Below are 144,179 nucleotides of genomic sequence, written 5' to 3' on the forward strand. Positions count from 1 at the left end.
TAACATTGAACACATCTATCTTTCTGATGTAGCCAGCTATTTCTGCTATTTTTTTATTTATGATTATTATCACCCAGTAATCATTGTTTATGAATCCTGCGAATTCTTCAGTCCTTTTTTTTAACTTGATCGTCTATCATTGCTTTTTTTTTACTCAAACCTTTCACTGTGCTTCAACAGGTAGGTAGTCATCTCGGGTTCTTTTATAATTTCCTTGTTGCCACTATTATATTTTGTAACTCCAAAACATTAAACTAATCAAAAGAAAGACAAGACACCAGGAGATACATATCTTAGTTTCATTTTTTTTAACTTCAGTGAGGCACACACTTGTAATGTAGTGGCATGATGACATACACCATTCACTTACTTTTACACATAACCCATAATGAACTATTTAAACAAAGAATGTCTAATCAAGCAGTATATTTACAAAATTACTTAAATATTACTGAAATATTAAATACACAACAGAAACTGTGAACAGTTTCAAACGTCTGGGAGTGCACATCTTGCACAATCTCTCATAGTCTCAGAACATATTCTACTCAATCAAGAAAGCTCACCAAGGCCTCTCCTTCCTGCTGAAGCTGAAGAGAGCTGGACAATGCACATCTACACTCATATCATTCTACAGATGCGCAGCAGAAAGCTCCCTAACATGCTGTATCACTGCATGGTGCAGATACTGTACTGCTGCGGACAGGAAAGATCTACAACAGGTATTCAAAGCTATCCAACACATCACCTGCACAGCCTACCCTCCATCAAGGACATACTGTATGTTTAGAAGTTGCCAGAAAAAGTCCAGTAACATCATGAGGGTTCCCAGCCAGTCTGTCCCACTCCCATCAGGGAGGAGGCTACATAGCATCCATGCCAGACCCAAAAACAGTAGGTTTCCCCAAGCAGTAAGGCTGATCAACACCTCCACCCACTAACACACTCCACCGTATCTCCCACCCCAACTACTTTATCATTTCCTGTCGGAGTCACCTTATGTACAGTTACAATTGAGCTTTGCATCACTTTCTGGACATACAACCAATCTACGTATATAATCTATCTTGTGTATTTTTATTTTTTTTATTGTGGTTTTCTTCATCATATTGCATTTTATTTTTGTTGCATCAGATCCAGAATAACAATTATTTCATTCTCCTTTACTTTTATGTACTGATAATGTCATTAAACAATCTTGAATCTAGAAACCAGCACCAATCTGTGCAGCATATCAGTGGTCACAATGCTCCCGTATGGAAAGTCAACCCTCTACTCCTCACTCTTACTTCTTTCACCAACCCAATTTTGTATCCAATTGGCTAACTTTTCCTAAATCCCATGTAATCTAACCTTCCAGATGAGCCTACCACACAGGATCTTGTCAAAGGCCTTGCTAAAGTCTATGTAGACAACATCTACTACCCTGCCCTTATCGATCCTCTCAATCGTCTCTTCAAAAAACTCAATCAAGTTTGTGATACATGAATTCCCAAGCATGAAGTCATTCTGTTTGGACTTCCTCGGCCCTTGCCTTTACAAATGCTGGAGATCCTGTCTCTCAGAATCCCCTCCAGTAATTTTCACGTCACTGATGTTATTCACACTGGCAAGTGATTCTCAGCTTTGTTCTTGTAGCCTATTTTAAATAAGTGCACAGCATTAGCTTCCTTCATATCTTCCACTACCTTCCCCATGGCTAAAAATGTCACAAATATCTATGCCAAGACTCCAGCAAATTCTTCACTGTGTTCCTGCAATGTATAATGAGGTTGAAAAATGACCAAATCTTTACTCATTCATTCTTTGCTGTGACTGTTCCTGAGAATATCTGCATGAGCACTGAACAGGAAAGTATTAAGTCTCTGATGTAGTTTATCTCTTACTCAAATAGCTGGTGACAGTTGCAGTCTCAAATGCCAGAACATTATGCTAATTTCTGCAATGAGCGTTCTCTTATTGTGATAGGTCAAAAAACTCCTGGTGGATGGCAAGATTAGATAACATTATTTTTGATTACAGAGAACATCATTTTAAAAGATTAGCAAATATTGACCCATCTGGTTATCCTCCAAACTTCATTCCCCAGCCATCCATCTACACCTTATTTAGTTTCACCTATCATCTACCAGCTTGTGCTCCTTCCCCTCCCCTTATTTTTGGCTTCTTTCCACTTCCTTTTCAGTCCTGATGAAGACTCTCAGCCAAATATTGACTGTTTATTCCTCTCCATAGATGTGGTTTGACCTGCTGCGTTCCTCCAGCATTTTGTGTGTGCTGCTTTTGCTAATCTTGTTTCAAAGTATAAGGTCAATGAGTCAAATTGACCGAAAGCATAGGGTCACTTGCATTTACATCTATAGGCATGGCACCTTTTTGCGATAGGAATGTTTTGCAATACGTAAATAGCCGCACATAAAAACTGGGCCTTGACAGGTTAGCTTGTGGAACATTGGCTGGAGAGCTAATGGTAATGAGTTGGAGATTCTTAAAGGTGTTTCTGCAAGAGTTGGTATAAAGCAGGATGACCCAGCATTAGAGAGATTCCATCAATCCAGTCTGAGCACGGGTTTAAACTACATGCTGAACATTTACAGACTTGATCCCGACATTGTTGGTGCAAATGAGGATTTCTGCCTATGCCATATGCTAGTGAGTGTAAGAGTAGGCTGAGTTGGCAGATGAATGTGTGGCTGCAGAATTGGTGCAGGGGGCAGGGTTTCATATTTCTGGATCATTGGGATCTGTTCTGTGGAAGGCATAACCTGTACAAAACCCAAGGGAGGACAAATAACATTGCAGACATGATTGTTAGCACTGTTGGGGAGGGGAATGGGTACCAGAGTGAAAGGGCTAAGGATGGGGCAGTCGGTATACAACTAGATGAAGTGTGCAGTGAGATGGTGTTGAAGGACAGGCAAATAATGGGGCAAAATTTCAGTCAGTGGGATGAGTTAGTGTGTAACAGGGAGCCAAAATCAAAACAGGTGATGAATACTGGACTGAAGATGTTATATTTGAATGCACACAATATATCGAATAAGGTAGATGATCTTGTAGCACAGTTAGAGATTAACGGGTATGATATGAATATCACTGAGTTGTGGATGAAAGAAGATCATAATTAGAAAATTAACATCCATTGTATCGAACAGACAGGCAGATAAGCAGAGTGAACAATTTGGCTCTGTTGGTAAAAATTGAAATCAAATTCTTAGAGAGAGGTGACACAGGATCGGAAGATGTAAAAATCCTTGTGGGTATAGTTAAGGAACTGCAAGACTAAAATGACCTTGACGGGAGCTATAAGCAGGATTCCAAATAGTAGCCAGGATGTGGGCTAAAAATTACAACGGGAGACAGAAAGGGCATGTAAGAAGGGCAATATTGTGATAGCCATGGGGGATTTCAATAAGCAGGTAGAGTGGGAAAGTCAGATTGGTGCTGGATCCCATGAGAGTCAATTTGTAGAATGCCTTTGAGATGGATTTTTAGAGCCCACTAGGGAAAGAGCAATTCTGGATTGGGTGTTATGTAATGACCCAAATTTGGGTAGGGAGCTTAAGGTAAAGGAATCTTTAGGAGGCAGTAATCGTAATAGAATAGAATTCATCCTGCAGTTTAAGAAGGAGAAACTAAAATCAGATGTATCAGTATTACAGTCGAATAATGGGAAGTATAGAGGCATGAGAGAGGAACTGGACAAAGTTGATTGGAAGGAGACACTAGCAAGGATGATGGCAGAACAGCAACGGCTGGAGTTTCTGAGAGCAATTCAGAAGGTACAGGAAAGATACATGCCAAAGATGAAGAAGTATACTAAAGGGAGGATGAAGCAAAAATGGCTGTCAAGGAAAGTCAAAGACAGCATAAAATCAAAAAAGAAGGCATAAAATATAGCAAAAAATTGTGATAAGTTAAAGGATTGCGAAGCCTTTAAAACCAACGATGGAAACTAAGTAAGCCATAAAGGGAGAAAAGGTAATCTAGCCAATAATATCAAAGAGGATACAAAAAGCTTTTTCCAGATATATGACGAGTAAGAGAGCTGAGAATGGATATCAGACCACTGGAAAATGACACTGAAGTAATAATGGGGGATGTACTTTAAAAGTTCATCCCCCATTTTGCATCAGAATTCACTGTGGAAGACACTAATGAAATGCCAGAAGTGTGAGAATGTCAGGGGGCAGAAGTGATTGTAGTTGCTATTACTAGGGGAAGGTGCTAGGGAATCTGAAAAGTCTGAAGTTAGATAAGTTATCTGGACCAGATGGACTACACCCCAGGGTTTTGAAAGAGGTAGCTAAAGAAACCAGCAATAGCAATGATCTTCCAAGAATCACTAGGTCCTGGAATGGTTTTGGAGGATTAGAATATTGCAACTGTCACTCCACTCTTTATGAAGGGGGGAAGGCAGAAGAAAGTAAATTATAAGCCAGTTAGCCCTACTTCAGTGGTTGGAAAGATGCTGGAGTATATTACTAAGGATGAGGTTTTGGGGTACTTGGAAGCACATGACAATATGGTTTCCTTAAGGGCAATGTTGCCTAACAAACCTGTTGGAATTCTTTGTGGAAGTAACAGGTAGAATAGACAAAGGAGAGCCAGTGGATTAGCTTAATGGCGGGAGGCAAAGAGTGGGAATAAAGGGGGACTTTTCTAGTTGGCTGCTGGTAACTAGCGGTGTTCCATGGGTGGGAGGGTCGGTGTTGCAACCACTCCTTTTCACATCATATGCCTATGATTTGGATGAAGGGATTGATGGCTTTGTGGCCAAATTTGCGGATGATATGAAGATAGGTGGAGGGGCAGGTAGTGTTGAGGAAGCAGGGGGTCTGCAGATGGTCTTGGACAGATTGGGCGAATGAGCAAAGACATGGCAGATACAATATAGTGTAGAGCAGTGCATGGTCATGCACTTTGGTAGAAGGAGTAAAGGCATAGACTATTTTCTAAATGGAGAGAAAATTCATAAATAAGAGGCGCAAAGGGACTTGAGATTTCTCATCGAGGATTACCTAAGGCTTAACTTACAGGTTGAGTCAGTGGTGAAGAAGGCAAATGCAATGTTAACATTCACCTCAAGAGGACTAGAATACAAAAACAAAGATACAACTTTGAGGCTTTATACACCATTGTCAGACTGCACTTGGAATATTGTCAAGCAGTTTTGGCCCCTTATGTAAGAAAATATGTGTGGTCATTAGAGAGCATCCAAAGGAAATTCACGAGAATGATCCCAGGAATGAAAGGGTTAACATATGAGGAGCATTTTTGAAACTTGTCAAATATTAAAAGGCATACATAGAGTTAGATGTGGACAGGATGCTTCATATGGTGGGGCAGTCTAGGACAAGAAGGCACAGCCTACGAATAGAAGGATATCATTTACACCAGAGATGGGGAAAAACGTCTTTAGTCAGAGGGAGGTAAATCTGTGGAATTGATTGCCACAGACAATTGTGCAGGCCAAATCATTTTAGGCAGAGATTGATAGCTTCTTGATTAATCGGAGTGTCAATGGTATAGGAAGAAGACAGGACATAGGTTTTGAGAGGGATAATATATCAGCCATGATAGAATGGCAGAGTGGACTCAAGGGATTCAAAATACAAAAGAAAAACATCAGCTACTCCCTATATGGAAAAAAAAATAAATTGTGCAAATGACAACAAGAACACCAACTCCTTCCCTCACGCACAAAAAAAAACAAATTGTGCAAACAGCCACAAGAACATCAACCCCTCTCCCGTAACACACAAAAAATGCACAAACGTCAACATGAAAGAATAGGTAAAAACACAGAAAATGAAGCATAAAGTCAAAAGAGTCCATATTCATTTCAGCCCTGTGCTCAGTAGTCCAATCCACAAACTGCAGACCCAGTCCTTTGGCACCATCCTCCGACAGCATTGAGGGAGAGAAACACAATTCAAATGCAAGGTCTTTCCCTTGGAAGCAGCGGGTAAGAGGGAAAGAGAGACTGTCACATGCAGGCACCTTTCTCCGGCAGCAGCGAGCAAGGGAGAGGCTTGCAGACAGCACTGAACACCCGCTTGCCCTCTGCACTCGCCTTGATGTTTCAATCTTCCTCAGTGCATTAATCGGTGAGATTGACAAGAAATGAAGTCGATCAGGGACTTGCGCCTCGACTCTAAGCCTTCTTGGCCTAGAACCTTCTTGGAGACAGCAAAGCGCCAGATCGCCCAATCGGCCTGAAAACACACCATCAAACTGTAGATCGCAGGCTCCAACAGTACCAGAATTACGTTTAAAAGAGAAAGAAGATGTAAATGAAGTGAAAGAAACAGTTTTGTGGACCATCTGGAGAATGTCATCAATGGTAGTGTTGGGCGCCATCTTCTTCCTATTTCTGCCTTGCGTCTTATAATCTAAGGTTAATGATCTTTAAAAATCCTGAAACAGATCAAATTTTGGGAACAGAACTGAAAGATAATGAAAGTGCAAGCATGGTGAATGTTCTCCTATGTTGACATGAAATGTGTTTTAGGCTTTAATGCCATCCAAATGTCAATGTTTAAATAATGAAGGTATGCGAGTAATTTTTTTCTTGATAAATGACTGGAAGCCTAATATAGGACTCTGCCACTGTCTCAGCTGATACAACAAATCTGAACAATGCATTTGTAAAATAGGGAATGCACAAGAGTTTTCAGGTAGCCAGTCTACAGTCGAACTAAAGTAAATAAAAAGATACATAATTCCCTAAGCTTCATCTAAGAATCTGCCATTGAACTAGCATCTATTTTTGACTTTCATACTTATCAAATGTAACCTTGTAGACTGAGTTGCTCTAGTATTAAACAAAAATAAATGGATTTTGAGAGGAAAACAATGCATTTTTCACCTCCTCCTTAGAAGGCCGAGGTGCGGTTATAAACCCAGGGTTGCTCCAATGCCTCGCCCCTCACTTATATGATTAGAGTGGCAGGTTGTTGAAATGTAATTCCATCATCAGGTTCACAATTAGGTCTTTGCCAGTGTTGATCTCAAATCTCAAAACTCTTGAGAGTCACTGAAGCAATTTCCTTTGCCAGTGATCCAACAGAAACTAAGTAGTTTGATGCAAGAGCAGGGATCAAACCTGACAAAAACTTTCCCTCCAGTCGTGTTCATACACGATCTAATGTGGCATTGGTTTAAAATGAACCGCTGGAGGCTCCAGCTGCTGAAATGAAATCCAGTCAGATTCCAGTTAAAGCGGTGGTTATCAGTTCATTGCAGTCAGCTAAGTCTGCTGACCAATAATTGGCCACAGATTAATCTCCATGGGCCTTTGGAATGCTAAACTGCAGGGATGACCTGTCAGTTGACACTCAGCCACACTTCAGAGGTATCCTTTTGTAGTCAACAACATCTGAAGCTGTCATAAGTCATCCAGAGACATTGGCTGGCTGCCTGCCAGATCAGACTTGTCTTTTGCCTCTGCTTCAAGCTGGAAGCGGCTATTAAAAGAAGAATACGATTTCATTGTCTGAAAAATAATCTGTCTGTTGTTGACCAATGGCTCTTCAAAGGATTTTCCTTGCCTTGTTATGAAAATGAGCAAAAAAAAGAGCAGTGAGAATGGGAGAGATTCCAACAGTCCAGCACTCCAAAGACCAATTATCACTAATGAGGGGAAGCGCGCCATTACAGAACAGGTATCAATCACTCACTGCAAAGCAAGCAACAGCGTGATCTGCTATTCTGCTCCACAAGTGTTCTTGCGGCTGCTTTGTCTCAGGTGGAATAAACTTTAGTTGAATGAATGAGTCAACCACTAAAAAGAAAACCAGGACCGGATTCTGTTGGACATGATCCAAAAGGGAACAAATGAAGGCTGAACTGCTGGAAGAACTAACCATTGAAATGAAAGCCAATCAGAATTTAATTAAAGAGCTGCTTTTCAGTGCTTTGTATTCACATAAGTTTGTCTGAAATTAATTTCCACCGCTTTTCGGATGGTAATCTACAGTAAGAGCCTATCATTTCACACTGATGGGACTAGATTAGATTATTGTCATATTACATCAGGGTACAATGAAACACTTTGCATGTGAACATCCCGCAATCTGATAGAGTAAACAGTATACATGGTAATAATTAATATAATGACAAGTGCAGAACAGCAGAATGGTGCAAAAGGGGTGAAAGAGGGAAGGGGACGGGAAATAATAAAGGGGGTTACCAGATGTTTGAGAAATCGGTTCCTCAAACTTACGGTAATGACCTCACCCCCCTTCACCATTTCCCAACCCCTTTTGCCTCTCTCACCTTATCTCCTTGCTCGCCCATCACCCCCCCCCCCGCTTTAGTGCTCCTCCCCCCTTATCTTTCTTCAATGGCCTTCTGTCTCGTTCACCAATCAACTTCCCAGCTCTTTACTTCATCCCTCCCCCTTCAGGTTTCACCTATCATCTTGAGGTTCTCTCTCCCCTCCCCCCACCTTTTACACCTACTCCTCAGCTTTTCTCCTCCAGTCCTGCCCAAGGGTTTCAGCACGAAACGTCAACTGTGCTTTTTCTATCGATGCTGCCTGGCCTGCTGAGCTCCTCCGGCATTTTTGTGTCTGTTGCTTGGATTTCCAGCATCTGCAGATTTCCTCTTGTTTGTGAATGATGTAGGGCACACTGAAGCAGAGCAAGCAAACATTCTGTACGGACAATAGTGGAATAACTGAGAGAGGTGAAGTTAAGAGTACAAGAACATGACAGCACCACATGGAAGGAGATGTGAAAGAGGTGATTGGTTCTCGAGTCTGACTGCAGTTTCTAGAAGGTGTTCTTGGGTTTGGATGTGCTGGCTTTCAGAGTCACAGAGCCCAGCAGCACTGAAACAGGCCCTTCGGCCCTTCTAGTCAATGTTGACCTGTTTTTGTTTTTACTGCCTAGTTCCAACTACCTGTACCATAGCCTCCATACACCTCCCATCCATGTCATCGCCCAAATTTCTCTTTAGTGTCTAAATCGAACCTACATCCACCACTTCCGCTGGCAGCTCATTCCACACTCCCACCAAACTCTGAGTGAAGAATTCCGCTTCAGACTCCCCTGAAAGAATTCAATTTCACCCTGAACTTACGTCCAATGTGGGGGTGAGAGGGAAGACAGGGTAGGGAGGAAAGACAGTAAGAGGAGGGGGTAGTCGAGTGCAGAGAGGGAAACAGAGCGGAGAGTTTATATTTAATATCTTTCAGAAAAAGTAATTGCTTGAACTTACTTGCTGCAAACCTACTATCCATACCCTGTACATTCTCAACCAAATTATTGATCTAGATGACAAGTAGCAATGTTGAAAGTTCAAAGTAAATTTTATTATCAGAGTACATATGTCACCACATACAACCCTGAGATACTTTTTCCTACAGGAACATTTAGCAAATCTATAGAATAGTAACAGGATCAGTGAAAGATCAAGTAGAGCATAGAATTCAACAAACTGTGCAAATGCAAGTATAATTAAATAGCAATGAATAACGAGAGCAATGGGGTGTAACCCTGGGAACATCACTAGGCACAGGCCTCGAGTCCAATAAACAGCCTCCCACCATCGCTCTCTGCTTCCCACCATCAAGCCAACTGTGCATCCAGTTATCCAGTTCTCCTTGCATCCCATGTGATCTGACTTTCCGCAGCAACTTACCATGCTGAACCTTGTCAAAGGCCTCACTGATGCCCAAATAGGCCAGTATCCTGGGACAGAGGTGTCACTGATCACAGGGCATAGATTTAAACAGAGGAGTAAGAGGTTTAGAGGGATCTGAGGAAGAAATTTTTCACTCAGAGGGTAGTTGAAATCTAGAATACACTGTCCGAGGTGGTAATGGAGGCAGGTCCCTTCACAACGTCCCACAAAATGCTAGAGGAGCTCAGCAGGCCAGGCAGAAGATAGAAGAGACAAGGGTGAATGGCCAGGGTGGCAGACATCCTTGACAATTCTAAAAGTTTTCTTGAAACAACACACTGTGAAGATGGACTGGATGGAAGGTTGCCTTTTGCCAGTTCAGGACATGAAGGGGTATGAGGGGGTGGGGCAGAGAGGAAAAATGGATCAGTAGTGATGAAATGGTGGAGCAGAGTCGATGGGCCACATGGCCTAATTTTGCTTCTATATCTTATGGTCTTATGGGGTTATACCAGGCTGAGATTCAACCCATCAGAATGCAGATATTTGAGAAAATCCTTGTGAATATGTGGAATAATCTCAGATGCCTAAAATGTGAATGCTTCTTGGAGAGGTGATGTGATTGGTTTTAGATGATGACCTTCTACTCCATGACTACAATCAAATTTTGGGTAATGTCTCATATCTTCCTAATGCTACGCTAGAAACTTTCTCCTGCAGAAGTCACAAATAATCAGAGGAGATGTAAAGATTAAGATTCATCTGCAAATTATATTGAAGACCTAACTAATCACAGAAAAAAACAATTACACAAAATGCTGTCTGGCCTGCTGAATTCCGCCAACACTTTGTGTGTGCTGCTCGGATTTCCAGCATCTGCAGATTTTCTCTTGTTTGTGAAAAAAACAATTAGTTTATTTCAGTCCCAAGATAAGAAACACCATTGGTGGGAGCTTGTAATCAAAAGTCCAAATTTGTTTCCTTCCTCATGAAAGTGCTTACCTTATGTTGTGCCTCAAATTACGCACAAATTACATCCAATAATATTATACTCTGAAAGAAATCGCTTCAACTCACATTGCATGAACAACTTCCATTTGCTTTCATAATTTCCCTGAGAACATATTCTGTACATTTGTTTTAAACTTGCACAATTACTCCCCAATGTTTCTCTTGAAATGTTTATCTTAGAGAAGGGACTGAACCATCTGACTATTCCTAAATTTCATTTCTCAATAGTTTTTAAATGGGTTCTGTAGATTTAACAGCTATTATTTGCTGATTCATTATGAAAAAGTATTTGTGAGAGAAGGGAGATCTTATGAGATTTTTTAAACAATGTAGCACTATGTGGAATTATGGTAAAGAGCATACATACAGGAAATAAGTATATACAGTATATAGCTATAATATGTAACTGCCTCTCTGTACTTTGGCTGTCTTGGTGAGATCAGTTAATTTTTTGTAGCATCAAATGACTCCATAATTTTCTTGGAGGCCGCTTTTTATCATGTCACCAAACTGCATCCCAATTTGCTGGGCTAGTTCATTTCAAAGGGCTTTACCTTTAAGGGCTTGTTGTGTTATTAAGCATTAGCTTTAGACCATGCTATTACGCAAACTGACTGCCCTAACCTATTCAGTTGCAGCAGCCTAACAGGATATCTCTATTGACAGGAAAACCATTATGCATACTTAATGCTATTACACTGTCATGGTCCGGATTAGGGTTCCCTTAAATTTAGCTTGTTTATGTTACGATCCGGACCATTGGTTCCCTGGTTTCCCGTGTCCCTCGACTTCGGTGATTAGAGGCAATTAACACTCGGCTGAACCGGTAGTTTATAGACTCCGGCTTTCAGCCGTTCGGTGTGGGAGCATTTGCAAAGTCACCAAGGTACGGCGTTCCAATGTCATCTGGCCGGAGCAAGCCTAGTCTCTGCCCGAAGCGAGTGCCGGTAATTCGCCTTTCCTCACCGGAGCAACCTTGTCAAGTTACCTCACCAAAGCAAGCCTGCGAAGTTTCCTCACTGAGGTGGGTCCGTCAGTTAACCCGCCGGAGGGAATCAAGAACCACCGTCTACTGTTCCCGGGCCGAGTCGAGAGCTCGCCACTACCTGAAGGCTCCAAGTCAAGTCCTGGCTCCGGTGGCATTCAAGTTCCAAGTTCCAAGTCAAGTCCTGTCCCTAGCGGCATTCTAGCACCAAGTCAAGTCCTGGCCCTGGCGGTCTGTGATTCATGTCCTACCCCTTTGTCTGAATCCCCTTCTCTGCCCCTCTTGCCTCTAGCCCTAGTTTGCAGCCCCCACCTGCACTTCAGTCTAGTTCCATCACCGGAGCTAGATACATACTGTCTGGTGGTCATTCGTGTTGGTCTTGTCTTGTCTTATCCTTGCCTCCGTGGGGTAAGTCAGGCCATCTTGCCGTTGCCCTGCGAGGGGTCATGTTTTCTTTTGACTGGTCCCCGCCTCCGTGGGAGTGAATCTGGCCGTCTTGCCGTTGCCTCGTGGAGGGTCATGAGTCCCGGCCCTATGTCCTGTACCCAAGGAGAGGTCCCGACTCTGTGTTCTGTGTATGTGTCCATGGTTACATGTACCTGCTCTCCCGAGACCGAGGCTCTGTGTTTCCATGTTCATCCTCTCCCTAGCCCATGTCATGTCCTTGCCTGGTTCTGGGGTCCGAGCCCGAGGCAAGACCCAGGTACTGGGTCCTTGCCCAGTCTCTGGCTTGGAGTCCATACCGTAGCCTCTTCATGTCTCCTCTAGTTCTGGGAGCTGATTCCTAGTCCAAGTCCAGACCCTTGGTCCCAGCCTAGTCGTAGTCCTGAGTCCTTATCCTGTTCGCTATTCCTGCTTCTGCTTTGCTCTCTTGGTATCGAACAACAAACTAAATCTAAGTAACCTCACTAGATGTGTCTTGCATTTGGGTCCACCCTTGCTCCCCATGCCCCCGCCAGTGTGACATACACAGATGAAAATCAAAAAAGTTATGGATGGGATCCTACTGACAAAATAAATCACAGATCTATTGCTTGTTTGTTAGAAAATGAAGCAAAATTTTCACTCTCCATATTCATGAAAGCAGGTGGCTTCAGTACCAATCACAAAGATCAATGGTACTGAAGGCAAAGTAGACCATATGATCGGCATCCCATTTGCTGCCACCACAGACATTCTCTCCTTCATGAATGTCTGCAATGCATCCTAGTTACAACATGCAGTACAGTAACTCACTGAGGCTTCTTCAATGGTACCGGTCAGAGGGTTAACAAATGTGAAAGTCCCCCTCTATCCTCTACCATTTTAGGAATACAACTGCAGTCCTCATTCATGCCTGATGCTTAATCCTGTAATTCTCTATCTAATCTTTATTGAAAAGGCTGCAGTGACTTAAGGTTACTCTCCACCATCTTTTCATAGGCAACTAGGAATAATGCTGACCATCCAACAAAGCTTTCATTCCATGAATGAACTAAAAGAACTTTACTTTGTAGATAAAAATCCTCTGAAGAAATTGCCTGTGTCTGTCTTCAAATTACCACATCCCTGCTTAAGAAAGGATGGAAAAGAAATGAAAATTTTTATAGGTTCAATGAACCTTTGTTTCTAGAAATGGCCTTTTATAATAACTGACTTTTTCAGTAATGATAAAAAGTTTGTAAAAAATGAAATATACATATTGAAAATAGCATAGAATTGTTTTCAGTGAAAAGTTCTACATAAAATTACTAGCTATGGTAATTCTTTTGGAAATTATTCTCTTAATAGCAGTATTTTGCACAAGAAACTAATGTAATGTTTTTCCAAAGGATTGAATTGTTCGAGAGTCTGAGCCTCTGTCTCACTATAGAAAAGATATGATTGTACTGGAGAGGGCTATGGGAAACAAGCTGGGAAATTATAGGCCAGTGAGCCTGACATCAGTGATGGGTAAATTATTGAAAGGTACCCTCAGGGACAGCATATATAATATAAGTATATGGACAGACAAGGCCTTATTAGGAATAGTTGACATGGCTTTGTGCATGGTAGGACATGTCTAAACAAGGTTATAAAGTTTTCTAAGGAGGTTCCCAAGAAGGTTGATGAAGGAAAGGTGGTAGATATTGTCTACCTGACTTTGGCAAGCTCTTTAAAAAATAGTCCCATATGGGAGGCTGGTCCAGAAGGTTAAGTTCTTTGGCAGTAAGGATGAAGTAGTCAATTGGAACCAACATTGGCTTCACAGGAGAAGCTAGAGAGTGGGTAGTAGATGGTTATATCTCAGACTCAAGGCCAATGACTAGTGGTGTTCCACAGGGATTGGTGCTGAGTCTGTTGTTGTTTATAATCTAAAGTATATTAATGACGTAGATGATAATATAGTAAACTGAATCTGCAAATTTGTAGATGACACCAAGAATGAGGCGCAGTAGACAGTGAGAAAGGCTATCAAAGCCTGCAGCGTGAAAGTAACCATCTGGGAAGATGGTCTGAAAAATGGTAATTGAACTTAATGTGAGGTGTAACCCTTCGGGGAGACTTACACAGTGAATAGTAGGGCCCTAAGTTCTGTAGTAGAATTCGGGACCTCAAAATGCAGATTCATAATTTCTTGAAAATGGCACCAAGGGTAGATAGGGTCACAAAGAAAGCTTTTGGCATATTGGTCTTCATAAATCAAAGTATTGAGTACAGGAGTTGGAATGTTATGTTGAAGTTGCACAAGCATTGGTGAGGTCATATTTGGAGTATTGGTTGTAGTCCTGGTCACCTAGCTACATAAAACATATCAATAAGCTTGAAAGAGTGCAAAGAAAATTTACAAATATGTTGTCAGAATTTGAGGACCTGAGGAAAGGTTAAATAGATTAGGAATTCATTCCTCGGAGTTTAGGAAAATGAGGGGAGATCTTACAAAGGTGTTCAAAATTTTGAGGGATATAGGCTGAATGCATGCAAGCTTTTTCAACCCAAGCTGGGCGAGACTAGAACTAGAGGTCATAGTTTGAGGGTGAAAGGTGAAATAGTTAAGAGGAATCTGAGGGGAAACTTCTTCACTCAAAGCATGGTTCGAGTGTGGAACGAGCTGCCATTTGCATGTTCAATTGTAACATTAAGAGAAGTTTGGATAGCTATATGGATGAAAAGGGTTTGGAGGGATATGCTGCAGGTGTAGGTAGATGGGGCTAGATAGAAGACCATGCTTGCATGGACTAGGGTGGAATGAATTGCCTGTTTAAGTGCTGTAGTATTCTATGACTAGGTAGGGAAGTTGCAATGAGGGCAATGTCAGCAGGGAATGATGAACCAGGTTCAAAGAACCAGGCAGCTGACTTCCCTCTTACTTAACTAGCTATGGTAATTTGCTTTATACCACCCTTTGCCTTCTAAATCCAGCTTCAACCAGAGTAAGGTGGCCACAAAGTATCCAGCTTCTCTTTTCTGGAGTTTTGAGCAATTTTAGCCAGTGCCACACTTAACTGAATTGAGCATCTTTCTCTCACTCTTTTGTGGAGTTCAGTTATCATGTCCATGCAAAGCTATAGGGTCAGCAAATATTCGTATGTCTGCATAAAGGCTTCACTTATGCTGGTATTAAATGGGTCGATAGGTCTCAGAACTTTCTCAGCAGGACAGTAATTGGGCAACTGTCAATATATAGTATTCATAGATCAGGAGAAAAGTTCAACAATCAGTTTTGCACGTGGATCCTAACCTATTATTTTCTGAATTAAACTGTATTAGATGTGGAAGGGATCATGGTGAAGTGATGAGACTGACTCATCTGGGATGATCTCTTTGATGAGGAGATGTGCACAGTTAAACGTTACTGAGTCAAAATTATCAACTACAGGGGAGGGAAAGGATAGAAATATATTTTGGAGACATTATTGGACATAAGAGTTATGAAGGAAAACTTTGACTTAATTGTGTGTGAATAGCTACATGGATGAAAAGGGTGAGAAGACAGTTGAAACGTCTCAACCCAAGCAAGGCTGCAGGACCGGATGGTGTCAGTACCAGGGTGCTCAAAGCCTGTGCCCCTCAGCTATGTGGAGTACTTCGCCATGTATTCAACCTGAGCCTGAGGCTCCGGAGGGTTCCTGTACTGTGGAAAACGTCCTGCCTCGTCCCTGTGCCGAAGACACCGCACCCCAGCGGCCTCAATGACTACAGACCAGTGGCATTGACCTGCCACATCATGAAGACCCTGGAGAGACTTGTGCTGGAGCTGCTCCAGCCTATAGTCAGGCCACACTTAGATCCCCTCCAGTTTGCCTACCAGCCCCGACTAGGAGTTGAGGATGCCATTGTCTACCTGCTGAACCGTGTCTACGCCCACCTAGACAAGCTAGTGAGCACTGTGAGGGTCATGTTTTTTGACTTCTCGCGTGCATTCAACACCATCCGCCCTGCTCTGCCGGGGGAGAAGCTGAAAACGATGCAGGTGGATGCTTTCCTGGTGTCATGGATTCTTGATTACCTGACTGGCAGATCACAGTACGTGTGCTTGCAACACTGTGTGTCCGACAGAGTGATCAGCAGCACTGGGGCTCCACAGGGGACTGTATTGTCTCCCTTTCTCTTTACCATTTACACCTCAGACTTCAACTACTGCACAGAGTCTTGTCATCTTCAGAAGTTTTCTGATGATTCTGCCATAGTTGGATGCATCAGCAAGGGAGATGAGGCTGAGTACAGGGCTACGGTAGGAAACTTCGTCACATGGTGTGAGCAGAATTATCTGCAGCTTAAAGTGAAAAAGACTAAAGAGCTGGTGGTAGACCTGAGGAGAGCTAATGTACCGGCAACCCCTGTTTCCATCCAGGGGGTCAGTGTGGACATGGTGGAGGATTACAAATACCTGGGGATACGAATTGACAATAAACTGGACTGGTCAAAGAACACTGAGGCTGTCTACAGGAAGGGTCAGAGCCGTCTTTATTTCCTGAGGAGACTGAGGTCCTTTAACATCTGCCCGATGATGCTGAGGATGTTCTACGAGTCTGTGGTGGCCAGTGCTATCATGTTTGCTGTTGTGTGCTGGGGCAATAGGCTGAGAGTAGCAGACACCAACAGAATCAACAAACTCATTCGTAAGGCCAGTGATGTTGTGGGGATGGAACTGGACTCTCTGACGGTGGTGTCTGAAAAGAGGATGCTGTCCAAGTTGCATGCCATCTTGGTCAATGTCTCCCATCCACTACATAATGTACTGGTTGGGCACAGGAGTACATTCAGCCAGAGACTCATTCCACCGAGATGCAACACAGAGCATCATAGGAAGTCATTCCTGCCTGTGGCCATCAAACTTTACAACTCCTCCCTTGGAGGTTCAGACACCCTGAGCCAATAGGCTGGTGCTGGACTTATTTCCTGGCATAATTTACATATTACTATTTAACTATTTATGGTTTTATTACTATTTAATTATTTATGGTGCAACTGTAAAGAAAACCAATTTCCCCTGGGATCAATAAAGTATAACTATAACTACTATGAATCAGCAGATAGATAAAAGAATGTATCACAGGTGATTCACTTTATCTGTGAGCTGGATTTTGGGACGATGTAGATTGTTCTCCCACCTAGAAATTTAATCCACCAAGTTTCCACAGATGTATGGTAGATAGTATTCGGACTGGCTGCATAAGCAGCTGGTGGAGAGGCTCTAATTGCAGGTCTGAATGAGGCTGCAGACAGCTGTAAGCTCAGCCAGCTCCATCATGGGCACAACCCTCCCTACAACGAAGAGCATCTCCAAAAGGCAGTGCCTCAAGAAGCTGGCATTCATCATGAAGCCCCTCATCATCGGGAAGATGCTCTCTTTCCATTATTACCACTGGAGTGTAGGAACAGGAACCTGAAGACCCATACTCAATGTTTTAGAAACAACTTCTCCTCTGCCATTGGATTTCTGCATGGACAGTGTGCACTACCTCACTACTCCTCTTTTGCATTATTTATCTATTTCTTTGTTTATCACTCGATTGATTATCGAGTTATTATGTCTTGCACTGTACTGTATCACAAAGCAACACATTTTGTGACATATGCCTGTAATAGTAAACCCAATTCTGATTCTGACTCCACAAACAGGTCTTATTTCGAGAAACAGGATATTCACAAAAATGAAGAAGTCATTTTAGCCCTGTTTACTTGATAGAACTTGGGCTGGCAGTTAACATTGCTTGCAAGGCTCACCCGCTAATTATTCAATTCCATGTTCATTGGCTCTTACCTTAGCCTGTTTTTTTAAGGATAATATTCACAGCATGTGAACCATCTGAGCAACTGTACAACGTGACAACAGTTCTTATGTCTCAGTAACATTTAGTAGAGACTCTCTTCTGGCCCTTGTGGAGGACTTGGGTCCTACAAGTCCTCATGTGAATAAAGTAGTTATAGTTTACTTTGCTGGCTATCCTTCCAGTGACTTAAAAAGGAGACAGAGATACTGTAGCTACTGAAACACAGGGTCAAAGAGGTTTGAGAAGGGAATACAGGAAGTGCACAGCAACATAGCAAATGAAAAGTGATGTGCAAAATTGCCAGGTTAACTAATTCAGAAAGTAGACAAAAGTACTGATTTTTTTTTCAAATGGTGAGGGATTGTGAAATGTTGAATTCAAAGCAACCAGGGCTTCCTTGTGTTTAAAATGCTGAAATCAGACACACAGGTACAAGGTAAATGGTACGTTCACTTTCAGAGTCACAGAGATGTAAAATAGCACAGGCTGGAAGAGGGTCCTTTGGTCCAACTTGACCATGCCAACTGAGATGCCCATCTAAGTTAGTCTCATTCGCCCATGTTTAACCCATGTTCCTCTAAACCTCTCCTGTTAACATCCAAGTTTCTTTTAAATATTATTGTACCAGTCTCAAGCATTTCCTCTGGCAGCTTGCTCCATATACATATCACCCTATGCCTGAAGAAATTGCCCCTCAAGTCACTTTTAACTCTTCCTTTCTCGCCTCAAAGCTGAAGTTTTGATTCCCTTTCCCTGGAAACAAAAGGACCACGTGTATTCTCCATATCTGTACCACTCATGATTTTATACACAGCTGTAAAGTCACCCCCCCCTTAGTCTCCCACATTCCAATGAATAAGGTCCATTTCTCCCTGTTTTCAGTGCTGACACAATCTTATAAGAGTGCAAGATTCCTCAGTTCCCCAGGGTATCAAAAATGTAACTTCTTGCTCTTCAAATATCCTCAGTGATCTTGCACAATCCTCTGGGGTAGAAAAATTTCAGGATTTCACTGACTCCAAGAAAAGTTGTTCTGATCCCACAGAGTTTCAAGTGACTGCCCCAAGCATATAACTATATCTGAGATTCTCAGACTGTAGGGAACTTTTTTTGACATTTTTTCTCTCTTGCCTTCTAAGAATCTTATATATTTCAATAAGATATAAATTCCTTAACCTGTTGTGATTAAATAACCCTCTCATCCCTGGAGTTACCCTAATGATGAACAAGAAGATTAGTGAGCAAATGCAGAAATATGAGATCCATAGAATAAGGAACCAAAGCAAGGAAATGGTGGAGGGAGGCCCAGTGGCTTAGCTTTTAGAATGACTGTCTCTCAATGTCAGATACCCAAGTTCAATCCTGACCTCGGGTGTTGGCTATTCCTGATCTGGAGTTTGCATATTCTCCCTTGGTCCCTTGGGTTTCCTCTGGCATTGCAGGGACACATCACTTGATACATAAATTGCCCCCAGTGTCTAGATGGGTTTTGCAATTGGGGAGTATTGGATGAGAATGTGCAGAGGATTAAAAAAATGATATTACTGTAAGATGAATGTCAACGAGAGGCTACTGATCACCATGAATTCATTAGGTTGGATGACCTGTTTTCACACTGAATGACTCTGTGATACTGTCAGTATCTGTGATACTGTCTGAATTTAGATTTGTAACATCAAAAGGGAAAAACATATCTGATAACAGTGGATTATTTTTCAGGTTTTGGATGGGAACACTTCTTAGGAAACACCCCCTTATCAATAGTTGTTTGCAGCCTTGAGGTGTCAGGACAAAGCAACTTCACCTCCCACAGAGCAAAGGAAAAGCAGGAAGCACTGTGACGGTAGCTAGGGAACTGACCACCAAGACGGGCTGTCATCAGAATCAGGTCTTTGCATGAGCATTTGAGCAACAAACACAAAACGTTGGAGGAACTCAGCAGGTCAGGCAGCATCAGTAGAGACAACATTTCAGACCACGGCCCTTCATCAGGATGCAGGACCTGATAATGGGTCTCGGCCCAAGGCGTCAACTGTTTATTTCCCTATGTACATTCTGCCCGACATGCTGGGTTCCTCCAGCGTTTTGTGTGTGCTGCTCCAGATTTCCAGCATCTGTAGAATCTCTTGTGTCTCTGAGCAGCATTTGAACCATCCACAATGCTCAAGGCAATGCGATAAGGAATGGTGCTGTGCAGAGACCTATAAGTATGCGTGCCAGATCTCTGAACCTTATAAAAGAAAAGCAGCCGAGATCAGAAATGGTGAAAGTCAACTGAAGATAGCCAAATAAGGATGCATGCATCACCATAAGAGGTTCTGAAGACTTGATGTCACTAAAAGTTGAAGACACAGTAAGGGTTCAATCCAAACCAGAATAATGAGTAGCAGAAGACAATGGCGAAGTGAGTCAAAACAAACCATCCAGAACCATCAGAAGTTACAATGCAGGAGGATCTCCCACAGTGGAGGAACGGATGTTATCTCAGGAAGATCAACACGGAGTCGGTGGGGTTGTGGTGGGGGGGGATCTGTCATATTCTGGAAACATGACAATCATATTCAGTGTCACCTTTCAAAGCATGAGTTTTTTTGAGAAGAGACTTTATATGGATGATTACAGAGAGAAAGCTGGAGAGAGGATCAGGTCTTTCAGAGAGTCCATGCCGGCATGATAGCCCAAGTGATCTCTTTCTGTGCTGTAAGATTCTGATTCCGTGACGCTGTCACTGCCACAAATTAGTTATTTTTCCTTATGGCCAATCATCAACTGCTTTCTTCCAGTTTTGATCAGAACCGCTAATGGCTCCCAGAGATTTAAATATCATGCTGCCAAGCTCAGAAATGTTTTCCATGGGTCTGCGAAATTGCATTGCCAAGTTAAAATTGGGGTAAACGTGACAATCACTGTGATGCGTCATTGTTATTGATGAAAGGGTTTCAGTCTATATTTTTTAACTGATAGATTTATTATTAGTAATGAAAATATATGTTACAAGCCCATGACAGTAAAAGAATTGACTCAATTCCAAACCCAATCTAGAATAATTGCTTATTTCCATTTAATAATCATTTAGCGGAAATATAATTACTAGCTCTCCTACTAACGATGCTCTGGATAGAATTAACATAAGTACCTATTGTGTACTTCCATTGTGAGTGCCTTTCATTGATCCAAAGAGCAATTACACTATTAAAGATTTAAGATGGAAAACAAAACTATTGTTCGCAGTTAAAACAGTAAGCTTGTACTTACCAATTTATAAACTTTTATTGCAGTACTCAATGATGGCAATGGTACAGTTGGTTTGCAGTGCGTAATGTCTTGTATCTTTTTTGTATAATTTCAAACCTTCAATGACTCAACCATAATGTAAATCCAAGTTTGGTCACCTTTTCTCCTGCATTTGTTCATTAGGCCTTGATATCTGAAGAAATAACTAATTTTAGAAAAAAAACATTGCTTCACAGCTCCAGTAATTTGGTTCAGTCCTGACCGTCAGTACTCTGTGTGCAGTTTGCATATTCTCCCCATGACTGTGTGGGTATTGCCCACTGCTCTGACTTCCGTCCACATATCAAGGACATGCTGGTTTGTAATTAATATGTACTCCTGGTGTGTGTGGGTGGTGGGAGAAATAGTGTTAGAGGCATGAGAATGAGAATAGATTACAGGGAATAAATGATAGAATGTGATTGATGGAATTATGCCGAAAACCAGCATAGACTTGGAAGAACACACACAAAATGATGAAGGAACTCAGCAGGCCAGGAAGCATCTATGGAGAAAAATAAACAGACATTTCAGGCTGAGAACTTTTTCATGATCCTGATCTGCCTGACCTGCTGATTCGTCTAGCATTTTCTGTGATTTACTCAATATTTTCATCATCTTCAAAATCTCTTGTGTCCTCATAGGCTTGCTGGACTGAATGGCTTCCCTCTGTATCCTTAGAAAATATAAGTATAAATTAATAATCCTTCACAGCTCTTCCTCAGCAAACACCTACATCTGCATCATCCACTTTCACTAGACGTTTACCACTTCACAAATATTCCCTTTGTTCTCTCCGTTCTTCTTCCTCTGCAATTGGAAATATTTCTGATGTCTAAATTTTCCTAGTTCAATAAATTAGTCTGAGAGATCAATTCTTTTTCATTCACCTCTGAGACTATCTGACCTGATGACTTGCCGTCATTTTCTGTTTCTATTACAGATATCTATTACCTATTACAGATTTCCAGCACCTAAAATTTGTTTTTCTTAAAGATTTTTTTTTCTTTTCAAATCTTTTTAATATTATTATCCAAAATTAACAAGAGTGCATCGAAGTAGGCAACACTGACAATGCCTCAAGAAAAAACAACATTGTTTTAAAGATTGAAAAAATTTTGGTGACAAAAAAGAGAGAAAAAAACCCTACCAAAGCAAAGTGAGGAAAAAAACCCATTTGGTGTTCAACCCTGGAGCCATGCATCATACAAAAAGCTTCTAAAGATAAATATCAAACTGCCAGCAAGACTAAAAAATGTACAAAAATTTACAATTAGATCGTGGAGGAAATCTATCAATTAGCTCAAATGATAGTAATGAGCAAATGAACCCCATCTTTTCTCAAATATCAAACATAGGTTCAAAGGTTCGACTTCCAATTTTCTCCAAACTAAGACATAGCATCAGTTGAGAGAACCATTGTGACAAAATGAGAGCCGACGTATCCTTCCACTTCAACAAAATGGCCCTCCTAGCTTTCAATGTAACAAATGTAATAACATGTTGGTCAGACACAGAGATATTTTATACTTTATACTTTATTGTTGCCAAACAATTGGTACTAGAACGTACAATCATCACAGCGATATTTGATTCTGCGCTTCACACTTCCTGGATTACAAATATTAAATATTAAAAATAGTTAAAAGTAGTAAATATTAATATTTTAAATTATAAATCATAAATAGAAAATAGAAAATGAGAAGTAAGGTAGTGCAAAAAAACCGAGAGGCAGGTCCGGATATTTGGAGGGTACGGCCCAGATCCGGGTCAAGATCCGTTCAGCAATCTTATCACAGTTGGAAAGAAGCTGTACCCTAATCTGGATGTATAGGTCTTCAAGTTCCTGAACCTTCTCCCAGAGGGAAAAGGGACAAAAAGTCTGTTGGCTGGGTGGGTCGTGTCCTTGATTATCCCGGCAGCACTGCTCCGACAGTGTGCGGTGTAAATTGAGTCCACGGACGGAAGATTGGTTTGTGTGATGTGCTGCGCCGTGTTCACAATCTCCTGCAGCTTCTTTTGGTCTTGGACAGGACAACTTCCATACCAGGTTGTGATGCACCCTAGAAAAATGCTTTCTACGATGCATCTATAAAAATTAGTGAGGGTTTTAGGGGACAGGCCAAATTTCTTTAGTTTTCTCAGGAAGTAAAGGCGCTGGTGGGCCTTCTTGGCAGTGAACCCTGCTTGGCTGGACCAAGTCAGGTCAATTGTGATATTGACCCCGAGGAACTTAAAGCTTTTGACCTGTTCCACTTGCGCACTACTGATGTAAATTGGGTCGTGCGGTCCACAACTCCTTCTGAAGTCAGCAACCAATTCCTTCGTCTTGCTGATGTTGAGGGATAGGCTATCGTCTTCTCACCATGCCACATGTTCTTAATTTTCTCTCTGTACTCAAACTCATCATTACCCGAGATACGGCCTACAATTCTTGTGTCATCAGCAAACTTATATATTGAGTTTGATGGAAACTTAGCTACACAATCATGGGTGTACAGTGAGTACAGCAGGGGGCTGGGTACACAAGCCTTGTGGGGCACCGGTGCTCAGAGTGATTGTAGAGGAGAGCTTGTCCCCTATTTTTGCAGCCTGGGTCCTGTCTGTGAGGAAGTTGAAGATCCAGCTGCAGATCTGAGTGCTAAGGCCCAGGTTCCGGAGCTTAGGAAACAGTTTATTTGGATTGATGGTATTGAAGGCAGAGCTGTAGTCAATGAAAAGGAGCCTTACGTATGTGTCTTTATTCTCCAGATGTTCTAATGAGGAATGTAGGGCCAGAGAGATGGCATCTACCGTTGACCTGTTGCTCCGGTAGGCGAATTGCAAAGTGTTGAGGTTGACCAGTAGGCTATGGTTGATGTGTGCCATAACCAATCTCTTGAAGCACTTCATAGCAATTGATGTCAGAGCCACAGGTCAATAGCCACAGGTAGATACCGGCGATATTTTGAGGAATTATTCCAAAAAGCACAGTTAATTTGTTAGGTTGTAAATTAATTTTAAGGGCTTTAGAAATTGTAGAAAAAACTGACTTCCAGAACTATTCCAGTATAGAACAGGACCAAAACATGTGTGTCAGTGTAGCTGTTTTAGTTTTACATCCATCGCAATAACTATCAACATTAGGAAACATTTTAGACAATCTGTCCTTCGTCAGATAGTAACGATGTACAATTTAAAATTGAATCAGTTAATAACCAGCACAGATCAAAGAAGAGTTAACCAACTTCAGAATTCGCCTCCAGACCTCCATCATGAAAGTCAAATTAAGTTCCTTTTCCCAATCTTGTTTAATCTTAAATAAAAGACGCTTATCCTATTGTAATAGTAAATTATAAATTCTTCCAATGGCACCCTTCATCAGAGGGTTCATACTTGTAATAGTATCTAACAGGTCAGCATCCAATATGCGAGGAAAATTACTTAAATATTTGTGTAAGAAATGTCTAACTTGAAGATGTTGTAAAAAGTGTGAGTATGAAAGAGAATATTTATCAACTAATTGTTCAAAAGTCATCAGTCTATCTTCTTTAAATAAATCCAAAAAAGAATTAGTACCTTTATTTTTCCAAAGTAAAAAAATTGGATCACTCAAAGAAGGCTTAAAAAAGTAATTTCGATAAATTAAACTACAAAGTTTAAATTTTTTAAGATTAAAAATTACAGAACTGGAGCCAAGTTTGTAAAAAATGCTTAATCACAGGGTATAAATTTAAATTAGCAACTTTAGCTGATTGTATAGGTAAAGCAGTTAAATAAAACTGTTTCACAGCTTTCAATTCCAAGTCTACCCAAACTGGTCGATCGTTCTTATCAGCCCAGTGTAACCAAAAGGACATATCTCGCACATTAACAGCCCAATAATACATTCTTAAACTAGGTAAAACGAGACTGCCATCCTTTTTCAACTTTTGTAAATGACATTTACTAATTCTTGGTCTTTTATTATTCCAAATAAAAGACAAAATAGTAGAATCAATCTGATCAAAAAACTTCTTAGTCAGAAAAATTCTGAAATTTATTATAAATTTTCTGAAGTAAATATAACATTTTTGGTAAAATCATCATTTTGACTATATGGATGTGACCAACAAGTGAAAGCATAAGTGGGTTCCATCTAATAAATAAATACTTCATAGAATCTACCAAGGGAACAAAATTAGCTTTATAAAGATCCTTATATATTTAAGTGATTATAACACCTAAATATCTAAAGGAATCTGTGACTTTGAAAGGAGTATTATCATATACAGAAACAGATTCATCTAAAGGAAACAGTTCACTTTTACTAAAATTTATTTTATATCCTGAAAAATCTCCAAATTCATTGACTACTTTTAGGAAGGCAGGAATAGATTCCTCGGGGTTGGATATATAAACCAGTAAATCGTCAGTGTAAAGAGAAATCTTATGAATGGTCTCATTCACAAAAACCCCATAAATATCTTTAGCTTCACAAAGAGCAATAGCAAGGGGTTCTAGTATTAAATTAAATAACAAAGGACTTAATGGACAACTTTGTATTATCTCCAGTGAAAGCTGAAAAAAGGGGATCTACAGTTATTAGTAATAACAGTAGCAATAGGAGTTTTATATATCATTCTAATCCAATTATTGAAATTAACACCAAAGCCAAATTTCTCTAAAACATTTAATAAATACTTACATTTGACTTGATCGAATGCTTTTTCAGCATCCAAACAGACAACTCATTGTGGAGTTTTAAAAGAGGATGAATATATAATGTTAAGTAATCTCTGAACATTTGAAAAAGAATAACGATCCTTTATAAAGCCTGTTTGATCTTCAAAAATAATCTTACCCAAAATATTCTCCAAATGATTGGCCATTATCTTTGACAGAATCTTAGCATCGGCATTCAATAATGAAATAGGTCTATATGAGGCACAATCAGTAGGATCTTTATCCTTTTTAAGAATTAAAGAAATAGAAGCCTCATAAAAAGTAGAGGGTAAATCACCTTTCACAAAAGAATCCTTAATCATTTCCAACATATCCGGAGAAAGCAATTTTCCAAATTTTTTATAAAATTCTACAGGATAACCATCGGGTCCAGGGGACTTACCAGATTGCATTGAAAAAATAGCTTTATGAATTTCAGCTTCAGTAGTTTGGGCATCAAGAGTTTTTTGATCCTCAACAGAAATTTGAGGAAAAGCAATCTTTCATAAGAAAGCATTCATTTTAGAAGAATCCACTGGACATTGAGATTTATAAAGTTGAGTATAAAAATCTTGAAAAATCTTATTAATTTCTTCATATTCCCAAGCCAGGTTACCATCTTTTCTACCGATTTTCAAAATTTGCCTTTTGGCTCTAGCCATTTTTAATTGAGATACAAGCAGTTTGTTATTTTTATCACCAAACATATAAAATTGGCTCTTTAGCTTAAGCAAGTAGCCTTCAATAAATTATATTGTGATTGAAGTTCCACCTTTTGTTTGAGTAAATCAATATTAAGGGAGATTGCATAAATATTATCTAAGTCTTTAATTTGTTTTGAAATCTTAACTAATTCTACTTTAGTCTGTTTTTTAAGCTTAGCTGAATAAGAAATGGTCTGACCACGTAAAAATTTTTTAAATATATCCCATATGATTAATTTAGATGTACCCCCTATATCATTAAAAAGAAAAAAATTCTTTTATCGGGGTTTCAATGAAGCTGACAAAGTCGGAGTTCTGCAATAATGTCTGAGACATGCGCCATGGTGGGCGGGCAAGAATGACATCATCAAATTCGAAAGACAAACTCAGAGGCGTATGATCAGATATAGCAATAGTGTCATATTCACAATTCTTAACACTAAGCAAGAAGTGAGGATTGATTATAATATAATCGATCCTCGAATATTTTTTATAAATGTGAAAAAAAGAATATTCCCTGTCATCAGGGTGTAAATATCCTCATAGTTCAATCAATCCAAAATCCGTCAAAAAAAAGTTAATAAGTGACGCGGAGCAATTTGGAAGTCGCTGATTGGTTGAGCTCTTGTCAATCAAAGGATTTAAACAACAGTTAAAATCCCCACCCATTATCAACTTATATTCTTTTAAATCAGGGAGTAAAGCAAATACCTTTTAAAAAAAAAGGAGGATCATCTATGTTAGGACTGTACAAATTGACCAAAACAATTTTTCTGTTACAGATTACTCCTTTAACAATGAAAAATCCACCATTAAAATCCGACTCAATATCCTCTTGAGTAAATATATTGGTTTTAATAAAGATGGACACTCCTTAGTTTTACTCTGAGAAGTGGAGTGAAATTGCAAACCCCTCCACCATCCAAAAAATCTATTTTGATCTCCCGCCCCCATGTGTCTCTTGGGCAAAAATTATATCAGGTTGGAATTGGCTAATGATTTTAAAAGTCTTTTTTTGTTTGATAAGATGATTCCAACCACGTACATTCCAACTTATTACATTAATCCGTTTAAATACCACACTATAATTTTATTCTACTTTACACATACGCAGAGCACGTACCAATACGGGATGATCAAAAATGGTGGCGATGAAGAATACAACCAAGTGGAAAACATGCATGCTCCAGAACCACCCAATGGGAAAAAAAACCCTAACTCTAACCCCAGCCAACTCCCCCCATAGCCCAAAAAAAGACAGGCACCCTATGATAGAATACGAAGCCAGGGACTGCTCTGTCTGTACAAAAAAAATTTTTTTAAGATTCTCTCCCTCCCCCAGTTAAAAAAATGAAACCCACTAACCTTGTAAGAGGAACAACAAAGTCTCAACAAGGGCAAGTGTTTACATTCCAGCATCTACAAACTATCCCATGTTTATATTTAGTCTTTTTTTAAACAAGGAAGTACCGAAAAAATGTGATCTCTTGAAAAGAAAAACCAGCGTCATCTTAAATTTAGCATTAAATCCCTAAAAAAGCTTTAAATTTGGTTATAAGATGCTATAATAAAGCAAAAAAAAGTTAATAGCGTATTTAACCCAACTAAATTTTCAAAAATACCAACTAGTAATATTATATAAGTAATTGAACCCTCTCCTAAATATATATATAAATAGTTCCATTAGTAGGAAAAACTACTACCAATTAATCAATTAAGAAAGAAACAAAAAAAAAAAATCAAACCAGATATTAGGTTAAAGGAACAAGTCCCTTTATCTTCTTTTTCTCAGTCGAATGTCTGAAAAACCATTTAAAACAGTCATACTTGAACCATAGATCTTCTTTCCAAAAAAACCAATGATATGCAATAACGAACAAATCCCTGTATCTTCTTTTAGTAGTCTCTCAATGAAATATCCAAGTAACCTTCATACATCTTCTTTCCGAAATGCCAATAATATACAGATAACCAAGCAGTCTTCCAGGCAGTGCATTCAGCAGCTGCAGCAGGTATAGTTTGAACGAACGCCAGTGCAATTTTAGGATCAAAAAATGCACAAGGAGGAGAATTAGGAGGGAAAACTTTAATTCTTGTTGGGTAACGTAAGGAAGGGAACAGTTTCTCAAATGCCTGTTTCATTACCAGAGCAAATTTTGATCTTTGTTCCATTACCTCCTTTGGATAATCCTCATAAAACGGAGCTCAGATTCCTTAAATCTAAAAACTCTCTTTTCTTGCCTGTCGTATTATTTGGTCTTTAATTTTAAAGTGATGAAAACTAGCCAGAACAGACCTTGATTTATTTGGATCTTTAGATTTCAAAGTAAAAGCTCTGTGTGCTCTTTCTATAGTAGGCGGCTGTGATAATATGGTAGGAAATGAGGTATGAAAAAGCTTACCAAAGAAAGCAATTAAATCTTCATCTTCGGCTCCTTCTTGCAGTCCAACAATTTGTATATTCCTTCGGCGAGACCTAGTTTCCAGGTCTATAATCTTATTTTGATATCTTTCCAAACGAGTTGTAGTTTCAAACAATTTTTGCATAGTTATCTTCAATTCCTCTTCGTGTGTAATAACTTGAGTTCCAGGTCTTTAAGTTTTCCCAGAAGTAACTTTATTTCATTACTATTCTTTTCCAGTTGGTCTTTAATTGACCCATTCTAATCTTTAATTGAATTCCGTGTCCGAACTATATCTCCAGCCCATGGTGGCATTTCATCAGATCTTTCCTTTTGCATCTTTCCTTTCCCATTGCCTTTATCACTAGGTTCAGACAAGTTCTTCCCACTTCTCGTAGACATAGACATATTGTTCCCCTTCAAGAATCAGCAAACAAAAATTTTAAATTCGAAGCTTAAACTTGGGGAAAGGAACAAAACTGGGAGCAGCACAAAAACTGCTGCTACTCCATTTACAAACAGGCGCAGTCTCCCTTTCTTTAAGATTTTTGATAACGACTCTTGTTCTGGGTGAATAGTTTATGAAGGGCAGTAATTGAGACTTGAACAATAGATAAATTAAGATGAATGAATATTTGAAACCTTGTCTCATGATGTTGAGAATATCAAGCTGGTTTTCATTCAGGAAATTAAACAGGTGATTTAAAACTATATTAGGATATATTTGCTTTGAAATTCAATTGCATTGCTTGAGAGTTTTTTTTACGCTTAATGTGATTGCTTTTACCCAGAGGGAATCTGCCCTGAAAGACATGGATTGAGTAGACATGGAGAGGATGCTTCAATTAGTAGAAGAGTCTAGGGTTGCAAGCACAGACTCATAATAAAGGAATGTTCCATTACACGAGGGGTGATTGATAAGTTTGTGGCCTGAGGTAGAAGGAGATGACTTATACAGCTCTTGCTACGTGCACGTGCAGTTCAACTCTTTGAGTGAAAATGCAGAAAGTTTGAAGTTTCTCCTCATCGCCTTCTACTTTGGGCCACGAACTTATCAATCACCCCTGCTGTGGACCACTTTCTGGAAGTCCAAGATGCTGACATCTACAAAGAAGGGACCCTTATGCTCCACAACTGCTGGTCTAAGTGCGTAAATGTAGGAAAAATAAATGTGCTAGGTTTTCTAAAATTGACTCCATCTACCTTAGGCCACGAACTTATCAATCACCCCTCGTAACTGAGATGAGGAGGAAGTTCTTCAGCTAGAGGATGGTGAATCCGCGAAATTCATTTCCAAAGGGGCTGTGGAGGCAAGTTATTGGGTGTAATTAAGCCAGAGATTGAAAAAGGTTTTGATCAGTAAAAAGTGTTAAGAGTTCCAAGGAGAAGTTGGGAAAATAAGCATGAAAGAAAATAAAGATAAAGTTAAAGTCTGTCCCGAGCCTTATGGCCTATTAGGCCAGTGTTTATGCCGGTTTCTGTGGTGTGAAGCGACTGAGAGTACGAGACTCCCCCCCCCCCCAGATAGGACGCCAGTCTATCGCGAGGTTAACCCCCAGCATTTACCGGTACCCATTTTCAGCTGAGGTGGACTGGAGCAGTGTGTGGTTAAGTGCCTTGCTCAAAGACACAACACATTGCCTTGGCCGAGACTCGAACCCACGACCTTCAGGTCGTGAGCCCAACGCCCTAACCACTTGGTCACACGTCACTGAAAGAAAATAAGGCATGATTGAAAGGCAGAGCAGACTTGATGGACCGAATAGTTGCTCTTACATTTTATGGCCTTATGGGAACCATTCACCAGAAATTACATTTTCAGATCCAAATGTGGGTCATTCATGCATGTTCCATACAATTTCATCCTATTTCCTTTGCAATGTTCCTTTCTGAATATTGAAAATGAACTTCTGCTAAACCGTCTCGGAGCTGTCCTGGGAGGACCATTCTTAAGTGAAGCCACACTGAATTGTGACTGTTATAAATAATCTTGCTTGTCAGCTACTAACCCATTTCCACTCCCATGTGACACTAGCAACACAGACAAAAACCATCCGATGCTGTCCACTTAAGGCCTTTGAGCTTCCAATTCCTGACATTTCAAGCCTTATCCCTGTGAAACCCTCAGAGGGATCTTTGAAAGGGAGAATAAAGCTACATTTACGTACAATATGTTTTCTAACTTCAAAACATTAAACTAATTCAACAGAAGTTATGGGAGTCCAGGAATGCGGATCTAACATAGTGTTTACGTTAACTGAGGCATGCAAGTATCATGTGGCGGCGTGATGACGTTTGCAATTCGCATACTTATACATATAACCTGTAATGAATTATTTAAATGAACAAGAATGCTTTATCAACCAACATATATGCAAGAATACTCAAATCTTAAGGAAATATTAAATATACAACACTCATCCCTGCTTAGCTATAAACTCCAACTCAATAGAGAATTTATCAACTATATACACAGTATACTATATAATACTGTATAATGGCATCCACAGCATAGTAAATTTTAAACTGTCCTATTCAGGTCTAAAGATTTAATCACTGTGGAGGATTTCCTACTCCTGTGGGATAATGTCTTTCCTTAAAAGGGGGAATCATTATGCTTGATAGGTAAAGCTCATAGCTGTGAAGCAATCTCAGGAGATGGTTGTAGGAGTTGACTCTGAGACTGCTAGAAGTGGTTTTGACAGGAGTGGCCAGCTCTCTTCTTCTTCCCTTTTCTTCTAGTTTGTGCATCTTGATCTTGGGAAGATGTATTTAGCTCACTGGATTATTCTCTTATTAATTCTTCTATTTCTCCCTTTACAATCTGCTCTCTCCTCTTGGTTTCCTCATCTACAACATCATCTGAGGAATCCTCTCCATTGACTCCTTTCTCTTTGGTTTTCCATACATTCATCTGGGCTTTGGTCCTTGCATTTACTTTTACAAGCAGCTTTTTGTCTCCCACCTGCAGTTCATGTAATGATCTTACTACATGCAGAGTAGACTCTGATTCTTTATACTCACAAAGCTGAATGTTTGGAACTTTCCTGAAGCTCCTTGAACTCTCTTCCAGCTTAAAATGTAGCCACTTTTCACAAGTAACTAGTTGCTTAATATAGCAGAAGCTTTCTAAGATATGTTTCCTACAAAAACTTTTGTAGTCTACTTTCATCACAATTCCTCTAAGCAGCATGGTCCTTCCTTGGTCCAATATACTTTCCAATCAGAGGCACAGAAGTTGGCACCAACACCTGTTTCTCCTCTGTTGAGCAACGGTTCATGGTGTTCAACATGGAGATGGTTGTGATTTCATCCAGTACCTTTCATAATTTGCTTTCAATTGACTTTATTGTAGGGACATGCAGCATGCAAATGTTGGATGGATCTCCAGTCAAGTTGTAGTTGTCTCAGTCAATCACATCCAAACAATGTTGGTCCTTCTGTTTTTATAACCTACAATCTCAAAGTGGCTTGTTGGTTGTAGTATTTCACAGTTGTAAATATCATTCCCACAGGAGTTATCTTTTATGCAGTTGGATATTGCAGGCTTCAGTTCAGTAACTTTGAAATGTTGTTTAAACTCATTTTGTGGAATGACTGTAACAGTCAAACCAGTGTCTAATTACATTTTAATTAATCTGCCATTCACTTCTGGTGTAAGCAATATTGCTTGTCTTTTTTTTTTAATTTTCACACTTAAATCTCAAGGCTAACCAGTCCTGTATCACTTTCAATTTTATCATATTTTTCATCAACATTGTGTAGATTAGGGCTCTTTTTGAAATTAGAAATTTTAGCTTTTTCTTTTCCCTGAGCAGTCAATTTATTTTTGACCGTATGATATGCTCTTTGTATATGTTCCACTTTGTTGCATTTTCTGCAAGTCTCATCTTTAAACCTGGATTTGTTTGGTGTATGACAGCAGTCCCCAACCACCGGGCTGCAAAGCATGTGCTACTGGGCCGCAAGGAAACGATATGATTTGGCAATATGAGTCAGCTGCTCCTTTCCTCATTTCCTGTCATGCCCACTGTTGAACTTGAACGCATGTGAGGTCATTACCCGCGCGTCATCCATGTCAGCGCGGGAAGGAAATCAACTCCTCAAGCTTGCAAATGATGGTGGGCTGAAAAGTATGTTTGACATAACACCTCTGCTGGCATTCTGGATCAAAGTCAAGGCTAAGTATCCTGAGATAGCCATGAAAGCACTGAAAATGTTGCTTCCATTTCCAACATATCTCTGCAAAGCTGAGTTTCCTGCAATGAATGCAATGATAACAAAATTGCGGAATAGACTGGATATAAGGAACCCCCTTCAAGTATCGCTGTCTCCCGTCACCCCCCGATGGGACCATCTTGTTGCAGGAAAACAAGCCCAGGGCTCCCACTGATTCAGCGACATTGGTGTGTTGCAATGATTTTATATGTTCATACAGGGAAAATATGTGCTGTGTGTTTAATATCCAAACGTTACTTAAAATGTTATGATGCTATTGACTTATAAGTAACTTATATAACCATATAACAATTACAGCACGGAAACAGGCCATCTGGGCCCTTCTAGTCCGTGTTGAACGTTACTCTCACCTGGACCCACCGACCTGCACTCACCCCCCAACCCCACCGAACAGAATCACCAAAAATGATTTGCAGGAAAAAAATCCGCACATACACGTATGCGCACTGGTGCCCGCGCAAGGCTCCATGGTCATTGTAGTCTTTCTCGGGGTAAACACAACGTATTTGACTGCTACTCTTGTCCATTGGCAACCCTACCCCCCCCCCCCCACCCCCCGATCAGCCGGTCCGCAAGAATATTTGTCAATAATAAACCGGTCTGCAGTGCAAAAAAGGTTGGGGACCCCTGGTGTATGAGACCCTGCCACAATGGTAACATAATGTTTTTGTTACAGCTGGTTTCTGTTTAGAGATTACAATATTGTTCACGCTCACTTTCATTCTGGACTGCAACTCAATTGTGTCTCTGCTGTTACATTGAAATAGTGATTTCAACTGCTCTTTTAAATACAAGCTGTACTTCAGTTAGGAGTTGTTTTTGAATGCTTTCTTGTAAGATTCCACAAACTAAACAATCTCTCAGTGATTCATTAAGCCAATTACGGAACTGACTATGCTCAGACACATACACTGAAATAGACTCCTTTTCTTTTGATTCCACTTATGTGTTCTGCACTCACAATGGCTTCAGTCCGAAATGTTTGTGCATTACTTTAACAATATCAGCAAAGCTTATTCCAGCTGCTTTGGTTGGAGCAGTCAAATTTCTTGGCAAACTGTATGCCTTTAAACACAATGCACTCAGTAAAATTGGTACTTGATTCTCACTGGCTATTTCATTTGCTTCAAAATATTGTTGAATTAGCTAGCTCCCCTTTGTGCAATCAAGCGTGTCAATCTTTCCGATAGGGCTAGCCATTCCTACTCTTTTTTAACTGATTATTATCACCCAGTACCCACTCTTCATTAACCTGTGAGTTCTTCCACTTTCCGACCTTTTTTAAAAAAGACTCAATCATGTTTTCCCTTCCGAAGAACACCTGCTGGGCTGTTTTTATTTGCTTGAACGTCTAGCTGCACTTCAACAGGTCGGTAGCTGTCTCAGATTTGTTTTAAAAAACTTCATCGCCAATGTTATGCTTTGTAACTTCAAAGCATTAAACTAATTCAAAGGAAGATATGGGAGTACGTGAATATGAGTTCTGACTTAGTGTTTACTTTAAGCGAGGCATGCACATAACACATTGTTGAGTGATGACATATGCAATTCACGTATTTATAGAAGTAACCTATAATGAATTATTTAAATGAACAAGAATGCATAATCAGCCTATATATATATATATACAAGATTACTCACATATTAAGGAAATATTAAATACACAATAGTGTTATTGGTGACCCTGTGATCTCTGTCACTGAGGGTGACATTATAACATCTTTCATAAAGGTAAACCCTCACAAGGCATTAGGTCCTGATGGTATACCTTCATTGCAAACTAGTGCCAACCAACTGGTGGGAATGTTCAAGGACGTCTTCAATCTCTCACTGCTGCATTGGGAGTTTCCTACCTTCTACAATAAGGCAATGATCATAACAGAGCTCAGGAAGAGCTCAATGACGATCATGCGCTTGCACACACATCTACTGTGATGAAGTCCTTGAGAGGATAGTCATAGCTAGAATCAATTTCTGCCTAAGCAAGGATCTGCACCCATTGCAATTTGTGTATCTCTACAATAGAACTACAGTGGATGCAATCTCTGTGGCTCTTCAATCTGCCTTGGATTATCTGAACAATAGCTATACCCACATTAGGCTGCTGTTATTGATTACAGCTCAATGTTCAACACCATTGTATCCTCAGTACTAATCAACATGCTCCAGAATCTGGGCCTCTGTATCTCCCTCTGCAACTGGATCCATGATTTCTGCATAGAGAGATTCCAGTCACTGTGGATTGGAAGAAACATCTCCTCTTCACTGACAATCAACACTGTGCACCTCAAGGATGCATGCTTAGCCACTAGTCTACACCCATGACTGCGTGGCCAGGCACAGCTCAACTGTCATCTGTAAATTTGCCAATGACACAACTATTGTTGGCAGAATTTCAGATGGTGAAGAGGAGGCGTACAAGAATGAGATAGATCAGCTGGTTGAGTGGTATCACAAAACATTGCACTCAGTAAGACCAAGGAATTGATTCTGGACTTCAATATGGGGAAGATGAGGGAATACACACCAGTCCTCATCGAAGGATCAGTGGAAAGGGTGAGCAGTTTCAAATTCCTGGGTGTGAACATCCCTGAAGATCTAACCCCCAACCAACATATTGATGCAATTATTACAAAGAAAGCAAAACAGTGGCTATATTTCATTAGAAGGTTTGAGGACACCTGGTATATCACCAAAGATGCTCACAAATTCTCAGTGTTTGCATCACTATCTTGCACTGAATGAGAAGGATCAGAAAAAGCTGTAGAAAGTTGCAAACTCAGCCAACTCAATCATGGGAACTAGCCTCCCTAGCATCAAGGACACCTTCAGAAGGCAATGCCTCTAAAAGGCAGCATCAATCATTCAGGACCCCCATCACTCTGAACATGCATTGTTCTCATTGCTACCATCAAGGAGAAGGTAATGGAGCCTGAAAACACACAGTCAGTGTTTTTGGAACAGCTTTTTCCCCTCTGCTATCAGATTCTGAATGGACAATGAACCCATTAACTCTACCTCACCTATGTTTTTTTTCTTTTTTTGTTCTCTTTTTGTTTGACTGATTTAATTTAATGTATTATATATTTCTTATTGTAATTTATAGTTCTTTTAAATTATTATATATATTGCAATGTATTGCTGCCACAAAACAACAAATTTCTTGACAGAAGCCAGTGATATGAAATCTGATTCTGATTCAGATGCTGACACTGATGGATATCTCCACCCCACCACTTAATGAAACATTGTCCTCAGACCTCTGCTCCCTACCTTTGACCTCCACTCTCTCTATTCCTTCCTTCAGCCTCTACTTCTCCTGCTGAAACTCATCACCAACCCTCAGTCTCTTTCCTCAGATTTGACCTCAGCCCCCAATCCTTTTGAATAATCCCTCCGTTCAGACTATTCACCCTTTCCCAATGACCTAGGAACCTGACCCTTGACCCGAGGTTGCTAGCATTCTCTAGCCCCAACATGCATCACTTGAGTCTGAACAGCAAGTACCTCAATGCAAAACAAAATAATGCTCCTTCTACCATACATAAAATTGCATCCTTTGAGTGTGAATGAAATTTGCATCACCCCTCTGTAGAAGAGGTCTCTTGTGACCTACCTCACCTCACACTAAAATACATCCAGATCAATTGAGAGTTTCTAGACAACAGTTTGATCAGTGAATGGATGCCATTGTGCTCCATCTTAGCATTCCATAGATCTCAGAGGTATTACCATGGATACTTGCAGATTTTTGCTGCACTTGTAACCTCCAGTCCCATTGTTTGACAAAGGCTTATGCATAGCTGGCATGAACACCAAATTGCAAAAACATTTGCAAAGTTACAGCTTTAAATTCCAGTGGTCTACAACCATGTATTTTCAATTTTTTTTCACATTCTATAACAGAACATACAGTACAAACAATTTGTAACAAAGTACTTACACTAAAATTCATGACTCCACTAAGTCTCCAATCTACTTACGCTAATAGCCTTGCATGCTCCCTGGCCTTGGGTTTATTGATCTCTGTATTTGACTTTTGGTTTTGGTGCTGAGAATTTATTTGTATTTCTTGGAACTTGCAAGGGTAACTGAGTTTCGGAAAAATGTTGGTAGGGAGTTTGGAGAAATTGAGGTGCAGTTGACAGAGCTGGTAGCAAGAAGATGAGAAAATCTGCAGATGCTGGAAACCCAAGCAACACACACAAAATGCTGGAGAAACTCAGCAGGCTGGGCAACACTTATGGAAAAGAGTAAACAGTCGACATTTCGGGCCAAGACCCTGTGTATGACAGAGCAGGTGTCAGGTGAAGAGGTAGGGAATGGGTCGCTGTGGTTCTAAAATTGTTTTTTCAGCTCTTTCCACCACAGTCTGGCAGAGACATCTAAATATAAGGTCAACAAGTGCAAGAAAGCTGAACCCCACACTCCCATTACCTACAGTCACTAAAAAGTCCCAACATTTTCTTCCACAATATCAATAGACAATAGATACAGGAATAGGCCATTCAGCCCTTCGAGCTAGCACCACCATTCACTGTGATCATGGCTGATCATCCACAATCAGTACCCTTTTCCTGCCTTCTCCCCATATCCCCTGACTCTGCTACCTTTAAGAGCTCTAACTAACTCTTTCTTGAAGGCATCCAGAGAATTGGCCTCCACTGCCTTCTGAGGCAGAGCATTCCACAGAACCACAACCCTCTGTGTGAAAAAGTTTTTCCTCAACTCCGTTCTAAATGGTCTACCCCTTATTCTTAAACTGTGGCCTTTGGTTCTGGACTTCCCCAACATTGGGAACATGTTTCCTGCCTCTAGCGTTTCCAATTTCTTAATAATCTTATATGTTTCAATCAGATCCCCTCTCATCCTTCTAAATTCCAGTGTATACAAGCCCAGTCGCTCCAATCTTTCAACATACGACAGACCAGCCATCCCAGGAATTAACCTCATGAACCTACGCTGCACTCCCTCAATAGCAAGAATGTCCTTCCTCAAATTCAGAGACCAAAACTTTACACAATACTCCAGGTGTGGTCCCACCAGGGTCCTGTACAACTGCAAAAGGACCTCTGTGCTCCTATACTCAACTTCCCTTGTTATGAAAGCCAACATACCATTAGCTTTCTTCACTGCCTGCTGTACCTGCATGCTTACTTTCAGTGACTGATGAACAAGGACACCTAGATCTCGTTGTACTTCCCCTTTTCCTAACTTGACACCATTCAGATAGTAATCTGCCTTCCTGTTCTTGCCACTAAAGTGGATAACCTCACATTTATCCACATTAAACTGCATCTGCCATGCATCTACCCACTCACCCAACCTGTCCAAGTCACCCTGCATTCTCATAACATTCTCGTCACATTTCACACTGCCACTCAGCTTTGAGTCATCTGCAAATTTGCTAATGTTACTTTTAATCCCTTCATCTAAGTCATTAATGTATATTGTAAATAGCCGTGGTCCCAGCACCGAGCCTTGAGGTACCCCACTAGTCACTGTCTGCCATTCTGAAGAGGACCCATTAATCCCTACTCTTTGTTTCCTGTCTGCCAGACAATTTTCTATCCATGTCAGTACCCTATCCCCAATGCCATTTGCTCTAATTTTAACATTTAACGTCTGAAATATCATTTCTATCAAGTATACCATCTCATGAGAGCCACTCCTGAAGCTCTAATACCACTGACAGAAAATGACATCCTGCCCTTTAGCTACAATGGATGAATCTATAAATAATATAGATTCTTTTGAATTACTTTAGTCCTGCTCAATCCACATTCTTCTTGTGGTTTTCAAAATGAGCTTTTAAACTTTTAATATGTATTTGCTTCTTTGAAAGTTAATGAGATGCTGGCATTCTTTCTCGTTAAGCTTGCATTTTAGATCCATTAATATCTTTAATTTGCTCAATGTGAAGCAGGTTTGTTTCAGCATTCCACTGTTTAAAAAACCAAGCATCCCCAACTAATTGGAAAAAATGTCCTGCTTCTAAAGTGTAAGATAGGATCCTTTTGTTGGTTACAATTATATGGGGAAATATTACTGTACTCAGTTTAAAATGTAACCTTTGAAATCAGTCAGTATATAGAATTTGGTAGGACATGTTAGGATATTTTGTAGACTTTCATTTATAAACAAATACCATGTGTGAAGTTGCAAGAAATATTGACTGACAAGATGCCAAGGGGTTGAGTTCATGCTCACCATAATGTCATCAATACAGCCTCCATGTGGCAATATTAGAACGTTGAAATTGTTCTGTGTTGATACAAGTATCAAAGTAGAAATTCACCAAGCCAGCATGTATTTGTGCATACTTGTACAACAGGACTGCTGCCCTATTGATGATGAGACCCATGGTGGCATACTCATTGGAGTAGATCCTGCAATTTGAGTACAAGGGCTTCTCTTCCGCTGGCTTTGCAATACAGAACTGGTGGGTATGTGTCAGAACACAGATTACCAGCCGTGAGGGAAGAAAGGAATGTCAACCCCTTTGCCGAGCCACAAGAGCAGGAGTCGCTTACTGTCGAGTTATGTTCAACATTGTGGCACTATGATTGGTTTATGGTTCATCTTCAAGGTCAGTTTATAGGCAATAATACACACAAAATTATTTTGCATCTGTGATCCCCAAGCATCTATCAAATGCAACTGTGCACGTCCAGATCCACTCAGTTTGAAAGGATAGAGAATTCAAGTGATGGGTAAGCAGAAACCTTGAGTTTCCACTTAATTCTCCATTCCACACCCAACCCCATTCTCACCACTCTGTCTTTAAGACCATTCCCACACAGCTCTTGAGGAGCAGAAGCTACTTCTTCGTCTGAGCAACTTACAGTCTTGGGGCTCAATATTGAGTCTTATAGCTCGTGTATACCTATATCGCATATACCTAGTTTTTATATCTAGGTGGATGCGCCATAACTTGCTGAGTATTACCTGCTTTCTCTTTTACTTCAGATTTCTCCCTTCTATTTTCATTCATCTTTTCCCATATACATCTCTTCCAGAGGGATCAACTCTGATGACAAGTATTCAATACCAACTTAGCAGACACCCCAGTCATTTGCAGCGCAGTCTCTCTTAATCACCACCCTCAGATATCCTAAAGTTCTTCAACAAATGACGCTTTCGTAATGTGTAGACATTGCCAAGACACAAGAAGTTTAGCTGTCAATTTCCACACCGCATTTTGCCCCAGGCAGATAATGTATTTTAATACAATTGGTTGGAAGCATACAACTTGTTCCTTGAACATTACTGGATCAAAATCCTGGAAATCCCTATCCATCTACCTCAGTAAGATTGCAATGTTTCGAGAAGGAGGCTCTCCATTGTCTTCTTTGGATCAGAGGCAATGGGTAACAAATGCTGGCTTTTTCAATGTTGGCTGCTTTGAATACATGTAGACAAATGATTTAGTTCACACTAGGGATATTGCTGGAGCTTGTCAGTGAATATATTTAAGCTAAGGAATCGCTCTTTCTGACCATTAGAACAATTTAACAAAGTTGTGCCTATACTACACCATAATGCATATAGGGTTTTTGTGATCTATCAGCTATTTTTGACCTTTCTGACCTTTGTGATCCATCAACTGCTGCTTTACGTCAAAACTTCTGAGCAATTTAATGACTTTGTGCCTAACCCACCGGAGAGTCATATAATATTTAAAGCAAGTGGCTGTTTGGTCACATATCATATTAAATATAGTGCAGCTGTTCAGATCTTAAATAGCTTTAAACTAAATATTCAGTTGAGCTATTTGTTTTCAGTGAACACCAAGCTGGTGGAAAGATGCTGGCCAACTTGTGCAATGCGCAGTTCCTCCAAGAAGTTTCTATATTGTAGCTGTTACACGACGCCTCCAACGGTGCCAGCTTCCGGGATTTAGACGCTCAAGCTGCCTGGAGTACAGATAGCTGATGGGGCTCTTTAAGGGTTCAAGACAATCCCAATAATTGGTAATGGTGTTTTGAGCACCTAGAATTGAGTATTTAAAGAACACCTGAACTGTGGTTCAGGGTTCAATCGTAGGCCTGCTCATATCAAGCTGATCGCCAAACTTCACCAGCTTGGTATCAGCTCATCCCTCTGCAATTGGACCTTGGACTTTTTGACTAACAGACCCCAACCAGTTAAGTTAGACAATCTCTCCTCATCCATGTTCACCCTGAACACCGTCATGCCTCAAGGCTGTGTGCTGAGCCCTCTTCTGTACTCCCTTTTCACCTATGACTGCGTTCCTGTACATGGTTCTAACTCCATAATCAAGTTCGCAGACAACACTGCTGTGGTTGGCCTGATCAGAGGGGATGACGAGACAGCCTACAGGGATGAGGTCCAGCACCTGGCCGCGTGGTGTGCTGACAATAACCTGGCCCTTAACACCCAGAAGACCCAAGGAGATCATTGTGGACTTCAGGCATGCTAGGAGCCACACTCACGCCCCCATCTACATCAACGGAGCTGCAGTGGAGCATGCATCAAGCTTCAAATTCCTTGGTGTCCACATTTCCGAGGATCTCACCTGGTCCCTGAACTCCTCCAGCCTGATCAAAAAGGTGCAACAATGCCTTTATTTCCTGCAGAGCATCAAGAAAGCTCACCTCTGTCCCAGGATACTGATGGACTTTTACCGCTATACCATTGGTTATACTCACCAACTGCATCTCAGTGTGGTATGGCAATTGTCAAGTATTGGACAGCAAAGCACTCCAGCGTGTGGTGAAAACTGCCCAGTGGATTATCGGCACCCAATTGCCCACCATTGAGAACACCTACATCTGGACAGGGTGAAAAGCATTATCAAGGATGCATCTCACCCTAACCATGGACTCTTTACTCTCCTCCCATCCGGTAGGTGCTACAGGAGCCTCCGCTCAAGCACCAGCAAGCATAGGAAGAGCTTCTTCCCTGAGGCTGTGACCCTGCTGAGTCTCACATCACAGCGCTAAGCAGTATTGCATCCGTATTGTACTGTCTCAGTACTTCTATATTTGTGTGCTGTAGCATTTATTCGCAGTTATTTTGTAAGTAACACTGTTCTTTTCATTTCTGGTTAGATGCTAACTGTATTTTATTGGCTTTGTATTTGTACTTGGCACAATCTAATCTAGTTATCTAGTGTTTGTTTTGAGCTCAGATTCAGTATAATACTGTGTCTCGAACCTTGCTCTGGATATCCCAGCATTTGGATCCAAACCATCTTCATCAAGGACTCTCATCACAGTATGATTGAGCCAACATGGAACCAGTGGGGTACTGAAGCCTTTCATCAGCCGTGGCCAGTCAGAGCGAGAAAATTTCCAAGCAGAGCCTGGAAATACATGACCTCCAGGTCACTGTGTGCCAACTATGGCAGTGGGGCTGTCAATTACTCCGTGGAGCCAGTCCATCATCCATCCCCGGGGAGATTCAACGGTGATCCAGGTTCTTGCCGCAGCTTCCTCATCCATTGTTCATTGGTATTTGAACTCCAGTCATCTTGGTTCCCTTTGGAGTGCAGAAGGGTGACCTTCATCATCTCTCTTCTGACCGGAAGAGTCCTGGCCTGGGTCACCATGCATTGGGAACCTAGGTCAGAGATTTGCTTGGATTCATAGGAATTCAGGGCCACCATGAGGAAGGTGTTTTATCATACTGCTGGAGACAGCTGAGCCTTGGGCTGCCTGATAAAGATTGGACAGGGTGGATGGTCAGTGTCTGACAACCGAATCAAATTCTGGACCTAGGCCCAGGAGAGTGGTTGGAACAGACAGGCTTTGGCCATGCTACACTGCCAAAGATGCTGAGATGAACTGAAGGCCTTGGCCTTGGGAGAGCCAGCAGAGAACTTAGAAGTTCTGATCGACCAGTCCAGCCGTCTCAGTAATTGTCTGGCAGAGCCAGAGTGGGACCATGTCAGGAGGTTGACAAGAGCCGGTCTGAGCCTGGTCCCTACACATCGCAGTTCCACTCTCCAACCTCGGACCATGACCAGCCCGTTGCCTGCTCAAGATCCAACTGAACCCGTGCAGGTCGGTGGTGTTGGACTATCCGCTGATGAGAGATCCCGGCGTCGGAGTTATGGTCAATGCTTTTACTGTGGGGAAGCAGGTCACTTGTGGGCCAAATGTCCAAAGCTGCAGCCACCTAGAGAACTGCTAAGACCATCCAGTCAGGAGGACTGTGATGGGAGCAGCCACTGCACTCAGTCCCACGGATTCTGGTTTCGTGTTGAAGGCAGAGTTCACCTGATGTAACAACTTGAGGCAGGTGAAGGCTTTTGTTGCCTCTGAGGCAGCGGGTAATTTCCTGGATTTAGGAACCACCCGTCGGTTTGAGGTAACACAGCGTGAGTTGAGACAGCCTATGCCCACAACTGTCTAGGACGGCCAACCACTAGGTTCCGGGCAGGTGCAGCAGCAGACTGTGGTTTTGCAGATGAAGATAAGGGATCATGTGGAAGACATTACTTTTGACGTTATTGACTCTCCACTCACACCCCCTGATCCTCAGGTACCCTGGGCTGCCCCAGCATAACCCATCCATCGACTGGAGGGAGGGGAGAATCATTACTTGGTCCATTCATTGTAAGAGGGTTTGTTTGTGGCATGGTGTTCTCGGATGCTCTCGTGATCAACGCCCAATAAGGGAACAGCCTTCAGTGTGAGGTAGCCTGAGACTTTCAGGAGACCTAGCCCAGTCCTCAAGAACTGACAAGCTGGTTCTAGCCAATGGGACTGTGAGACCCAACGCAGCCTCATGAGGATCCCACTGGAGAGAGAGAGAGAGAGAGAGAGAGAGAGAGAGAGAAGGAGAGAGGGAATCTATACACAAGCAAGAGAAAATCTGCAGATGCTGGAAAACCAAGCAACACACACACACACAAAACGCTGGAGGAACTCAGCAGGCCAGGCAGGATTTTGTGTGTGTTGAGAGGGAATCTATAGTTCGGGAGAGGTCTTAGGAGATTCCCGAGCAGTCTGGGAAACTTACCACTAAGCTCAAGGAATCCAGCCGCCAGTTCTCAAGGGAGGGAGAGGCTCCTGCACGCCAATCTGTGAAGCCTGGGCAAGAATCCTCTGCAGCACCTTGCTGTCACTGCCTGAGGATTCAGATTTGGATTTGGCCACTGTTTCTATGAAGGAAACATGTGAGCGTAGGGGGAGAACTCACAGGGCTGTCGCATCACCCCCGTCACCTAAGAAGCCTCAGAAGTCATCCTCAAAGGAAGGTCCGGAGGAGATAGCAACACCCAGACCAGTCAAAATCCTTTCTGGCTACAAGGACTTGGAAGAGGCCTTCAGCAAGGGAAAGGCCTCGACTCTTCCACCGCACCAGCCCTATGACTGTGCTGCTCAGTAGCTGTACCCTGCGGGGACAATTGTGCACGCTCTCAGGACCAGAGAGAAGCACAATGGAGGAGTAGATAAGGGAAGCTCCTGTCACGGGCTTCATTCAGGCCTCCACCTCACCCTCTAGTGCAGGATTTTTCTTGGTACAAAAGGAAAATGGGAGACTGCAGCCGTGCATTGATTATATGGGATTAAACAACAAAGCAGCCAAGAATCACTATGCCCTTCCACTGATGAATATGGCTTTCGAGATGCTCCAAGGAGTGAGGGTGTTCTCAAAACTAAACCTACAGAGTACATATAAATCTGGTCCACTTTAGGGAAGATGATAAGTGGAAAACAGCATTCGACACTCCGATAGGGCTCTATGAGTACCCGGTTATACTACTTTCCAACCCTTAGAACACATTGCTCACATCAGGGACATTTAAAAGAGGTTTCTAGATAATGGACTTTATGTCAAGTTGGAGAAATCAGAGTTTCACGTGATGACTGTTTAGCTTTTGGGTTTCATCATCTCCAATGGCAATCTCAAGATGAACTCTACCAAGACCCAAGCAGTCAGAGACTGGCCACCACCATCCAGTATCAAACAAGTCCTGGGGTTTGCTAACTTCTACCAGAAGTTCATCAGGAACTTCAGCTCTGTGGCAGCTCCACTGTCAGCGCTAACTAACTAAGAAATCTATGGGCCCTTTTGTCTGGACGATTGAAGCAGAGGCTGCTTTTACAGAGCTTAAGCAATGGTTCACAACAGCTCCCATCTTAAGTTTCTCCTAAACTGGACCTTCCCCTCATTGTGTAAATGGACACCTCAGACATCGGAGTGAGTGCCATCTTGTCTCAATGATCACCTTCAGACGGAGGGAAGGAGAAGATGGTGGTGCGACGCAGCGCGCACGGCTGCTCTGAAATGATATCGTATTTGTAAATAGGTACCGTGCACAATCCTGATTTGATGGAGACAGACGTGAGAAGCACAGAGGAACATCTGGAGAAACTTCTGAAATGCCCACTTTGCTGCCGCTGCTGCTGTGCGATCGAGAATCTCCGGAGGGGAAGGCTCCAAATCCTCGGCTTTGCCTATTGCCTATTGCCGGGGCTGGGGTCGAAGCGCTTGGCAGAGATGGTGCTCGGTGCTCAGTGTCGGAGGACTGGTCAGAGGCTCGAAGTTTTCAGACGGACTCAAGAGTCGGCTGTGGTCAGGTACTTCCAGGTTGCTGCATCGGCAAGTTTGCAACGCTGGAAGGTCATGGCAGGGAGAGTTTTTCTTCCTTCCACCATCTGCGTGAGATGATGGGACTTTCGAGAGACTTTGAGACTTTTTTTTTACCGTGCTCATGGTCTGTTCTTTATCAAATTACGGTATTGCTTTGCACTGTTGTAACTATATGTTATAATTATGTGTTTTTTGTCAGTTTTTCAGTCTTGGTTTGTCTTGTGTTTCTGTGATATCATTCTGGAGGAACATTGTATCATTTCTTAATGCATGCATTACTAAATAACAATAAAAGAGGACTGCGTGTCCTCATAATCTAATAATCTGATAAACTGCATCTGTGTGCTTTGTTCTCCAGGTGACTATCCCTGGCAGAGAGGAACTATGGCATGGGGAATTGGGAATTTCTTGTGGGTAAGTTAGCTTTGGAAGAATGGCATCACTGGCTGGATGGGGCCATGAACCCTTTTATCATTTGGACTGACCACAAGAACCTGGCTTATATTCAGTAGACCAAGAGGCTGAATTCCAGGCAGGCTAGGTGGGCTTTGTATTTTAACTGCTTTGAATTCATCATAACCTACCAACTGGGATCGAAAAACTAGAAGCCAGATGCCCCGTTCCATAAGCTTGCTGAACCAGAATGAGAGCAGAAGCCTACCACCATTTTGCCCCAGGCCAGGGTAGTAGCACCAATTCATTGGGGAATTGATGCTCTTGTGCACAAGGCCCAAGCACAAGGGGATTCCTAGGAATGGTCATCCAGGTAAGCTGTCCGTCCCAAGGTCTGTCAAGTCCCAGGTACTCCAATGGGGACATTCATCAAGAATGACCGTTCACACAGAGATTGTCAGGACCCTTGAGTTTATCAAGAGGAGGTATTGGTATCCCTGAATGATGAAAGAGGATCGGCAGTACATGCAGGTAAGTGAGGTTTGCGCCTGGAACTAAGAGACCTAAACTCGATCTCAATAGCTCCTCCACTTCCTACCTGTTCTGTAAAGACTTTGGGCACACATCTCCATGGACTTTGTCACAGGTCTCCTGAGCCAAGGGGAAGTCAGTTATCACGACAGTTGCTGATCAGTTTTTGAAAGTCTGCAAGTTCATTGCCTTGGAGAAACTGGCACCTGCGGTGGAGAAAACTGAGACCAGGTCTTCAGGATCCATGGATTCTCAGTGGACATTATCACGGATCATAGTCCACAATTTACGCTACATTTGTAGAGGGTGTTCTGTAAAACTGGTAGGGGCAACAGCAAGCCTTTCCTCTGGCTTTCACCCACAGTCCAAAGACCAGGCGGAGCAGACCAAAAAAGATTTAGGGTGTACCCGAAGGTGCCTGATCTTGGAAAGACTAGATGAGTGCGTGACCATTTGGTGTGGGCAAAGGTCACCCACACCACCTTAAGCATTCAGCGCACGTGACATCACTCTTCGAGTACCAACTTGGTCATCCTCCGCCTCTCTTTCTGGAACAAGAGGTCAAGGTTGAGGTCCCTGCAGCTGAAGATCACACCCAACCCTGCAAACAAGGATGAACTTAGACAAGTGAGATTTTTCTGGACTCTATCTGGAAAATGGGGACCAAGGCGAACCAAAAGAAAAGTCAGGGACCTGCTTTTCAGCCTGAGCAACAAGTCTGGCTGTCCGCCCATGATTTGCCTCTCCGAGTAGAATCTAGAAAGTTGACACCCAAGTCCATTGGATCCTTTTGAAATCCTGAGGCAAGTAAACCCAGTGGCTTACACCTTGAAGCTCCCCAGGACCCTAAAAATCAATCCCACCTTCCACATTTCTAAATTAAAACCTATCTGCACCAGTTCCTTAGACCTTCTACCATCAGCCCCACCTCCACCCAGGTTTATCAAGGGGAAACAGGTGTTCACATTGAAAAGACTTTTGGACTTGTGTACTGTCCAAGGGGTTTTACAATACCTCATGGACTGTGAAGGATTTGGACCCAAGAAGAGGCACTGGGTGCCCGAAAGAGACATCTTAGATCCAGCTCTCATTCATGATTAGCATCACTGCCTCTCCCAGCAGCCAGGGCTGTCAGGAGTCGGCCATGGGGATAGGGGTCCTATTACAAGATGCCGCCAACCCTGCCAGCTTCTGGGACTTAGACGTTCAAACTCCCCGGAGTCCGGATTCTGACACAGCCCCTTTAAGAGTTCAGGATGATCCCGCTAATTGATAATCATGTTTCGAGTGCCAAGTATTGAGTATTTAAGGAACTCCTGAACTGTAGTTTGGTTCTCAATCATAAGCCTACTTGTGATATTGCTAGTGTTTGTTTTGAGCTCAGATCTGGTGTAATACTGTGTCTCGAACCTTGCTTCAGATATCCCAGCATGTGGGTCCAATTCATCCTCGACAAGGACTCTCATCACAGTAGGAGGCAGAGGTTACAATTCCTGGCTGGGTCCCAAAAAGAAATCTGTTGCTTTCGTTTGAATTCAGTGGAAGTTTTGTTTTCAATTGTGAGGATAGTCTGTTTTTTATAAAAAAAATCTCATGTGAAAGATCCATATCATGCCATATCCAAAAATGCAGTATTCCTTCATCATTGCACTAATGTGCGTGTTGAACCATGACCTTCTAACTCTCTGCAGTCACAGCTGTCAGCTCAAACCGATCACACATGTCTATTAGAGTAACAACTCAAATAATAAGCACACTTGTGTGGCACTATAATGACTTAAATCACACCCAGATTTGAACATCACACTGCGTCTTCAAAAGGCATAAAAGTAAATGGCATGTGTTCTTTCACCTGTGGGATGGGGCACCAGAGCAGTCTAGATTTATAAAGCAGGGAAGTTTTAGGATAGTACAATCCATTTCCCAGTGGGGATGCATTCATAAACCCAGTTAATTCAGCACTAAACAGCACCAAATTACAAAGCCACGCCAGTATTCAACAAAGTAGTTGGGACAGAGATGGAAAGCAAGTCTGCTCAGGGACACTGCTTCTAACACTGTAACGGCCACAAACTCTGCTGCAAGACCTATATGCCTCCGCAACAGGTTCGAAAATCGCGCTTGTGAGTCTGCGCTTTCCAGCCACAGTGTTGGTGTTAACTTTCAGTTTGAGAATTTTACCTAACAGCCCTGTCGGCCTAGCATTCATTGCTTTTCTTTCCCTTTAAGTTCTGCAACAGCCCTCATTAACGTCAGTGAACTGTTGACCTGCTTCAGTGTCTCGTTCTCCACTCTCGGACCATATCTGAACATTCGGACAAACTCTATAAGGGAAGTGCTAATACTGGTTTTGTGTTCATCACCCAGCATTAGTATTCTGCACGCAAGGTTTACATAAAACATCTTTAATAAAAACCTTGGAAAATGAACTAAAATATTTTCCAATGGCAAAGGTGTAGAAAACTCATCCAACAGGAGCCAACAACGCATCATCTATTCATTCATCTGTCCAGTTCATTAACTGAAGGATAGCAATTGAGAATGAACCATGGAAAATGCCAAAACATTGTACATTCTCTTTATAAATGGTGAACAGACAGCCACCAACCCATTGCCCAAGCTCACCCAACCATCACCCCTCAAATCCAACCTCAACCTCAATCTCATCCATCCACAAATCTGTTACCTGTGGTCTCATTGAAAATCTTCCAGCACACTCTGGATCAATTTTGCTGTTTCAATTTCCATTGATTTGAAAGGGTGAAGTTGTGTATTTTTGTACAGTGAGTGCTCATACTGACTTGCAAAAAAATTACCAAGCTTGACAATCATTAACCCTGGATCAATGGTCTTATTTTCTCATTTGCTTATATTAATTTAATTTTCACAAGTACCAAGCTGATAAAGTTCCTGAACTTGTCTAATGAATGCTTCTGAGACCTGGGCCTTCTATAGCAGACATATCAGGGCACTGGAAAAATCCACCAATGCTGTATCTGCAAAATTTTCCAAACTTACTGGAAAGATAAATAAACTAATGCCAGTATCCTCTCCCGTCCATTTAGTTGCCTTCTGCATCACAAAGGGCATGCGGTTTGGTAGGTAGCAATAAACTATTTGGTGGAGGAACTCAGTAGGCTGAGCAGCATCTGAGTTCCTTCAACTGGAGGGAGTTGAAAGAAATCAAGAGAGGATAAAATTGAATCGTTGTAAAGCACTGAAGCGGAACTTTTGGCCCATTAGTCCAAAGCTAATCCATTTTATTCCACTAACACTTCCTTCAATTCCCTCCAGATTTTGTCCCTTATCTACACTCCATGGACAATATACAATGGGCAATTAACTAACCGACTTATCTTTGGGATGTGGAAAAGAACAGCAGGAAAAACATGAAGTTTCAGGATGAAAACCCATGCAGATGACAGAAGTTTCTCTGGCAATTATGACATATTATGAGGCAGACAGAACCCAAGTATCAATCAACAACCATCTCAGCTATTCTTCACAGAGAAAAATTGAACTATAATTTCCAATTTGAGTACAGTCAGAGATTTGGACTTATTTTGAGAAATATTTTTCTTCCACATTTGTCACCAAACATAAAATCTGTCATTTCTCTCTTTATGTCTTACAACAAAGGAGTAAACCATTCAGCCCATCGAGTGCATGCCAGCTTTAGAGCAGTCACATCAGTCCCATTCCACAATTCATATCCCTGTAATCTATTCCCGCGCACATACAGATTTGAAGTTATATTTTAAAAATATATTTTAAAATATGCATTGATGTATGTAATAATGATCCAGAAGAGATGACTAAATATATCAAACTTTTTGAATAATAAATCTTTTTTAACAGTAGGTTGATGTTAAGATTGAGTTTCAAGAATCAACATATGTTAGGCAGAAGGCAAAACTGATGGTAAAAAAGGCCATTGTTTCAACATCCAGAGAAGGATCCAGACACCGTGAGATAAAGAGGAAGAGTGGGTCGAAGCTTTATTTCAACACGGGATGATTCAGTACGAGGCAAGAGTATGTGCAACAGAGCTGTGGAATAATTATTTATGACCTTTTGAGCAATCTCCTAATGTCATGACTGATGAACCAGATAGTCTATGAAATGTTTTAAATTCAGTACTGTAAGTGTTCCATTTTCATATACCAAATCTTAAATGGATTTAAATTGTAATTTTTCACTTGAGTTATTTATTATGATTAGCATTATGACCTAGAAATGTGATCATTTAGCACCAATATTAACATGCAAGCAGAATCACAGAGTTGTCCAGCTTAAAAAGAGGCCCTTTGGCCCATTATAACATCAGACCTACCTATACTAATCCCACTTGCCTATATGAATTCTGTATTCCTTAAAGCCTTGCTCATTCCTGTTAACGTGCTTAGATTTTGCCTTTACCTCTACCAGCTACTCTGATAGCTTTTTGTTTGAGAAATTTACCTCTCCTTTAAATCCCCTTTAAATTTTATAGTTCTCATCTTAAACCTGCATCCTTTTGTTTCAGACACGCCAACCATGAAAACAGACTTATAAACATATAAACAACTTAATATAAGTTTGATTACACTAGTGAATATTTTGAATGCTCTAGCATTAATTGTGAAATTATTCAGGGTATTTCCACACATTATTCAGCTTAACTCAAATGTCAGACGCAAATCTAATGATATCACTATTGATAGAACTCCTTTTTTTGCCAATGCTGATATGATTTGGAACTTTTTGGTAAAACATGATTCTTGTTGAACCTGGTGCATGTTCTAACACATTTCTATAGATTGGAGGTGGAGAGTATATTGACTGGCTGCATCACAGCCTGGTATGGAAACACCAATGCCCTTGAACTGGAAATCCTACAAAAAGTAGTGAGTATGACCTAGTCTACCGTAGGTAAATCGCTCCCCACTGTTGAGCACATCTGCATGAAAAGCTGTTGCATGAAAGCACCATCCATCATCAGGGACCTGCACCTCCCAGTACATGCTCTCTTCTCACTGCTGCTATCAGGAGGAAGATACAGTAGGCTCAGAACTCACACCACCAGATTCGGGAGTGGTTATCACCCCTCAATCATGGGCCTTTGAACCAGAGGGGACAACTTCGCTCAACTTTACTTGCCCTCTCATTGAAATCTTCCCACAACCTATGGACTCACTTTCAAAGACCCTTCGTGTCATGTTCTCAATATTTACATACAAATACAAAAATAAATAAATAATAAATAAATGCTATTATTCATTATTATTTCTTTCTTTTTGTATTTGCACAGTTTGTTGTCTTTTGCACACTAGTTGAATGCCCAAATTACTGCAGGCTTTCATTGATTCCATTGTGGTTATCATTGTATTATGGAATTATTGAGTATGCCCACAAAAAATGGTTGTAAATGGAGACATATATATACTTTGTTAATAAATTTACTTCGAATGTTATGCCTCTTCACTGCTTTAATCATTATTTAAAGGAGCATTGTGTTGACAATTGGAGGTTTGACTGGCCAGTTTCAGAATTCATAACTGTTTGCTCAAACACTTTACAAAGTCAACAAGTGCAGGCACTTCACTGTCATGTACCGTTGCTGCACAGCCTAGCAATCTGAGCACTTGATAAACTGCACACACACTGATGACAAATAAAGGACAAGCCTGATAATAAGTACAGGTGAGGTTTCCCAGGATGCTGCCTGGATTAAAGCGCATGTGCTATGAGGAAAGTTTAGACAAACGTGATGTGCTTTCTCTAGAGCAGCTGAGGGGTTATCTGATAAAGTTTATAAGATTATGACAGCTAGCATCTTTTCCCCAGGGTTGTAATGTCTAATAGTAGGGGACACAAATTTAAAACGTGATGGAGTAAATTCAAAGGAGATATGCAGACAATGATAGGGGAATTTAAGGGGTGTGAAGTAGGTACATGAATATGGATGGCTGTGGATTATGTGCAGGCAGATGAGATTTTGTTTAATTTGGCATCATGTTCAGCATAGGTAGAGTGGAACATGGAGCCTGTTCCTGTACAGGACTGTTCTATGTTCTTGGCCTCCTGTCAGGAGAAGCAGAACAGTCTAACAGCACAGAAGTGGGACCTTTGGCCCACGCTGACTTTATTCTAAAGTTTTCAGGGTGACAAGAAAGAGGTTTTTGTGATACACCAATGTTCAGCTCAGCCAGGTTCACATCGGTCTTTACTCCAGTGTGACGAGAGAGTGCCTTGTGTGCAAAGACTGTGGGAGAAGAGGATTTTCCCTCAAGTCCCAGCTGACCCCACATTGATTCAAAGGATAATGGTGCTCAGACAGGAGAAATGGCCATTTACTTACCAAAAGGTAGATGCAATATATGGAGTTTTGTCTCTCAATGAACAAACAATGTCAGCACAGGAAGTGAGAGAAAAGAAGCAACAAAAATATCAATAACCTGCTTTATTCGACCTCTGGGATCTAGATTACCACCAATCTTTCTTGGGCCACATGGCCCGGTTCTTTTTTTATAAATCTGCAACAGCAATTCTGATTTCTAATGAATAATCATGTTTTCCTTGTACTTCCCTATCTTCTGGGAAAGATTCTTACCAACTGGGAAAGCTCCTTAACAGCTCTCCCAAATAGGATTGTTGAGGAACTTAGCAGTGAAGAGTAACTGTGCTGATTTCCCACTGCTTTAATCATTATATTTATCCACAAGATGAAACCCCTTCACCATGGGAGAAGAAGCATGCGGTGACCCAGTGCAAATGTTCTTACTGCTCAGAGCTGTCTGGCCGAACCCTGCTCATTGATGCTTCCTCCAGCCTGGTCATGGACCATCTCCTTGTCACAATGGTTGCAATAAAATAACTAAGTCTTTTAGTCCCTGCCCAGTCACAAGCAGAGTGTTTAAACAAGTTCTAGAACTATAGATCTAAAAGACCATAAAATGCCGAAAACGCACAGCAAGTCGAAAAACATCTGAGGAAAGAGAAACAGGGTTAACTTTTAAAGTCAAAAGTATTTCTTCAGAACTAAAATATTAACTCTCTTTCTCTTTCCATGGCTATCATCTGGCCTACTTACTGTTTCAACCTTAAGTTCAAGTTCAATTGCCATTCAACCGAACATGAGTACCCATCAATATAGCCAAAGAAAACAGCATTCCTCCCGGGGCCAAGTTGCAAAACACAGAATCAACAGCCATACACAGCACAAGAAACAAGAAGCACATATAAGAAAGCTGTAAACATATAGTCACAAAAAAATATGTATGTAATACTGCCAAGTCTGTGTCATGTCCTGTAGATTGACGGTGCATGTGTTGTTGTCGGCAAAACAAGCCCACGGCAGTCCACAGATGAATGGAAACCAGCCTGTCTCCCACCCAGTGAGCACTGGAAGACAGCACTGATTAGATTAGATTAGATTAGATTCAACTTTATTGTCATTGTGCCGAGTACAGATACAAAGCCAATGAAATGCAGTTAGCGTCTGACCAGAAATGCAAAGAATAGTGTTATTACAAAGCAAGTGCTACAGCGCACAAATATAAAAGTACTGAGACAGAACAATATGGGTGCAATACTGCTTAACGCTGTGATGAGAGGTTCGGCAGGGTCACAGCCTCAGGGAAGAAGTTCTTCCTGTGCCTGCTGGTGCGGGAGCGGAGGCTCCTGTAGCGCCTACCGGATGGGAGGAGAGTAAAAAGTCCATGGTTAGGGTGATAATGCTTTTCGCACTGTCCAGGCAGCGTTTATGGTAGATGTTCTCAATGGTGGGCTACTGGGTGCCGATAATCCGCTGGGCATTTTCAGCACACACTGGAGTGCTTTGCGGCCTGATACGGGACAAGTGTAGTGTCGCATTGGACGGAGGAAACAGATGAGGTCCTCCGTGACTGCTTTGAATCGGTGGACTGGTTAGTATTCAAGGACTCGGCAGCTAACCTCGATGAGTACGCCTCAGCTGTCACGGACTTTATTTGGAAATGCACGGAGGACTGTGTGTCTCGCAAGACAATCCAGGTATTCCCTAACTGGAAACCTTGGATGAATTATGAGGTCAAGTCCCCTTTAAAGGCTAGAGCTGCAGCTTTTAGGTCTGGGGATACCAGTCGTTACACGGAATCCAGGCATGAACTCTGGAAAGCCATTAAGGGCGCCAAGAGGCAATATCAAGCCAAGTTGGAAGCCCAGGCTAACCAGAGGGATGCCAGTAGACTATGGCAGGGTCTAAATGAGATCACTGGGCGCAAAGAAAAGGCTGGGAATATCAATAACTATGGCACTTCTCTCCCTGACGAACTTAACGTATTCTACGCAAGATTTGAACAGAAAAGGATCATCCCGCTCCCTCCAGATGAACCGGACCTGGTGGCACCGATATTCATCGTCACCAAGGAGGACGTTAGAAGGGCCTTCCTGAAGATAAATCCAAGGAAGGCGACGGGCCCAGATGGCTTCCCAGGACGTGTTCTCCGGGCCTGTGCAAGCGGGCTAGCTGAAGTGTTTGCTGACATCTTCAATTGCTCCTTGCTTCAGTCTAAGTTCCCCTCATGTTCTAAGAAGGCAACGATAATCCCAGTGCCAAAGGAGCAAGGTGGCATGCCTGAATGACTACCGACCTGTCGCTCTGACATCGATTGCTATGAAGTGCTTCGAGAGATTGGTTATGGCACACATCAACCACAGCCTACCGGTCAACCTCGACGCTTTGCAATTCGCCCTCAAGAGCAGCAGATCAAGGCAGATGCCATCGCTCTGGCCCTACATTCCTCCTTAGAACACCTGGAGAATAAAGACGCATACGCAAGGCTCCTTTTCATTGACTACAGCTCTGCCTTTAATACCATCATTCCAAATAAACTGATTCCTAAGCTCCAGAACCTGGGCCTTAGCACTCAGATCTGCTGCTGGATCTTCAGCTTCTTCACAGACAGGACCCAGACTGTAAAAATAAGGGACAAGCTCTCCTCTACAATCACTCCGAGCACCGGTGCCCCACAAGGCTGTGTACTCAGCCCCCTGCTGTACTCACTGTACACCCATGATTGTGTAGCCAAGTTTCCATCAAACTCAATATATAGGTTTGCTGACACAACAATTGTAAGCCGTATCTCGAGTAATGATGAGTTTGAGTACAGAGAGGAAATTAAGAACCTGGTGGCATGGTACGAAGACAATAACCTATCCCTCAACATCAGCAAGATGAAGGAATTGGTTGTTGACTTCAGAAGGAGTAGCGGAACACACGACCCAATTTACATTGGTGGTGCGCAAGTGGAACAGGTCAAAAGCTTTAAGTTCCTCGGGGTCAATATCACAAATGACCTGACTTGGTCCAGCCAAGCAGAGTCTACTGCCAAGAAGGCCCACCAGCGCCTTTACTTCCTGAGAAAACTAAAGAAATGTGGCCTGTCCCCTAAAACCCTCACTAATTTTTATAGATGCACTGTAGAAAGCATTCTTCTAGGGTGCATCACAACCTGGTATGGAAGTTGTCCCGTCCTAGACTGAAAGAAGCTGCAGAAGATCGTGAACACAGCGCAGCACATCACACAAACCAATCTTCCGTCCTTGGACTCACTTTACACCGCACGTTGTCAGAGCAGTGCTGCCGGGATAATGAAGGACACGACCCACCCAGACAACACACTTATCGTCCCTCTTCCCTCCGGGAGAAGGCTCGGGAGCTTGAAGACTCGTACAGCCAGATTTGGGAACAGCTTCTTTCCAACTGTGATAAGACTGCTGAACGGATCCTGACCCAGATCTGGGCCGTACCCTCCAAATATCCGGACCTGCCTCTCGGTTTTTTTTTTGCACTACCTTACTTTCCATTTTTCTATTTTCTATTTATGATTTATAATTTAAATTTTTAATATTTACTAATTTTTACTATTTTTAATATTTAATATTTGTAATCCAGGGAGCGGGAAGCACAGAATCAAATATCGCTGTGATGATTGTATGTTCTAGTATCAATTGTTTGGCGACAATAAAGTATAAAGTATAATTGTCATTCCACAATGAGATGCAGTTGGTGAGTATGCTCTCAATGGTACAGCGGTAAAGGTCTGTCAGTATCCTGGGACAGAGGTGAGCTTTTTTGATGCTCCACAGGAAATAAAGGCACTATTGCGCCTTTTTGATCAGGATGGAGGAGTTTGGGGACCAGGTTAGATCCTCGGAAATGTGGACACCAAGGAATTTGAAGCTTGATACACGCTCCACTACAGCTCCGTTGATGTAGATGGGGACGTGAGTGTGGCTCCTAGCATGCCTGAAGTCCACAATGATCTCCTTGGTCTTCTGGGTATTAAGGGCCAGGTTGTTGTTGGGAGGGGCCAGCCCCCAACCCAGAATGGATTCTGCACCGCACTGCCTCCGGCATATCCTCTCCTGAGTAGCTGTAACAGACGACCCACCGGCATGAGGCCTAGTCCGTGCTACCACCAAGAGCACGCAGCTCCTCCATTATTGGTCTTGCCAATAAACCAATGAATCGGACTTACGGTATTCTACATTACCAATGTCCAACTCTGATGGTACTGGGTTTATTGATTATGAAGTTCTGAAGTCAAACAATCACTTTTTAGGCCCTATTGGATATCAATAGTCATAGGTGCTCTCGCTAAAGGGAGATCAATATTCAAAGGCTACGTGATCTCTCACTAAAGGGAGATCTATATTCAAAGGCTATGTTAACATCCCTATTCATTCTCCACAGTGAGCTTAGCTGCAATACCAACCATTTTAGCAGTAGGACCCCCTCTCCCTACTAAGGAGAAGATGCTTCCAGCTAACAAGATTATTTAAAACACAGTTTATTTTTTACAGTGATACACATTTAAATTTATACAAAACTCTGAAAAACACATATAAAACTCACAGAGGTTGTCAATTTTAAACAGTTCCAATTGCAAACCATTTCCAATACCTGAAGCATTAAGCATTTCTTAAATACAAAGGATTAAGGATTTCCAAAACACAGGTACAATCTTATAAACAAGGAAAAATCTGTAGATGATGGAAATGCGAGCAACTCACACAAACTGCTGGAGGAACTCAGCAGGCCAGGCAGCATCTATGGAAAAAAGTACAGTCGATGTTTCAGGCCAAAACCCTTCAGCAGGAATAGAGGAAAAAAGCTGCCCCTACACCTCTTCCCTCACTACCATCCAGTGCCCTAAACAGTCCTTCTAGGTGAGGCCACACTTCACCTGTGGGTTTGTTGGGGGTGATTTTCTCTGTTTAGTGCTCCCGGTGTGGCCTCCTGTACATCGGTGAGACCCAAGGTAGATTGGGAGACCGCTTTGCCGAGCATCTACACTCCATCTACCAGAACAAGCAGGATCTCCCAGTGGCCATCCATTTTAATTTCATTTCCCATTCCCATTCTGATATGTCCATCCATGGCCTCCTCCACTATTGTGATGAGGCCACACTTAGGTTGGAGGAACAACACCTTATATTCCATTTGGGTAGCCTCCAACCAAATGACATGAACATTAATTTCTCAATCTTCCGGTATAACCTCCCTCCCCCCACTTTCTCCGTTTCCCATCCTCTCTTTTCCTTCTCTCACCTGATCTTACCAATCAACTTCCCAGCTCTTTATTTCATCCCAGATGATTCTCTCCCCCCTCCCCCACCCTTTAAATTTACTCCTCAGCTTTTTGTCTGGTTCCAGCCTGAATCATTCACTGTACTATTTTCCATAGATGCTGTCTGGCCTGCTGAGTTCCTCCATCATTTTGTGTGCATTGCTACAATTCCTATAAACTAAAAAGACTAATCGAAGTCACAGACAAACAAATTGTCCATCACAGAAACCAAAGCTGGAGGAATAGATTTTAGTTCTTAATGTTGCTTACCCCATTACTTATAAGCCTGAACTGCACTCCACATTTATACCCTTTCCAGCCTCTTGAGTGACTTCACAAGCATGTGATATTTCATCAGATACCCTTTTAACACAAATGGCCTAAAAGCATTTTTTGGAGACATAGATCTTAGCCAGCTACCATTAATGTTGTAAAACTAACTTCTGAGTACAATTATAAACACATTAGTTATTGATATGCTAAATGATATTATCCATCTGGTTCTGCAAGCTACCTTGAACTAAGTAACTTAAGAATCAGCTTGTCTGTTTGAAACAACCTAAATCAAACAAACCATTGTATAAAATGTATACTATATAAAAGTCTAAACTCTACTCTTGAGTAATAGTAAACCCGGTGTAGTGACTCTTTCCAGAGAGAGCACCTTCAAAATACAGAGCCTATTTGCAAAGCTATTCTATAAAGAGTGCCTTTCATTCACATTTTAAGGACTGAAGACTGACTCCCATTTATAAAAAGAAGTTAAACAAACTGGTAATTGAAAGTTTATTCCCTCCATTGAAGATATTTATAGCAGCAGGTACAGAAAGAAAGTTTGGTAAACACTAGTCACCCCATGTCATGGCCGGGTCCGTGAAGTCTGCATTCCGGTTCACGGTCCGGTCCGTGGACTCAGGACTCCTGGTCTTCCAGTTGTCCCTTGTCTTGATTGAGTTAAGCATAGGCACCTGATTCCCATCTTGGGGCTTGGAATATAAGTAGCCTTGGGGTTGAGTGTGGGCTGCTCGTTTGTCTTGTCAGTCCCCCTTGGAGCAACCTACTGATGGAAGGCTAGTGAAACCATTCGTGATCTCTAGGCCTGGCTGGAGGACCACCGCTTCATGGAGCCTTGTTGCCACTTGTTGGAGCAGTCATCGTGGTATGGATTTGGCCATTTCTGTAGCCAGCCAAGGTTGCTGGCTGCCCCGAGACTCAGAGCCACTCCGGACTGAGCTCCTTTCCTGTCCTTGCCTCTGTTGGGTAAGCCAGACCGTAATTGCTATTACCCTGCGGTTGGTTCTGTCCCTTCCTGTCCCTTGCCTCCATCGGGTAAGCAGGCTGTTTACTGTTACCCTGCAGTTGGGTCTGTCCCTCCCTGTCCTTGCCTCCGTGGGGTGAAGTTCCACGTCCTGCCCAGGAGAAGCTCCAAGAACACAAGCATCGAAGATCTCAAGCCAAGCTCCAAGAACACAAGGCTCGAAGATCCCAAGCCAAGCTCCAAGAACACAAGCCTGAAGTCCCCAGTCTCCAAGCCTGCAGCCAAGCTCCAGACCCAAGGCCCGAGCCTGCAGCCAAGCTCCAGACCCAAGGCCCGAGCCTGCAGCCAAGGTCAAGATCCAAGGCCCGAGCCTGCAGCCAAGCTCGACACAGGCCCAAGCCTGCAGCCAAGCCCAAGACTCAAAGCCCCAGCCTGTCTCCTAGCTCAGGCCTCCAGACCCCAGCCACGTCCTGTTCTGAAGCCATGTCATGTCCTCGCCTGGTTCTGGGGTCCGAGCCCGAGGCAAGACCCAGGTTCTGGGTCCTTGTCCAGTCTCGGGCTCGGAGTCCAAGTCTTGTCTCCTAGTCCATTGTTTCTAGTCCTGGTCCCACTTTCCCTAGCTCAAGTCTGCATTCTTGTCCCCGCTCCTTGCCCATATCCTGTCACGTCCCTACTCTAGTCCTTGTACTTCAGTGTCTGTGTCTCGCATTTGGGACCGTTCCGAGCACCCCGTTGTGACACCCCAACCATAAACTGTTTCAGCTGCTTCCGTCTGACAAATGGTACTGCAGTATTAAAGCCAGGAACAACAGAATACAGGACAGCTTCCTTTTACAAACCATTAGATTTTTAAATTCACATGTCTGTAAATTGCGACCGAGTCATAATGCAAAGATTTTTACTCCCTCACGTTGTGGATGGATGTATGATTTAAATAAATTCTAAATTCTACTTACAACTGTTTGTGCCCTTTCAAGTGGCAAGTGCTAGTTAAGAAAGCAAGCTTAGCAAACGTGAGATAGAAGCAAATATCTATCAGAGAGCAGGTTCTGGTGATCACAAGAAAAATGTCCAAGACAATTACTCATTGTTTGACTGCCTTTGTGCACTGAGTCCGACTGCTTTCTGCAACAGGCAGCAACACAGTTTGCAGCAAGTCCAGCCTCTCCAGCTCTCGCTATCAAGCAATTGGCTGATGGGGTAGAACTGTACTACCTCAAGATCTTAATATCCAACAGTGACTTGCCATAGTAAAAAAGACATTTTAAAAAGACAATAGCATGTTTAGTTGGATCCAGAGAGGCTTCTGCATCTGAGTACACCATCAACTTACTGGAAGTGCTGTTTTATTTATTATTTCAGATATCTAACATATGCAGGTCTTTGGATTTTCTAGGATCCAAAGAAGACCAGGTACTCCATCTCCTAACTGCTCCTTGCTTGAGCAACTGTGTTTCAGGACATGGAATCACTGGTTCTCAATACTCTAGTGCAAACATTGAATCTCAGAAACACATCCTCCTCATTGCGCTCCCTCTCTCCCATCACCTGAATGAGTTTGCTTTGGCAACAGCAGACATACTGAGCTGGAATGGCAAGAGGTTTAAAAAAATGCAAGAAGCATTTGTTTTTTCAAGAAACTACTTTATAAAGATTAATCAAAACCTATTTAGTTACCATCCTATCTAATGTATTTCAAAAGATATCTCCATGTTAAATTAAAGCTTCTGCCTGCTTCTAATCTGACTGTGTTTATGATTACAGCATCTGCTGAAATCTACATTCACAACTGGGCCTGCGGCAATATCTCTTCCATCTTTACAAAGTGTTAAGAAAATGATCCAACCAGAAAGCAAGAAGCATTCATGTGTTTTCCTTCATCTGTAATGTTCCATTATTTATGATTTCTTAGCATGTTGACAAGAACTAATCCTCTTTCTCCACTACCATCAATTGTCTTCTCATCCACATCACGGAAATCTATTTTATTTTTTTAGAATGTTTTTTGCTGAGTTCAGGGTGATGTTGTGCATCATGAGAGCAGCCTGAGGGCTTTTTAACAGAGAATTGTTGGAAAATCAACTTATACCACTTTCCAGCTTTAGAATATGTTTTTCAAAATTTTGTAGATTATCCTTTAAAGGTGGAAACAAAAATCTAACATCTGGAGGAAATTGAAAGTGGGTTGGTGAGATGATGAGTTTGCATACCATTTGGGAAAAAATAATTCCTGGCAAGCAGAAAGTTGGATCACAAATCGAGATTTGCCAATTGCCAATCAGAGTTGATGAGGACCCAAAAAGGCTCTAATGGGAAAGATTACACCAGGTTTCTGATTTTGGCAATGGGATAAGTTATTGGTGCAGGGTTGAGAAGTTTTACTCTGTATCTGATCTGTGCTGTGTTGATTGAGACGGACCATTCTCCCCATTATGTCTGTGCCAGCTCACTAGAAAGGATGGAAATGATGATGTAGGCATTGGGTGTTTGTTACCAGAAACTACACTATATCATAGGGTTAAAACACTATCTATATCAATGCATCTGGTACATGCTGGTTAGTGGGACTGGGATGAGTACTATCAACCTTACTATTCAATGTATAAGAGTTCCAAACTTTGAAAAGCACAGAATCTGTTGTTTATCACTTCAGCTGTCTTGAGCTCTATCTCCTTGTAATAGTTTCCCAGAAGAAAGTGTCTACGCATATTATCAACCTCCCTCCAGCACTATCTTTCAGGCCTGTGCTTGGTATTACTACTTCCTCCTACGTGTTTGTACCCATAAAGTCATGGATTAACAGTTTCCTTTCTAGGCATCAGCTGCTTCCTTGAGGTACATTTGTCTTCATTCTATTTGCTTCAAAATTTTCCTCTTTGGGTTTCCAAAATTATCACAGAGGCAACAAGCAAAATCCACTACTCAGACCCACGTTCCCTCTCTGAACAGAACGTTATGAAAAAGCAAACAGTCTACTTACATATTTTCACATTTTATGACATCAATGCATTCTCCCAATAAGTAATCAATGATAGGGGCTCCTTTATATTCAGTTAAAAGTAGTCAGAGATAATCTTTCATTTTGTTGGGGTTTTCTATTTTGACCACAGCAAAATCAAAAGGGATAGTATGAAGATGGAATAATGACATAAGTTCTGATACTTATTTTGATGTCAAAAGGAATTAAGCAAGACGTGAATAAAAATGTTTTTTTCTTATGTATAGAACCTGTCAATAACTAAATGTTGTGTGTGGAAGAATGGCAAAGAATAAACTTAAAGTGGTTTGAAATGCCATCTAAATCTTTGGGATGTTTACAATATTTGTGAGCCCAGGGCATTACTGTAGAAATCTGATGTTGTCATATTAACCAATAACCAACATGTTACTAACCTTTCAAGGGTCACCATGGGTTTCCAGGAAATTTCTAGAGCTCTCCTGTCAATAATCCAGTTTCCAGTTTAATTTTCTTTGACTATTTCACTTCCCAGATGTAATATTATCATGAATGGGAGAAGGTGTTGATTTAATGAGTTTCCAAAAATCATTTAATTGGGTAACAAAATCTCCATTCACATTCTAAAAGAATCAGAAAGAACAGCCAAAATAAGGGTGAACAAAAATAATTAAGGATGGCAATTCCTTCACAGCAAGAAGGAATGAGAAATGGTATTTGACAACTGAAGGGAAAGGATGAGACCTTCAGAGGTATGTGATCATGCATCAATTTCAGGACAACATCCTATTGACGTTGGGAAATCTGGAATCAAATCATCACTCACTGGTGAACACTTACAGAAACAGGATTTATAGCTCTTCCAGGGCTAGTCAGGTCCACTGCTCATGCTTCCCTTTCAACCTAAGTTGCTGCCATTCAAAAAAAAAACCCTGCCCCTTTAGTGCTCTGCACTGTATGGCCAAAACTCTTGGGTTCTTGCCCAAGAATGGCTGGATATTTGTCTGAATTTAATAAAGTGAAATATTTGTGAATGCTGAAAATGATTGACAATATGATTTTGAATTAACAATTATTTCATTCAGTTATTGTAGGTGTAACACAACGTATTTTACAAGAATTACTACTGAAATGCTTTGAACAATTGACTAAATAAGCAACAGAGCTTCAAGCAACACACACAAAATGCTTGCTGGTGGAACGCAGCAGGCCAGTCAGCATCCACAGGAAGAAGCACAATCGACATTTCAGGCTGACACAGGACAGAGCTTCGAGAACATCAGGTAGAAAACTGAAATAAATCATAAACCAGACCCAACTGAGTCCTTAATTTAACAAGATGCATATTAGCCCACAACTCCAGGTCAGGTCACTCGTCTGAGTGCTACTGGTACCATGTAACCCAATACTACCTGTCACATGGTCGGGTGGTTGGCGACTAAACCGGATCCCTCACTGGGCTTGCCTGGTGAGGAGGGTGGCTAGATACCCTGCAGGACGAAAAGCGAGACCTGTCAAAGGGCGGATGAATCCTCTCGTAGGGTCAACACATGCCATGAAGCGCAGAAAGGGCATTCCTTGCATCGAAGCTTGGTCTGGCCATTCACTGCGACAGAACTTCCCCCAGCCATCTTGGACCCCACCATGCCGCTGGATCCGGGAGGGGATGTCGAGAGGGTGGGTCTGGACCTGTGCAACCCCCTACTCACCTAAAATCCACTCACACACACGCTGTTCCTGTCTGAGGAGTGGGGTTCCACCCCACTAACTGACTGAAAGGAACCATCATCATCCTATGGGATGGATAGTCAGAGAGAGAGAGAGAGTCCACAACTCCAAACAAGCAATACCACCTCAACCTGTGCCAACTGCAATCTGATAGTGCCAGACTTAGACAGATGTTTGTAGAATGAAATGTACATTCAGTAGAGTGATCATTTTCCCCTTTGCATGTTACAGTTTATTCAATGACAAAGAGTATCCAAGCAAGGGAGCATGCATACAAGTCTGTTAACTGGTCAATTAAATATAGCACTGGGAGAAAGCTGGTATGAGCATCGAAGTGAAAATGATCTCACTTTCTTCTACAACCACTTTTACAATCCATTAGAACACTGGAACAGAGCACCTCCATGGAAATTCAACTCTTAGCTTTCATAAATCCCACCATCCAGTGGATTGCTTGACCACCTTTGAAACCTCCCTCCTCACCTCTAGCCTCTTATAGATGGTCTGACATCTTTTGGCTCTAAGTCTCCTGCTCCTTTGTTACAAGACTGCCTTTATGTTTGTGTACATCAGGTAGTGCTCATGAACAACAACAAAAAATAACCTACCCTCGAAATATTACGAATACAAGTTGCCCAGTGAAACATTAAATCTCCCATCATGTTACAAATGCAATATAGATCACTTTTTGTCACACGACTTATTGATAAACAGAACTTCTACAGAAGTATGCAGTATACTTCAATGTGTGTAAAATTCAGCCATCTGGAGTTCGTTCACCATATAGTATAAAAGTTTTACCTCAGTTTATTTGAAAGCTTTAATAAAGCTAATGCATTGTTTACACAAAAAAGTCCCATCTTGTCCCTCAGAAGAATAATATGCAGTCTTAACTGAAATTATGTGGATGCATAGCTCATGATTTTCAGGAAATTTGTTGGTATTTTATCACTGGAATTCCTTTGATAGGAATTCCCAGTCTATTTGACAACAATATTTAGTTCCAATTGTAAGATATAAACAGAAGCATTCTTGATGTTTGATGAGAGCTATAAATATTAGTTATATTTTGGGTAATGATACACTGACAACATCTGTTTCAAAGCAATGGCCTTCCTGCTTATTTTAAGTAATTTTTTCTGGTTGTAGTTTCACTAATAATCCATCAATCAAAATACGATTACATTGAGAACAGTAACTTGCATTTAATGAAATAAAGATGAACATCAAGGCAATGATGGAAAAGGTAATAGTGGTGACTAAGGTTCAGGGAAAGACACATTATAAAGTGGATCATAGAAAGACAGAGGAATCAAAGGAGATCAGAGGGCCTAGGTAACAATAGGACTAAGGCAATGTACACTGCCCCTTCTTGATGTGGGAGTGTTTTCCATAGAAATTTTACTTAAATCACTAAGTAATTGAACCTTTAACATCAGTAAAGTTGCCGGAACAAGATATTTAATTATTAGACGATATAAGCTATTTTTGTTCTTAAACTTTATATCGAGGTATAAGAGTAACACAGACAAAATTCTGAAAGAACTTAGCAGGTCAGTCAACATTTATGGAAAGGAGTAAAATAGTCAACATTTCAGACCAAGAACTTTTATCGGCACTGGAAAGGAAGGGGGAAGAAGCCAGAATAAGAAGGTCGGGGAGGGGAAGGAGTACAAGCTAGAAGGTGATAGGCCAAACTAGGTGGGTGGAGGAAGAGGGATGAAGTGAGAAACTGGGAGGTGATAGGTTGAAAAGGTAAAGGGCAGAAGGAGTATGATAGCAGGGGAGAGTGGACCATGGAAGAAGGGAAGGAGGAGGGTGAGAGACAAGTGAGGAAAAGTGTAGAGGAAAGAGGGGATCCAGGGTGGAGAATTGAAGAAGAAGTAAGGGGGAAAGGAAATAAAATTACCAGAAGTAATCGATGTTCTGTCATCAGGTTGGAGGTTACCCAGAAGGAATATGAGGTGTTACTCCTCTACCTTGAGAATGTGTCACTAGTGGAAGCCATGACCCGACATGTCAGAATGGGAGTGGGAGTTGAAACTAAAATAATTGGTCACCCAGAAATCCTGCTTGCTGCAGATAAAATAAAGATGTTTAACAGACTGGTCTCCCAGTCTACACTGGGTCTCACTTCATGTAGAGAGGTTGCATTGGAAGCACTGGATACAGCAGACAACCCCAATAGATTCACAGGTAAAGTGTTGCCTCACCTGGAAGGGCTTGTGGCCCTGAATGGAAGTGAAGGAGGTGTTGAATGGGTAGATGTAGCACTACTTCCACTTGCAAAGAGGGAAATTAGTCGGGGGGGGGGAATGAATGGACAAAGGAATCATGGAGAAAGTGATTCCCTGCAGAAAGTGGAGAGTGGGGTGGATGTGATTGGTGGTAGGATCCCATTGTTGATGGCAATAATCATGGAAAGAGATGTACTGGATGCCGAGGTTGATGGGTTGGTAGGCAAGCACAAGAGGAACTCTATCCCCATTAGGGATAGAAGGAGTGAGGGCAAATGTCCAGGAAAAGGAGGAGATGCTGGTGAGGATAGCATCATGGTGGAAGTAGGGAAATTCCATTCTCTGAAGAAGGAAGACATCTCTGATGTTTTGGAAAGGAAAGCCTCATGCTGGGAACAGATGTGATGGAGTCAAAGGAACTGAGAAAAGGGAATGTCATTTTCATAGGTGACTAGATGAAAGAAGTATAGTAAAGGTATGAGAGTCAGTAGGTTTATAAAAGAATTTGGTAGACGGTTTGTTCCCAGAGATGGAGACAGAGAGATCAAGAAAGGAAAGAGAGGTGCCATAAATGGACCAAGTGAATTTAAAGGCATGGTGGAAGCTAGAGGTAAAGTTGGTGACATTGATGAGCTCAGCATGAGTGCATAAAGCAGCACCAATACAGTCATCATTGTAACACAGAAAGAGTTGGGGAGTGTTACCAGGGAAACTTGGGTCCCACTCAACAATTTCAGTTTCAGCTCCTCCCATTTTTTCCAAACCCAAACGGTAGCCATGAGCACCCGCATGGGCCCCAACCATACCTGCCTTTTCATTAGCTACATTGAACGTTCCATGTGCCTTGCCTTTACAGGTAACACTCCCCAACTCTCTCTCTCTCTGCGCTACATTGACGATTGCATTGGTGCTGCTCCTTGCACCCATTCTGAGCTCACTAATTTCACCAACTTTGTCTCCAACTTCCACCCTGCCCTTAAATTCACTTGATCCATTTCTGAAACCTCTCTCCCTTTTCTCAACTCTCTATCTCCATCTCTGGGGACAAACTGTCTAATGGTGTCTTTTATAAACCTACCTACTCTCCCAGCTACCTTGACTCTATTTTTCCCCACCCTGTCACCTGTAAAAATGCCATTCCCTTTTCTCAGTTCCTTCATCACCTCTGTCCCCAGGATGAACCTTTCCTTTCCAAAACTTCAGAGATGTCCTTCTTCAAAGAATGGAGATTCCCATCTTCCTCCATTGATGCTGTCCTCACCTATAACTCCTACATGTCCTGGATATCCAGCCTTAGCCCATCTTCCCGATGCCCTAACAGTGTTAGAGTTCCTCTTGTCCTTGCCTCTCTATCCAGCACATTATTCCCTGCCATCAATGAGATCCTACCACCAAACAAACCTTTACCCCAGCCCCACTGCCTGCTGCATTCCATGAATCCCTTGTCCATTCATCCCTCCCCATGAATCGCCCTCCCAGTACATACCTGCTGGTGGAAGACATGCTCACCTGCCCATCCAATTCCTCTCTCACTTCCATTCAGGCCCCTAATATTTCTTCCAGGTGATGCAACACTTCACCTGTGGACCTACTGCGGTCATCTACTGTATTTGGTGCTCCTGATGCAGAATTGGTGAGACCTGATGTGGATTGGTAGACTGCTTTATCAAGTATCTTTGCTCCATCTGCAACAAGTATTTTTTCCCAGTGACCCACCATTTTAATTCCAATCCGAGGTCCCGTTCCAACATGTTGGTTCATGGCCTTCTCTACTGCCACTATGAGGCCACTCTCAGGTTGTAGGAGCAGCAACTCATATTCTGTCTGGGTAACCTCCAACCTGATGGCATGAAAATTGATTTTTCTAACTTCATGTATTTTTTACCCTTCCCTCTTCTCCTCTCCTGCCTATCACCTGCCCCTGGTTCCCATCCTCCCTCCCCTTCTCCCATGGTTCACTCTCCTCTTCTAACAGATTCCTTCTTGCCCAGCTTTTTACCTTTTCCATCTAACCTCACTTCATCCCCTTCCCCCACCCATGTGGTTTCACCTATCACCTTCTAACCTGTACGCCTTCCCCTCCCCCACCTTATTCTAGCACTCCCCCCTTCCTTTTCAGTCCTGATGGATGGTTTCAGCTTGAAACATCGACCGTTCATTCCTTTCCACAGATGTGGAGTTCCTCCGCCATTTTATCTGGTTTCCTCTGAATTTCCAGCATCTGCAGAATTTCTTGTGTTTACAAGTAGAAGAGCTTTGTTATCACGCTGAAAATCAGAAGTCTTCTCTTAACCAAAAGGAGTCTTTCCTTGACCAAAGTGTAAGCATTTTAGTGGTCAAGTGTTTTAATTTAAGCTAATAAACTGATCAACCAAGGGAGGTACTGTCAGCAAAAATTCATTGCCATCATGTTTGTCTTATCTTTCAAAACTTATTTTAAAATAATCATGCAACAAACTTGCTCTGATCTTGAACTCCTGCATCATATGTTGTCTATTCTTCTGAAGTGGAATAACACTTTTAATACAGGATTAAACTCACAATGAAATTACATTCTCATTTAACGATTGACTGCTACAGTTATGAATACAGGGAAATCTTAATACCCTCACTGGAAATCTTGTTTTCAAAAGGAAGTTGTTAAAACATGTGATGCTTCCTTTGCCTTTGATGAACTTTAATTAGAGTTACAGGTTGAATTCAATTTAACTCACCACCCACCGCTACTTCTATAATCACAGCATATCTTCTGGTGACGAAAATAAAACCAGCCATATGCTGGAAAATAACAGTTAATTAAAACATATCTGTTAAATACAAATTAAATATTACACATGGATGATACATTCTTTATATTAATTAAAATGTAATTTACATATTAAATCATATTAGAATCTTTATCATCATAAATCTCCATAAGATATTTCATATCTCTCCAGCATTAGAAGAGGTGTTAACTCTTTCTTGCAGCTTCATACTTTTTTGCCTCCTTCTTCTTTATGCCGTACTGTTAATTTCTTTGTTCTATCAGTTATTCTTCGTTGCCGTCTCCACCACCTCTCCATCCCAAATGCACATTGTGTCAGCTAACAGCGTGCCCAATCATAGTTGACAAGGTTTGCATGCCAGTTTGGGTTATCCCTCCATTTCAGCTATTGACTGACACAGGGTTATTCAGCATAACAATCTTGGAAAATAAGAGTGTGATGCACCTAAGCATTAGCTCACTGTGTATTTAGGAGACAATACTACTTTTTCATAATGCTTTGCCATATTCTTAATCTTGAATGATCTACTTCCTATGTCTTCAACTTCTCAAATATTCATTGGCACTGCCTTAGTGCAAAAGGTTTAGTTGGTGCAGAATTTGATAGGTGTATTCACGCAGGATTCCTGATCCAACATGTGGGCAGGCAAACATAAGGAGGAGCCATACTGGATCTAGTACTAGACATGTGACAGATCTCTTGATAAGTGTGTGTTTTGGAAACACTGACGACAACTCTCTGAATTTTGTCATAATCTTGGACAGGAAAAAGAGAAGATAGCATAGGAAAGTATTGAATTGTGGTAGGTGAATAATGCAGCTCTTAGGCAAGAACTTGGGAGGATAAATTGGGAATGGGAATACTCAGGAAAATGCACAATGGAAATGTGGAAGCACTTGCCTGCTGCTTTGGATCGGTTTGTCCCACTGAGGCAGGAAAAAGATAGTAGGCTGAAGGAACCATGGTTGACAAGAGAAGTGGAACATCCAGTCAAGATGAGGAATGGAGCATATTTCAGGTTTAGGAAGCAATGATCAGACAGTTTTCTTGAAAGCTCTAAGGTAGCCAGGAAGGAGCTTAAGGGACTTAAAAGATCCAGAAGGGAACATGAGAAGGCCTTGGCGAGTAGAGATGATGTTCTACACATACACAAAGAACAGGAGGATGAGTAGAGTGAGGATAGGACCAATCAAGGAAAAAAGAGAAAATGTCACTAGAATCAGACGAGGTAATAGAGGTCCTTAGTGTTTGCCTCCCTTCAAATTTCACCAGTGAGAGGAACCTTGACAAATGTAAGGGCAGCAAAAATAGGCTAATATGCTGGAACATGTCAATGTTAAGGAAGGGAATGCACTAGAACTTTTGAAAAACAGTTAGGATAGATAATTCTCTGGTGCAAGATGGGTTATACCACAGGGAAGAGATTGCTGTGCCTCTGGTGGTGATCTTTACATCCTCACTGGCCACAGGAATAGTACCAGAAGATGGGACAGTGGAAAATGTTATGCCTTTGTTCAGGAAAGGTAATAAGGATAACGCTGGGAATTGTTTTACATCAGTGTTGAGCCTTACATCAGCGATGGGAAAACTATAGGAGAGCATTATTAGAGACATGTTTTAAAACCATCTGGGGTATCATAGCAGTTAGCATGGCTTTCTGAGGCACGATGTACCCCTCAAGCCAGATTGAACTTTTTAAGGATATGACAAAGCACATTGATGAAGGTAGAACAGTGAATGTGTTGTATCTGGATTTTAGTAAGACATTTAATAAGGTTCCCATTGTAGGCTTATTCAGAAAGTCAGGAGGCACAGGATCCAGTTAAACTTGGCTGTTTGGATTCAGAATTGGCTTGCCCACGGTCCTGATGAGGGGTCTCAGCCTGACTACCAATTGTTTATTCCTCTCCAAGATGGCGCCAGTGAGCTGTGGCGATGTGTTGCAGGCTGCTTACAAAACTTCTAAATATACTTCTGAATTACTCTCACTACAATCTGCAGCCTGTAATTTCCCTTTAAGCAACCTACCTGTGAACCATCTAAATGAACTAGCAACTTCACAGTCTTCTGAAGAACTCAGCCGACTTAACTTTCAAAGATGCAGGTATGGCACCTTTAAGTAGATGAAAGCCCATCACCTTGGGCATAAGAGAGGGAGGAGGAGGGGACTCCAAGCCAGGCTGAAACACTGAGGAATAAAACTCTCTCTATCCAACACTTTATTAGCAAATGTACAGTCACTGAAAGAACAAGAATGAGGACCTAAGGGCAAGATTGTGCATTAATGGGAAATGAGGAATTGCTGTGTTCTGTGTTTCAAGGAGACATGGCTCATTCTGGACACGCCAGATACAATGATACACCAGATGAACAGGAACGCTGACTCAGAGAAACCAAAAGGTGGGGGAGCGGAGGTCTGTGTTTCATGATAAACTCTTTGTGGTGCCCAGACACAGCATTCTTGTCATACTTTTGTTCCCCGATCTGAAATATCTGATGATTAAATGGCAACCATTCTGCTTACTGAGAGAATTCTCCTCAGTGATCCTGACTGCAGTTTACATACCACCAAAAGCGGATGTTAAATTAACATTCAATGTATTGAATGCTGCGATTAGCAAACAAAAGAACAACCTATCATGATGGATTTAAAATCATTGTCAGGGATTGTTTAAAGAAAATTTTGCCCAATTATCATCAACATATCACCTGCAGCACCAGAGTCCTGAACACACTCGACCACTGTTACACTACAATTCGAAATGTTTACCATTCCATGTTTAGGCCACATTTCAGGAAATCTAATCACTTAGCTGTCCTCCTCCTACCTGGATACAAGCAGAGGCTAAAATGTAAGGCTCCAGAGGTAATGGCAAAAAGGAGGTGGTCACAGGAGACAGAAGAGTGGATATGGGATTGCTTTGAGTCGGTGGACTGGGGTGTGTTCAAGGACTCATCAGAGGATTTCAATGAATACTCCATGGTTGTCACGAAATGTAAGTGACATGGGCTGAAGGGCCTGTACTGTGCTGTACTATTCTATGTTCTATGTTCTATTACAAAGGAAGCACTGCAGTGCCTCTACTTTCTCAGAAGTTTGCAAAATTCAGCAATGTCATCTAAAATATTGACAAACTTCTATCAATTCGTGGTGGATACTGACTGGTTGCATTACTTCCTGGTATGGAAACACTACTGTCCTTGTACAGAAAAGCATCCTAAGAGTAGCAGATATGGCCCAATCCACCACCAGTAAAGCTCTAGCTACCTCTGAGCACATCTATACGGAGCACTGTTGCAGAAAAGCAGCATCCATCATCAAGAATCTCCACCATCCTGGACATGCTCTCATCTCACTACTACCATCAGGAAGAAGGTACAGAAGCCTCAGGACCCACACCACCAAGTTCAGGAACAGTTATTATCCCTCAACCAACAGGCTTTTGAAGCAAATGGGATAACTTCACTCACCCCATCGTTGAACTCTTCCCACTGAACTGGAAACACCTTCAAGGACTCTTCATCTCATGTTCTCAATCTTTATTGCTTACGTATTTATTATTATTATTTATTTATTTCAGTATTTGAACAGATTTTTTTTGAGCATTGGTTGTTTTCCGCCTTGTTGTGTGTGGTCGTTCCTTGATTCTATTGTGCTTTTTGTACGCACTCTGATTGCTCACAAGAAAACGGTTGTATATGATGACATATATGCATATGTACAAAAAATTTTATCAAAGACAAAGGTCTCACTCTGTGAGAACTGGAATTCAATTGTAAACAAGGTGGGAGAGCAGAAACCTGATTGGATGAGTACTAACCAATCAGAAGACAGACTATAGGGCTACAAAAACCACCAGACTAAACAAGCCCAGACATAATCACTGAAGAAGATGGCAGAGAAAGTGATTGAAACTTTGGCTATAATTGATGCCTGTACCTGGCTGGAAGCCTGAGAAGAGTTTATTTGTTCACTGGAGACTTCTATTCCACTATTCTTGGTCTGAACCTGAAATCAAAATGAGAAAGAAGCATTTAATCCACACACCAGCCAATCTCTTTGTGAATTCAGCAATCTGTCTCGTTCATTATCAATATATCTTAAGACTCTCATCAAAGGAAGAATGAATACTAATGACCTCATCCATTCTGCTTCTGACTTGAGAAATATAAAAGCACTCGATCACTACCGTGAAATAATACATTTTGGTCTAATTTGAGAGCCTGCTTTAGTCTCGTAATGAGTAACAGTCAATCTTGGGAATAGAATGACACACTTGGTCGTGTCGTTGCATCATATCACTTTTGTCCTGAGCTGGAATGTCACATATGAATGCCGGGGAAGTAGAATTGGAACCTCTGTTTGTGATGACATTTTAGATCAGAACACAAGGCAATTATACTGAACTAGATGTCATAGTCTCCATGAAACTCACCGGTCTCTGTTTACTTCTTCCTTCTGTTCTGCAGTTGCCAACTGCCATGAGAGAAATCTAAAATCTTGTATTGTTTTTGTCAAAAGAAATTGAAGTCATCAGAGTTTGAAATTCAATTCCGACAATGACTTACAGAGTTTGTACGTTCTCCCCATGATCCAGTGGGTTTCTTCCGAGTGCTCAGCTTTCCTTCTCCATTCCAAACACCTACCGTTAGTTGGTTAATTAGATATTATACATTGTCCTGTGATTAGGCTTGGGTTAAATAGCTGATTTGCTGAGCAGTGTGGTTCACCAGGCTGGAAGGGCGTGATACACACTATATCTATGAATAAGTAAATACTTTGTACTTTATACTTTATTGTCACCAAACAATTGATACTAGAACGTACAATCATCACAGCGATATTTGATTCTGCACTTCCTGCTCCCTGGAGTACAAATCAATAGTAAATATTAAAAATTTAAATTATAAATCATAAATAGAAAATAGTAAGGTAAGGAATAGTATGGAAAGTAAGGTAGTCCAAAAAAAAACCGGGAGGCAGGTCCGGATATTTGGAGGGTACAGCCCAGATCCGGGTCAGGATCCGTTCAGCAGTCTTATCACAGATGGAAAGAAGCTGCTTCCAAATCTGGCCATATGAGTCTTCAAGCTCCTGAGCCTTCTCCCAGAGGGAAGTGGAACGAAGAGTGAGTTGGCTTGGTGGGTCGTGTCCTTGATTATCCTGGCAGCACTGCTCCAACAGCATGCGGTGTAAAATGAGTCCAAGGAAGGAAGTTTGGGTTGTGTGATGTGCTGCGCTGTGTTCACGATCTTCTGCAGCTTCTTCCATCTTGGACAGGACAACTTCCATACGGGGTTGTGGTGCACCCTAGAAGAATGCTTTCTACAGTGCATCTATAAAAATTAGTGAAGGTTTTAGAGGACAGGCCAAATTTCTTTAGTCTTCTCAGGAAGTAAAGGCGCTGGTGGGCCTTCTTGGCAGTGGACTCTGCTCGGTTGGACCAAGTCAGGTCATTTATGATATTGACCCCGAGAAACTTAAAGCTTTTGACCTGCTCCACTTGCGTACCACCGATGTAAATTGGGTTGTGTGGTCCGCTACACCTTCCGAAGTCAATAACCAATTCCTTCGTCTTGCTGACGTTGAGGGATAGGTTATTGTCTTCGCACCATGCCACCAGGTTCTTAATTTTCTCTCTGTACTCAAACTCATCATTAACCGAGATACGGCCTACAACTGTTGTGTCATCAGCAAACTTATATAGTGAGTTCGATGGAAACTTGGCTACACAATCATGGGTGTACAGTGAGTACAGCAGGGTGCTGAGTACACAGCCTTGTGGGGCACCAGTGCTCAGAGTGATTGTAGAGGAGAGCTTGTTCCCTATTTTTACGGCCTGGGTCCTGTCTGTGAGGAAGTTGAAGATCCAGCTGCAGATGTGAGTGCTAAGGCCCAGGTTCCGGAGCTTAGGAATCAGTTTATTTGGAATGATGGTATTAAAGGTAGAGCTGTAGTCAATGAAAAGGAGCCTTACGTATGCGTCTTTATTCTACAGGTGTTCTAAGGAGGAACGTAGGGCCAGAGAGTTGGCATCTGCCGTTGACCTGTTGCTCCGGTAAGCAAAAATGGTGCCGGTAACTGGCGACTCTGCGCGTGCTCTCTCGACCAAACTGCCCTCAACACTATCCTATACCCATAAAACCCTTCTAAACATTCAATCTGCTACATCTAGCAAGATCAACAACATCCTGGCTTTATATTTTATAAATACAATTTCATTCTGCATTACCAAGATGATATGTTTGTAGGTTATTTTGTAACAGTGTTTCGTCAGAATTAGAGCATGGCTGGGACTGTGATTTAGGGACTGGAACATGGGCAGGCTTGTGAGCGGGTGTGGTGACAGAGCAGGGCCTATTAGGTAATGAAAAGATAACCTATGTGTTGTGGCAAAGGGGATGGGTAGGATTATTAATGAATTTTTTGACTTTTTTGACTATATTCATAAATGAGGAACATTGTGTCAATGTTGTAATTAAGGAGGATGATTGAGAAATATTGAATGGCATAAATATGGTGAAGGAACAAGTATAAGTGGTTTAGCTTTTGAAAATGCCTCGACCCAATTGAATCTATCCAAGGCCATTTAAAGAAACAGGGAAGGAAAGTGCTGAGGTTCTGACCATCATTCTTTAATCCTCCCTAGAGAAAGTATCAGAGGACAGGAGGACTATTAACATTGTACAATATTATTATGATTATATTATGAATATGAGGACACGCAGTCCCCTTTTATTGTCATTTAGTAATGCATGCATTAAGAAATGATAAAAATGTTTTTCCAGAATGATATCACGAAAACACATGACAAACCGACTTAAAAATTAACAAAAGCCACATAATTATAACATATGGTTACAACAGTGCAAAGCTATACCGTAATTTGATAAGAACAGACCATGGCACAGTAAAAGTCTCAGAGTCTCTTGGAAGTCCCATCATCTCACGCAGATGGGAAACCCCTAACTTATGAAGGAAAGAATTAACTGACTAATTTCTTGTCAGCTAATTTAACTTCAACGGTAGTCAAATCATTGGAATCTATTCTAAGGGAATATTCTAAACCATCTTATTGAAAAGCTTAGATTAATCAGAGAGAATGAGCATGGATTTGTTCAGGGAGGTACTGTCTGAGTAACTTGACTGAATTCTTTAAGGACGTAACAAGGAAGGTCGATAAGATTGACAATGACCATATGGATTTTTTTAAAGGCTTTTGATACGGTGCCACATAGCAATCTTATCAACAAAGTAAAGATCAATGGGAAAATAGTAATCTGGATCTAAAATTGGTTCAATGGCAGCAAGAAAAGGATAATTATCGATGGATCTTTTGTGAATGTTTGGAGCTCCACAAAGCTCACTCATCACTCTTCTGCTTTTTTTAATGGAATGTTCACAATTTAAACATTAATGGAAGCGATATGATAAAAAAAATTGAAGGAGACACAAAAATTGGCCACGTTGTTGATAGTGAGAAGGAGCACTTGCACTGCAGGACGACAAGGATGGTCTGGTCATTTTGGTCAGTAAAGTAACAATGTTAATACAGGAAGGATGGTTGAAATGTCGAGGAGGAGAAGATGGTGGCGCAACAGCAGCGCACGCGGCCACTTCGGTGGTGATGTCTGTTATATGTCAAGTAGGGGACCGTGCACAATTCTGATTTGATAGAGACAGACGTGAGAGTACGGAGGAACATCTGGAAAACTTCTGAAATGCCTGCTTCGCTGCCGCTGCTACTGTGACTTTGTTAGCCTTTAGCTCCTCTGGATTGGCTACTCATAACCTGAGCCCATCACATGCACAATGACAGCTTCAATCCCATCGTAGAGCGTGACACAATAGAGTCTCAGTGCATGTTTGGAATTCTACTAAACAAGCAAAGCATCCCAAGTGAAGCAGGCTAGTACCTCTTACCTTTGCTCTTCACTGTGTTTCTAAGACTTATTTTTCCACAATAAATTGTGTAAAGGGCTAAGGTGGTGATGCGATGCAGTAACAATCCAGCAGAGTATTGCCAAGGAAAGATCAGATCTATAACAATATTCCATTCCTTCACATTCAGTGCTGCCTTCTCCTGGACAAGAGTCAATCTGTCCTCATCAACCTTGAGGCTCGAATACTGCAGATCACATCATGCTATACAAAGGCTCACTTGTTTCACATCACTTAAACATAATGACATAAACTCTTTTTCCAGCTTCTTTGATGTGCTTCTGCTTAGCCTTCTTCACCAATATGATATTATCCTGAATACTCAGCCATGAGCACCCTTGTAACATTTTCTCTATTACTACTGAGTGTATGTTCATTGCTTTCTGCTACTGTAGCCCATCCACTTCAAGGTTCAACATGCAGTGCCTTCAGAGATGCTCTTCTGCACACAACAGTTGTAACGCACAATTATTTAAGTAAATGTCACCTTCCTGTCAGCTTGAACCAGTCTGGCCTTTCTCCTCTCACCTCTCTTATTAACAAGTCATTTTCACCAATAGAACTGCCATGCACTGAATACTTTGGGGTTTTTTTGCATCATTCTCAGTAAACGCTAGAGAATTTTATGTGTGAAAATGCCAGGAGATCAGCAGTTTCTGAGATTTTCAAACCACCTTCTCTGGCACAGGCAAACTTTTTACAGTCATAGTCACTTAGATGCAATTCTTCTTTATTCTGATGTTTGGTCTATACAGCAACAGAACTTCTTGATCATGTATATTTGCTTTTGTGCATTGAGATGCTGCCATGTGATTGGCTGATTAGATAGTTGCATTAATAAGCAGATGTACAGGTGTACCTAGTAAAGTGGCCACTGAGTATTTTTGAGACAGCTGTTAGCCGATGTGGCTGCTTTGTACAGTTAAATTGTTCCTTGTATCCTCACGATCAAACAACAAATGTTCATTGGATCTGTCCAGGTGAAGGGTCTCGACCCGAAATTTCAATTGTCCATTTCCCTACCACAGATGCTGCCTGATCTGTTGAGTTTCTCCAGCATCTTGTTTGTTGCTACAGATTCCAGCATCTGCATTCTTTTGTGTCTTCATTAGATTTATGTTCATTTGCAGAGAAATAGGGGACAGAACCAGCTTAGTGAAGACTTCAGCTGTTTCAGGCTCAGTAAAACATCAGTTTTATTCAGAGTGACATCATTATCACTTCAAAGCCATACCTTTTGTACCCAACTTTGGAAGGCAAGGTTGCCTGATCGCACTGCTCCAGTTTAACTAGCTCCTCCTTCATCTTTGCCATAAGACAACAAGGGACAAATGGGGGCTGGCAGCAAATCAGCTTGGCATCTTGGTGCACGTGGATATTAGTTTAGCCTCCTGCTGTCACACTCTACAGTATTAAGCAAATCTGCATACCACTTCCACACTGAGAGCTGAACTCAAACTGTCGAGTTGAAAGACTCTAAAACTGACCTTTATCTAGTAGTGTTGGTCATTGTGAATAGTTCACTACGATCATTGGTAACCTGATCTTTTTAAAAGTTGCACAAAACTATTCACATTATTTGTGACAGGGTTGTTTTTATTTAAACATCAATTTTTCTAACTTCAAGAAATGTCTCTCCCTCTCTTTTATCATTCCCTATTCTGATTCTCCTCTTATCCCTACTCTTCTCACCTACCAATCACCTCCTTCTGCTGCCCCTCCCTCTCCCTTTCTCCTATGGTCAACTGTCTTCTCCAATCAGATTCTTTCTTCTTCAGCCCATACCTTTTCCACCCAGCTTCTTACACCATCCATCCTGCCGCCCTCCCACTTTCCCCCCTCACCTGGTTTCGCCTATCCCCTATTAGTTTGCACTCCTTCTCCTCCCCCAAACTCCTTATTCTAGCTTTTTCCAGCTTTCCTTCCAGTCCTGATGAAGGGTCTCAGTGCAAAAGGTCGTCTGTTTATTCCTCTCCGTAGATACCATCTGGCCTGCTGAGTCTCTCCACCATTTTGTGTGTGTGCTGCTTTGGATTTCCAGCAGCTGTAGAATCATTTGTGTTTGAGATTGTGTCAGAGTCCTCAATAATGCCACGAGCACATAGGCAATATGAAGTTGTTTAATGTTGAGATATCATTGACCCCTTGGATTCAGTGGTACCTTGCAGAAATTCAGCAAGATACCTCAGGTCAATTTTGAGTGATCTGTTCTTAAGACTACTTACTGGTTATCAGATTGTTGTCCTTTTCCATTCAGCTGCCAATATAATTCCTGATCTGCCCATTTCATCATTTTGGATGGTGAACCCCTCTCTATTTGTTTGTTCTGATAATAACAGCAGATCCCTCTGCTTTCAGCTGGTTGTCTGCTAAAAATTGACCTCTGTAACCACATAACCAGGTCACTCTGAAGAAAATGCAGATAATGTTATTGCGGTACCTTCAGTCCTCTGTTCCCAGTGCCCTGCACTGAATAAGACCCCCTCCCATTTACTTAATCCCATCAGCTTCTTCCTATTCTGCAGCACCATTTGAATTTCAGCAGCTTCCTACTGGCTTTGCTCTAGTCACCAGAAGCTTCACCTGACCATTCTGAACAATAAGACAACTCACCTCTCTGCCATTCTGTACTCTGTATAAACATGTTAATGAGTTACAGGGTGCTACTAGGTTTCTCTAAATCACCACATAAATCGTGATCACCACTTCAGGCATCTGATAGAGTGTCCCAGAAATGTAGGTTTGAAGATATTCCAGATGGTGACCCATCAAAATAAGGCTCCAGTATCTCATTAAATGGATCATTTATCATGCTGCAGTATAACTGTCCATTGATTAGTGTTGTGTAAATGTCCAAACTACTTTTCCAAATTGGCTTGACATTCTTTTACTCACAGATCACTGGATTTCATTCTTCCTCGTTTTTCACTTCTAATTTCTGTGATGAAATGGCTTTGAAGAACATATCCCATCATTCAAGATAAACATTAAACACTTCATGCATTTTGTTTTGCAGTATTTGCTGAGTTTTCTGTTGTGCCATATCTTTGCCCTTTCTGCCACCTTGAGTAAGCCTCATTCCATGACCTTTATTTTGTTTTGGTGTTAAAGGATTCACCCTTCTGTTTTATCACACTTACTTTTGTAATAACTCATCAATGTCACTTTAGCAATATTAACTAAGTATTTATCCTCATCACCAGTGTAGTGTCTTCAGATTATTTTAGTACTACACTGTAGACTATCACATGATCTATTTATACTAGAGCTATCAGGGGAGACAAGTGTGATTATAAATCCTCAAATAAACCCAGAGCATCGTACATATACTGTTATAATCATTGCCATAGCATTGTGTATTAAAGCAATAGTTACTCCACCAATCCTAAAGCAACATGTACACTTTACACTAAATTAGATGTACCCGTAGAATTTTTTTCTTTTCAACTAAATCTCAAATATTGTGAGTGCATTGATCATTCATTCTTTCGGATTTGGCTTCCTTCAGATTTCCCTTCCGTACATCTGTTCGTTCACCTGTAATACTACTTGCTTTGTAATGTTTTCCAATATATAAAGATTGCATTTTATTTTGTGTTTGGCATCTTGAATAATGTGTCACTGCCCTTGATCAAGCACCACCCTTTTAATTGATATTGTTACTCCTTTACACTTCAGTTAAGAAAACAAATATTTATCCTTTCAAGGAAACGTATCCAGAAATCCCACGTGTCTCTATATCTTGCAAAACCTGCTCTGTGCTGTTCCTCAGTTACTTCAAATACATTATTTAGAACCAAAACTTCCCAGATGACATTTACAAGAGGTAACAAAAATTTTCCATTGGTTAAACCATTCATTGACCCTGCATGGCACATGGGCCAATCAAGTAACTATGGCAACAGCAAATCCTTTGAGAATTGCTGTTGTATTCACCACGTGAAGTGAATGTAAATGTTGTAAACAACTTCGGCTGAAAGTTACACAATCAATTTAGAATTCAGGATCCAGGATCATACTTCAAGTAATACACACTAAATGCTACAGGAAATCAGCAGGCCAGGCAGCATCAATGGAAAAGAGTAAACAGTCATGTTTCGGACAGAAACCCTTCATCAGGAGTTCTTCCAGAATTATGTGTGCATTGTCTTGATTTCCAGCATCTGCAAATTTCCTCTTGTTTGTCATACTTAAAGCAATTGATTTGACTGTACCCATCTACCATCAAGTATTCAAAGTTCATAACTCTAAGCATTTGTATTATCAAAGTACGTATATGTCACCATTTACAAGCCCAAAATTAATTTTCTTGCAAGACTTTACAATAAACAAAGAAATACAATAGAATCAATGAAAAACTATACACAAAGACTCACAATGTACAAAAGAAGACAATACAAAAATAACAAGTAATAATTTAAAATAAATAAATAAATAAATAAAATTGAGAACATGAGTTGTAGAGTCATTGAAAGTGAGTCCGTAGCTGAGATTCAGTATTTAGGTGAGTGAGGTTATCCACACTGGTTCAAGGACTTCTGAAGTACAAATGTAGACATTGCAAATATTGAGACCAATCTTAATCCCCACAAAGTTTGAAGTATCCAGTGAGTGTTCAAGGTATCAGATCAAGGAAGAGATGCAGAGACCTGTAACTGCCACAGTTACCTCAGCATGGTTAGAGAGGAGCTAGAGGACATGATCTAGAATTAAGCTGGCAGGTACATCATGGGAGAGGGGTTTTGGGAGGGTCACATGGAAAGGGAGAGTTTAGGTGGGAAGAGTACAAGTCAGACCAGGTTTTAACTATCATAAAAGGGTCTGCAAATGTAGCAGCTTCTAAAGCATACAGAATGCAACTTTTTCTAATTTTCTGGGAGATCCTAAGCATTCTTTCTGAAAATCTGAGTCCATTTGATGGAGGTAATGAGTCACTATTCCCAATCAGACATGGATTTGAAATGCAAACATGTATGTACAGTACTGTGCAAAACTTGCAAAATTCTAGGACACACATATATAACAAGGGTGCCTAAGAATTCTGCATGGTACAGCAGGAATATTATGTATAGCACTGCACTGCTGAAAAAAAAATTCATGGCATGTGATAAACTTGATTTTGATATTTGTCTATTGTGGACTGAGAGTGGGAAACACCGGAGAGACATTCTGTAATGATCAATAAACCAATTGTTTGGAATCAAATTACCTGGCCTGGTGTTTCAGGGCTGGGTGTGTCTGTACCTATGCTACCCCTCACCCCCCCCACCCCTGGCATTCCTTCTTTGCACCTATCCCACGCCCCTCCCATGGCACTCCACCTTCATCATTCCCATCATCCTTTGCTCCTGCCAGATTTACAAACTCGTGCTCCGCTCCCAATTGTCAAATACAGTGCTGTGCAAAAGTCTTAGGCATCCTAGCTATATATATGTGCTAAAAACTTTTGCACAGTACTGTAATTCCACCTTGTTTTCCTTGAATTTATGTTACTTCATACAGTTTCCAGTGTACAGTTACAGAAACAGTATGCAGGACCACCTTTCTGCTCTATCTTGGTACACTTGACAATAATAAAGCATTATCAATAATTTAGAACATAGCAACATAGAAACATAGAAAACCTACAGCACAATATAGGCCTTTCAGCACACAAAGCTGTGCCAAACATGTCCTTACCTTAGAAATAACCTAGGGTTACCCATAGCCCTCTATTTTTCTAAGCTCCATGTACCTATCCAGGAGTCATTTAAAAGATCCTATCATATCCACCTCCACCACCATCACCAGCAGCCCATTCCATGCACTCACCACTCTCTGCGTAAAAAAACTTACCCCTGACATCTCCTCTGTACTTACTTTCAAGCACCTTAAAACTGTGCCCTCTCGTGCCAGCCATTTCAGCCCTGGGAAAAAGCCTCTGACAATCCATATGATCAAGGCCTCTCAACATCTTATACACCTCTGTCAGGTCACCTCTCATCCTCCACTGCTCCAAGGAGAAAAGGCCGAGTTCACTCAACCTATTCTCATAAGGCATGCTCCCCAATCCAGGCAACATCCTTGTAAATCTCCTCTGCACCCTTCCTATGGTTTCCACATCCTTCATGTAGTGAGGTGACCAGAACTGAGCACAGTACTCCAAGTGGGGTCTGAGCAGCGTCCTATATAGCTGCGACATTACCTCTCAGCTCGTAAACTCAATCCCACGATTGACGAAGGCCACTGCACTGTATGCCTTCTTAACCACAGAGTCAACCTGTGCAGCAGCTTTGAGTGTCCTATGGACTCAGACCCCAAGATCCCTCTGATCCTCCACACTGCCAAGAGTCTTACCAGTAATACTATATCCTGCCATCATATTTGACCTAGATAAGTGAACCACTTCACACTTATCTGGGTTGAATTCCATCTGCCACTTCTCAGCCCGGTTTTGCATCCTATCAATGTCCCATGGTAATCTCTGACAACTCTCCACACTATCCACAGCACCCCAACCTTTGTGTCACCAGCAAATTTACTAACCCATCCCTCCACTTCCTCATCCAGGTCACTTATAAAAATCATGAAGAGTAGGGGTCCTAGAACAGATCCCTGAGGCACACCACTGGTCAAGTCAAGTCAAGTCAAGTCTCTTTTATTATCATTTCAACCATAACTGCCGGTACAGTACACAGTAAAAATGAAACAATGTTCCTTCAGGACCATGGTGCTAGATGAAACAACACAAAACTACATTAGACTTTAGACCTACACAGAACTACATAAAGTGCACAAAACAGTGCAAGACAGTACAATAATTAATAAACAAACAATAGGCAAAATAGAGGACAAATTACAATATAATAATAAATATAAGCATCCATTAGTCTTGTTAAACCATGAATTTGCACCTTGGAGGGTTTCCAAGCCGCAGGCCTGGGAAAGGTTGTATGGAAGACCAGCAGTTGCCCATGCTGCAAGTCTCTCCTCTCCATGTCACCGATGTTGTCCAAGGAAAGGGCACTAGGGCCGCTACAGCTTGGCACTGGTGTCGTTGCAGAGCAACGTGTGGTTAAGTGCCTTGCTCAAGGACACAACGCGCTGCCTCAGCTGAGGCTCAAATAAATAAGGTAAATGTAAATGTAAATGTAAACAACGTAAACAATATTATAGAGAAAGAAATGAGCAAAGATTGCAAAGGGAGTGGAGTGGTGTTCAGTTGAGTGTGCGTGTGTGTGTGTGTGTGTGTGTGTGTGTGTGTGTGTTTGTGTGTATGTGTGTGTAGGTTGGTGTCAGACTAGACTCTGGGAATTGAGGAGTCTAATGACTTGGGGGAAAAAGCTGTTACACAGTCTGGTCATGAGACCCCGAATGCTTCGGTACCTTTTGCCAGATGGCAGGAGGGAGAAGAGTTTGTATGAAGGGTGCATGGGGTCCTTCACAATGCTGCCACATTTGCGGATACAGTGTGTGGTGTAAATGTCTGTAATGGCGTTAAGAGAGGCCCTGATGATCCCTTCAGCTGACCTCACTATCCGCTGTAGGGTCTTGCGATTCAAGATGGTGCAATTTCCCAACTAGGCAGTAATGCAGCTGCTCAGGATGCTCTCAATACAACCTCTGTAGAATGTGGTGAGGATGGGGCGGTGGGAGATGGACTTTGCTCAGCCTTCACAGAAAGTAGAGATGCTGCTTGGCTTTCTGGGCTATGGAGCTGGTATTGAGGAACCAGGTAAGATTCTTCGCCAGGTGGTCACCAAATTCCATGCAGAATATGACCCGTCTACAACCATTCTTTGCCTTCTGTGAGCAAGCCAGTTCTGGATCCACAAAGGAATGTCCAAATGGATCCCAAGCCTCCTTACTTTCTCAATAAGCCTCGCATGGGGAACCTTATCAAATGCCTTGCTGAAGTCCATATATACTACTTCTAGTACTCTACTTTCATCAGTGTGCTTAGTCACATGCTCAAAAAATTCAGTCAGGTCACACCTGCCCCAAAAGAGGTCCCAATGATCCAGAAGTCTGAATCCCTGCCCCTTGCTCCATACACTCAGCCATGCATTTATCCTCCACCTCATTCAGTTCCTATACTCACTGTCATGTGGCACAGTCTGTAATCCTGAGATGACTATATTTGTGGTCCTGCTTCTCAGTTTCCTTCCTAACTCCCTATAGTCTGTTTTCAGGACCTCCTCCCTTGTCGTTGGTACCAATATGTACCAATATGTACCACGACCTCTGGCTGTTCTCCTTCACACTTCAGGATATCATGGAAACGATCAGAAACATCCCGAACCCTGGCACCTGGGAGGCAAAGTACCAAACATGTTTCTTTCCTGCATCCACAGAATCGCCTCTCTGACCCTCTGACTATAGAGTCCCCTATCACAGCTGCCATTCTCTTCCTTACCCTACCCTTTTGAGCCACAGGGCCAGACTCTGTGCCAGAGGCTCAGCCTCTGTTGCTTCCCCCAGTTAGACCCCCCCCCAACAATACTCAAGTAGGAGTACTTATTGTTAAAGGGGACAGCCACAGGGGTGCTCTCTAGCATCTAATTCCTGCCCTTCCTTCGCCTGACTGTTACCCACTTATCTGTCTCCTGAGGCCCCGGTGCAACTACCTGCCTATAGCTCCTATCTATCACCTCCTCTCTCTCCCTGACCAGACGAAGGTCATCAAGCTGCATCTCCAGTTCCCTAACGCGGTCCCTAAGGAGCTGCAGCTCAACGTACCTGGCACAGATGTAGCTGTCCGGGAGGCTGGGAGTCTCCCGGACTTCCCACATCTGACACTGAGCACAGAACACCAGCCTCACACACATACTTCCTGTCTGTATTCTACACAGGCAACCTACCTTGCCTTGACCTGTTATTGCTGAAGCCCCGTAGAACCTAAGCCCTCATACTCTGTCTCCCTCTACTCTCTCACCCGCTCCTTAAGCCCGCTCTATAAAGCTGTCTCCTTTTAAACTCTTCTCGCTGTTCTAACTGGCTGAAATCCACGCGCTTGCGCAGTCATGCCTCGATCAAACCGCTGAAGAAATAACCATCTCCTTCTTAGCTCTTCTCGCTCTTCTAACTGTCTGACGTTCATACGCTTGCGCAGTCGTGCCTTGATCAAACCACTGAAGAAAAATTTTAAAAAGAACAGATGATTTTTCAAGGCCACACTTATATCTTTTTAAGCCAAGGTGGATTAAAACAGGCCCTGTTGCTGGTTTCACCATCATCTTAAAATGTGATTTGTGAATAATATTGGTTGAAATTCTATGTCTCATTAAGATCACCTTTATCTACCGTATACATAGTCCGATAGGAACTGAGTATGGACAGCAGTATAAAATAGCCTCAATAGAAGGTGGATATAAAATCACAACATAACAAAATCATTCTGTTGACAAATCCCAATCGGTACCTTCTATTAGTTGAATGGTATTGCGCTCATTGTCTTGCCCGGTACTGCCCACACAAGGATTTTTTTTTATATTCAAAGTATTATATAATGCCTAATTTAACTTAGTTTAAATTGTTGCATAACCTCAGTGAAGATATCAGTGAAAGACCAAATTAAATCAGTCAACAGCAGGAATAGGATCTAATCACTAAATACAGTTTTGAAAAACATACTCAATTGCTTTCTGGACTGAAATATCAAGTTATAATCAAGCCCTGCGCTATGCTTCTACCACTAACTTAATTATCAAAAATTACACAAATACTGTCAGTATCACTATGTTAAGTATTAATGATCAAAGTAAAAGGAAATTAATATTTAAGTACCATCAGAATTATAGACAGGCCTTACAATGAGCTTTAAAAATTAATTTTTGGAATGGGTTTCTCAAACAACGGAAGAGTACAGTAAAAACAAATTGCTGGAAGATCTCAATGGGCAGCATCTGTGGAAGGAAATGGGAAGTCAATGTTTTGGATCAAGAACCTATATCTTATATCAACTAAACAATCAACCTTTGTTTCACGTCCAATATGTCTGTGGTTTTTGTGGGGGTTGAGTTCAATTTCCATATTTTGTGTATTGTTAGTGTGGTACATTCAATACTGGCATTATTGTCAAACAGAAGCTCACCCTTGGATAACAATCTAGTTACAATATTAGGCAGCACTGCCTCCTTGACACTACCTCAGAATGAATTCCATAGCACCAGAGAAATTAAGGTATAGGGGCAATACATTCTTTTCTCAGGGTGGGTAATAAGTTAGAATTTAACTTTGCCACTATGAGTGAGAAGAATAATTAGGAGAAAATATTTTGCAGTGTGCTCTTCACTTGCTCCAACAGCACTCAATAAATTTGACACCAGGATGAATCAACTCATTTGATTGGCAACCCACCCAATATCCTGACCATACTAACACAACCATGGCAAAAGTGTGTGCCATCTACGAGATACACTGGTAACTACCTGTGATTTCCATGAAGGACAAAACCTTCAAGTGAATGGAATCACCATGGACTGCTTTCACCAGAAGGATTGCTGCAATTTGAGAAGATGGCTCACCACCATTGTCTCTAGGATAAGCAGGAATGGATAGTAAATGTAGTCTTTGTCAGAACACACAGACAAAAAATGAAAAACAAAGTTGCTGCTTTATCACTAATAGGAAAGGAGGCAAAGGGTGTCACAGGAGGAGCTAACAAACATTTGAAACAGAGGTGGACAGAGGGATATACGATTAAATGCAGATGCTGGAATCTGGAGCAAACCTCCTTTCCTTTATACGATGCTCCACCATCCCCTCTTCTCAAATTTCAGCCCATTTCACTTCTACCTATAACCTTCCAGCTTCCTACTCATATCCCTCCCTCATCTGCGTATCTCCTTCCCCCTCACCAGCATCCACCTATCATCTGCCAGCTCTTGCTCCACCTCATCCCCCCATCCTTTTATCCTGGCCATCTTCACTCTTCGCCCCTCCTCCATACTTCTATCAGTCCATTTCAAAGTTTTCAATCGGAAATGAGTACTGCTCATGACTAGTCCCTCCCTGCTACTCGCCATAGATGATGCCAGACCTTTTGAGTCCCTCTAACATTTTGTGTGATACTAAAGACAAAATGAGGTAAGACAAAACCAAGATTGTGGGGTCAATCTTAGATTCCTCTGTTAGAGCCGGAACACAGTGGGCTGAATTGCTTTCTGTGCTGGAGCTTTGATTGTCTCAAGTAACAATCCCAATGAGTCATCACTGTCTTTCTTCATTTTGTTAAATCTTCATGTGCAAGCTCATCAGTTGTTATTTAATACTTCTCCCTGTGGTTTCATCTTACACTATTAACATCACTGTTTCAATTCATGGTATATTGAAGCAGATCAAAAGAGGGTACAGAACTGAGTTTACAGATGTAGCTCTAAGTATCTAGCCATGGAAGTCCAGTCGTCATGAGGCAGAGTAGATGGACAAACTAATCATTTCCCTGTGGCCAGTTTCACATGTAGGCACTTTCTGTTTGCGTTTAATTCACATGCAGATGGCAAAAAGGAATAACTGAGAAAACTCAGCCAGGCCATCTAGTCTGACACAGTGAAGTAAAGCAGCCGCTGACTTTTCCATCAACAGTCATGCAATATCTAAAGACAGGCAGTAAAACAAAGTTGGAAGAGGACCCTAAGCCAAGTTTAAAGGAAAAAAAGAATAACAAAATATTCCTCTTCAATCCCTAAAGGCAAAGACTAGGCTTAGCAATGACGAAGTGGCATATCACCTAACACCAAGCCTCCTTTATACAAAGTATCCATCCTAATGTGCTGTGACAATGAGTAAAAAGCCATAACCATGATGTATGTTAGATAAAGTGTTTGTGTCACCCTGCATCTAACCATGCTGTGTCTGACTTAGAAATTCTTCATACTGGCAACTGGAAATAGTTTTCACTTTTGACATCAAGACATTAACTTTGTTGAGGTCTTTTTCTTATCCATTGTTGAATCCACACAATTTTGTTTTTGCTCTACTAATCAGTGGGGCAGGGAGCTAATCCCAGGTAGTGACGTTGAAATCTACCCTTGTGAATTTCAACTGAAATACGTTCCAGTTTCCCACCGCCCATGATCAGCAACACAAGGGTTTTCAGCAAAATTGTTCAGCTTGTCCTTACTATTAAAAAGAAAGTAATTAAAATGTATCTGAGTAATAGTCACAAGGACATGCAATTAGATTAATGATTTGTTGGTTACTTTGTTAGTGCCAAGAATTACAAGAGGAACACAGACCTTCTGCTCAGTTAGATTTTAGAAAATGTAACTAAATATAGAAGTTAAACATTACACTTTGACTCCTGCAGAAGAAACTAAACTGTTAAAACTGGTGGTTGAAAATGGAACTCCGCTCATACGTTGCTGGATTCATACGTTCCAATGCTGTTCATAGACTTCAGTTCAGCATTCAACACAATCATCCCTCAGAAACTGATTGGAAAGCTGAGCCTACTGGGCCTGAACGCCTCCCTCTGCAACTGGATCCTAGACTTCCTGACTGGGAGACCTCAGTCAGTCCGGATCAGAAGCAGCATCTCCAACACCATCACACTGAGCACAAGGGCCCCCCAGGTCTGTGTGCTCAGTCCACTGCTGTTCACTCTGTTGACCCATGACTGTGCTGCAACACACAGCTCGAACCACATCATCAAGTTCGCTGATGACACGACTGTGGTGAGTCTCTTCAGCAAGAACGATGAGCCAGCATGCAGAGAGGAGGTGCAGTGGCTAACGGACTGGTGCAGAGCCAACAACCTGTCTCTGAATGTGAACAAAACAAAAGAGATCGTTGTTGACTTCAGGAGGACACGGAGTGACCACTCTCTGCTGAACATTGACGATTCCTCCGTAGAGATCATTAAGACCACCAAATTTCTTGGTGTTCACCTGGCAGAGAATCTCACCTGGTCCCTCAACACCAGCTCCATAGCAAGGAAAGCCCAGCAGCGTCTCTACTTTCTGCGAGGGCTGAGAAAAATCCATCTCCCTCCCGCCATCCTCACCACATTCTACAGAGGTTGTATTGAGAGCATCCTGAGCAGCTGCATCACTGCCTGGTTCCGAAATTGCACCATCTCGGATCGCAAGACCCTGAAGTGGATAGTGAGGTCAGCTGAGAAGATCATCAGGGTCTCTCTTCCTGCCATTAAAGACGTTTACACCACAGGCTGCATCCGTGAAGCAAACAGCATTATGAAGGACCCCTCGCACCCCTCATACAAACTCTTCTCCCTCCTGCCATCTAGCAAAAGGGGCCGAAGCATTCAGGTTCTCACGACCAGACTAGGTAACAGTTTCTTCCCCCAAGCCATCAGACTCATCAATACCCAGAGTCTGGACTGGCGCCAACCTACTGCTCTCTACTGTGCTTATTGTCTTGTTTATTATTTATTGTAATGCCTGCACTGTTTTGTGCACTTCATGCAGTCCTGGTTAGGTCTGTAGTCTAGTGTAGTTTTTGTGTTGTTTTACGTAGTTCAGTGTAGTTTTTGTATTGTTTCATGTCGCACCATGGTTCTGAAAAACATTATCTTGTTTTTACTGCGTACTGTACCAGCAGTTATGGTCAAAATGACAATAAAAAGTGACTTGACTTGACTTGGATATGAAGGCTGACTGATGTGCTACTGAGTCCCACATTGAAGTTGATCTGAGTTCTGAGTGCTTTCCAAGTCATGTTAATTCTGCTAATTGCCATTTAGCCAGCAGTTAGCAACTGTCCTCATGTCTACAATATGAGAAAGGAATCAGGCATTATTTATACTTCAGATTGCAATTTTGTTTTCTGTGCCATGAAGTGTATCTGAATGTATGTGTGGTATGTGTCGATGTCAGTGTCGGCATTATGTTTTATATGTGTGTAGTAATGAGTATTTATGTTTTTATGTGTGTGTCAATGTGTATATGTGTATATTTGCTTATCAGCATACATACATGTGTGCTTCTATTTGTGCATATGTCCATGTCAGTATTTCTACAGTTGTTGCATTGCAATTGGGGTTTATTACTGGTTATTATTCATACTGAGCCTTTGGGCCTTCTCCAGGCTGCTCCAGGCATTGATCTAAGGACTCTTTTTGGTTCGGAGTGTTGTTGCTCACTTGAGTTGTTTGCATGATCTGTGTTTTTTTAATTCTCTGTGCATTGGATGTTGGTCTTTATTTTATTTTTTTAATTGGTTCTTTGGGGTTTCTTGCTTTGTGGCTGCCTGTAAGCAAATAAATCTCAAGTTTGTATAATTTGTACATTCTTTGATAATAAATGTACTTTGAAACTTGAGACTTTGAAAATGTTTCAGTGTGTATGTGTGTGTGAGTCGCATCTTTCTTCCCTCTTTTGGTCAGTTAAACATATACTGCTTATAGGGTGAAGGTCCGCCTCATTCTCCCAGAAAATGTATGTGAAATTGAGCAAAGATCTGTGGAAAGTAGTGATGTGTACAGCATTTCCTCCGCTAATATGAGATCTTCGTTTCTGCCAGGACCTCCGCCTAGCTCATAGCTGGCCAATGCAAAAGAAGTCAGTGCTTAGACAGCTCTGTATGGCAGACACCATTCAGCAGTTGTAGTGGGGATGAGGGAGAATACTGGGGACAGTTGACACAACCTGAGCCAATGCCATGAGGGGAACTGGCCTGTCTGATTCCCACGCAGTGAACGGCCTCAAGCAGTGTCGCTATGCAACCTCCTGAAGGAACCAATCAGCAGCTTGCAGCCCATTGAGGGAACGCCAGTGATTTCTCCAACATTACGGTGGCTATGGAGATGAAGGGCTGAGAGACTGGGTGTCAAAAGTGGCAGCAGTATGGCTGAGAGATAGTGGTGAATGCTTATCAATTGCAGCTCATCAGTCTGGAGAAGATCCATGTGGAGGGATATTACTGAAATGAGAACAGGAATAATAAACAAAATTCTGAAACTTTGAAAAACAAACTATCGTTGATGTTGCAAATTTGAAGTTCAAACCAAAAACATTGAAATACTCAGTAGATTAGGGAGCACCTCTGGGAAGTCTGGTATTATTATATATTTCCAATATCTGCAGGTCTTTTGTTTATTTCTGCAGCAGCGATACAGCTGTGACCAATGGAAATGCTTTGGTTCTTCCCACAATGGTTCCATTGGTTCTCACTGTGGAGATGAAGCAACGCAGATGAGGAAGGTTCTAGTATTAATTCACACTTTATGTTGGCATCGATGATCACAGTGGGATGAAAATGATGCTGCTGCAAATGAGATTCAAAAAGTTTAAGATTATGGCTTGCGCCTTTGGTTTCAGAGTCTAACTGTTGTATGAGGTCAACATCATGCCAAGTGAAAGTGTTCTGAACATAATTGTCCAGGTTCATACAAAGAATGGCCATTTAAATAAAGTCCTACGGTACACCTGACACTTGTGAGATGCAGTCCTATCTAGGGATGATGTGGTGGTATAATGGTGAGCATAATACTATTATAGCAACAAGTGGCCCAGGTTCAATTCCTGCTGCAGTTTGTAAAGAGTGTGAACATCCTCCCCATGACCTCATGGGTTTCCTCTGGGTTCCCTGGTTTCCTCCCACATTCCAAGATTAGTAAGTGAAGTTGTCACAGGTGTAATTGGGCAGCATAGGCTCATTGGAATGGATGGGCCTGTTTCCATGATGTATCTTTAAATAAATTTTTAAAAAAGATGGCCCCTAAGAGTGAATAAATAATGAATGGGTTTAGATGAGCTTCCTTGTGTAAATTGACTGCCTTGCTAGAAAACCTTTCCTAAGTAAGAGCATTTGGAGACATTTTAATTCTTACATGTTACAGTTGTGCATCTTTTAATTCTTTCTACTATAACAGAAAATCTTTGTCTCCAAGTGTGTCTGAAAAAAGTCTCTGCTCTATTTTCCTCTTTTAACTGGTAGATTGGAAGTAGGAAATAGCAATTATCTCATTACAAATTGATTAAAAATGTTCCAAATTAATAATCTCTGAAGCTGATAAATCCTTTGTTTGCTTTTGTTGAATTATTCGTCTGGTGAAGCTCATCATCAATTCCATTTCCTTGCAATTAATTATAAAATCTTCAGCCAAAGTGTTCAATTTATCTGGCACAGCATTATTGATCACACTGCTAATAACTATATACATTCCTGTTAATGAGTTCTACTAACAGATTTTTGAAGCTGCAGTTTTCTGGCACCAATAATATCTCACCAGCAGTTGTTTTGCCACAGGGAGTAGCTGCTCCTAGCTCAGGCAGTAATATCTTCAGGTCTGCAGATTTTCTTTGTCATTCAAAAGGAATGCCTGACTCACTAACCTGCCACTTGATTACAATCCTCCGGTCTCTGAAGAGATACATACAGCAGATCTGAAAATGATGGAAATACTGAGTATGTCAGGCAGCATCTGCGGAGTGAGAAACACAATTAATATTTACAGTTGATGACCTTTCAACAGAGTAGATTTGCAGAGCAGACTAACAGCGTTATTAGAGCACACTAACACAATTACATTTGGACACCTTTCAATTTGTTCCTTCATAACCAGAAAATCTTTGTATCCAAGCGTGTCTGAAAATAAAGGTGATTGTTGCATTTTCTTCTTTTCATTAGTAGATTCAAAATAGGGAGTTGCAATCATCTCACTGGAAATTGATTAAAATATTTCAAATTAATAACCTTTGGAGCTGATAAATTCTTTGTTTCCCTTACTGAATTATTCATCTGGTGAAGCTCATTTCCTAGCAATTATACAACAGTTGAAGTTTTTTTTAATTTTTAAATTGCAGCAGTTCCATTGCTCAAGCTGCCATTGAGCTGATGCTAGTTAACAAGGGGACTGCTTGGCTTATATATATTGCATGTATTGAGTTAAGCAAAAAGTTTTAGTTTCTGTGCAAATCATATATATTGACATAGTATAAAGAAAAGCAGAATGCAAAATATAGTGCTTCAGTTACTAAGAAAGTGCAGTGCAGGTATACAAAAAATGTGTGAGGGCCATGCCAATGTAGATTGGAAGATCTGAGTTCAAGAGTTCATCTTTTAGCGCAAGAGTTCAAGTGTTTCATATCAGCTGGACATTAGCTGTCCTTAAGTCTGGTAGAATCTTATACTCAAAGGGAAAGGGGAGAAGAGGGAATGACTGTAGTTGGAAGGGTCCTTGAGTATGAGGCAGTGGGAACTGTAGATGGAATCAAAATGATATGAGGCTGGTTTTCATGATGGACTGTGTTGTGCTCACAACTCTTTAGAATTCCTTGCAGTCCTGGGCAGAACAGTTGCCATATCAAGTTATAAGGAATCTGGATAGGATGCTTTCTATTGACGCTTCTGTAAAAACTGATAAGAGTCATCAGGGATATGCTGAATCTCTTTAGCCATACGTTTGTGTGCAAAGTAAATTAATTTAATTGCAAAATTAAATGAATTATAATATCCATGATTTTGATTCTGCCCTCACTGAAGGATCCCAGATCAGCACTGTGGCTCCTAACAGGATGTCACCTGTGCCACTTGCACTTGTACCTGTCTGACTTGCACCTCCCCTGGTTTATTCATGCAGAAGAAAGCATTCATAATGCTCATAAATCCTAAGTCACTGTGACATAAATAAGGTCAGCATGAGCAGGTCCCGACCAGTGCCTTTTTGGGGTCTGGTGCAGTGGTAGAATCAGCATTTATTGCCCATCCCTAATTACCAATGAGAAGGTAACAATGAGCCTCCTCCCTGAACTGATTCAGTCCTTCTGATAAGTGAACTCAGTGATAATGAAGAACAGGATGATGTACAACATGGAGAGCAATCTGCAACTGGTGCCCTTGCCCTCCTTGGAGGTAGGGTTTGCTACTTTGGCAGGTGCTGCTGAATTAGCAAGAAACGGCAATGAATTGAGTAGATGGTACATCCTGCAAGTCAAGGATGGTGCCGGGCTTCTTGAGAGTTGGTTCTGCGCTCAAGGTGAATAGAGAGTATTCCATCACAGTCCTGACATCACGCTCCTGCAAGTGACATGAAGGTTGGTGGTGCTGTGGACAGCACTGAACTTTGTCCAAGCCTTTCGCAGTACTGTATATCAAAAAGATGGAAAGTTTGGCAGAACATTGGAGGATGGATAAATCCCAAAATGTGAGATGATGATTTTTGAGAATAAGGGGTTGGAAATATACAGTAAATAAAATATTAATGGACAGAGGGACCTTCGCGTTCAAGTCCATTGTTCTCTGAAAGTGGCAACAGAGGTAGTGAGGGCATATTAAATCTGGGATTTTATGTTGCAACTTTATTGCACTGTTAAGTGCATCTCTGGTCATTAAAACACAAGAAAGACAAGGGTGCGCTGGAGAGAGTGCAAAGGAGATTCATCAGGATGTTGCCTGGTATAGGGCGCTTTAGTTATGGGGAGAAATTAAATAAACTTGGTTTGTGTTCCCTGCTGAAGGGAGACCTGATAGAGGTATATAAAATTATAAGAGTCACAGAAGGTCAGAGAGTCAGATAAAGACATAGATTAGCCTAAATTGTCACATGTACATTGAAACATCAAAGCATACAGTGAAAAGCGTCATGTACATCAATGATCAACACAGTCCAAGCATGGGATAGGGGCAGCCCCCAAGTGTTGCCATGCTTCTAGTGCCAACAAAGCATGCCCACAACTTACAAACTCTAACTCTAACCTGTACATCTTTGGAATGTGGGAGGAAACCAGAGCACCTGGAGGAAACCCATATGGTCACAGGGGGAATGTACAAATTCCTTATAGACAGAGATGAGATTGAACGCCGATCACTGATTGCTGGTGTTGTAAAGCGTTGTGCTAACTACAATGCCACTGCACAGCCCTGCTAGTCTGTGTGATAGTCAGAATCATTTCTCCACAGTAGAGATAGCAAAAACAAAAGGGCATGTTTAAGGTAAGAGGAAGGAGCTTTAATGGAAATTTGAGGGCTAAACTTTATTATGCAGAGAGTGGTTGGTATCTTGGAGTTATTGCCAGAGGAGGTGCTGGAGACAGATGTAATCACTATATTTAAGTGACATTTTTAAAGATACATTAATAGGCAGGGCATAGGAGGAAATGGACCTAATCTGGGCAAAAAGATCAACAGGGAGAAAGTAGGCCGAAGGGTCTATTTCTATCCTGCGCATGATGATTCAAGATGGGTTAGGGGTGTTAGGACATAAATCCTTCACTGAAAGATATCCAGCACTTGACCTTCTTATTGAGCCATGGTGTTCCTGTGACTGTCCCTTTGAGCTTCGGGCAGTGGTTACTGATAGTGGGGAGATCTCCATGACATAATCCTTTTACATCACAACCCTTGGTGGTAAGATTTCTTCCTGTTGGAGGTAGTTATAGTGGCAACAATGTTATTTTCAATTGCAAGATTTAAGGTTCAAGATTATTTAATGTCATTTCCAGGTCAAACGGGTAAAGGAAAATGGAATAATAATTATTCCCAGTCTGAAGCAGTACAGAAAAACACAATAAGATAAAAGCCTGTTAGTAAGTCCTACACCTAGTTGCACAATGGAGTATTTAGAATTAGGAGTAGGAGTTTGTTCACCAAGGTCTCTGGGAGCATAGTGTTGAATGCCAAACCAAAATCTAGAAGCAGCATTCTGATTTAAGTGTCCTTGCCTTCTCAGTCCATGCCTGAATATTATCTGGTTCTGACTGTGTGCAGGCATGGATTGCTCAACTTACTGAAGGAGCTTAATTTGCTTAAGTGCATGTGTAGAATGTTTAGTTCTACAAGTGGCCTTATCATGGAGAAAGGATACTGACAGAGCAGCTGTTACTCTGACCTCTCAGCTTTTCTACCAGCCCTAAGCCAGCTTCCAGACCCTGATCCTGGTCCTACATCCAGGCCTTTTCCACCTGCTTTGACCTGACTGTAGTCATGCACCTTGACCCAGAATTAGCTAAGTCATTCTGAATACAGAAAAAAATCCTTTCATCATTCAAGACCTAATCAGTAACACTCAATGTCATAGGATTAAAGCCCAAAGTACAAAGTAAATTTATTATCAAAGTACATATATGTATTTCCAAGATTCATTTTCAGAGTGAGGATCAAAATCAGAATCCGATCAGTTTTAATATCATCTACATATGCTGTGAAGTTTGTTGTGTTGCTGCAGAAGTACCGTGAAATGCATACAAAATACTATAAATAACAATAAGATATTTAGATTTTTATATAACCATCTTATTCCAATATTATATACATAATTATATAAATAAAGCAAAAAGAGAGTAAAAATAGTGAATTAGTGTTCGTGGATTGGTTCATGGTTCATTGTCCATGTAGAAATCTGATGGGGAAGGGGAAAAAGCTGTTCCTAAAATATTGAGTGTGTGTTTCAGGTTTCCATACCTTCCCCTTAATGTAGTAATGAGAATAAGGCATGTCCTGGGTGATGGGGGTCCTTAATGATGGATGCAACCTTTCGGAGCCTTCACCTATTGAAGAGGTCCTCAGTGCTGAGGAGGCTAGACCATGATAGAACTGGCTGAGTTCGAAACCCTCTGTGATGGGGATGCAATGTGTTAGAAGACTCTTTACAGTACATCTGTAGAAATTTGCTAGAATCTTTGATGACATACCAAATCTCCCTAAGCTGTTAAAAAAAAACATAGCCACTAACATGCATTCTTTGTAATTGCATCAATGTGTTGTGCTCAGGATAAATCTTCAGAGATGCTGACACACAGGAACCTGAAACTGCTCACCCATTCCTCTGCTGATCCCTCGATGAGGACTGGTGTGTGTTCCCTTGACTTTCCCTTCCTGAAGTCCACAATCAATTTCCTGGTCTTACTGATGTTGTGTGCACCACTCAATCAGCGGATCTATTTCACTCCTGTACGTCTCTGTGACTCTGCCAACGACCGTTGTGATGTTGGCAAGTTAGAAATGGCATTGGAGCACTGCCTAGCCACACAGGCATGGGTGCAACAGGGAAGCACGCATCCTTGAGGTGTGCCGGAGTTGACTAACTCTAAGGAGGAGATTTTTTTTTTCCAATCTGCAATGACTGTAGTCTCCCGATGAGGAAGTCAAGAATCCAGTTGCGGAGTGAGGTACAGAGGCCCAGATTTTGAAGCTTGTTGATTAGTACTGAGGGTATGATCATGTTGAATGCTGAGCTATAGTCAATAAACAGGAACCTGACATAGGCAATGCTATTGTCCAGCTGGTCAAAGGCCGAGTAGAGAACCAGTGAGATTGCATTCATTGTAGACCTGTTGTGCTGGTAGGTAAATTGCAGCAGGTCTAGGTCCTGGCTTAGGCAGGAGTTAATTCTGGCCATGACCAACCTCTCAAACCATCACAGTAGAAATGAGTGTAACTAGGCAGTAGCTGTTGAGGCAACTTGCCCTGCTCTTCTTGGGCACTCGTATTATTGATGCCCTTTTGAAGCAGGTGAGAACTTTTGACTGCAGCAGTGAGAGATAGATAATGTCCTTGAACACTGTCGCCAGTTGGTTGGCACAGGTTTTCAACACCCTACCAGGTACACCATCAGGGCCTGACACCTGGCGAGGGTTCATCCTCTTGAAAGATGCTGCAGCATCAGTTGATATACTGCCCTCACAACGTGTATGTTCAAAGCAATGCAGCGAGTTAAACTCCTTCTCAAAAATCAGCAAGACATAAGCTTTCTTCAGGGTTTTTTAATGAAATCTTACTTGTGAAACTGCAGAAAGTTAAGTAAAGACATATTAAATTCAATACCGAATCATCTCGGGCCTGAATATACAAACATTGTTGATTATACTCACAATCTGTGTTAACACATACTGTATGCAGTACTCCATGAGTACGCCATGTAAACAAGAGTAAACTTGTAGTGCAATATTGTCTTAACGATAAATGGTAATCATAATACTTCCTTCAAATACATCTACTAAATATTTTCTAATATTAACAGAAACATAAGAATCACAGATATTGCTGTTTCAAGAGAAAGTGCAGAGGATGGAGTTGGATGTCATTCCGCCGTGCACTACAATCAAATCCACATTAATCCACCCAGGAAATGTTATTAAAATCAAGGTAACGCCCATACAAGATGTCTAGAGGCCAAAACACTCCTTGTCTGGAATTCATAGGATGTCAAACTTAACTATTGAAACTAAAAGTAATATAATTATTTCATTAAGTCTTTGGAAAAAGAAGGATAGTCTCGGACACGGATCTTAAAGTCTTACAACACAGTCTTTAACTGTTCTCACTTCAAAAATACCGGCCTGTTGGGGATCAGCAAGAAATTCTAGAAAGTTAACCATGAGGAGAGGGTAAGCTGATTAACTTGGAGCCCTCTTATGGCATGGTCGGCCATCTTGAGATCAGTAGGAACATTGACAGATCTGGGTTGATGGCCTGATATGTTGCATTCTATTATGTACATAAACATAGAATCTTCTCGTTTCATTAAATATATAGCCAAGCACAATCCTGCTGTCAGTAAAGAACTTGTTATCATCTAGCTCTGTTTTCAGCTCTTCGGTTATCAGCAACACCAAGTTCAGGCATTGGTATGGTGTGATCTGGTTTGTGAGCAGGCTTTGCCTTGCCCAGGATAAATCCAATTTCACTATATCCAGCAGTGGCTGTGACCTTCAGGTATGCAACAGCAGCAATACTTTTAGTTGACACATCACAGAAGATGAGGACATCTTTCTTTTGAGCTGCAGGTTCTGAAATGGTGGTGTAGGTTCTTGGAAACTTCAAACCTTTAAGATCCTGAAGGGAAGAACACCATTGCTGCCATTGTTCATGTTTCTCTTCTGGGAGTCGAGCAATGTACCCACAAGTGCCAGGGGTCCACTCTCTTAATATGAAACATCCCTGGATATTGATTGATGCAGCAAATATAAGTGGGTCTGATAGGTTGTTGATTCAATAGCACTCCACAACGTGTAAAGGTCATCAGTATCAATGACCTGGAAAGCAAGGATGTCAGTTACGAGGTCTCATCCAAAGCCCAAACTGCACTTCATTGGAGGGAGTTCCTGTTGAAGATCAAGATTATGCAGACCTTTTCCAATGGGAAATGTTCACTGATCTCAGCACAGTTGGATGCAATCTTATGCAGTGAGATTAGACTGTGCCAACATGCTTTGCACTACTCTCAGCATGCTGACTCATTCTTCTGCACTAGAGAATGATCTACAACCATCATCAACATGGAAATGTCTTTCTATGTACCTCCCTGTTTCAGTCCCAATTTCCTTCTCTCCCTCGATAGATGTCCTATTAAATTCCACAGATTTCCACAGCTGGTGAATGACGGTTACAAAATACATGAACTCTCGTGTGATACTCCAGAACGGTGTCCGGTTGGTGGTTACAAAACCACAAATATCTGAGGTTGTCGCAGATCCTTTCTCACTAGGAAGTCGTGGAACATTTGGTCAACGCCTGTCATCCCTGAGGCTGACTCTGTTCTGAAGCACATTAGGTCCCCAAGCACATGAGGACCCCAGTAGAACATTGTTCAGTGATATGTCTTTGAACTATGCACTTGAATCAAAGACAATCAATTCTTGTGCAGATTTCTTGGGGTGGTAAACACCGAAGTTGGGCAAATACCAGTTTCCTTTGTTGGGTGGAGACACTAACACAGCATAACTGTTCCAGAAGAGTCCCTCCATGAACTCTGTGTAAAGATCTTTCATTTCTGATTTCCTTCTCCATGTGCACCTGAGGGACTTGAGTCATCTGAGGGGCTGTCTCTGTTATTTGGTTGGAGTTGTTGCGGCAAGCGAAAAGGAATTGTTTGACTTGTCTTCGCTAAACTCCTTGTTTACTATTCGAAGGGAGTCCTCAGCTTCAATGGAAGGTGCCGGCCTATAATCATCTTTCCAGTGACAGAAGACTAGCTAGCCTAAATCCGGATGAGCAGGGATAAGTATGTCAGGGCACCTGGTTTGCTTACCTACAACCTCTTCTTTCATATGGATTCTACGCTCACAGCGTCTGAAGTGACTTTGGTACCTATTCTCCTGGGCATTAACGTTAAATGTGCTGGCAATGGGCTGATGAGCACCATCGGGGCAGACTTCACCCACTATGACCCAACCCGGGTCCAGTCATTGGGTACAAGGTGCATTGCGCCAACTATTGCTCTATTCACATAGCTTATGTGCATGGATGATGTCTCTGCCAAGCAACAGGAGAATCTCAGCAAAAGGGTCAAATGGGGGCACCTTGTCAGCTACATGTGAATGACCAAGTACAACTTCAGGAGAGGGATTTCATTCCTGTTTTTGGGAATATGATCGCACTCAGCGACAGTTGGACAGGATAAGTAGATCACCCCTCCTATTGTCTCCACGACAAATCCACTGGCTTTTCTGATGTTTCACAACGTGCCTTTCCAGTGTATGGAGAAACAGAACTTTAAGTACTGAGTATGTTGAAGAATATTGATTTTGCCAAAGACACATTGCTCTGATCATCTAAGATCACATTGGTCATTTTTTTTTTTGCTCAGGATGTCCTTTCAGGTAGATGTTGGCCAGACATATTTTAGAACAGCAGTTGCCTTGTAAACCGTACCCACATACATCTGAGGACAAGGAAATAGCTACACCTGAAGGATTCTCAGCTGGCTCCCCGTTGAGCTCTGCGGTGGGTGTGCTGGAACCAGTAGGAGCCCAAGATGCTGAAGGAAGTGCTGGTTACTGCTGTACTCAGAACAGTGAATGGTAGCTTTACAGTCTTTGCCTTGCTGTGCTGTTGAAGGACAACATTTGAAACATACTGAGTGCTCTTTTATGATTACGAAGACACGTAGTCCTCCTTTATTGTCATTTAGTAATGCATACATTAAGAAATGATGCATTATTTCCTCCGGTGTGATATCACAAAACACAGGACAAACCAAGACTGAAAAAAACTGACAACCAACTAGAGGGGATGCAATATTGGATCTCCTGTTAGGAAACGAGTTAGGACAAGTGACGGAAGTCTGTGTAGGGGAGCACTTTGGTTCCAGTGATCATAACACCATTAGTTTCAATTCAATCATGGACAAGGATAGATCTGGTCCTAGGGTTGAGGTTCTGAACTGGAAGAAGGCCAAATTTGAAGAAATGAGAAAGGATCTAAAAAGCGTGGATTGGGATAGTTTGTTCTCTGGCAAAGATGTGATTGGTAGGTGGGAAGCCTTCAAAGGGGAAATCTTGAGAGTGCAGAGTTTGTATGTTCCTGTCAAGATTAAAGGCAAAGTGAATAGGAATAAGGAACCTTGGTTCTCAAGGGATATTGCAACTCTGATAAAGAAGAAGAGGGAGTTGTATGAAATGTATAGGAAACAGGGAGTAAATCAGGTGCTTGAGGAGTATAAGAAGTGCAAGAAAATACTTAAGAAAGTAATCAGGAGGGTTAAAAGAAGACATGAGGTTGCCTTGGCAGTCAAAGTGAAGGATAATCCAAAGAGCTTTTACAGGTATATTAAGAGCAAAAGGATTGTAAGGGATAAAATTGGTCCTCTTGAAGATCAGAGTGGTCAGCTATGTGTGGAACCAAAGGAAATGGGGGAGATCTTAAACAGGTTTTTTGCGACTGTATTTACTAAGGAAACTGGCATGAAGTCTATGGAATTAAGGGAATCAAGTAGTGAGATCATGGAAACTGTACAGATTGAAAAGGAGGAGGTGTTTGCTGTCTTGAGGAAAATTAAAGTGGATAAATCCTCGGGACCTGACAGACTGTTCCCTCGGACCTTGAAGGAGACTACTGTTGAAATTGTGGGGGCCCTGGCAGAAATATTTAAAATGTCGCTGTCTACGGGTGAGATGCCGGAGGATTGGAGAATGGCTCATGTTGTTCCATTGTTTAAAAAAGGATTGAAAAGTAATCCAGGAAATTATAGGCCGGTAAATTTAACGTCGGCAGTAGGTAAGTTATTGGAGGGAGTACTAAGACACAGAATCTACAAGCATTTGGATGGACAGGGACTTATTAGGGAGAGTCAACATGGCTTTGTGTGTGGTAGGTCATGTTTGACCAATCTATTGGAGTTTTTCGAGGAAGTTACCAGGAAAGTGGATGAAGGGAAGGCAGTGGATATTGTCTACATGGATTTCAGTAAGGCCTTTGACAAGATCCCGCATGGCAGGTTAGTTAGGAAAATTCAGTCGCTAGGTATACATGGAGAGGTGGTAAATTGGATTAGACATTGGCTCAATGGAAGAAGTCAAGGAGTGGTAGTAGAGAATTGCTTCTCAGAGTGGAGGCCTGTGACTAGTGGTGTGCCATAGGGATCAGTGCTGGGTCCATTGTTATTTGTCATCTATATCAATGATCTGGATGATAATGTGGTAAATTGGATCAGCAAATTTGCTGATGATACAAAGATTGGAGGTGTAGTAGACAGTGAGGAAGGTTTTCAGAGCCTGCAAAGGGACTTGGACCAGCTGGGAAAATGGGCTGAAAAATGGCAGATGGAGTTTAATACAGACAAGTGTGAGGTATTGCACGTTGGAAGGACAAACCAAGGTAGAACATACAAGGTTAATGGTAAGGCACTGAGGAGTGCAGTAGAACAGAGGGATCTGGGAATACAGATACAAAATTCCCTAAAAGTGGCATCACAGGTAGATAGGGTCGTAAAGAGAGCTTTTGGTACATTGGCCTTTATTAATCAAAGTATTGAGTATAAGAGCTGGAATGTTATGATGAGGTTGTATAAGGCTTTGGTGAGGCCGAATCTGGAGTATTGTGTTCAGTTTTGGTCACCAAATACAGGAAGGATATAAATAAGGTTGAAAGAGTGTAGAGAAGGTTTACAAGGATGTTGCCAGGACTTGAGAAACTCAGTTACAGAGAAAGGTTGAAGAGGTTAGGACTCTGTCCGAACGATTCGACCTCCTTCTCAGTCGCCAAAAGCAGGCAAGGCCGGGGATTTTGAGGGCTACCCTCCGAAAGATTCCCAACCACACAGTAACGACAGCAGCAAATGGGTGTTTCAGAAATTTCTCCAGATGTTCCTCTATGCTTTCACATCCATTCTCCATCAAATCAGAATTGTCCACGGCCCCTATTTAACTGATACAATATCATTTTTCACCGGAGGGCTGCGCACACGCAGGCGCGCCGGCATCTTCTCCTCCCGCCTTTTTAGAACACAGTTCCGGTCTGCGAGTGTTTTTTCTCAGAATCCTCTGCATTTCCTGAAGGGGTGAGGTTTCTTATGGACCGGGCATTGTCTATCACGATACATGATAGAAATTTCTACTTCAGTTTTATTGACTGTGATAGGGGTTCTGGTTTTCGATGCCTTTGAAAACTTAAAACTTGGGTCATTTCACATTTCTGCATGGTGGCTGACAAACCTCACAAAGAATGTAAATGGTGGATAGAGGACATGATGCTTCACTTTATACTTGAATCTTTCAGTTACACACTATTCCTGCATATTGCTTTGTGGTCTCTCCACTATCGGGTTTATTCCTCTTGCTGCATGTAGCTATGACAATAGATCTGCAAGTGCCAGGAGCTCCCGCAGTCCTTTGTTTGAGAGCTTTGGAAAATTATCAAGTCAGTTAAAGGGAGATTCCTCGATAGCCTCTGGAAAGCCATGGCATTTATCCTACTCTGCCTCAGCATTTGAAAACCTGCAGCTGGATTATTAATATGACCTGCTCTAACTCTTCTTGCATGTTGCAGTGACTCCCCATCAAGCGACTTGCAGGGAAGGTTTAGCTCTTGGCTAGGTTTGAGAATTAGTCATTCCATGGCACTGCGAAAACTTGACTTCCGAGACAGAAAACTGGCAGACTGATTGTCAAAAATTTTTAGTCCTACTGTGGCTAGGTCTCAACGAGCCAGATACCAAGACAAGTCTAATGCACCTGTGGCTCCTGAATGAGAGCTTTGTGGAGAATTGAATTGAATTGAATTGACTTTATTTCTTACATCCTTCACATGCATGAGTAAAAATCTTTACATTATATCTCTATCTGAATCTGCAATGTGCAAATTATAGCCATTTGTAATAAACAGTATGTACAGTAAGATATACAATGGAAAAGTCAATATTGCTTAGAAATACAATTGTGTCAGCATAAATTAATCGGTCTGATGGTCTGGTGGAAGAAGCTCTCTCGAACACTGTTGGTCCTGGCTTTAATGTTGTGGTACTGTTTCCCAGATAGTAGCAGCTGGAACAGTTTGTGGTTGGGGTGACTCAGGTCCCCAATGATCCTTCGGGCCCTTTTTAGGCACCCGTCACTGTAAATGTCCTGAATAGTGGGAAGTTCACATCCACAGATGTACTGGGCTATCTGCACCACTCTCTGCAGAGTCCTGCGATTAAGGGAAGTACAGTGTCCCTACCAGGCAGTCAGGATGCTCTCAATTGTGCCCCTGTAGAAAGTCATTAGGATCTGGGGACTCGTGCTGAACTTCTTCAACCGTCTGAGGTAAAAGAGGCACTGTTGTGCTTTTTTCACCACACAGTCAGTATTTACAGACCAAGTGAGGTCCTCAGTAATGTGTATACTGAGGAACTTAAAGCTATTCACCCTCTCAACCCCAGATCCGTTGATGTCAATAGAGGTGAGCCTGTCTCCATTCCTCCTGTAGTCCACGACTAGCTCGTTTGTTTTTGCAATATTGAGGGAGAGGTTGTTTTCTTGACACCACTGTGTCAGGGTGATGACTTCTCCTCTGTAGCTGCCTCGTTATTTGTGGTAAGGCCAATCAGTGTGGTATCACTGGCAAATTTAATTAGCAGGTTGGAGCTGTGGGTGGCATCCACTGTTTTGCAGAATGTATTTCCTGAGATGGGTGGAAGTTCGGTCTGTCCATATCTGTGTTAATGGGATTGGCATCAGTAGTAACTCTTGACCGAGGTCTTTGCTGTGGTAGAACTGCAGAACGAGTCATTGTGGGTCATTGCTGCTGTAAACCTTGGCTGTTAACACCTGGACTACGTAAAAGACATGCTGGTTGAGTGGTGTGGAGAGCTTCCTTTTGTAGAGCTGAAGCAATGTCTTTATTATAGCCAAAATGCATTTGGAGATGTGCTTTAGTAAGATACATTGACTGTTGTGATGGCAAAACATAAATGGTTCTGATTACAGGCTCACCACTGTCTAAGTCAACTGCTGCTTCATACGTCTTTGCTTCTGCTGAGGCAGCCTTAGCTTTATGCTCATTCTTGAGTGCACTTAATGTAGCCTCTATACATGCTGTCTCCATGTCTATACATGTGGAACACCCTGGGAAAGGTTTCACTGCTAACATAATGGTCTTTCTGTAGAAGCAGTGTTTGGGTTATGGTTAGAGATAACGGGTGGTTTGGAATGTGAGCCCTCTAATGAGGGGAGTGTGTTTTCATGCTGGGTGCCTGAGGATGTTTTCATGTTGTGTGCCCAACCCCGAGGTGATCTGGGTCTTTTGGTCAGCGGAAGATGGAGAAAGAAGATGCCAGAAAGGAGAGGTCGTAGACACCAGAAAGGAGTGGACTTGGAGTGGGACTGGGAGTTGACGAAGTCCAGAAAAATCGATGGAGGACCAGCAGACGGGAAGCCGTGAGCTCCAACTTGTGCACATTAGACTGTTTTGTTAACATGGGCCCTTTTCTTTTTGTTTTACTTTACTAACACTTTAGTCAAATTAAGAATTATAAAGCTAAATTGTTCAATTGCATATGGTGTACTGTCTTCTATTTCATGGTACTGATTTGTAACAGGGTAACACATCACGCAGCATCCACACAAACGGGAGGTTTTGCACGTCAATCTCACATGTTTGGTGAGGCCAGAGACTGTCCTCCCTAGACTTACACAGCCGATAGAACCGGAGGGTTACACTTTCTCCATGTTTATGCAAAGCTTTATTCACTTGCATCTCAACTTTGTGCTTAGCGTAAGCCATTCTCACCCGTCCCGCTTCAGCTCTGTCATGGGCCTGTGCTACGGCTATGCTAATCATGGACTCATTCCAGTATCACGAAGACGCAATAGACGCGCCACATTCTGACCTCATTTCCAGGGTTTGGTGATTGGCATTGCTCAGGTTGACATCCGGCATTCAGACTCGTCTCCAGTCCACGGGCAATGACTTTGAAGACAAGTTATCTTTTAATTCTACTGCCCTCACAGTGCATGTGCAGTGAGTTAAACACCTTCTTAAAATTGCCAAGATGGAAGCTTTCACTGGACTTTCCCATGAGCAGTTACCTGTGAAACTGCAGAAAGTTAGGTAAATTACGTATTAAATTCAATACAGAATCATTGTACTCCTGAATATATCAATATTGTCAATTATTCTCACAATCAGTGTTAACCAAGGTAATACACATATGCAATACTCCATAACTTTGACGTATAAACAACAGTTAACTCGTGGCACAATGATGTTTCAATAATAATAAACATAATGCTTCCTTCAAAATACATCTACTAAATGTTTACCAATATTAACAGAAAATTAAGACTCACAGAGCAAATAAAGAGAGGATGGAGATGAATGTCTTTCCATTCAAATCAATTGAATCCAAATTAAGACATGCAGGAAATGATATAAAAACAGGAAGTGATGTCCATACAAGACAAACTGGGACTCTAGATGCCAGAACAGATGGAATGTGCATTACAACCAGAATAATGGTGAAAAACTCCCTTGACAGATAAAATGGACTTTCAGTACTAGATCTTCCAGGTTGAGTGGGGAGGACTAAGATTGAACCGCCATGTCTGTGCACCATGAAACAAACTCCAATCCCTCTTACTTTAAGTGACTCTACTGCCCTGTCCATGCGGTGGATGGTGAAGTCCCATGCTGCATCACTGAGTCTGGAATGTTCAGGGTGAGCAATGTTTCCATGAATAAAACTACACAGCAGTCTCTTATGTCCCTCTGGTGCTGCAATCTTACTCTGTGGTCCTCAGTTGTATTTTCCAGACTCTGTACATCAACCAGCAGGGTGGTAGGATGTGAGGGGCTCAGGGTCCTGCATTTCAAATCTTACTTGCAGCCCAGTAGGCTTTCCGCACTTCCTTTTACTAAAGGGAAAGATACTTGCAACCTGATTCTGCGGTCCACAGTCCGCTGATTTTGAGGAAATACAGATTTCTAAAAAATACCTTGAAACAATGCTGCTTACTGAAATACCCATAGTTGAGACTGCATTTCAGCTGTACTGGTCCTAAACAGGGATATATCATGATTCCGTTTGGAGCTGCACAAAAAGAGTCACCAGTTTCCGGCACCATATTCCCATGTCATTTTCCTGCAGGACAAAGAAACACAATAGAATTAATGAAAACTACACACAAACAAAGACTGACAAGCAACTAATATGCAAAAGGAGACAAACTGTGCAAATACAAAAATAATCAAATAATAAATAAACACTGAGAATCTGAGTTGTAGAGTCCCTGAAAGTGAGTTCATAGGTTGTGAAAACAGTGTTGAGGTGAGTGAAGTTACCCATGCTGGTTCAGGAGCTTGATGGATAAAGGATAATAACTGTTCCTGAACTTAGTGGTGTGGGACCGGAAGCTCCTATACCTCTTTCCTGATGAGAAACGAGAAGCGAGACGAGATCATGGGCTGGATGGTGGCAGTCACGATGATGGATGCTGTTTTCTTGAGGCAGCATGCTTTGTAGATGTGCACAGTGGGTGGGGAGAGATGGACTGGGCTGTGTGCACCACTTATAGTAGGATTTTCTGTTCTTGGGCATTGGTGTTTCCACACCAGGCCATGATGCGATGAGGCGGGACACTCTCTACTACTCTCTAGAAGACTGTCAAAATTTGACATTACATGCCTATGTGTGCAAGTGTCTAAGAAAGTAAAAGTGCTGCCCTGCCTTCTATGAAATGGCACGTACGTGCTGATCTCAGGACAGATCCTCTCACGTGATAACACCAAAAAATTTAAGATCTCTGCATTCCTGAATGTCCCATCAGCAGACCAACAAAAGAAGGCTCTGTTAGTTTGCTGTCAACAGATTATTTAGCAGTCCCTTACATTGATTAGTGTGTGAGCGTGTCTCCCTTTCTCTTGTCAGAAGTTCACTTTCTTGTGAACATTTAGCTTTCTCAAAGCCCCAGCAACAATACAAACTTTGATCAAGGGTTTGCATCTCTCCTCACAGTCTTCGTGAAGAATACAGAAAAAAAGCTGTTTCACATCTGACTTCCAGATTAAAGCTTTTATGTCTGCACTCAATTGGTATATACAAACTGGGTAGTATTTCATTTGCTTCACCCCAAATTGATTTTCTTCTTCTCTATTCCCCTGCATTAATCTTTACTATTTCATATCTTCCATATAGGACATGTAACTTCACCTTTCTGCAGTAGTAGAAACAAGAAGTGCTGCAGATAGCCAAGAGGCCAAGAAGTATCTGTACAGAGAGAAAGAGAGTCAACATTTCAGATCAACTCACATTTAGAATTTACAAGCTCCTGCAATCAATACATGGCTGAATCCATCTTCGCTTGTTCTCTTTCCAACATACTGCATATAAAGTGTTTTAATTATAAACTGTTACTTATTTTAACAAAAAAACTACAGGAGGTTAGGTTTTGAGAAGAATGTATAATAACACATTCCAGTGATAAGATTCAGTGAACCAGCTGTAAATATCCCTGAAGTTCTACTTTCTACAGGACTGATGGCTGTGTACAAACTACGAACATGCTCAGTTGACTTAGAAATCTATAATGTGGAAACCGTCAATGGGTCAGGCAGGAGCCATGAAAAAAGAAAGAGAGTTAGCATTTCAACCTAACGAACTTTCATCAGAGTGATTGTCCCTCCTTCATACTCCCAGCAGGAGCAGTATTGATCTCAAAAAATTTAGGCCATAAAGTCTTGATACTTCATTCCACCTCATCTTTACTTCCCTCTTCTCTTTTCAGCTTCTCCATTAAACATATATCGCCTACCATTCTTCTTATTATCCCTCATGATCATTTATTGGGCTCAGTATCTGCTTTTTCCACATATTTTGTTAAATACTCTGAGGTACTTTCTTATAGAAGATGCATGTTGTTGGTATATCTTCCATTCTATACCCCTGCTTGAGTGCTGATGTTGTTCTGAAGTAATTTTTCATAATAGACTTCCTTCCTAACATTATGCATAGTCTTCTCTCTGCACAGTTTCTGACTCATTCTCAGAGGTGATAATGCAGACTGGTTTCACTAAAGTGCCAGTTCCAAATCATATTAAATTTTCCTTCTGCTACATTGTTATTAGTCAACTATTATTCAGTTGTCAAGATCATTTTGCTGTTGTTGATGATTAACTGTTTATTTTCAGAATGTTCCTGACACGCACACTGTGAGATAACTCAAGCCACTTGCCAGTAGTTTTGTAACTGCAATACTGAACAAGTCTGAGCAGATATTAAAGTGTAGTTTTATCCCTGCATTATTAATTACCTATTTTGGTGTGAATGTGGTCAAACTTTTTTTTTTACGGCACTCTTTATCCTTCTTACCTTTCACCATTAGGACATGAATGCTTCCACATGTTGGTAAATTAACAAAATGAATTTTATGATGTTGAATAACTCCCCACATCCCCCCATACTCTAGAAATCAAAGAACGAAAGATGCTGGAAATTGGAAATTTTAAAAAAAATCTAGAATTACACAGCAGGTCACGTAGTATCTGTGGAGAAAGTAAATGAGTTAACATTTTGGGTCAATGGCCCTTCATGAGGGTAGGGCCTCCGTCAGTCAAAGTTGACCATGGAGATTGTATCCTACCTGTCTAGATACGCAAGCCTGGGCAGTACGATATGGAGAGCAAGCTGTTGCCCATGTACCAAGCTCCCCCTCTTCACACATCTGATGAACCCAAAGAAATGTCAGAGACTGATACAGTCTGGTACCAAAAATGAGGCAGAAGTGGCTAGTCAACATTGAACTCAGTGTAGGACTGCCCTGGGGGCTCTAGCTCTGGATTTTTCCCTCGGAGTTTACTCCAGAAGTCTTCCCCATGAGTAGGCGCAGCCGCAAGGCAGCAGAGATTTGAGATCAGAGTTTTCTTTCTACTAGATGAGCTGCCAACCACGGCTGATGAACCCCAGCTGCCCAAAGTGACTGGTCTTAAGGTGCCAGCAACCCACCATTGCCCCTTCTCCTGTCAATAAAAGCGGTTCCACCAAACTTAGTAGCTAAGCCATACGTGAAGGCAGCGAGGTGGACTTGATTGTAAGAGGCCTTTTGAGGCATACACCATTGGGAGCATTTAATAGGTAGTCAGAGCTTTTCCCCATTACCACCCCCAGCTATAACAACCTTAAGGAACTAATGGCCCTTCATAAGAACCCTAATATCTCTCCTATACTTCAATGAGATAGACTTAATGGACTAAAATAATAGGAAAAGCTAGGATCAAACCGCAACCTACTGTCCACACCACAAAGATAGTGAGCCAATCCATAGGCACCCATAAGGAAGGCCATTTTATCCTTTTCCTGGAGGCTATCACAAACAGCACATTATTCTTGGAGCCTTGTGAGCAGTATTATTGCTGGCAGAATTTCACATGCTGACTGGAGGCATACACAGGCCAGATATACCAGCTAGTTGTGTGGTGTTCCAGCAACAGCCTTGCATTCAATATCGGCAAGACCAAAGAGCTGATGGTGGATTTCAGGATACGATGAGGGAACACAAACTGATCCTCATTGAGGGATCAGAAGTGGAGAGAGTGAGCAATTTCAAGTTCCTGGATGTCAGTATCTCTGAGGACTGAACTTGGACGCAACATATTGATGCAGCAATAAAGAAGACAAGACAGCAGCTATATATACTGTACCTCTTCCTAGAGATGCTGCCTGGCCTGCTGCGTTCACCAGCAACTTTGATGTGTGTTGCTTGAATTTCCAGCATCTGCAGTATTCCTGTTGTTTGAGCTATATTTCATTGGGATTTTGAGATTTGGTTTGTCAATTAAAACACTTGAAAACTTCAACAAATGAACCGTGGAGGCATTCTAACTGGCTGCATCACCACCTTCTATGTGGGGGGCGGTGGTGTCTACTGCACAAGATTGCAATAATTTGCAGAAACTTGTAAAATAGTCAGCTCTATCATGGGTACCAGCCTCGATAGTATCCAAAACATCTTCAAGGACTGGTGCCTTAGGAAGTCAGCTTCCATCATTAAGGATCCCCACCACCCAGAACATGCCCTCTTCACACTGTTATCATTGGGAAGGAGATACAGAAGACTGGAGGTACATACTCTGTGAAATAGGAACAGTTTCTTCCTCTCTGCCTTCCGATTTCTAAATGGGCATTGAACCAATGAACATTATCTCACAACCTTTTTATTTCTGTTATTTTGCACTACTTACTTTAACTGAACTATTTAATAGACATATATATATATATACTTACTGTAACAGTTTTTCTCTCTGTATTTCTTTATCATGTGGTTCATTGTACTGCTGCCATGAAGTTAACAAATATGACAGTATATGCCGGTGATAATAAATCTGATTCTGATTCTTAACTTCCCACACACCACATTTGTGCCCATTGGTGGTTGAAACAAGGCTGGTCGGAAATGGTTGAAAATTTTCAGACATGAATCCAACTAGGTACAGGCTCAACCACTACCATTTTCACACTAGTGCGTGACATGTCCATGTTGGGATGTGGGGAAGTCAACTCACAGTGCAGTTAGAATCTTGATTCAATGTTAATGGTTGCTAGCTCTGGAATCTTGACAGATAAATGGAGGCTTAAACATTTGTTCTGGAGCTGCAAGTACTTTTCTGACAGGGTTTCTGAGTCAGAATGAGCTGGAGATTTCCCACCAGTCCCATTAATTTGTAATGACCGGTGTGCGCAAAAGTCTTGTGCTGTGCAATTTGTTGCCCAGTGACAAATCGTCGCAAGCCCCATGTTGTCAACACTGGAAAAGGAATTGTATGATCATGAAATATGCTTAACGTGCCAGCGAGGTAGAAGGTGACAGCGTTTTATGCGCAGTTTAAATTCCTTTGTGCACCAGTACCATGTAAGCTATCTTTGAAAGTCTCCCACTGTTTCTCAACTGTCCCATCAAATAGCCCATGTTTCCAGTCTATGCTAAACAGCCCTTTGTACCTTTGCAGTCTCCCAAGGGGGTGTTGTTGTAGTGTGGCACACTGGCATCTACCTTGCTGAGCCCAGGTGGCAACTCGCAGACACCTCCTCATACCTACCTCTCCAAGAGGTCCCCATTACAGACTGACCTCACCCACGCCAGAGAACTCCCATCCACTGCCACCAAACTCATAGTTCCCTTACCCCACAGTGCTCACTTCTACCTTCTATCCAAGATCCACAAGCTATGTATGTCATCTGAAACAAGAAGATCTATCCCCCCTAAAGAAGGCCTCAAAGCTCTCCACTTCTCTCTTGACAAGAGAGCAATCCAATCCCTCTACACCACCATCCTCTGGCAGAATTGGTCCTCACCCTAAACAAGTTTTTCTTTGGCTCCTCCCACTTTGTCCAAACTCAAGGGGTAGCCGTGGGCACATGAATGAGCCCCAGCTATGCCTGCTCTTTGTTAGCTGTGTAGAACAGTCCATGTTTGAATGCTTCACCGGTTATACTCCCCAACTCTTCCTGCGCTGTACTGGTGACAGCATTGGTGCTGCTTCATGCACCTATACTGAGATCATCAATGTTATCAACTATGCCCCTAACTTCCACCCTGCCCTTAAATTCACTTGGTCCATCTCTGACACCTCCCTCCGCTTTCTCGATCTCTCTCTGTCTCAATTTCTGGAGACAGACTGTCAACCAACTTCTTTTATAAACCTACAGATTCCCATTGTTATCTCGACTATACCTCTTCCCCCTCTATCTCCTATAAAAATGCTATTTTGTTTTCTCAGCTTCTTCACCTCCGCTGCACTGGTTCCCAGGATGCGGCTTTCCATTCCAATTCATCAGAGATGTCGTCCTCCTTTAAAGAATGGGGTTTCCTTCCCTCCAGTATTGATGCTGCTCTCACCTGCTTCTCCTCCATTTCCTGAACTTCACCGTTCAGCCCATCTCCCCACCGCTTTAATAGTGATAGAGTTCCTCTTGTCCTTACCTACCACCCCAATCAACCTCTACAACTGCTGCCATCTCCAAAGGGATCCCACACTAAACATATTGTTACGTTACCCCTCCACCCGCATTCCACAGGGGTCGCTTCCTCTGTTATTCTCCTGTCCATTCAACCCTCCCCACTAATTTTCCTCCTGACACTTAATCCCTGCAAGGAACCAAAGTGTTGCACCTGCCCAGTCATCTCCACCGTTACCTCCATTCTGGGCCTCAGGCGGTCCTTTCAGGTGAGGCAACACTTCATCTACGAAGCTGCTGGGTCGTCTGCTACATCCCGTGTCTGGTACTTGTCAGGTACTTCCTGTCTGGTACTTCCCGTGTAGCCTCGTCTACATTGGTGAGACCCGTCGTAAACTGGAGGACTGCTTCGTCGAGCAGCTCCGCACCATCTGCCACAAGCAGGACTTCTTGGTGGCCAAACGTTTTAAGTCCCATTCCCATTCCCATTCTGATATGTCGGTCCATTGTCTCCTCATGTGCCAAGATGAGGCCACCCTCATAGTGGAGAAGCAACACCTTATATTCGATCCGGGTAGTCTCCAACCTGATGTCATGAATCTCAATTCCTACTTCCAGTAAACAAATCCTCCCCTCCTCTATTCCCCACTCTGACCTTTTTCCTTTTTTCTACCAATTACTTCCCCTGGGGTCCCCTCCTATTTCCCTTTTGCCTGTGGTGTACTCTCCTCTCCCATCAGATTCCTTCTTCTGCAGCTCTAGACTTTTCCCACCCACTTGGCTTCACCTATCACCTTCCAGCTAGCCTCTTTCCCCTCCCCCCCCCCACCCATTGTATTATGCCATCCAGTTCCTTCCTTCTCAGTTGATTATCTATTCATTTCCATAGATGCTACCTGACCGGCTGAGTTCCTCCAGCATATTGTGTGTGTGGCTTTGGACTTACAGCGTCTGCAGGCTTCCTTGTGTTTATGTGGTCGTCCTTGTTTAGACATAGTAAACTGATTTTGGATTGAACTCTGGCCCCTCCATTTGTACATGAAATTCCATCATGCTGTGATCACTCTTCCCAAGATGACCCCTGACGACAAGATTGTTAACTTTGTCTGCCTCATTGCACAGGACCAGATCTAATATAACATTTTCCCTTGTAGGTTCACTACTATACTGTTCAAGATAATCTGTCGCTGATGCATTCTCTGAAGTACTCCTCAAGAATCTTTGACCAATTTGATTCTCCCAATCTATTTGCAAGATAAAGACCACCATGTCAACTGCCGTTCCATTCTTACATGCATCATATATTTGTTGGTTTATTGCCTGGGCCACTGCAATGTTATTATTCCATGGCCGCTAGACAACTCTTACCAGTGATTTTTCTCCTCTTTAGTATTCCTAATGTGTGGGCACGTGACCAAGTGGTTAAGGCATTGGACTAGCGACCTGAAGGTCGTGAGTTCGAGCCCCAGCCAAGACAACCTGTTGTGTCCTTGAGCAAGGCACTTAATCACACATTGCTCTGCAACGACACTGGTGCCAAGCTGTATGGGTCCTAATGCCCTTCCCTTGGACAACATTGGTCTCGTGGAGAGGGGAGACTTGCAACATGAGCAACTGCTGGTCTTCCATACAACCTTGCCCAGGCCTGTGCCCTGGAGAGTGAAGACTTTCCAGTGCAGATCCATGGTCTCGCAAGACTAACGGATGCCTTTATTTATTTAGTATTCCTAATATATACCCAGATGGACTCAACATCCTCCTACTTAGGTCTTATATCATCATTAAATCAGAGTGCTACCCAACCTCCCTTACCTTCCTGCCTTGTCCTTCCATATTACCTGATACTTTTGGTTATTTACTCTCTTCTTGCAGAAGACCCTACTGCTGTTCAGAGACATCTCTGACCCTTACACCTGGGAGGCAACACATCAACCGGGAGTCCCGCTTGCGGCCACAGAAGCTCCAGTCTATACCACTAACCATGAAATCCCTTACCATGATAGCTATACCTCTCTTTCTCCTGCCCTCCAAGGCAGCAGAACCACTCACAGTGTCATGATCCTGGCTTCTGCTGCCTTCCACTAATGAGCCACCTCCCCCAATAGTATCCAAAGTGGTATATTTGTTTGGGTGGAGGTGGCTGCAGAGGTCTCCTGCAATACCTTCCTGCTACTGCTCTGCCTCCACGTCCCCATTCCCCAGGGCCTTAAACTGTGGTGTGATCATCTCACTAAACGTATTATCCACAACCTTCTCAGCATCGCGGATGCTCCAAAGTGAGACTATGTGTAGTTCCAAGGTCCCCGTACAGTCTGTGAGAAGCTGCAGCTGGACACATATAGTCATCAGGGATTCCAAGTTGCCACATTCTGCGGGAGGAACATGGCAAAGGACTGAGCTCAGATGCCATGACTAAAAGCTTCACCATGGATGCTTTGGTTTCCTCCCAAATCTCTGTTGGTAGGTAAATTGTTACTGTAAACCACCTTGGTGTAGGTGGTGACAGTTGAATCAGGAGTTGTTAATGAACCTGTAAAAGAATGGAATACATAGCCTGATAGAACTATGTGACAGCATGCAGACACTTGGTGAATTGAACGGCCCCCTCACTATCATATAATTATAACCTTAAAATGAAAATATAGAAGCCTATATGTGTGATATGTGAAGTAAAGTTTAATCTTTTTGGGTTTCAGTAACAGTGGCTTCAAGTCAAACACTTCCTGCTTGTACGCAAGTGAATTATTTTCTATCATACGTGTGATGGTGCAAGTTAAGGTAAGAAAATTGAAAGAATGAAAGAACCTGCTGGAGAGCAAAGCTGTGGAAAGAGATCCAGAGGAGGGTGTTGAAGCAGCCAGCATGACTTGGCCAAGAGACAATTACAGTACATGCATTAGTGCAGTGAGCTGGGATGTGCTGACACTTTGAGAAATCTGACCAATGCCACCAGAAGAAATAATGAATTGGAGAAATAACTACCTCAGGGATATTATGGTTAGCATAAATCATGATTTCCATTTGCTCTCTTGAAAGGTATTTTGCTTTGTTTCTTGGAATAAAGATCATGCTTGGGAATAAGTGTTCCCAATGGAAATTAATTAGAAGCCACATTAGCACTACCCAATCTACTCAAATGTACCAGAACTTTACATTCACCATTTGGAGTAATATTCCATCCAACTATCTGGGGTAGATTCAAATTTATTTTTCCGGGGCCCAGTGTCCAAATTTGTGCATTGTAAGGAAGCAGAATATTAATAATAATGATTCCTATAATTCAAAAAGGACAGAATAGTGATTCAAAAATCAAAAAGAAATCTAGGTGGAATTCAGAAGCAAAATACTGCAGTTGTTGGAAATCTGAAATGAAATAGAAAATGCTAGAGATACAGCACGTCAGACAGTATCAGCGGAAAGAAAGATACATATATCCAATGTTTCAGATCGGTAACTTGAAATCAGAACTAGTTGAATCCTATTTCAGTAAACAGCTGCTTCATCAGAACAAAAGCATTGCTGCCATACAGTAGAGCATACAGCTATGCTGGTATTCTTACTGCATTATTTCAACCTCACGAGATTAATGTCCATTAGCATTTCTCTCTAGGTGCCAGTCTCCAAGGGCTTGTTGTGCACCAGTGTGAAATATGTAGTGGCAGGTGTTAAAGCTGTGCAAACATATGGGACCATTTTGGCAGATTTAGCTTGTTGCAGCAGGCGGTGTTAAAATCCTTGGCTCTATGAGTATGCCATTCAATCTCCAGAGGATGGCCTGTTTATATATTTAAGTTCAGACACTGCCAAAATAGGCAACAGACAGTCATTGTGAAAAATGTCCAACTTCCATGAAACAGTGGCCAAAATCAAATGCAGTATCCTAACAGAACCTATACGTCGCAGGCAGCCTCAGAGATTAAGGTTAGTCACGAATTTGATGAGACACCAATCCTTGATCCCCAGCTGTGATTCAGACCTCATTCTAGCTACAGCTAGGGAATGAATAATACATTTCACACTTCAATTCCAGGATTGCTTAGCTCTGTTCCTGGTGACAGTTTTGTTGGTGCGAAACTGATATTTGCATAAAAATCTAGAGTGTATAAACAAAACAAGAAAACATTGGCAAATCTGAGCGGAAACTTGGAATTTGGAAGAAGAAACAGATCATTATAGCTGCTTAGCAGGAATTGCTGCTATGGGGAGGGCAGCAGGGGACCTTCCTTTATTTTTAAGTTGTAAAGTTGTCAAGTTCTTTTAAAAAATATATAATGTACTGAAAATATCTGGCAATCAAAATCATAAGAGATGAGCTTGTGAACTTCAAAGTTGATTGCACTTCATCTTGCCTCCTACAACACAAGAAGGCAGGCTCAATGGACTGTACAGCCTCTGTTTGTGTCAGAATGATTCTACGACTGTGATCTACTTATGGCAAATTGTGCCTGGCTTTCCCCATGCTGTTCAAGAGAGCCTTATGGATTACAATGAGTTTATAAATCCAAAATGGAGAATAATATATGAGGCTAGATGAAGGGGAGTCAGCCCAATACATCACAGGCACATTCCTCCTTACCATCAGTAGTATCTACATGAGGTGCTACTTCAAAGAAGCTGTATCTTTCCTAAAAGATCCCCACCGCTCAAACCATGGCAAATTATCACTGCTACAATAAGTCAGGAGGTACAGCAGACTGAAATGCCACACCACTAGATTGGCAAATCACTTCAGCCATTTGGTTCTTGAATCAACTTGCTCAGCCCTAATCACTACCTAACACCATGACAACTTTGCACCACAATGGACATTAGTTAGTTATAATAGTAATCTTTCCAGTGCAATTTTCTATGATTTATGTTTTTCTTGTGAATGTTGTGATTGTAATGCTATGTGCCACTGGTGCTCCTATATGTATGTTTTTCATTGCACCTGTGCACACATGTACTTGTGCACATGACTTTAAGCTCAACTTTGACACAAAACATTGACTGTCCATTTCCCTCTATAAATGCTAACTAACCTTCTGATGCTATCTAACCTTCAGTATTTTGTGTGCGCTGAGAGAAACGAGAGTCTTCAGTTGAAGACCCTTCATCAGCACCAAATTAAAGCAGCCGGAACTGATCCTTGTGATTATTGCCCGGACTCTCCAGAATGAAGATGCAGAAACCTTACGGGTTTGTGCAGAATCAGATTTGGCACCCCTAAAACTGAATAGTGGTCAACACATACCAGTTGACCAACACATAAAATATGACACCCAGCTGACATGCGGGCAAATTACTAATAGCCTCTAAACAATATTGGATCATCAATTACTACTTAAGCAGTGGAACAGATAAGAAAAAGCTGATATACTGCAAAAAAGTGCAAAAAAATTGTAATGCCTATGTTTTGTGTCAACATCTATCTGTGGATATTAAGCTTTCTTCTTTTAATTTTATTGATAAATTTATCCCTTTTGAACCTTCCTTTTTTTCTTCTGAAGCTGAAACTACTAAACTTTTTCTTCATGTTCTTCCTGTATCCTCATAAGCCTCTCCTCCCAGATTTCTACTACAATTTCTAACTTAGAAATATGGAACTGTTTAAGTATTTCAGTGGATTTGTGTTCATGCTCTCACTCAAGTCTGAAGATCGTGAATTCAACCCGTTCTGCAAAGGTACAGCTATGATCTAGACTGGTTCTTCAGTGCATTGCCAGGGGAATGTTTTTAATAGGGAATGTTGTGTTTTAGATAAGATACTGGCTCAGACTTTGTATGAGCAATAATGGCCAAATGATTGCTGCTCAGTTATCATTACTCCATGAAAATTGACAGCAGCACCAGCATATCTATGCCTGCATACTAAATGCAGAAATCCCAAGGTTTCTCCCAGTAATTCAGTGCTGCTCCATGAGCTGCAATTGTTGAGCTTACCCTATAATGTCAAGGAGGACCAACTGAAATCATGTGAAAGTAAAATATTTATGAACAGATCTCATCAGAAAATACTTTGAAAACTGTGCTTTTGAAATTCGATCATGAGCCATGTTTTTTTCTGCACCATTCTTATGGAAGTTTTTTTCAATCCTGGCCAAATGTTTCAAAACTTAACATAACTTTTTGCTGTCCATCTCCAAATTCATTTGGTTGCATATTGCTCTCTTGGACAGCATCAGGTAGGCTTCGTAGAACTTGTCACCCTCAATCAGGTATTTCTATCCACAAATCCTACCTACACCAATTACACATGCTCTGAGCCAGATGAGCCCTATATCCACCATTTCCCATGCAAGAACATTGCTGTGAGGATATATCCACGTGGTTGTAAATCGTGCCTTTATTTGGGGAATCTCAGTATCATCAAGTAGATGCTTGGTCTTCAGCAGTGTCATGTTAAAGAGATCTCCCTAAAGGCCCCAGACCAGTCTAAGAGCCTAACTGAAGTAACCACCTTTCATCACTGCTTACTTATTATCCACCATGTTCCCTATTGTCTCTCCTTTGTAGAGCCATCTACCCACTAATCTCTTCACCCTGATCACATCCCCACCTTTTTTGGACCCTCAGCCAACATTAATGGATATTTTGAGGATACATTTGAGTAGATTGTGTGTCTCTATTGCTTTTCATTACTTCTTCTCATCATGACTCAGCATGGAGGAACATCGATTCTTCTGCTAAAGGGGGAAGGGTGGAAGGTGATAATCAGAAGATTTCTTTATCCATGCTTGACCATATATCATGTGAATCCTTGGGTGTTAGATTCTGTGGTGCGGAGATCGAGAACTGCCCCTACAGCCTGCATGCTACTGTGGCAAAACTCTGGTGAATCTGTCCCTCTGCTGGGATAGTATTTACTCAAGGTCTGTGATAGAGGAGTTCAGGTTTTGGAGAAGGATTTTGCAAAGTCATCTAAACTTGACACTACATTTAGATACATTGACACATTTGAATTCAGTGCCAAATTTAACTCCATATAGTCTAAGGTGACACATCTTGTTCATGGCTGTGCCAGCAATGAGAGAACTTTATCTGGACTCTTGTGGACTGGACTTTCCACAGAGGTCACAAACACTGTGACTCCTGACTTCCACACCACAGAATCCTTCCAAGCAGAATTTCTTTCATGTCTCTTGATCATCTGCTCACTACAGCATCAATGAGATCACTCAGACACTGTTGACAAGCATGGTCCACAGAGGATTGAGTTCACATATGTAGAGTCCCTGCTCTCTGATGGGCTGATGTGTGGTTGAACAAACTCACCAAAGTTCAGGATCTCTAACAAAAATTAACTGATCTTTGCAATAATTCTTCCAGACTTCTGAAAGCTTCTACAAACTGTGCTGCATCAGAGATGACAGCCAATCACTGTACTTAAAGAGGCTGCGCCGTATACAAGCAATACCCTACCTACTGTGATATGGTATCAGTGACATTGCGGTGGCATCTTGTACAATAGGGTTTATTAGCATTTCTCGCTTTCCGTTGGCACAGGTAGCTGTCAACTGAAATAATGTGCCATTAAAATCTGGGCCTCTTCCTCTAGTGGAAAGAGATTTCACTTGCTCAGTGTTCACGTGGCTGTCAGTCATTCAATAAATGTGTTCACACCTAAGTCATGTTTCAGAAAGTATATTGAACTGCTCATATTCAGGGAGTCAGAAATAATAGTCACTTTCCACAGCTGGCTCAGCCTGGAAGGATGGTTCCTGAGAGACATGAGTTGCCCTCTGTTCCTCAGACTGTATCACACTAACTCCCAGTTTACTACAAGTACAACAGAAGCCACACGGACAGCAGAATTCTTGCACTGAACATCACTAGAATCTGAGAATGAGATGCCATAGCCTATCTCAGTCCAGGGGCACATCATGCAAGTGCAGTGACTTTACATAAGAAATAGGAGCAGGAGTAGGCCATCTGGCCCATCGAGCCTGCTTCGCCATTCAATAAGATCGTGGTTAATCTGGCCATCGACTCTTCTCCACCTACCCGCCTTCTCCCCATAACCATTAATTCCCCTGCTATGCAAAAATGTATCCAACCTTGTCTTAAATGTATTTACTGAGATAGCCTCCACTGCTTCATTGGGCAGAGAGTTCCACAGATTCACCACACTTTGGGAAAGGCAGTTCCTCCTCATCTTCATCCTAAATACACTCCCATGAATCTTTAGGATATGTCCCCTAGTTCCAGCCTTGCCTACCAGTGGAAACAACTTTCCTGCCTCTATCTTGTCTATTCCTTTCATAATTTTATATGTTTCTATAAGATCTCCTCTCATTCTTCTGAGTTCCAGCGAGTACAGTCCCAGCCGACTCAATCTCTCCTCATAGTCTAATCCCCTCATCTCTGGAATCAACCTGGTGAACTTCCTCTGCACCACCTCCAAAGCCAGTATATTCACACTTTGCAGTGGTGTGCCTTTAATGAACAATCCAGCCAAGCAGCAACAGCTGCTGAGGCTGCAGGAAGAGCAGCTTACAGACCATGGGCCTCAGGGACATGAGCACAGGCTCAAGGTGGCAGGAACAAATGGAGTCTGGAGACATGGAAGTCCCTGCAGATCACCAGCAGCCTTATCTCCCAGAAGAGTTCAGCTTAGAAAATAAAGGGCCAATAAAGGGCTCCATGATAGAGGGAAGCTTTTTGTGAAGACGCTGGTAAATCATTTTGGTCAGTGCAATCAAGGTGATAACTCTCTAAACTTCTTACCAATCCTTTGAATCAACACAATTCACCAGAAATCAACCAGTGACATAACATCTTATATCCTTCTTTTCAGGACCACCTGCACTGATCATAACAATAAGTTAATCAATCCCTGATCCATTTGCTGAAATAACTTCCAATATCCGTTTACAACAGTATGCAGTTCACATCAGCATACCATATTTCTTAACTGCTTTGTTGCATAGGGATCCTCACACCTGGGCGAGACAACCATAGTCACCTCCAGGGGAAGATCCTGTTACAATGGACCTGACCTGTGCCCAGAGCTCCTTGGTGCACAGGGTCTTTCTCTTGCTCTATATCTCCCTAATGAGGCCTTTCAGTGATACTGGATTCTCCATCCATCAACCCAGAAGACGTTTGCATGGCATCATTGTCTGGCAGCCATGATAATTGTGTGTCTTTAAGGATGGATGCCTTTTTCATGTTGGTGCACAGAAAATAGTCAGGGTCTGTATTCAATTGAGCCTGATCCCTTTGGGATTCACACAGTCCTGGGATTAAGCCACCATTACACTTATTCTCACCTATTTCTGGTCAATTTCATAAATGTTTTCATGGGATCTGATTAGGTGCTGTGCAGTTTTACCATACCAAGAAAGGGTCAAACCTAACTTCTGGGCAATTCTCTTCATCCTGTTCCTTCCTACAACACACTGTATTGCACACTGTATCTTCAAGATGAGAAAACCAATTGAGTTTTTTAAATGATATATGATAGTTTCTATGATGCATTTAACAGAAACGAACATTTTATGTCCAGATATTTAAAGCTAAAATTAAATTCTCCAATTGCCATACTGAGATTTGAACTTTAATCCTTTGAACTAATGTGATCAACAGACTTCCATAACTTGCTGAGCACACTGTCATGGTGTGAAACTCAATCCATTCATAGAGGCAAAAAATAGCAACAGCAACATTTTAAGCCTCAATGCTGTGATGAACAGCAAGTGACTGATTTTCCTAAAAACAATAAGCTGCATAAGGAACATTTTGATCAACAGTGACTCTTTGTTTGTTTTATTTTCTGGAGAAGTAAACCTCATTTTCCAGATAGGTTCATTTTCCAGGATTTTTTTTTGAAGTAGTGAAATATCTTCTCTGTTTTGTATATCAAAAAATGTAATTTACTGCAGAGATGGAACATTTGGACTGTGATATCTCTTCACCATAGAAACAAGAACAGCCAAGCAAAATAATAATCTGTTTCTCTATTTCTATCTTCCAATGCAATTCAAAGAACTCCTGTTGAGGCATTTTGGAAGTTAAATAAACATCACCTTCCTTTTATTAATCCTCCTCTGTGCATTGTTCAAAATGAAAAATACATTTTTCCACATTTAATTTAACTTCATTGATTAATGCTATAATTCAGAAGGTAAACAAAATTATGGGAAAATACTAAGGATAAAATGATTGAAGAATTAACTCATATTTCAACACAGTTCTATCATAACTCTACAAGTGAAAGGGCTAGGCTTGGTGAGATATGAGTGAGGTTGGGTAAATGGAAATGGATTCCACATACACTTGGGTAATGAGCTTTCAGAGAAATAGGCAAGTTATTTAATATCAGTACACCTAGCTAATCAATGCAGGCCGTGAAATGGCAAAGTAGTTAGTGCTGCTGATGTACAGCCCCAGCAACCTGGGTTCGATCCTGCACTTGGGCGAGATCTATGTGGAAATGGTACATTTTTCCAAGGACTATAGAGGTTTTCTAAAGTGCTTCTGGTTTTCTCCCACACCCCAAATACCTGCTAGCTGGTTGTCAATTGGTTATTGTTAACTGGTCTTAGTGTTGATGGAGAACCAGTTGGGAAGGGTACTGGTGGTGGAATTAACGGGTATGTGATGAGAATAGATTACAGGGAAATAAGTAGAGTAATGGATCTGCAGGGTCTGCTTTAGGAGCTGTTACAGATTCAAAGTGTTGGAAAACCACGTTCTATGCCTTGATGCCTTCTATACCTTACTATTTGTCTTTCATCTTTCGCACTTTTTTTTTTAACTTGAATTAATTTTATATCCTACATTGTACTGCGGCCACAAAACAAATTTCATGACACATGTCAATGATAATAAACCTGATTCTGACATGAATATAAAACACGGTTGTGGGATGCCAATTCTGAGATAGTGGAGCTTAGCAAACAAACCCAGTCAATTACAGGTAAAACCCACCCAACCATTGAGCACACCTATGTCACAGGAAAGTAGTATCCATCATCATGGACTCCTACCACCTGGGACATACCCTCTTCTCGGTGCTGCCATCAGGAAGAAGGTAGAGGAGCCTCAGGGTTCACACAATCAGTTTCAGGAACAGTTATTACACCTCAACCATCAGGCTCTGGAACCAAAGGGGATAACTTCATTCAACTTCACTTGCCTCATCATTAAAATTTTCCAATAATGTATGGACTCACTTTCAAGGACTATTCATTTCATGTTCTTGATATTTATTGCTTATTTATTATTATTACTGTGTTTGCAGTTTGTTCTCTTCTTTTTCTTTTCAAATCTTTTCATTATTATTATCCAAAATTAACACAAGTACATCAAAGTAAGCAACACTTACAATGTCTCAAGAAAAAACACATTATTTTAAAGATTGAAAAATTTTTGGTGAAAGAAGGGGAAAGAAGAAGTCAACAGACATCAAGGGACATCAATATTGACAGCTGTTTGTGTGCAGGCAGAAAAACCTTGCTCTGCACCTCGTTGCATCCTTCTTCCAAGTATGGAGGAAAGAGGAAAATATCAGACTTTGATATCAATAGTGTGGCACAATGTAAACCAAAGGAAACTGAGATTAATCAATTGTCTGATCTTAGACTATAAGACCATAAGACATAGAAGTAGAATTAAGCCATCGCCCATTGAATACGTTCTGCAATTCCATCATGCCTGATTTATTATCCCAGTCATCACCATTCTCCTGCCTTCTCCATGTAGCCTTTGTCGCCTTCAAGAACCTAACAACTGCTGCTTTAAATATACCCATTGGTTTGCCTCCACAGCTGTCTGTGGCAACAGATTCTACAGATTCACCAGCACTGGCAAAGGAAATTTCTCCTCATGTCTGTTCTAAGGAGATATCCTTCTATTCTGAAAATGTGTCCTCTGGTCTTAGACTCCCTCAATATAGGAAAAATCCTCTCCACTTCCACTGTATCTAGGCCTTTCAATATTCAATAAGTTTCAACGGATCCCCCTCTCATTCTTCTAAATTCCAATGAGAACAGGTTCAGAACCACCAAGCACTCTTTATACATTAACCCTTTCATTCCTGTGGTGATTCTCGTGAACCTTCTCCAGACAATCTCCAATGCCAGCTCATCCTTTCTTAGATGAAGAGCCCAGAGCTGCTCACTGTATTCCAAGTGTGGCATGACCAATGCCTTATAGAGATTCAGCATCATATCCTTGCTTTTATATTCTAGACTGCTCAAGATGAATGCTAACATTGCATTTGCCTTCCTTACCACTGACTCAACCTGCAAGTTAGCCTCAAGAGAATCCTGCACAAGGACTCCCAGGTCCCTTTGCATTGTGTATTTATTATTTCAGCAGCATTCAAGTAATATTATAAATATATTGTTTGATTTAAGCATTCTGTGTTCAATTAAATAGTTCATTAAGGGTTATATGTAAAAGTATATGAAATGCATACATTATCATGCCACCACATTGCATGTGCATGCCTTGCTTAAAATAAAAATTAAACTAAGAAGTACACACATTATTCCCAGGCTTTCAGTGTTTCTTTTCAATTAGTTTTATGTTTTGGAGTTACAAAACTTCAACAATGGTGATGAGGAAGTTTTAAATGAACCCAAAATGTCTACCTATCAGCTGAGATACAGCGAGACTTTCGAGTTTTCAAAAAATCGCAGCAATGCGGTTTCTTCAGAAGGGAAAAGACAGTCAAGTTGAAAAAAAAGGCAGAATTCATGGGTTCATAAACGATGAGCACCAGCTGATAATTATCATCAATTTAAAAAGCAGGCAGAAATGGCTGGCTACATCAGAATGATAGATGGGCTTGATTGCACAAGAGATAACAGGATATTGCATACTGAGTGAATTGAACAGTACTCTGAGGCAAATGAAATAGCCAATGAAAAGCAAATTCCAGTTTGCTGAGTGCATTAGGTGGGAAAGCAAACAGTGTGCTTAGAAATTTAACTGCTCCAATGAAACAGCCGAAGTGAGCTTTGCTGATATCATAAAAGCAATGCAAGGACATTTAGAACAGAATCCATTGTTGATTGCAAAGCACTTTAGGTTCCATTTCAGCATACAAGGCTAAATTGAAGAGATTGTCTGAGCATTGTCAGTTCAGTGATGCACTTAATGATGCACTGAAAGATCATTTAGTTTGTGGAACCTTACAAGAAAGCATTCAAAATGGCTTCTAACTGAAGCACAACTCACATTTTCAATAGCGAGCAGAGATGTAATTGAGTTGTAGTCAGGAATGAATGTGAGCATGAACAAAATTGCAATATCTAAACAGAAAACAGGCTGGCAGAATAAATTGTGTTACCATTGTGGCAGGGGCTCAGGTACACCAGACCAATGCAGGTTTAAATGTGAAACTTGCAGAAAATGCGACAAGATAGAGCATGTACAAAGAGCATGCAGGGCATACAAAAATAAATGGACTACACAAGGAAATTAAAAAGATAAAAAGTCAAGCTGCATTTTTAAAAAGAACACTAATCCGTATGCTGTTGATGAAGTATTTGATAATGATGAGTAACACAGGACTGGTTGACCTTGAGAATTACAATGTGAAAACTGACGATAGACAAGTATTATGGCTTACACCAGAAGTGAATGGCAAATTAATTAACATAGAATTTGACACTGGGTCAGCTGTTTCAGCAATTACACAAAATGAGTTTAAATGGCATTTCAAATATATTGAACTGAAGCTGAAGGCTGCAGATATCCAACCAAGAACATACTGGAAAACAGATAACTCTTATGGGAATGACATTCGTGACAGCAAAATACAATAAACAAGCCACATTGTGCTTCTATGTGGTAAAAACAGGACAGCCAGGATTGTGGGGCTGTAATTGGCTGAGACAACTACAACTTGATTGAATATCCATCCACCATTTGCATGCCACATCCTCTGCGATAAAGTCAACTGAAACCAAATTAAGAAAGGTACTGGATGATGCCACAACACTGTAAAACTCAAACATATCAAAGGTAAAATATTGTTAAACAGAAATACCACACCCAAATTTTACAAAGCCCTTCCAGTTCCTTATACCACCTGTGATAAAGTAGCCAGTGAGCTCAGTCACAAGGAGGCTGAAGGAATTCTTCACAAGGGTGAGCGGAGTGCAGGAGCAATGCCAGTGGTCCCAGTAGCAATGAAGAAAGGATTTGTCCGGATCTGTGACGATTTTAAGGTCCCCATCAACCCAGTACTGAAAGTAGATCAATGCCCTCTGCTCAGGATACAGGAAATCTTTAAATACACTTCAGCAAATTGAACTTAGCTGAGGGCTACCTACAGATGGAGATGGAAGAACAGTCCAAAGTGTTTCCCACTTCAAAAAATTCAAGCAATGGTGGATGTCCCAAGCCAAAAGACTTGTCACAGTCACAGCCCTTTTCAGGACTTATCAATTGATGCAACAGGTTCCTGGCTACTGTACTCTACTTTGAACTTATTACTGTAGATTGGAAAGAAATGGCATTGTGAGGTGGCTTTCAAAAAGATAGAGAAATGGTGACATCAGACACAGTACTCACACATTATGAACCACATATTCCATGAACCTCACCTTATGGTATACATTCATGTAACTTGTTACTATTGATGGAAGTGAACACCTCATAGCTTTTGCCACTGCCAAGCAAGTATATGCACAGATCGACAGAGGTCTTGAGGCTGGTTTGGGGCATAAAACATTTCAGCCAGTATTTGGATGGGAGAGAGTTTACTCCTATTATTGATAATCAACCACTAGTGTCCATTTTCAGCCCACAGAAGGGTGTTCCACTAACAGTAGCTACCTGACCGCAGAGATGAGCTCTGTTGCTTCGAGGACTCTATTACCAGATCGAATTTAAGAGGACAACTAATCATGGAAATGTTGATAGATTGTCGCATTTACTCTTGGAAAAGGAAATACCTGAAAAATGTACAAAGGAGGACTAAATAGAGCTAAATTCACCCTATTATAACAGAGATGATCCAGAGTGAAACTAGAAAAGACCCCAAGCTCTCTTGGATCTCTATGGCCACCCAAAGTGGCTGGAATGTGCATCAGAAATTGCAGTCCACCCCATTTTTACCAGCGGTGGGTTGAGATTTCCCTTAACGGAGGTTGCCTAATGTGGAGATTGAGAGTTGTTGTACCAACCAAACTGAGAGCTAAGGCATTGGAGGAGCTACATACCAGTGAAAGCATTGGCTCGAAGCTTTGTCTGGTGGCCTGGGATAGATCAGCAGATTGAACAGCTTGCCAAGCACTGTTCAGAATGCCATCAGGTCCAGAAGATGACAAGACTAGCTTCCATCCTCCCATGGGAATGGTCTGCATTGCCCTGCAGAATATCTGTGCAGATTTTGCCAAACCACTCATGGGCACAAATTTCTTGATAGTAGTGGAAGCAGCTAAAAAATGGCCAGAAGCATTCTCAATAGCCTCCACCACAGCCTCGCACATTGCTGACATGCTGAGAAGCTTCCTTCCAAGGACTGGTGTTCCTGATCACTTAATCGGTGACAATGGACCTAAGTTTGTTGTGGAACAGTTCCAGTCTTTCCTGAAAATGTATGGAATAAGACCACCATACCACCCAGCTACAAATACCTTGGCAGAAAGGTTTGTCCAGAGGCTAAAGGACACACCGCAAACAATGTCAGCAGAACACACTACACCGACACTGAATCAGAAACTCTCCAATTTCCTCCTTGCATATCACAAGGAGCACACTCCAAAACCAACAGCTCACTGGTCATGCTGTTCCTGGGTCATCTCTCGCACTCACGCTTGGATCTCCTCAACCCCAATCTCAGAAGGACAACGCAGGACAAACAGCCCAGACAATCTGAGGATTCCTCAAACAAGGAGGTTTTGTTGTGTTACTCCTGGAAAAGCAGTCCTAACCAAGTACCACAGAGGCGATCAAAGGTGGTTACTTGAAAAGATTAGGGACAGAACTGCACCACTCTCATATATAGATCAATTTACAGCTGATGTCACCTAGAGATGACACATCAATCAGTTGAGGAGAGCAGAGTCAATTGTTAGAGAAGAAAGGTGTCCAGAGCTGTCAGAACCATGTCCTGTCATCCCAGAGTCGACTCTGACATCCACCATGGAGCTGAGGCCAGAATCTGAAATTGTTTCACTGGCTGCAGAAACTGGGATCGTTTCACAGCCACAAATCTCTCCTGCCAAGTAGAGTGACATCCCCTTGTCAGGAAAGATGCTTTCCCACAAGAGTAAGAAATCCTCCACAGCAGTTAAATCTTTAGGACTGAATGGGACAATTTAAAACATATGCTGTGAACATCTATATGTATTTGTATTATATAGTATACTGTGATACTGTAGTTTGAGATGCATTCTATATGGACCTGGAGTTTATAGCTAAGCAGGGAGGAGTGTTGTGTATTTAATATTTCATTAATGTTGTAAATATATTATTTGATTAAACATTCTTTGTTTGTTTAAATAATATAATACGGGTTATATGTAGTAGAACATGAATGGCATACCTGATTATGCCACCACATTATATATACATGCCTTGCTAGAGGTAAAACAAAACTAAGAAGTACAAACATTATTGCTGGGTTCTCTGTGTTTTTCTTTGAATTAATTTCATGTTTTAGAGTACCAAACCATAACACATTGCACCTCTGATTTCCAAATTTTTTCCTATTTCAATAGTCTATGCCTTTATTCCCTCCACCAAAGTGCATGCTCATGCAGTTCGCTACACTATATTACATTTACCACTTCTTTGCCATATAATTGACATATAACATGAAAAGGAGCAGTCTCAACACTGACCCTGCAGAGCACCACTAGTCACCAGCAGCCAACCAGAAAGGGCCCCCTTTATTCCCACTCTTTGCTTCCTGCCAGTCAGCCAATTTTCTACCCACACTCGTATTTTTCCTATAATACCACAGGCATCTTACGTTGTTTAATATCTTCCGTTCATTTTAGTTGTATCTAATTAATGAAAGCTCCCCTCTGGAACCCAAACCAATGCTGCAGTAACCCCACAGAAACCTGTCCATCTTCAGTAGCTCTATCAATTGACCTCAGTGCAGTACCCCCTCAGCATTCGGAGAATGCCAGTTCAAAGTCTTCGGCATAATTCTCTGGAATGAAACTTGAACCTTTGACTTCCTACCAATTGATTCCACTTTTAGAGAAGCAGAACTCTTAGTTGAGAATAAGGATATATTAATATCCATTGCCCATAATATTGCAGCATCATTCTCACACACTGCGTCACAGAGTAGAACGGCTGATACAATTGTTTCAAATGATATTTCACATCTTTGCCTTCCAATGATGCGATCTCCCATGTATGGAATCTTATTGATGCGCGAGGAAGATGGACTGGGGTAGGAGTCCTCAAATCTGCTAAGCTGTACAGGATGTAAATCAGAAATGGTTCTCATTGGTCAATTGTTTAATAAATGTGGCATAATTTCAGCAATCGGACATGAAATAAGCGTGTAAGGAACCTTGCACTCTCAGCTCTGCCATGCACAATATTGTATATTAATGCTGAAGAACTTTCTATTTGGACGCTTCCTTTCAGCACTTAACAGTCCTGTACTAGAGCCTGAGAGACTAAAGCTCTCTGTAAGCTCTATCAGTCCTAACCCTATGTGCTATTGTTTCATTTTCTTGTGGCCTTGCTAACTGAGATTGAGATTATTGCACAATATTATCTCTATGTTTTCTTGTATAGTGTAATGTGCCCATTACTTAGTAGGAAATGAATGGAACTTGCTCAAACTGTGCTTTCCTTCACTTATTTAAGGTGGCATGGAGCTAAAGCTAGTAAAGACACTGCCTCAGAGTGGCAGAGACGTGGATTCAATTCCGTATGGCTTTCTGCCAGTGACTGTGGGCTTCCTCTTGGTATTCCGGTTTACTCCCACATCTCAAAGGAATGCCAGTTAGTAGATTAGGGGGGTCATTCTAAACGGCCCTTAGTGTGGAGGTGAACAGTAGAATCTGTGGAGAATGAGGGGAATGTGAGAAGAATATAAATGAGATTCATGGAGAATTAGTGTGAATGGTCGATGGACAGCTTCAACTCATTAGGCCGAAGTTCCTGTTTCCACACAGTACCTCCCTATGACTTTATGATGTACATAATTCACTTTCAGCTTGCAACAGTGTGTGTGTGTGTTGAGCTGGATTCAGCGACAGGTCCCAGAGATGAAAGTCAAACATCACACCTGCTGAATCACTGTGAACAATTTGTCTCTGATGATCTCTGTGTTCCCTGAGCAGCTCATGTGATAATTTAACATTGGATAGTGCATTAGTCAGTTAGCTTTTGCAAGTTAATGCACAAAGACTTCTGAAGGGGAAACAATGTGAAAGGTGATAATCATATTTTAATGAGAGTAAAGAGGGAAAGATGAAGGAGCTCAACAGGAGAAATATCAATAATGTGTAAACTATTTAAACAGAAAATGTACTTCCATTTAAATAGGACCTTGAGCATAGCTTTCAGAATGTCCCAATCTGCTTTACCACCAATGGGGTACTTTTAAAGTGAAGTCAATGTAGAAAATGTGATGGTCAGTTTGCACTGAAATTTATTCTAGACAAAAAAAAAGAAATACTGAGGGAAATATAGTTTTTAAGAAAACAATGAAGCAATGAAGACAGCGAAGGACACCTCAGGGGGGGGTCAGAATGATGTATTGAATGTACGCAAATGGAAGGCAGAATGGTGTAGCTGGTAGAGTCACTGTTTTGCAGCTCCATTGGCATGGGTTCAATCCCGACCTTGGATTCTGTCTGTGTGTTTGTGTATTCTCCTGCATAGATGCATCTGGGCACTCTGGTTGCCTTCTACATCTCAAAGACCTGAAGGCTGGTAGGTTAATTGGCCTCTGTAAGTTCCCTCTAGTGTGTAGAATCCGATGGGAATTTGGGACAAATAGTTACTGGGAAAATTAGCAGAGCAGTCGGATTGACCTGAGAGCCAGCACAGATTCAATGGACTGGAATAGTCTCAATCTGTGCATCGGTGTTTTGTATATATAAAATACTATATATACATACATGCATATAAAATACATATATTTATATAGATGTCAACATTAATAAAATGTAGGAAAAAGAGCAAACCAACACCAAGCAATTCTACTACCACTCTGTTCTAAACAAAGGGCTGTTTCAACTGCTTGCCTTTCCTCTGATTCTAACAGGGTTTTCTCATATCACCAGTCCCTCTGCTGTAAGAAAATGGAGGGTAGAGTTCAGTTCAGTTCTGAAGACATTAAAGAGTCTCTGAAGGCCACAAAACAACAGAAACTGAATACTTCAAACGTGCAGAGCTGCAGGGATCATACAAATGACAATATACAGTAAATTAAATTATACATTGGCATCCCACTGTTTCACTGGGTAAATTAAATGTTGTGTCAATTAAACAACTGAGTAATATAGATTTGAATGATCCTGGGTACTAATTCCGGACTGTACTGAAGTAACAGACAATCTACTGGAGGAATTCAGCAGGTCCAGGTCAGGCTGCAGATTTGGTGGGGAGAGGGTGGGAAATGGTATTTGCAATGTTTCAGGTTCAAACCCGATATCATGTCTCATTCTTTTCCCCTCACAGATACTGTTCTACTCCTTATATTCCTCCAGTGGATTGTGTTTTGTTCCAGATTCCAGCATCTGCAGCCACTTATGTTCCCAATCTGCTCTGAGTTTGGTCATAGATGCAGATTTACATTCCACTCGTATGCTTCTGAATTGGAGAGAGGGGAACAAATAATCTGCAAAGATTTCTGGGACCTCATGTTCATTTGTGTGTCGACAGATGAGCTTATAAACACCCTGCCCTTTCCACCACTCCTTCTCCCCACCTCCATCCTGCCTCCTGAAACTTCCAACCTGTCTACAGGCACATATGAAGCATTATGCTTGTCCGAGATATGGGTTGGTGAATGACAACCATGGAAATGAAACCCAGCAAGTGTCATTGCCTCCTGGTGCATCACCATCAGTGGAAAGATAGGGCAACAGTGATCAGAGCGTTCTAAGTGATGAAAGAGTTAGAAAGTAAAGTGAAGCAGTGCAAGGAGATGGGTGAAAAATGCCTATTTAGCAATATCAGGCTGAATATAGAATGGTTAATTAAATAACAAAAGCAAGGGTAAGGAGAGAATACACAAGCAGCTAACATAAATGAGAATCAAAAGGCATATAAATTATACATGGTAATTCAAGGAGGTTTAGGACCACAATGGAGATCTATATATGGAGGGAATAAACAGTGCAGAGATACTGAGAGTCCTACCAAAGAAGAAGATGCTGCTAAAATAATAGTAAAAGAGAGGTAGTTATGATCCTTAATAAGCAAAAACTTGATGAAGGTGAGGAGCTAAAAGGAATGATTTTAGTTAAGCCAAGTAAGGAAGATGGTATGGAAGCTGTCCTGTTCAAGACCGAAAGAAGCTGCAGAAGATCGTGAACGTGGTGCAGCACATCACACAAACCAATCTTCCATCCGTGGACTCACTCTACACCGCACGCTGTCGGAGCAGTGCTGCCAGGATAATCAAGGACACGACCCACCCAGCCAACAGACTTTTCGTCCCTCTTCCCTCCGGGAGAAGGCTCAGGAGCTTGAAGAATCGTATGGCCAGATTTGGGAACAGCTTCTTTCCAACTGTGATAAGACTGCTGAACGGATCCTGACCCGGATCTGGGCCGTACCCTCCAAATATCTGGACCTGCCTCTCGTTATTTTTTTTGCATTACCTTACTTCCCATTTTTCTATTTTCTATTTATGATTTATAATTTAAATTTTTAGTATTTACTAATTTTAACTATTTTTAATATTTAATATTTGCAATCCAGGGAGTGGGAAGCGCAGAATCAAATATCGCTGTGACGATTGTACGTTCTAGTATCAATTGTTTGGCGACAATAAAGTATAAAGTATAAGTCTTTGGAGGTTGTTGAGAGCAAAAAGAAGAAATACATGTAAGAGTGATTGGCCATAATTTTTCAACAGTCCTTGGGCTATAAGGTGGTGCCAGAGAGACGGAGGAATTTTTTTTTCCTCTTGTTCAAAACAGAATGTGCACACTATTCCATCAAACAATGGGCCATTCAGTTTATACAAATCAATGTGGAGCAGCTATTAGAAATAACCCAGGGGCAAAGGTAATAGATATTTGAATATGGAACAAAAAAAAATGAAGAGCCTGCAGATTGGTTAAAGAGGAAGTTTTCAACCAATATTCAAATCAGTATTTATCACTCTTCCGAAGAAAACTGGAGCAATAGAATGTGAATTACATAGGACCATAAGTTTAATGAGTCATATCACCAAGAGACTTCTAAGAATTTTGACGACAAGAGCTAAAAGTAAGATACAAGCTGAAATAGGCAAAGAACAATGTGGTTTTCTGAAAGACAAAGGTACAAGAAACGTAATATTGATGTTAAGGATACTATCAGAACGAGCTACTCAAGTGCAAAAAGATCTGATTGCTTGTTTTATCGACTACACAAAAGCACTTGATAAAGTGAAGCACGATAAGTTATTTGAATATTACAGAAAACTCTAAATCTAGATTTGAAAGGCCTCGGCCTCATCAGAAATCTGTACTAGGAACAAACTGCCACTGTAAGAATAGATGGAGATGTGAGTCAGTTTACGAAAATCAAGAGAGGCATTAGACAAGGGTGTGTTTTCTCCACTGATTTATTTAATGTGTACAGTGAAATACTATTACAAAGAATAAGAGACATCTTGGGAATCAAAGTTGGCAGTGAAAACATCAATAATTTCAGATATGCAGAGGACACTGTGTTAATTGCAAGTACAGAGGAAAATCTACAAAACTTAATTGATATAATTGTTGAAGAAAGTGCAAAAATGGGTCTATCTATCAATTGCAAAAAGACAGAATGTATGGTGATATCCAAAAAGAAGGAGAATCCTATCTGTAGGCTGAGAATAAACGGGGAAGACATAAAACAGGGTTAGAACTTTTGCTACTTAGGAAGCTGGGTGACATCAGATGGCAGGTGTGACTTGGACATCAAAAGAAGAATAGGAATGGCAAAAGACACCTTTACGAGAATGAAGAGTATACTGACCAATACTAAACTAGGCATGACAACCCGCCTCAGAGTACTGAAATGTTACATTTATCCAGTTATGTTATATGGCTCAGAATGTTGGACAATATCTAGTAACATGAGGAAACGAATTGTAGCAGCAGAGATGTGGTTTTTGAGGAGGATGCAAAGAATATCATGGACAAAACGAATATCTAACGATGATGTCATGAACAGAGCAAACACAAAAAGAGAAATAATGTATGAGATCATGAAAAGGCAACTTCATTGGACATGTAATTAGGAAAAAGGAGTTAGAATGCATGGTAATTATGGGAAAGATTGAAGGGAAGAAAGCAAGAGGAAGACAAAGACAAATGATGATGGAGACAGCCGCCAGAGAACTGGAAATGAATACCAATGAATTGATCTACTTGACCCGAAACAGGAGTGTGTGGGCCGTGGCAGTCAAAGCTCAAACTGGGCATGGCACCTAATGATGATGATGATGGTGATGATATTCAAGCAATCTGACAAGGTAACCGAACTTGCTGATGTGGACAACATGGGATGTTGTCTTGTCTGTAGATTTTTTAAAGGAATTTTACAAAGCTTTTGAACAAAACTGAAGTCCATTTAACTGAAGGGACTATGGCTACAATAATATAACATTGGCTTATGGACAAGAAACAGTCACTAGTGGAAACATTTGCGATTAGGGCTGGGGAAATGTATACAGCACAGTTCCAAAGTCTGTTCATGAGACCACTGCTTTTCTTGTTATGTATAAGAACTTTAGAAATTGGAGCTGGTATAGGGAATCATTGCCCCACAATATCCCTATTTCCCTTGATTTTCATAATAGTCACTCATTTTCTTGAATGAATTCTGGAATTGCACTTCCATGGCACTCAAGTGTAAATGATTCCAAAGGTTCATTGCCCTTTATGTGAAGGAATCTCTCTGCATCACAGCCCTAAGTAGCCTCCTTCATATTTTGGTTCCAGGTACCCCAAGCAGGAGAAACATCTTTCCTGCATCCAGCCTGACAAGCCCTTTCTGAGTGTATAAGTTTCATTAAGGCCATCTCTCATTCTAGGGAATACAGATCTAGTCTTCTCAAATTCTTCAGAAACATCAAACCCTCATCCTTGTATCCAATCTAGTGAAGCTTCACTGCACCTTTTTTTAGTTGAGGGGGCAAGACTGTGTTGAATAATACATTCTCACCAAAGCATTATACAATGAACTAGTTTCCTAACCCTTGGTTTCAAAAACCTCTTGTAATAAAGATTAATGTAGTATTTGCCTCCCATATAATTTGTTGCACCCATATGAAAACATGCAGTAATTTGTGCAGAAAGTTACCTTAGTCCCTTTGAATGCTGTCACTATTCAGATGCTCATCATTATCTTATTTTACTGTTCTGTGCACCACAGTAGTGCCCTCAGATTGTTCTACATTATATTTCACCTGCCTTATTCTTACCCACTCAGCTTATCCATATATTTTTTTAATCCTTTTTACAACCTCCACCTTATTGACAATCTCACTTGGTTTACTATAATTAACAAGCTTGGAAGTAAGATAGATTGGTCCTCTCAGCTAAATTATTCATATAGATCACAATAGCTGGTGCCCCACTAGTCACAACCTGCAAACTTAAGCACTGTCCTTTTGTTCCTACTCTTTGATTGCAACCCAAGCAAGGTTGCAGGACCGGATGGTGTCAGTACCAGGGTGCTCAAAGCCTGTGCCCCTCAGCTATGTGGAGTACTTCGCCATGTATTCAACCTGAGCCTGAGGCTCCGGAGGGTTCCTGTACTGTGGAAAATGTCCTGCCTCATCCCTGTGCGGAAGACACCGCGCCCCAGCGGCCTCAATGACTACAGACCAGTGGCATTGACCTCCCACATCATGAAGACCCTGGAGAGACTTGTTCTGGAGCTGCTCCGGCCTATGGTCAGGCCACACTTAGATCCCCTTCAGTTCGCCTACCAGCCCCAACTAGGAGTTGAGGATGCCATCGTCTACCTGCTGAACCATGTCTACACCCACCTGGACAAGCCACCGGGCACTGTGAGGGTCATGTTTTTTGACTTCTTCAGTGATTTCAACACCATCGGCTCTGCTCTGCCGGGGGAGAAGCTGACAGCAATGCAGGTGGATGCTTCCCTGGTGTCATGGATCCTTGATTACCTGACTGGCAGACCACAGTACATGTGCTTGCAACACTGTGTGTCCGACAGAGTGATCAGCAGCACTGGGGCTTCACAGGGTACTGTCTTGTCTCCCTTTCTCTTCACCATTGACACCTCGGACTTCAACTACTGCACAGAGTCTTGTCATCTTCAGAAGTTTTCTGATGACTCTGCCATAGTTGGATGCATCAGCAAGGGAGATGAGACTGAGTACAGGGCTACGGTAGGAAACTTTGTCACATGGTGTGAGCAGAATTATCTGCAACTTAACGTGAAAAAGCCTAAGGAGCTGGTGGTAGACCTGAGGAGAGCTAAGATACCGGTGACCCCTGTTTCCATCCAGGGGGTCAGTGTGGACATGGTGGAGGATTACAAATATCTGGGGATACGAATTGACAATAAACTGGACTGGTCAGAGAACACTGAGGCTGTCTACAAGAAGGGTCAGAGCCATCTCTATTTCCTGAGAAGACTGAGGTCTTTTAACATCAGCCGGACGATGCTGAGGATGTTCTACGAGTCTGTGGTGGCCAGTGCTGTTTGCTGTTGTGTGCTGGGGCAGCAGGCTGAGGGTAGCAGACACCAACAGAATCAACAAACTCATTCGTAAGGTCAGTGATGTTGTGGGGATGGAACTGGACTCTCTCACGGTGGTGTCTGAAAAGAGGATGCTGTCTAAGTCGCATGCCATCTTGGACAACGTCTCCCATCCACTACATAATGTACTGGGTGGGCACAGGAGTACATTCAGCCAGAGACTTATTCCACTGAGATGCAACACAGAACGTCATAGGAAGTCATTCCTGCCTGTGGTCATCAAACTTTACAACCCCTCCCTTGGAGGGTCGGACACCCTGAGCCAATAGGCTGGTGCTGGACTTATTCCCTGGCATAATTTACATATTATTATTTAACTATTTATGGTTTTGTTACTATTTATTATTTATGGCGCAACTGTAATGAAAACCAATTTCCCCCGGATCAATAAAGTATGACTATGACTATGACTATGACTATTGCCTATTAAACAAGTATTAATCCATATCAGTAGACACCTTCAATTCCATATATACTAACCTTTTTAACCAACCTCCTGTGTGGGATCTTATCAGAAACTCTCTCCAAATGCAAATACAGCACCTCCACCAGGACCAGATTGCCTATTCAGTCACATCCTCAAAGGACTTCAGCAGACTGATAAAATATGAATGCATGCTCAAGCCTAATCTGCTTTTCTAAGTGTTCTGTTAGTATATCCTTCATTACCAATTCCACCGTTATCTCCCTGAGTCACATTGACAGCAGGTTGGTTGTTCTCTGTTTTAAATAGAAGAAGTAACATTTGCTTCCCATCATTCCAGAGCAACAATCCCACAATGCATAGAAGTAGGATGATGATAACCAAGACATCTATTGCTTCTTTACCGATCACTTTCAAAACTCTGGGATGAATATTAGATTAGATTAGATTATGAGGACACTCAGTACTCGTTTATTGTCATTTGAAAATGCATGCATGGATTAAGAAATAATACAATGTTCCTCCAGAGTGATATCACAAAAAAAAGGACAAACCAAAGACTAACACTGACAAGACCACATAATTATAACACATAGTTACACCAGTGCAAAGCAACACCATAATTTGATAAAGAGCAGACCATGGGGACGGTAAAAAAAAGTCTCAAAGTTCCGATTGACTCCCAATAGTCCCCGATAGCAGACAGCAGAAGGAGAAACTCTCCCTGCCATAAACTTCCAAGCACCGACAACTGTCGAAGCACTGGAAGCACCCGACCACAGCCGACTCTGAGTCGTCGGAAAACTTCAAGCCTCCGACCAGCCTTTCGACACTGAGCACCGTGCACTATCCCTGCCGAGCGCCTCGACCCCGTCCTGGCTGCCGAGCAACAAGCAAAGCCGAGGACTCGGGGCCTTCCCCTCCGGAGATTCAGGATCACACAGTAGCAACGGCAGCGAAAAAGGCATTTCAGAAGTTTCTCCAGATGTTCTTCGTTCTCTCATGTCTGCCTCCATCAAATCAGGATTGTGCACAGCACCCTACTTGACAGATAACAGATATCATTCACCAGAGTGGCCGCGCAAGCTGCGTCGTGCCGCCATCTTCTCCTCCTCCTAATTGGATCATTTAGATTTATTGGCTTTCAAGTTCACCAACATCTTTAACACTTTCTTTTACTACTGCTTGTTTCCTTCAGTTTCCCATTCTCAACTGATTTTCCAATAATCTGGCAGAGTTTTATATCATCTTCCATGAAAATGTTCAGCTTTAATTCCTCGACCATTTCCTTCTTCCCATTATAAATTCTCCCATTTCTTTCCATGAGGAACACACATTGCCTTCATTGAACTTTTTACATACCTATAATATCCTTGCAGTTTTTCTTTACCATGAACATACAGGGCAATATTTCAAAGTTTGCAGTTAAGTCAAATTTGGAGGTATGGTGTACTGAGAAGAGGAGAGTGACAGAAATGGGAAAAGTGGATGGAATAGGCAGTCACATTGTATATGAGCACTAATCCACAATGTGATACATTTTGGTAAGAAGAACAAGGAGAGCCAATGAAATATAAAAGGCATGATTCCAGAAGAGGGTAGGAGAAATATGGATGCATAGATATACAAACTTGCACTTGCAGAGAGTTTTGAGAGCAATTTAAAAGTTTATGGAATGAAAGGCTTAGAAAAATAGAACAAAGTAAGGTAAAAGAACAAAGAAATGATGTGGAGCATCTGTCACCTATTTTTTAGCCACAATTAAAGCATCCATTTCTGGTCAACATTCTGCAGGAAGAACATAAAGAAACTCTAGAGGGTGTTGAAAGGACTTAGTAATATTTAGCCAAATTGTCCTGTGGAGAAGAGATTTAGATAGACTGAAGACACTGGTATATTTCTCACTGGAGTAGTAAAAGTTGAGAGTTGATTTAATGGAAGTATTCAAAGTTAAGAATGATCTAGACAAAGTGATAAAAGATAAATTGTTTCCATTTAAAAGTTATTGAGAACCAGGATTTGCAGACTTAAGATAACTGACAAAAGAACCAGCAGTGACACGAGGGAGAGACAATTCACACAACAAATAGCTACGATCAGGAATCTGCTGGCAAGTTAGTCAGTCTTCACTTTCAAAACAGAATTTGATAGATACCTGATTGGAAATCATTGTAAGCTTATGGACAAAGAGCTAGAAAAGACAACCATCTGGACAGCTCTTGTAGGTAATAGTGTGGTCTTGATGGGCTGAATGGCCAAGTTTCCTGTTGTCTTAGATCGGTTCTGCTCTGAGATTGATTATGTGTAGTCAGAGATGAAGTTATTATATTAACATTGCTCTAAATCGAGAATTTAAACAGAAGTGTTAGGAAAAAATCCTTTTTCTTTAAAGGGGTGGTTTTAGTATGGAAATGATAATTAAAAGCTGTTGATTAATTAAAAATTCTAAACATTAGGAAAGGTACACAGAATAGAATTATCAGGATTCTAAGATGGTAAGCGAACAGATGTGCGAAAGTATAGACCTAAGTGGCTCAACTCCCTAATGAAGTACTTGTGCAATTCTGTGCTGCTCTTCCACTTAAATCACAGACAATAAAAATTTGAACCTATGCGTAATTTTTAATTGCGTTTTGCTAGCAAATACAGGACAGGTTGAGGTGATGTTTAAATTTTTTTTCAGCATTGTAATTATCCATTTAGATAAACGAAAGGACAAAATATTGCCAGTTTATGTTATTAAAACTTGAGCGATCAACACAACCCTCTAGTGCCACCAGCCTTGATTTTACAACACAGAAGTGAAAATGCGTGCCTCCAGGGAAAAGCTGTATTGATGTAACTACTGGAATAAGTACGAACAGATGCACAGCACATAGACTAGTAGATCAAGAGAATGAAAATGCCGGTGGGTGCTACACTGAACTGAATTAATAGGATAAAGGTTTGTACAGTTTTGATGGCCTGAATTTAGTTCCTAATGCATTTCAGCCCACAAGGCAGAAAAGGGGTGTATTTGATTTCTTTTACACAACACAGTCATTTGTAATGATTAGCTGCCAATGACATTTCAACACGGAATATGTTGGAAATTTGTTTGGTAGAGGGTCTGTGGGGCTGAAGAAATTGGTTATTGCTTGGAGAAAATTTGATTTTCAGACGTCCACTTTGGATTCGGAAAGGAAATGAAAATCAAGAGCTCGGGAGTGAGTTGACACTTTGAACACACACTGCTGCCTGAGTCCCGTCTTTCCCATATTGGTAGATGGGTCAGACTGGCTCCTGAACTGCCTAATCACCGCTTCTTCAATCAAAGCCTGGGAGACACCGAACAAAATTACAATACCATTTAATGTAAAAGGGCAGGATGCTGTTTCACAGAAATACTACAGGCCTTAATTCACCCTAGTAACCTTCACACCAAAATCAATGGAATTGAATTTTGGAATCTAAGTTAAATGGTCATGTTCTATTATTTATGTTTATAATTCATGGAACTGCCAACGACTGTCTACACTAATGTATTTTAGTAGTCACAACTGAAGGATAAATTCAAGCTGGGTTCTTCAGTTCTTCCTCCCAGAGGCCTGTATTGATGGCTCACGGTTTAATAATATAAACTCTGACAATATCACCAGATCACCCAAAAAAACGGGGTTTCACTTAACATTCCATTTCAAAGAAGATGCCTTCAAGGATGCAGCCATCCCTTGATGTTGAAATAGGTGGAAAAGCCTGCTTGATGTACTCAGTTGAAGTTGCATTTGAAAATCAACAACCTCCTTAGCACAAGGGTAGAAGTGCTACCACTGAGCCACAGACACACCAGTGCAAGATGTTGGATCCCAGGATGTTTTGCCAAGATTAGAAGTTGATGTGGTCATTGTTGTTTTCAATAAAACCAAACCTGTTTACTCTAACAATCGTCAGAAACAAATTCTCCACATCGCTCTTTCCACACAGCATCCACTCTGATAAGCTGCAATCCAAGGTTTTGAAAGTAGTGGTGATTAGAAACAGTGAATACACAGGATCTTAATCTTCCAATATTCTATAGGTTGCATACTGATTTCCATGAATTAGAAGACAACAAATATAACTCCTCAATATAAGAAATGAAGGAAAAACAATGCAGGGAAGTGCATAATGCACAGAATGTAGGAAAAAAATGCTCAGTGGCAATAATTTAATAATAGTAGGATTGCAATGATTTATGAAAGAGAAACAATGCTTGACTGATCTCTTCAAATTTGTTGAGGGTGTTACTATCAGATCTTGTTCAAAAATACAGTAACTTTGATAGGATCTGACAGGATGGATGTAGGGATATGTTTCCACTGGCTGGAATACCCAGAACCAGGGCTTGGAATCTCACAACAGGGGGTCAACCATTCAGGACTGAGTTGAGAAAAGAAAATGTTTCTTCATCTGGAGGATAGTGAATCTTTAGAATTCTCTGCCTGACAGGGCTGTGGAGGTGCAGTCACTGTATATATTCAAGATAGATTTTGGATGGTAAGAGAATAAAAAGATGTGGGGCTTCTGCAGGAGAGTGACACCAAGGCAACAGTTCAGCCATGAGCTTATGGAAGGACAGAGAAGCAAATAAGTCCAAATGATTTATTGCTATTTCTATTCCCTATGTTTTAATGTTAGCCTGTGACAATATTTCTCATTCAATTGTCACTCCAGACCTCAATTTCTCACTGCTAATGTAGTCCCATTTTTGTCCA

Source organism: Mobula birostris, chromosome 26 (assembly GCF_030028105.1).
Source record: "Mobula birostris isolate sMobBir1 chromosome 26, sMobBir1.hap1, whole genome shotgun sequence".
In the NCBI taxonomy this organism is placed as follows: domain Eukaryota; kingdom Metazoa; phylum Chordata; class Chondrichthyes; order Myliobatiformes; family Myliobatidae; genus Mobula; species Mobula birostris.